This window comes from Rattus norvegicus, chromosome 2 (genome assembly GCF_036323735.1).
Source record: "Rattus norvegicus strain BN/NHsdMcwi chromosome 2, GRCr8, whole genome shotgun sequence".
In the NCBI taxonomy this organism is placed as follows: Eukaryota; Metazoa; Chordata; class Mammalia; order Rodentia; family Muridae; genus Rattus; species Rattus norvegicus.
This window is the reverse complement of record NC_086020.1, coordinates 40,751,006-40,895,184: the sequence shown is the minus strand read 5'-3', so window position 1 is coordinate 40,895,184 and position 144,179 is coordinate 40,751,006. Positions and strand designations below refer to the sequence as shown.

General features: G+C 44.2%; 1 protein-coding gene and 4 long non-coding RNA genes across 12 annotated transcripts in view; 2 read left to right on the top strand and 3 right to left on the bottom strand.

Annotated features, from left to right (window-relative positions):
- Positions 1-20,105, top strand: part of LOC103691449 (uncharacterized) — a 48,026-nt gene extending 27,921 nt beyond the window's left edge. For 3 of the 7 annotated variants that reach the window (XR_010063739.1, XR_005500614.2, XR_005500609.2), the window contains 5 exons: positions 945-1,075; positions 4,970-5,064; positions 10,981-11,058; positions 11,752-11,917; positions 14,035-14,128. This is a non-coding gene — a long non-coding RNA (uncharacterized LOC103691449). Of the gene's footprint in view, positions 1-944; positions 1,076-4,969; positions 5,065-10,980; positions 11,059-11,751; positions 11,918-14,034; positions 15,790-16,044 lie in introns of those variants that run through there. The other 4 variants (XR_005500611.2, XR_005500610.2, XR_010063738.1 and 1 more) reach the window with 4 other exon arrangements.
- Positions 20,106-21,168, top strand: LOC134485595 (uncharacterized). Its single transcript, XR_010063743.1, has 2 exons — positions 20,106-20,558; positions 21,062-21,168. It is a non-coding gene; the product is annotated as an uncharacterized LOC134485595 (long non-coding RNA).
- Positions 21,169-26,051: 4,883 nt separating this feature from the next.
- LOC134485831 (uncharacterized) lies at positions 26,052-30,915 on the bottom strand. The gene is made up of 2 exons (XR_010064068.1): positions 30,745-30,915; positions 26,052-30,252 (listed from the first exon to the last, which is right to left on the bottom strand). It is a non-coding gene; the product is annotated as an uncharacterized LOC134485831 (long non-coding RNA).
- Positions 30,916-72,845: 41,930 nt separating this feature from the next.
- LOC134485594 (large ribosomal subunit protein eL21-like) lies at positions 72,846-78,929 on the bottom strand. Of its 2 annotated transcripts, XM_063282690.1 has the most exons (3): positions 78,847-78,929; positions 77,074-77,287; positions 72,846-74,018 (listed from the first exon to the last, which is right to left on the bottom strand). In XM_063282690.1, the coding sequence occupies exon 3, from the start codon at positions 73,896-73,898 to the stop codon at positions 73,455-73,457; it is 444 nt and encodes a 147-aa protein (XP_063138760.1). In that variant the 5' UTR covers positions 73,899-74,018; positions 77,074-77,287; positions 78,847-78,929; the 3' UTR covers positions 72,846-73,454. The 2 variants fall into 2 exon arrangements, with proteins under 2 accessions (XP_063138760.1, XP_063138759.1); XM_063282689.1 differs by lacking the exon at positions 78,847-78,929 and having other exon boundaries at positions 77,074-77,820.
- A 640-nt stretch (positions 78,930-79,569) lies between these two features.
- On the bottom strand, positions 79,570-125,419 carry LOC108349942 (uncharacterized). Its single transcript, XR_001836573.3, has 4 exons — positions 124,628-125,419; positions 122,406-122,518; positions 118,042-118,177; positions 79,570-91,932 (listed from the first exon to the last, which is right to left on the bottom strand). It is a non-coding gene; the product is annotated as an uncharacterized LOC108349942 (long non-coding RNA).
- Between the last annotated feature and the right edge of the window lie 18,760 nt (positions 125,420-144,179).

The window sequence follows — 144,179 nt, the reverse complement described above, 5'->3', positions numbered from 1 at the left end:
AAAATAATATAGGGGGACTTGCTTAATAAAAATAAAATAAAATAGGGGGACTTGTCAGAGCCTCCTGGGTCCCCTGCAGTGTTTCACCCCCCTTGTCAGAGCTTCTGGATCCCTTGCAGGGTTTGACCCCTGCTGAGCCCTGCTGATGCATGTGGAAGCCTTTCGTTCCTAACGGAGGAGCAGTCTGGCCTGGTATGACACACCTGGGCGAAGGTCAATTCATTCCTGCCTTTTGTCTTCCCGGTCTTTTGTTTTTGAGATTTAGGTTGGTCTTCCTGGATTTCTCCCCAGTAAATTTAATAAATTCAGGGCATGTATTCAGTCTTTTGTTACCGAAGTCTTGAGGGTTTCCCACTGTGCTTCCCAGACTTTTCCACCTGGTCTACTTGGGGTATATATTCCGTGAATAAAGCTACAGGAACCCCTTCCTTTTTCTTGCTTAACATGAATAACGTGTGTGTGTGTGTGTGTGTGTGTGTGTGTGTGTGTGTGTGTGTGTGTGTATGTTCTTTAGTCCCGCAGGCTTTTGCCCGATTCTCGGTGCCATGTTGGTGCGGGCATTGACATCTCTCAAATCACGTCTGTGCTTGTGGCCTCAGGGAGCTGCCGTGAAAAGGAAGCGGAAATGATTATATCTTGTAGCAGAAAAACCTGACTTCAGGATTAGCTTGATCCAAGATTCAAATGACGCCCTTTATTCCCTGCCCATGAGGCCCACTCTTGGCACCATTTCCCCTGACTCTTCTAACTGTTCCCCAGATTGTCAGCTGCAGGGTAACAGTCACACCTGCTGTTCATGGGGAAGCGAGAAGTTACTGCCCAATAACTGGTGGTCTTAGGGCACCCAGTGTCCGTATTTGGACCTGGTGATATCCTTGAAGCAATACTAGGGCCCAGCAGATTGTCTGGAGGAATGTTTATGCCAAGTCCTCTGTTCTGAACAGGGAAAGCCCCAGGCTGATGTTGTCAAGAAATGGAGAAATGCCCAGAAGAAGCCAGTGAGGGCTGCCTGCAGACGACACTCCCTACCCCCATTTTCTACTGGGAGTCTGGCACCTTCAGCTTTCTCTTCCAGGTGAGGCGTCTGAGGCTTGGATGGTCATTTGTCCAGGTTGCTTAGTTGGAAAGGGACAAAGTGACCTGGGTACTCCAGCTTTACCTTGCTCCACTGCTCTCTCTGCTGCGTTCATTGACTGAGGGACATTTCTAGTTATCATCCCTTGCCCTTGATTGGGGATCAAACCTTGGTTCTCAGATGCAGATCTGGCTAGTTCTGGGTCCCATGTCCTCTGGGCCAGACCATTCCAAGAGTGGCTTTTCTCCCACTTCTGCCTTTAGCATCTCTTAAGGGTAAATGTTGTTTCCTACATTCCTTCATGCTCTTTCTCACATACCTCTGCCTGTCTAACTCGATAGCGATCTTTTACCGTAAACCTGCCTTTACCAAACATCTTTAAAGCAATCAACCTAACTTTCATAGAGATGAAAAACTTGCCTTTTGTGTTTAACCAGTTACAAGATAGTTAATTAAATGATTTGGTTCCCACGCTGTGCACAGCTGGTGTCGGGAGGTTCTGGAGCCTGGGTAGCCGACTCTTGGTCCCCACCTGCTTCAGGATGCCTGTGTTTGCCTCCCGGTAACAAGTGTTCAGCTGGCAGAAGGCAGAGTGGGCATCCTAGAGGGGCCATCTGCCAGCCCTGAGGGTCAGCTTGCTGTGGACAGCAGATGGAGGGTTTTGAGAGGAAGGGAATATTGCTGGCCGGGCTAGTGGCTAAGGGGAAGTGGCCTGAGAGTGCCACTGTTTTCCCCTGAGTGCCAATGAGCAAGGTATTCCTGAGAGCATGGCTAGCAGTTGGCACACAAATTAGCTGTGAACCATTCCTTCTGTACCACATCCCTGCATGGTGACCTGAAGCTGCAAAGGGAACAACAAGAACCTTCCTGATTGTTCTTAGGGCCTTGTCTTTAGTCTACAGAGGCACCACATGAGCCAAGAATTAAGGATACCAACCTTTCTCCCTCCTTCCTGAAGATCCCCAAACTCCCGGGATCTTGTGACTTTTCTAAGGGCTCTTGGAATAGGTACACATTTGATGATGCTCTGTTTGGACTGGTGGGCACAGGAACAATTATTTAAAACCACCACTGCCTGTGCATGCTTTAGTGATGTGAGGGAGAAAGGGTATTGCTCATGGGCACTGAGGCTAGAGCAAGCCTTTTTTTTCCCCAACAGCGAGCACTGGGGTGAGTTGCTTAATTTCTCAAAAAATTGTTTTGTCCTCTGTGACAGTGGAGATGCCTGAGTGCTTACCTTGACTGATAATTGAGAGGGAGACCAGGCCAGCATGTTCAGAACAGTACTTAGAACAATGCACAGCATATGGTTAAGAGGACTGTTAAAACCTGTGACTCCATGGTTAGCACACAGCGAGCAGCTGCTGTCTGGGTGGGGTCTGTGTCCGATGCTCCCACAGGAAGACCAAGGAGTGACAGTTTGGGGCTGCAGGGATCTTACCGTCTAGTGGCAACACAGGGTTGGTGATGATTCATTATCAACTTGCCACAACATGACACTACTTAGGAGGCAAACATCCAGGGATGTCGATGAGAAAGTTTCTAGATTCGTTTAACTGAGGTAGGAAAATGCACCCTGAAAGTGGTTAAGATGTCCAATGGACTGAGGTTTGAGTTTTAGTGACTGTGCTTCCTGTTTGTAGATGGAGTGTGGCCAGCTGTGTCATGCCAGCATGCCTCCACTACGATGGTCATCTTTTATTATGTGTCACAAAAAACCCTTCCCTCCCTTCCTCTTTCCTTCCCTTCCTCCCTCCCTCCTTCCCTCCTCTCCCCTACCTTCCTTTCCTCCCTCTCTTTCCCTCCTTCCTTCCTTCCTTCCTTCCTTCCTTCCTCCCTTCCTTCCTTCCTTCTTTCCTTTTGTTGCTTCTGTTAGGTGTTTTGCTACAGCAAGAGAAAGAATCCATTTAGGGAGCTGTAAGGGTTGCCTCATGGTGGGACAGGTCAGAACTGACAGCAGAGAGGTGCTGAGAGGCACCTGAGAGATGGGTGGGAAGAAAGGGTTAGGACAGGGCTGAGCAGAGCAATGCCTGGAGGCTGTAGTAAGTGGGCAGGTTGGGGGCTTTAGAGGATGCAAGGTATAGCTGGAGAGGCTGGAGGCTGTTCAGTGCTGAGGACTTGGGATGGAGGGACAAGAAGAAACTAAGCCACCAGCCCCACCTAAGTACGTGTTTCTGTGCTTGGTGAAGTTCTGTCTGCATCCTGAGCCTCTCATATGTTGGGTTGTGACTAGCAATATCATTAATAACAAGTAACTGGCTGACTAAAGAAAACTTAAGCAAGAAGTTGAGAGAGGAGGTGAGAGCTTATAATCACCTTGAGGGAAGGAAGGATGTCACTCGGCCTTCCCTCAGGCTCATCTGGTAAAGTGGCTTATGGGTGGGTAGATGGAGGTTCAAATTCCATTTGAGCATCTAGGAGCCGAGACACCCTCTGTGGAGCTCCCATCTGCTTTAGAGCTGTAATTATTCAACCCAGACAACTCATCTTTCTCATGAGAATACAAGACTTGAAGACCAAGAGAGGTTCACTCAAGTCTTCCTTATGAGGAGCAAGTGAGAATGTATTTGTGAAATGAATGCTCTGTTATCATAGAGGAAAAGACAGATAGGCAAATGGTTCAAGCATTTATTAACTAGAATAATCAATCCTGCTGGGATTGATTCTGTTTCTTCTCATTGTCATATCCCTGGACTTAATAACAATGCTTCTGGGTACAGTCTCATTGAGGAGAGGCAGCGTGGCCTGAAAGAAAGGGGAGTGGTGTCAAGCCAGAGAAACTGGTGTCTCTTTATTGGTGAGAAATAGAGATACCCTGGGGACCAGGCATAAGTGTCAATATTCAGCATGTCCACTAGCTCAGCCATGAAGCCATTCCGCAAAGGTGCCATTTGCTATGGGTGGGCACAGTCTTGAGGACAAAAGATTTGCAAGTGGAATTGAGCTCCCCATATACCTTTAGCTAAATACTTTTATGAAGGGTACAGTTGCGCATTGTGGCCTTGGTCGAATGCCTGGCACATAGTAGGCATTCGATGGAAGAAACAATTAGAGTTGTGGTTATTATTAACATATCATTATTAGTATGCACAGTGCCCACCTGGCACTACACGCAGACAGATCTTTTGATTAATATTCCTCTGCAGTTGAAAAATTTCTGTTTTAAAGATTCAAGTCATAGACACACAATAGCAAGTCTGTCTTGCAGAAGAAAAATGAAAGGCTACAGAGAACAGCGCTCCGAGAATTGACTCTCCTCATTACAGTGGTAATGCGACCCTGCTTTGGCTCCAAACTCCCAATGCAGCTGAACTGTAAAAGACGGGACCTAGACTAGGGCCCTGGAGCCACCAGAACGATTGCAGGAAGCCACATAAATGGATTTGATCTCTTGTTAGTGGTCCTTATTGTCTTGGTGGGGCTCAAGAAACCAACTTATTATCAATAAAAAAGAATGAACACTTTATAGGAAGCCATTTTCTCTGTCACCAAACATTTTATATACTTGTCAATAATTGTAACTGTTAAATATGATATATTGATAGAAACGGTGGGACAAAAAGGATTTTTTTCTCCTGATTAGGGTGAATGGATTTTATAGTTTGTATTTTATGGATAGAGGTAATCTCACTCACAAACTTCAGCTATCTATAATCCTCTGTGGGAAAGCAAGAAAAGAAGGGAATCCTAAAAGGAGCTCTTTTGGCCAGGATCCCAGAGCTGGAGACCCTGCCCTTACGCTAGCCTCAGAAAGGTGCTGAATGTTGTTTAGCACCAGAGCAGCAAGGTCCTCGTAGAATTGGTTGGGCTGGGGAACCCTGTTGTTGGAGAGAAGGCACTCCTTTCCAAGGATGTCTCTCCTGGATGTGAACTTTGCTCTCCAAATGTCAACAGATGAAGGAAAAAAGCAAGACTCTCCTGAATTCGATTCCTTGAGGAGCAGAGGGAAACACATCTGGAGATGACTTCATGCAAACATCTGTTTAGAGGTAGCAGCTTTTCCCTGACCCTTCTGTTTCTCTGCCTTCTCCTTGCACTGTGAGGTTGTGCCTGTGTTCCTCTGTGGGTGCCTGAATCTCTAGCTGTCTCATCGGTGTGGTCATATTTAGTGTCTCCTGGTTCCTGGACAAGAGATGAACTCTTCTCCCTATGGCTTTGGTTGCTCACATCCCAGATACCTCTTTCCCCATGCCTTTCTGGAGAAATACTAGAGGATTCTTGAAGCAGAAGGAGCTGGTATCTTACTGGCTATCCTTGATCGCTGTGCTGGATACACTGGACGAAGAACAGTTTGGTCTTGAATGTGGTAGTGGTTGATTTTATGGTCAGTTTAGCCATAGTACTCAGATACATGACTGAAGTCTATTCAAGGGGGGGCCTAGGGTAGTTTCATAATATAAGACTGACATTTGAGTCTGTGGACTTTGAGTAGGTTACCCTCATTGATGTGGATGTCCTCATCCAATAAGTTGAAAACTGGAAGAAAGGACTGACTTGCCCTCCCAGAAGGGTCCTCTGCCATCTGAGGGTCCCAGATGACAACAACAGCATCTCTAGCCTGGGACACCTAACTTCAGAACCTCTAACCTACAGAAGCACACAAGTCAATTCCTTAAAATTAATAAATAAATAGATGACATTCAGACCAGACTGACTTTCTTCCATGGAGAAGTTTAGCAATACAGGTAGAAGACCACAATCTTAGTTTGTAGGTAGAGAAAATAACAGATCATTTGTGTTTTGGGGACAAAACTCTTACTTTAAGAAATGTACCAAGTGCTTCCTCAAATGAGATAGGAGATACCCTTAAGATGTCTTGTCTTTGCATTCAAGAAAAATGAAATAAAAAGGAAATCAGGCTGGGCGTGGTGGCATACACCTTTAATCCCAGCACTCAGGAGGGAGAGGCAGGTGGATCTCTGAGTTCAAGGAGGCCTGGTCTACAGAACAAGTTCCAGGACATCCAGGACTACACAGAGAAACCCTTCTAGAAAACTCCTGATCCAAGTTTATACGACCACCACCCCCACCACCCCCTAAAAAATCAGTCTTGGTTTTTTGTTGTTGTTGTTGTTTTTGGTTTTAGAGTGTGTGTGTGTGTGTGTGTGTGTGTGTGTGTGTGTGTACACTTACTATAGAGCCAATAACTTATATATTGAATGGATACATTACCTATCAATTAAAAAAGTCTATGGCAGCAGCCTTATTTATAATAGCCAGAAGCTGGAAAGAACCCAGATGCCCTTCAACAGAGGAATGGATACAGAAAATGTGGTACATCTACACAATGGAATATTACTCAGCTATCAAAAACAATGACTTTATGAAATTCATAGGCAAATGGATGGAATTGGAAAATATAATCCTGAGTGAGGTAACCCAATCACAGAAAAACACACATGGCATGCACTCATTGATAAGTGGCTATTAGCTCAAAGACTTGAATTGCCCTAGATGCACAGAACACATGAAACTCAAGAGGGATGACCAAAATGCAAATGCTTCACTCCTTTAAAATGGGAACAAGAATACCCTTGGCAGGGAATAGGGAGGCAAAGTTTAAAACAGAGGCAGAAGAAACACCCATTCAGAGCCTGCCCCACTTGTGGCCCATACATATACAGCCATCCAATTAGACAAGATGGATGAAGCAAAGAAGTGCAGGCCGATAGGAACCGAATGTAGATCCCTCCTGAGAGACACAGCCAGAATACAGCAAATACATAGGCAAATGCCAGCAGCAAACCACTGAACTGAGAACTGGACCCCTGTTGAAGGAATCAGAGAAAGAACTGGAAGAGCTTGAAGGGGCTCGAGACCCCATATGAACAACAATGCCAGCCAACCAGAGCTTCCAGGGACTAAGCCACTACCCAAAGACTATACATGGACTGACCCTGGGCTCCAACCTCATAGGTAGCAATGAATAGCCTAGTAAGAGCACCAGTGGAAGGGGAAGCCCTTGGTCCTGCCAAGACTGAACCCCCAGCGAACGTGATTTTGGGGGGAGGGCGGCAATGGGGGGAGGATGGGGAGGGGAACACCCATAGAGAAGGGGAGGGGGAAGGGTTAGGGGGATATTTGCCCAGAAACCGGGAAAGGGAATAACAATTGAAATGTAAATAAGAAATACTCAAGTTACCCCCAGTGAACTAGATTGTTGGGGGGAGGGCGACAAGGGGGAGGATGGGGAGGGGAACACCCATAAAGAAGGGGAGGGGGGAGGGGGATGTTTGCCCGGAAACCGGAAAAGGGAATAACACTAGAAATGTATATAAGAAATACTCAAGTTAATAAAAGAAAAAAGAAAAAAAAAAGAAATACTCAAGTTAATAAATATTTTAAAAAAAAAGTCTATGGCCTATGGCTTAGGCAGAAAATAGAAACGGGGACATCTGGGAGGTAAAAAGTATTCTGGGATTGAGCCAGGTGTGGGAGCTCCTTCTGGGAAGATGTGAGGAGACAGACACATGGTGCCTGGTCACAGGTGACAGCCACATGGCAGGATGTAGGTTAAAGTAAATAGGATGTTTTAAGTTAGACCTAGTCAGAGAAGAGCCTAGCTATATGGCTGAAGTGTTGATAAATATATTTTGAGTTTGAGTCTTTATTTCTGGGACCGTGAGGCTGAGAGGAAACACCGGACCAATACTTCTATGCTTACATATGTGTGCATATGCATGTGGAGGTCAGAATCGGATGTTCAGTGTTTTCCTCTGTTGTTCTCCTCTCTGTTGTTCTGACACAGTTCATCTCCTGAACCTGGAACTCACCTGTTTGACAAGACTAACTAGCCATCTACCAAATTCCAGACATCTCTTGTCTTTGGTTCCCCTATGCTGAGAGAATGTGTCTCCATGTCTGCATCTGGTGTTTATTTGTTTGACTGTTTTTATGCTGGGGATATGGAACTGAGGCAAAAATGTGTGCCAAACATTTCATGACTAAGCCGTCTTTGACTAGACCCTCATCGACCATTAGTTTAACAATGAATTTGCTGAGCCACTGATGCACTGGACACTATTCTAAATATTTTTTGATGTATTCTCTCAGCCCCTCCAGTGCAATTCCTAAGAAACTGCCTCTTGAGTGCTGGGATTAAAGGTGTATGCCACCATGCCTAGCCTTATAGGCACCCTGTTTTTTTGTTTGTTTTTTTTTTGTTTTGTTTTTGTTTTTTTTTTCTTTTCTTTTCTTTTTTTCGGAGCTGGGGACTGAACCCAGGGCCTTGCGCTTGCTAGGCAAATGCTCTACCACTGAGCTAACTCCCCAACCCCGAGGTACCCTGTTTTTATTGAAGGGGAAACTGAGAGATCAACAACCCTTGCCCCGAGGTGATCCACCACCAAGAGGCAGATCTGGGATTTGAAACCAGTTCCTCTGGCCCTCAAATCTAGGCTTGCCTTGAAGTTTGATAACTTTAAACTTGGGTAGGAGAATTGTGGCTGAGAGCAGGGATGAAAGGAAGGGACAAAGAACAAGCTGTGAGGAGGAGTGTTAGCATTTCTTCTAGGCTTTGCCTAACAGTTAGTTAGCAACAACCAGGTATATGAGCCTGGCTTGCTATAAAAGGACAAAGGCTCTCTTCTTCTTCTTCTTCTTCTTCTTCTTCTTCTTCTTCTTCTTCTTCTTCTTCTTCTTCTTCTTCTTCTTCTTCTTCTTCTTCTTCTTCTCCTCCTCCTCCTCCTCCTCCTCCTCCTCCTCCTCCTCCTCCTCCTCTCCCTTCTCCTCCTCCTTTTCCTCCTCCTCCTTCCCCTCTCTCTCTCCCCTCCCCATCCTTTCCCCCCTTTCTCTCTTTCTCCATGTGTTCTCTGCCAGTCTCTTCCCTTCTTTTTCTCTCCTTTCTCTTTCTCTCTCTGTTCCCTTTCTTTCCCACACCCCATATCCAATGCCCCAGATAAACTTCATTTTATAATAGACATATGACTGGTACCTGATGGGGGATGGAGGGATGCCAGTCTGGGCCCACTGAGGCACCCCCTCCCTCTGTATCATATGCCACTGCACTGCAAAACATATCAATGAGGAAATCAAAAGCATGGCTTCTTAACCATATGGATAAAGGTTGAGTGTTTCCTGCTTTAGAAAGGACCACTAATAGTCACTGATATCTATTTAATGTCCAAATGCTATGATGAGTAATTTATGAATATTATGGGCAGCTTATTACCAAAAGATACCTGAGAGGTGGGTACTGGTGGAGCCCCCTAAGAGGGAAAGTGAGGGAGCAGGTCAGCAAGTTTTTAAGGGCACTAGCTGGGAGGCTGGACAGCAAGACTGGGACTCAGGCTTGAGTCAGCCTCTCCAGAGAGTGTGAGAGGCCCGAGGCTTACTTAGTGTTGTTAGGAAGCTAGCCACTTTGCGCCATCTTTCCAGCCCAGTGCTGTCTTTGGCAGGGGTGGACCTGATCTAGACTCTTAGGTACAACCAGGATCCTCTAGGGAAACCTGGTCAGGAACAGGTCCTTTGAGGATGTGCCCTGGCACTCATCCATCTCCCTCCCTCCCTCCCTCCCTCCCTGCTTCCTTCCTCCTTCCTTCTTCTTTCCATCCTTCCTTTCCTCCCTGCCTGCCTCCCTCCTTTGCTTCCTTCATTCCTCCTCCCTCTTCTCTTCCATCCCTCTCTCCCATTCTTCCCCCTTTTCCTCTTCATCTCTCTCTCCTTTCTTCCCCATCTCTATCCCACCCTCCTTTCCTCCTTCCTTCCCTTCCGCTCTCCAAACCTTGAACAAGGGCCGTATCCTCAAAACCCTCAGCTATAATATTTTCAAAGAGGAACAAACATCAGCCCAGTGACCCTTACTGAGCATACTTGATCAGATTAGAAAATCAATCCAAGTGCCTGAGAGGAAGGGGCCATGACTGACTTATTTGAATGATGTGAGAAGACCTGCAAAATTCTGTCAAGAGTCTGCCTGAAAGGACTAGAGTCTCTCTTTCTTGTGCCTCCCATGCAAGGTGTCATTTCCACAAGGGAAACCAAACACAATCAGTCATGACAAGATCAGGCCCTGAACAACAATATGACCACATCACCCAGGGTTTGTAATCTTCAGTGACCTTTCCCTGGCTCTGCCCTGGGACCCCTGCATAAACACGAGGGCCTCATTCTTGCTTGTCTGACCCCTGCTAAGGAGGGATGCTCATGTCTCTGGCACTGTATCCACACTGCTTGCAGCTCCCCACCTCACAATGGTGTGTAGAAGTCTTCTTTCCTCAGAACAGTGCTCTAGGAAGCTCATGGGCCAGCACCTCTCATGCCCAGTGATGTTCAGTTGACTCATGTCTTCAGTGGGCTTGCCAGGTTCATTCACTGTGAAGTGCTTGCTCGACATCATTAAATAATTTTCAGTGAGAGAGCAGAGTTCAATCTAAAGCACATTTATAAGCAAATAACAAACCCCGTCGCTGTTAAGAAACTACTGTCAAAAAGAAACTAAGAGGAAGAAAAGCTAGTCTTTTTCAGATTAGAACAAAAAGTCCCTTCTGGAGAAGTGAAAAACCCTTTTCCCTTTTTACGGTTTGGAGGGAGGGATGCAGAGAGGGCCTTAAGAAAGTACAGGTGGCAACGTGAAGACTGCCTTTGGATGCCCCTGACCTGTGGGGTTCAGCTGCAGGAGCTCTGAGCGGAGGCTGCCACTGGCTACGTGTTTATGCTTGGTGGGAAGGATGCAGCAGCTGCTTCGAGCCAGGTCATTTCAATAACAACAGGGGACCGAGGTTCCAGATGAATGGCATCTCTCCGGCTGAAGGGCTTCTGCAGACTCTCTCCACTTTCATACTGATTAGGAGTGCTTGAGACACATCATAACAGTGTCAGGGTGCTGTTTATAGGGGGGGAATTGTCACTGTCTCCTGCCTGCGAAGGTGACATAATGGGATTCCTTCCTTTTGTCCCGGTGACAGGGTGATGAGCACTGTCTAGGCTCTAGCGCTGTGTTCTCTGACAGTCACGAATCCCTGACAAGCTGAGGATGGATTAAGGTGTGTCCTTTCGTTGGGGTGTGGGTTTCTGGTGCTCCTTGGGGGAACAAGTGGGCTGGGGCCAAAGCTTCTGCAAGAAAGAGCACTTAGAAATAACATAACCAGAGAGGGAAAGAATGGGGGGTGGGTGTAGCGAGGGCCACAGGCTGCTTCCTGAGAGATTTCTGGATGGGAGTGGTACCCAAGGTGTCTTCATCAGGGTGGATGTCGAGACACGGACTTAGACCATTTTTACCTCGTCTGTGCTCTGCTCCCCAATCTCATATGGCTGACATAATTATCTGTGTGTAATAATAGCATGTTGTATGTGGAACATCTTGGTGTCCTATGCTAGGGGAATTAGAGTGGATTTCATACTTAAGTAAAACAGCCCCCCACTGGAATTTAGGTGGAGAGAAGTGGGGGAGGGTCACTTAAGCTAAGCTTTGACCCTGGAGATCAGGCAGCGCAGAGAAACAGAGAAATGAGTCCTTGCAGGCATGTAGGTCTTAGTTACAGGCATTTCTAAGGGTGGCTTGGGATTTGCCATCCCGTCTTCCTCATTCTGATCACTGTAGAGGTTACCCTTCCAACCTGCCTTCAACTTGCTGCCAGCGGGAGACATTCAGCACACAGACATGACCAGATGGCTACCCAAATGAACACACAAGACATCCCAACACTTGTATGTTAAGGCTAAACTTTGTTTGGAAGGTGACGGTGATGGAAAAGATGATGACGGTGACGAAGAAGAAGGTGAAGATGATGACCATGATGATGACTGTGCCAGTGATGGCAGCATTGTAACACGGTCACACTTATCCAATACTACTGTCATGTAGTAAGTGCTCCATGGCAGGCGCCGTTAGGTGCGTGACAGGTAATTAATTTCTAATAGCAACTCTATGCTGTTACTGTTAGGCATTCCCGTTTAACAGAGACAGAGGCTCAAGGAAAGGAAGTGACTTGGCCCAGGTCGCCCAGCTAGTTTGTTGCTCAGTTATCCTAGAGTACTGTCATTCAGAGCCTACACTGTTCTCAGCTGACTGACTTGGAGTATGTGCTTGCCCTGCGCGCAGACATACTGATCATAGTGAGTACTGGGCGTACTCTCCGTGTATATTTTCTGTTGCTTCATACAAGTAAACCTTACAGCAGCTTTGCGTATTAGACAAATGCTGTTGTTATTATCCATCCATTCTATAAGCAGGGAAAATGAACCACACCGGCCCACAGCTGGTGAGAGATTAGACTTCAAACCTGAGTCCCTGGATTTTCAAATGCCCGTGTTGTCACTGCCTACCATCCCATCCCTAGTACCTGCTACACAAACACACACACACACACACACACACACACACACAATACCATACACACCACACATACCACACATTTATACACTTTACATACGTACACCACATACACACCCCTCACACACACTCCACACATATATACCACATAAACACACACCGCATACATATACATCACATACACACACCACACATATCACACATATACCACACACATACACACATACCACACACATATACCACATTCACACACACTACACACTACACACATCACACACACACACACACCACTGATAAACCACACATCACACACACACACACACACACACACCACATTCACATACACACACACCACATTCACATACACCACACATCACACATATACACATCACTTATATACCACACACATCACACATCTCACACACACACACACACACACACACACAATACCATACACACCACACATACCACACATTTATACACTTTACATACGTACACCACATACACACCCCTCACACACACTCCACACATATATACCACATAAACACACACCGCATACATATACATCACATACACACACCACACATATCACACATATACCACACACATACACACATACCACACACATATACCACATTCACACACACTACACACTACACACATCACACACACACACACACCACTGATAAACCACACATCACACACACACACACACACACACCACATTCACATACACACACACCACATTCACATACACCACACATCACACATATACACATCACTTATATACCACACACATCACACATCTCACACACACACACACACACACACACACACACACACACACACACACACAGCAAGGGACAGCATATTAACAAAACTAAAGTGATTTTGAAAATCTCCAAAATGACACAGCCTCAGTCCCCACATCTGAGCATTCTAGAAAATGAAAACAGGCTCCATGGGTGTTAAGTTTCCCCTGGGAGTGGGGATTCAGCACCTCTTTTGGTCGCCTACCCCAGTGTTTTATCACCTCAGGATGCCAATGGCCAGCCCCCTTTAAGGTCTCTCAGCTGGAAAAATGACTATGAATAAAACAAATGAAGCTCTCAGGGATGGGAACTCCTGATGGTGCCTGCAGTGGGGTATTTCCCAGCATCTGTCTCCTGCCACTTTGAGCTCTTCCGTTATCGCCTAAGATTCCCGTCTTGTTTTGTCACTGGCCAGTAACGGGCAGCTCAGGTACTGGGCGTCCAAGATTGCCTCATTATTTAAGGCAGTCAGGGTTACACCCCTGACTGCAATCCATTATCATTCAAATGAGCCAGCCACAATTGGAGGAAAAATATGCAAGCTGATTTCTCTCCAACAAGCCCTTCTCAGTACTCCCTAATTACAGTCGGCAGTTGATTGGGACAGTTGCTCTTGGAGGGCTGACATGGGACAGCCACAGCACTCTCATTGCTCTCATGGAAGCAGAACGCAAACAATATATAGATTTTGCTAACCTGGGCTAGGCAAGCAGGGTTTTATTCACAGCGCGTGGTATTCAGTGCTCTGAATTTGCCAGTCAGTAGGGTAGAGCATGTCCTGGTTTCCTGGGTTTGCTCCGCTCCCTTCTTTAAAATGTAATTCATTCCTGATTTGACTTCTCCTTACCCCTGGTTTTCTTTTCCTTCTCTTTCAGATGCATTCACGGTGACACTTTCCAGCCAACGGTCAGCATTTGTTCCAGTGATGAATGAGCTTAGTCAGCCAACAGATATTTACTGAATACCTACTAAGCTCCGTGATTGTCTGTGTCGGGCATACAAAAACCAGCATTAGCTTTCCATTTCGTATAGCATTTCTGGCCAGAGTTAGATATTTAACCAACGGACCGCAAACTGTGGTAACCACACTTTAAATGGAGAAAGGATACTCATGCATGCATGGCATGTTAGTATGTGTTAGAGGGACCCCCAACTTTCAACACAAATTCTTCTCCAGATGACATTTGTTCTAAGAGAGCCCTCTTTTAAGATTTCCTTTATTTTTAAGTACATGTGAATGGGCACGCACACGTATGAGTCCAGGTGCCCACAGAGTTCAGAAGACAGTGTCGGATTGTCGGGAGCTGGAGTTATAGGTGATGTGAGCTGTCCAATGTGGAGGCAGGAAACTGAACTTCTGTTGTTCTAACCACTGAACCGTCTCACTGGGACATATTTCTTATTTCTTGGGGGGTGCATTTTTTTAAACAGCTGGGTTTTTCTTAGGAAGGGTTTAGGTATTAGTGGAATTTGTTGTGTGACCAGCTTGTTCATGTCCTCTTATACGTGCTCCAAGTTACTGCTGGATGACCGTGTTCTGTGTCTCCAGATCTGGCTAGAATTTGATATGATTGAGTGTATGGCAGGGGGAAGCAAGCCTCCTTAGGGTCATTTGGAACCTTTCATTTCATTTGTCCCTCCTTCTAGACATTCTAAGCACCTGCCAGACAGTTTACTTACTGCTTAGCGAATGAGCGTAGAGAGTAAGTATATTAGCCAGCTTTCTATCACAAAATACTGGAGATAATTCAGCTCAAAGAGAGGAAGGGTTTGATCTGGCGTACAATGTCATAGGTTTTTGTTTGTTTGTTTGGTTTGGTTTGGTTTGATCTGGCGTACAATGTCATAGGTTTTTGTTTGTTTGGTTTGGTTTGGTTTGTCCAAAGTCAGTTGGCACAATGTTTTGGAGCCTGTCACAAGGTGTCATGGTGAGGGTACATAGCGGGGGAAGTTGTTGACTTCATGGTACTTGGGAAGAGACCAGAGTCACATTATCTTTTTTCTATAGCATGAGCCCAATGGCCCAGCTTCCTTCTCCTGCACCCCACCTCCTAAAGGTTCTATTATCTGCCTTCACTAAGATACAAGTCTTTCAACATATGGGGTTCAGAGAGACTTTTTAGGTTCAAATTGTAATAGCTTTTTGCAGACATTGTAGTGAATACTAGTATTTATTCACTGGACAGTATGTATTCAGCATCGGTCCCATAGTAGTGCTGGGCCCTGGAGATCAGGGGTCAAGAGATAACCCTTGACTACAGTGTGTCAAGGAGTCTGGGGCTGGGGTGGAGCTCAGTATAACCCCTTGCAGAGGATGTTCAAGGTCTTAGGTCCCATCCCTAGCACAGCAACACAAGACAGACAGACAGACAGACACAAAGCCAAAGGAGCGAACCCTACTGAGATACAGAGGCAAGAACTTGATAGCCCTGTGCTCAAGGAAAAGTTGTAGCAGAAGTGACAGTAAAGGAAGAGTGGGGTGAGAGTAGGGGTGCCAGTACCAGGACAAAACTGGAGATAATAAAAGGACCGTAGTGCCTTTAAGACCCCAGGGAAATGAACTCATGTAAATGCTCTCTTCATCGTCAACCTGACAAGATTTTGGAATCCCGATGAAAACACACACATAGGTATGTCTGTGAAGATGGTTCCAGAAAGGTCTACTTGAGGAGGGAAGAACCACTCAGATGTTAGTGACCACATCCCTCACACTGGGATTCCAGATGGAATTAAAAGGAGGAAGGAACCTAACATCGGCATTCGTTTCTCTGCTTCAAACACTTCAAACTGCCACAACCAGGCTGCCCCTCCCACTCACTATAGGTCCTGCCCCTTTGAACTGTGAGCCAGGATGAACCTTCCTCTGATAAGTTGCTTTTTATCAGGCGCCAGATCTCAACAACGAGGAGAGGAGCTAATTGCAAATGTGTACCGGGAATGCAATTAATAAAACTGTCACAGAAGATTTTAAAAAGAGAGTAGAAAATGTCCTGGTCGCAGCATGGAAGGCAATTGGAGAAGTTAAGTGGCGGGTGCTGCGTTGGTTTCCTGGGCCCTTCTGAGCATTAGCGGGGGAGCAGACATCTTGGGATGGAGTTAGTAATGGAAGAGAAAGAAGAGATCAGATATGCACATGAGGTCTGGCTTGCAGGACAGGCTGGAGGTGGGGATAGCTTTGGGAAGCTGCAGCAGAGGTCCACAGGATGGTGTAGTGCTATCGAAGGATATCAATTTAGAGATGCTTGAGAGGAGGCTCAGTCAGGCTGAAAGCCTTCTCTTGGATGAAGGGTAGAGGATGTAGAAAGAGGCCCAAGGAAGCAGGAAGGGGTGGAGGTAGGATTCTGACCCATGCTTGCTTTTCTCACTTCCTGTCCCAGCACACAGAGCCCGAATTTTCACAGGAAAATAATCATGCACATAACCAACACAGACAGTATCTCCTTGAGGTCTATCAGGCTGTGGAATGGACACCTCACAGCAGTGGGACGGCTGGCTGCAGGAGTTAAGAGGCTCACAAAATGTAAGTCAGTGAGAAGCAGAGCTCATATTCCAGCTCCATTAAAGGACCAAGTCTACAGCCTTCGTCCTTCATCCATCATCCTTCATCGTTCATCCTTCATCCTTTATCTTTCAGCCTTTCTGCCAGTGTAGGTCTTTCTAGAGTAGCAGTTCTCAACCTATGGGTGGAGACCCCTTTGCAGGGGTCAAATGACCCTTTCCCAGGGGTTGCCTAAGACCATCAGAAAACACAGATACTTACATTATGATTCATAACAGTTGCAAAGTTACAGTTATGAATCACGGTTGGGAGGGGCACCACAGCATGAGGAATTGTATTAAAAGGTCATGACATTAAGAAGGTTGAGAACCATTGCTCTAGGAGGACTGGCTGACTGCAACACTGAAGCTCCTGTAGAGCTCCCTCAACTAGAGTCCCCAGCCCCTCAGCCTCAGTCTCTGGGGACTGGCTTGGTAACCTGGCACTGCAGCGACCAGCTCATCCTGGCTCCATGTTCTTGAAAGAGCAGTCACTCCTCCAGGTTTGCATTTTCGGGCTCCAACACATTCCACAGACAGTGCTGCCCCTTTGTGGTGCCCCTCTTGGCAATGAGGGAGGAAAGGGGACAGCAGTGAAGGATGACTACCTTGAAGGAATTTCTTGTCCCCCCCACTTCCATAGGATCCTTTGCTACCATTCTGGATGACAGACATTCCACTGCCCAAAATCACCCTATCCCCTGTGTCAGGACATAGGTGTATGGTTGCATGATGGATTGACAGGCTTCTTTGTGCTACGTTCCCATATCATAAGGTCTGTTTGTTCATACCCGAGTCAGTTCTCATCTGTAATTAATAGCAGACCTACTGTGGCCATGTGAAGCCCCCATCAAGAATTCTTTCTCTTTCTCCTTCCTTCTGGTCCTCTGTTCCTCCTTCCCTTCTCCTTCTCTTCCCTGTTCTCTTCTTTTGACTCTTTTTTTTTTTTTTTGGTTCTTTTTTTCGGAGCTGGGGACCGAACCCAGGGCCTTGCGCTTCCTAGGTAAGCGCTCTATCACTGAGCTAAATCCCCAGCCCCTTCTTTTGACTCTTTTGAGACAGGGCCTTGTGCTGCATCCCAGGCTGGTCCAAACTTACCTTGCCCATGTCTGCATCTATCAGCTGACCTGGGATGTGGCCCGTGAGCATGTGTATAGGGTATTTTCTTGATTACTGAGGAAGGAGTGTCCAGTCCAATATGGACAGTACCATTCCTGGGCAGGTGACCCATCAGTGAATATGAAAGCAGACTCGGCAAGTCATGGAGAGCAAACCAGTAAGCAGAGCTTCTCCATGGTCTCTGCATCAGCTCCTGCCTTGAGTTCCTTTTCTGACTTCCTTAGTGGTAGACCATGATGTGGAAGTGGAAGCCAAATAAGCCCTTCCTTTCCATTAAGTGGGTTTTGGTCATGGTGTTTATCACAGCAACAGAGAACTGTAACTAGGACAACGATGTCCTACTTCTGATGTTCAGGCTGCTTCTAAGAGACTCTGATGGAAATGTGTGGTGATGCTCATGGCAAAATTCACCACCAGTGAGTCTAGCCTGTGGCCTGCTGGTAAGCACTATGTTATGCTTGGCTCGTGTCCTCTCGATGGGGATGAGGTTGTTACAGCTTTCAGGTGTCTTCCAGACTAGCATGGATGCAATCCAGAATCTCTGGAATCCAGAAAACAGAACGGAGTTGACTCTGGATGACTCCTGGAGCCTATACCTAATTAGAGGAGGTGTGACTGCCAAGACAAAGATGCCCCTTGGTTTGGTCTATGCCCACACTACCTGAGGACAGGGCTCACCTACAGCCTTGACTCTATATCCACAGGCAAATGCCCTTCCTCCTTTTGAAGTCAGGACACCTCATAACTTCTATCAGTTCCTGTTGGCCAGAATCATCCTGCAGAAACATTTTAGCTCGTGACTTATGATTGTAAGAGTCAGGTGAGAAGGGAGCTGAATTCCCAAGAGGCTGCTGTGAAGCAGCACTGCTCATTGCTGAGTGCTAGCCTCCTGTTCTCAGCGTTCCTGTCTTGATCTTGTGATCCGGCCAAGGAAAGAAACTGCAGTGGCCATGAGGGAGAGGACCTGAACGCCAGCCCTGCCTCAGTGGTCAGTGATGAGCACAAATGCCCTTTCTTACTTGTTTGTACTCCCACTTATCCAAGAGTTGTCTTTGTTGAGCTGTCCCACTTGTATCTTGTGTAATTGTGGATGGTAAGGAATTCAATTGTGATGTTCTTTGCACCGCCCACTTCGCTGAGAGATATAGAGCCACAGAGAGTATAAGGACCTAGAAGACCTCTAACTGAGAGTCAGAAAGCCTGCTGGCCTCTGCTAGAATCCTGCTCAACTGGACCTGTCTACCACCCTGGGTGTGACAAGTAGGGATATGCTTGTGAATGTGCCTTTCTACTATTTTAGAATGTTTTCCTAGGGCACCAGTGCCCCAGAACCCCAGCTGTTCAGGGGGTATAGCATTCTGAGATGGGCTCCATAGAATACCCTTCTGCTATTGGAGTCTCTCCTCCTGACAGCTGTGAGGTTCAGCTGATGAGGCTAAGAGAGGGTCCCAGAGGGAATGGGAAGTGTCCAACTGGCCTGGACATTTGTGTCCTCTGAAGCCCTTGAATGAATTCTTTTAACGGACTGGATGGCTCTGCATCTTCTAACTCCCTGACATTTGCAGTTGGGAGCTCTACACCTGTAGACTCAGCTGGCTGCAGGCTGTTGGGGGAAGCTCCAGGGCTTACATGGGTGAGTTGAACATAGCCCTCAGTAGATAACCATTGAGTTTGTCTATCGGTCCACTCTGGCTTTAATTTTCCAGTTCCCTTTGGCTTGTGTCCTATCAACTAAGGAACTCTATGCTGCAATTAACAGAAAACCTGACAGAGACGGATGGAAATAAAGGGCACATCACTATCTCATATAATTGGAAGATTATATGTGCTAGTTGGAGAGATGCCAAGCTTGGGTATTTCTTAGATTAATGACATCACCAGGGACCTGTATTCTTTGTGCTTCTCCCTCTGTCCTCTTTGATATTCATTTCATCATTGCAGCTGTTTCAGGTGTCATGTACTAATGTGATGACATCAAAAGAAAGAGGGACATCTCTGTCTGTGCCTTGCCCTTAATAGGGAGACGTTTCCTTCCATGTCTCACTGGGATTACTGGATTTGTCTAGATTAATCTTCTATGGTGGAATGGGTTTGGAGGAGTCAACCAGAGCCAAACACGGTTTCTAATGATAACTCTTTCTGTGTTTGACAGGTTGAGCTTCCTGAGTTCTTACTTGACCACCCACCTTTCTTTAGCATTTTACCATGGTCTTTCCTTTCTCCTTCCAGGTCCATTGCAAACCCCACCAAATTTATCATAGCTAGGTAGCTCACATCTAGATCCAACTGAAGCCAGGCAAGAGCGACAGGAACCATCTGCTGTTCGGCATTTCCCTTGGCCTGATTCTCCTGTTTTCTGGTCTTAGTTCTCTCGCTTCACTGAGGCGAGCTTTCACTGACCCAATACTGCTGAGTGGTCGCATGTCATAGGAGCAGGCAAGGACCAGGCTGGAGCTTAGGAAGTAGGCAGTGTCACAGGCAGCTTTCACTAAGTTCCAGTGGAAGTTGTTCCCACTGAGTCTACACCCTGGGAGTGAACAGCTGTAGGGATTAGGAAGGGAAGCTGTAGACTTCCCACCAGTGAAGCTTTGCTCTATTTCACCAGGACCTGCAGTGCTGGGGAACACAGCAGGTTGTCTCTTTAATCTATGAAAGAATCCAACAGTTGGAAAGCCAAGGTTTCATCTCATGTGGGGGAGCCACTACTCTTCAACGTTATTGTCCAAGTCAAAGAGTGCCTGAAGTGAGTCCTATTACCTTTCTCACAGCTAGCTATTCTACCCTCCCTCCGTCTCCCTCCTCCTCTTTCCCTCAGTCCTTCCCTCCCTCCTTCCCTTAGTGAGTCCCTCCCAGCCTCTCTCCTTTCCACCCCTTTCTGGGTGGTGGAGGTGCACTGTAGAGGCAGACTCATGAATCTGACCCTCTACAATATAGGTTATGTTTTCCAAACACTAAGGACAGGGCATTCTCCATAAGCAACAGGGAAGGACAATAGAGTAGTCGGGCAGAGTGCTGTTCATTCCTGTAGCAGGCCAATACATAGTGAAGTGTGGTCTCTGTAAGTCATATTTTAGTTTTCAAGAACACACAGATAAGAATTCATTTGCTTCACAGACACCTGCTGAGGGATAGACCAGGACCGTGTTATCTTCCCTGTTTAACAATTGTGAAAACTAAGATTCAGAAAAACTGAGCCATAAACTATGCAGGAAGGTAATCATAGATTCTCTCCCTGCTTTCTACCAGGTCAAGCTGGTCACTGATGATGGATTTGAACTCATGCATGCCCAGCAGTTTCCTGTTGCTTGTGCTGTATAGTTCTGAGGAGGTGTCCCAATAGACTATGACCGAAATGGCACCTGTCTTCTTTGTAAACTAAAATCTATTGACCCAAGGGCCAATAGCCCTGGTCTGGTTTTTCTATGCCTAATTTGTAAATAACAATTAATAGAGATCCTCAACATGTGACCTTGGCGTTTGTCAGCAAATAATCCTGTGGTTAAAGGAAGTTGCCTGTCTGCCTGCCTGTCTGTCTCTCAGAGCACAGGTCTGTATGTGTGTATGAAAGTGTGAGCATGGGCATGTTTTTGTGCATATGTGCATATGGGCTGGGCTATGCACCCAGCTGGACCTATGTGTACACACACAGCCTCTCTGTGCATGTCATGCCTGGCTCTCTTGGTTTCCCAAATTCCCAGGCAACACTCACTGTGTTCTAAAGAGGTTTGGGGCCAGTTTCCATTGCCTTCCAGATGCTTCTTTCGCTGCCCCCCTCCCCCAAGGCCCCCTTCCACTTGACAGAACTGCCTGTGTTTCCCATTCAGGGCCCGTAAAAAGCAGGGTATCATTTCATACGCCCTTGTTGAGCTTTTCCAAATCTAAAGCCAAAGCTGGCACAGCCACTGAGTAGCAGAAATCAAAAGCAGAGGCTGGGCTTTTTGATGGGAAAACTGCTACATTAGAGATCGTTGGTTGTTTTGCAATTGCAGGGTAAGGTTTATAATATGAATGGCCCCCGCTGAATGGCCATTAGATTGCAAATTACTGGTCACTTTGCCCAACAGCTCAGTGATCTGTAATCACGGTCATAATATCTCCTATAGTGGTCAAGCCCAGGCACCTACCAGGAGTTTATTACTGAGGTGCCAAATGGCTAGGCTGTATACAGTAATGGTTATCACAGCAGGAAGGACGGAAAGCCCCCTCAAAATCCTGGGTGTGTGGTACTCTGTCCTCATTGTCCACTGAGAAGTACAAGCCATGTCCAGAATGACTTCAGTGCTCTCGTCTGTCTGTCTATCTATCTGTCTGTCTCTGTCTCTCTGTCTGTCTGTCTGTCTTTCTTTCTCCCTCCCCACCTCTTGTGCTCTACCCACCATGACTTAACCTTTGTGAGGGTGTCAGCCTCCGTGCCTTTCCTGGGAGAAGGTCTTTTGGATCAGCTGGTATGTGAACCCTTATGAGCAAAGAGGGCAGGTCATCATTTTCCTTGAGGTTTCTGCTCTGGTGAATTATATATGGATGTGCAACAATGGGGGTTGGGGAGGTTGTCTCTACAGATGGGAAGCAGGCTGTGAAGCCTGGGAACATTGCAGAGGCATGCACGCATTTCTGTGAAGACTGGAGGGGCAGCTTCATAGAATATATAGTATGTAACACTACGTGTAGGCTTCCGTGGCTCACAAAATGAAACCAGGAAAAGATGAGATAAAACAAATGGAGTAATAAGCCCTTAGCCAACCTTTGGCCTCTCTCAAGAAGCAGGTGGCATGGTTTGCTCCAGGAGGTTGGTGAGGTGACTCAGAAGCTGCTGATAGAGGCATTCACAAAGTTAAGGGGAAATCATAGGGCCAGCGGCAAGCAAAGGCCCACCCACTCTGGGCCCCAAGGGATTAGGAACAAGGCAGCAGGAGGAAAGGCTTACTAAGCTCCACTTTTTTTCTTCCTTCCTTCCTTCCTTCCTTCCTTCCTTCCTTCCTTCATTCATTTCTTTCTTCCTTCCTTCCTTCCTTTCTTCCTTTCTTTCTTCCTTCCTTCCTTTCTTTCTTCCTTCCTTCCTTTCTTCCTTCCTTCCTTTCTTCCTTCCTTCCTTCCTTCCTTCCTTTCTTCCTTTCTTTCTTCCTTCCTTCCTTCCTTTCTTCCTTCCTTCCTTCCTTTCTTTCTTTTCTTTTTTTTCTTTTCTTTTTTTTTTTTTTTTGCCTTTTAGGAAAGGGACCCAGCATAATGTAGTATGACAGTTACCAGGGAGATATATACCCGGACATGTCACTATCCTGTGACCTTTTTTTCATTCTCCTGTTCCTGCCTCCCATGAGCCTAAACCAGTGAGAAACCAGAGGGCAAAGGAACCTGTGGGTCTGCTCTACAAAGGGTGGAGTCCGATGGGAGGTGAAGAAGTTGTAAGGAAGGAAAGGGATGCAGCTAGGGACTGCCCCGTAGGAATTTGCCAACGGGATACTGGACTCCCTTTATAACCAGTGAATAGGACTCTTAGATCTACCTCATTAGCACTCTACAGCCACGGTCGCTCTCTCACCTCACTGCCTGTTAGGGAGTGAACACACCTGCTGGATTTAGATGCTCCCTGTCCTCTGCGGTTGTTTCTCTAGTCCACAGAATAATGAGTCCTCACCTTCTACTTGGATTCAGTTGCTACTCAGTACTTCAGTGGCCATCACTGGGGCTTCTGGATGACAAGAAATCACCCCTAGATGACTCAGTGGCAGTGGAAACATTGGGCACAGACCTGGGACTTGGGGGGTGGGGCAGGGAGAGGTGGTTTAAGTATTTCATGGAAAATGAGGTATGTGGCGAGACGCTGTAGACAGCTCCTGGTCTGGACAGAAGCCTGGCCATGGCTCACACAGAGCCTCTCCATCATACCACTCTTCAGTTAGGGAGAAATGGTGTTCTGTTCAATTCTGCAAGGAGTGCTAGACCCCCACCCCCAACTCTGCCTTAGGAGAGCTTAGAAGAATGCTAGCTGAGAAGGAAAGGGTAGGTTATTTCAATTGCTCCAGAAAAGCAGCACCTTCTCAATGTGAGAGAACCTGTTTGCCAAGTTCCTTTCATCAGGACCAAATGGGTAACAGGAAAAGACTCTTGGAATGACCTTCTGTGAAGGTAAAAAAGAAGAATGCCCCGGTGGTGTTCTTACTTTGGACCTTGTGAGCTCTAAATGCCCATCCCTGCCATGGGTATTTGACCCTATGGCAACTCTCTGAAATGGGAACCAAAGCTATGCCCATTTCTCAGGTGGAGAAACAGAGGCACAGAGATGAAAGTACTTGCTCAGTGTCACACAGGAAGTGAGTAGTGGAGCTGGAATTCAAGCCTGCACAGGATGGCTCCAGATTTGGACTCTGTTATCTCTTCTTTCCTTTAACTTCTCCTTCATAGGTGGCAAGAGGCAGGGAGTTCTTAATGGCACAGAGGTGCAGAGCTCGAAAGGGGGCTGAGCTGAACTCAGCCACCATCTTCTTTCAGAGGAGCAACTAAAGACTCAGCAGCCAGGTCTCTGAAAACCTGGCGGTTTTCCTAGCTTTGTTTACTATGTAAATTTCTTTGAAGTAAAGTTCCTTTTATCCAAGAAGCAATGTGACCTCCAATCTTGTTTTTATAAAACATCTCTGACGTTAGCCGCAGGAGGCAAAACCCTGAAGGTGTTTCTGAGGCCTCTATGCCCTGAATTGGATGTGGTCTTTGTTTCTACTGTGAATAACAGTCAAGCCGGGGGTCATTTGGTGGCCCCGAGGCCAGGTAAGATATGAACGCTGGAAACACAGATGATAGCTAATATTTCATCAGTTTCTCCTGAGCCAGGGCACCTGAAGGACCTTTGTTGCCCACCTGGCCAAGCGCCTGTCACAAAGAACAGAGTGTCTTGGGTCATGTGACCATAGAGGAGCTGCCCGGGCCTCTGAGGGAGCTGCCAGCTCTGAGCAGTTGATTCCCAGATGCTGGGCTCTGGAGCTGCAGAGAAAGAGCAGCATTCTTCATTCAGAGGTTCAGGCCAGGAGGCCTCCTGGCTGTCTTTTTTCTGGGAGCAGTAATAGCTACTGTGGGGAGGGACAATCGAGGCTGTTGTCCTGACCCAGACCAGAGGCCCTGCTGCCAGATGCAGGGCCAGTTGTCTGAGCCCATCCCTGCTGCACCTGCCTTCCTACTTCCTTTGTTCTGAATCCTAGGCCTGGGTCCATAGGTCTTGCCTCGTGTAATCCAGACAACCCAGGAGCTGAGAGAGTGAGCCTCTGCTCTTTCATATGCTAGACTTTTCTACCTTTCTTCCTGAGTTTGTCCGCATGAATATGAAGGCACTTTATGCCTACAAATAATTTTAGTGCTAACTTGGAAAACAGATTCCCCTTGTTTTTCAGGTGGTACACTTCCCAGGGATAGATGCCCTTTGTCTTTGTGGTTCAGGTGATAAAGGGGACCCAGTTTGGTCTCCTAGGCTCTCTCTTCTCTGTGGCTCTTCTGTAAACCATGACCACGACTCTTCTTGAGGAGGGTAGACGAGGCTGGCCAACCATCTTCTCTCTTGGTTTGGGAACATGTGCTCTCTGTTGCTGTAAGGAGCCCGTGTGGGAGACCACAGCATAGGTTTAGTTCCTGAGAGAAGTTCAGAGAAAAGTCCTGGGTCAGGGCGTGTCATCGTGCTTAGTGTTTGGTCAAGGGCCTGAGAATTCCTAAATCCTCTCAGACTTTCCTTGCCTCTACAGGCTTTCTCACACCCCCCATTTCACACTTAGGAAGGAAATAAATGGCAACACTGAAGAGAAATTCGAGGAGGTTTTACAAAGGGATGAAATACAAACGTGTGGACAGAGTGTGATATGGTGATACAAGCCTGTCATCACGGCACTCAAGAGACAGGCGTAGGTGTTGGGGTTGAAATCTCGGCTTGCGTCCGGACAAAGTACACCAAGCCAACATGGTTCCACGTGGAAAGGTTTAATGAGAGAAGAAGAGTAAAACGAGGGAAAAGTAAAGGAGGGCGGTCGTGGGCATGTGAGGATAAGGGGAGGGGAGTGTATGGGGAGAGAAGGGACAGAGGGGAAGAGGGCAAGAGAAGAGCAAAGAGAAAGAGTAAGAGGGAGAGGAGGGGGCAAGCAGCCCCCTTTATAGTCAGGCACAGCTGGCTGTTGCCAAGCAATTGTGGGGCAGAGCATACCTGGCTATTGCCAGGTAGCTGTGGGGGTGGAGCTTAGAATACCAACAGTAGGAGAAACACAAATTCAAAACCAGCCTGAGTTTTATTGCAAGAGATCCTGTCTTAAAAAAATCAAGTGCCAGGAGTATACCTCAGTGGTAGAGCACCTGCCTAGCCAGCATAGGTTCTAGGATTGATACCAAGCATTGCAAAACGCCAACACCAGCAACATCCCAGAACGACGACAACGACAAACCAGAAATTAACAAAGAGAAAAAGAGGAAGGGAAGGGAATGTGAATAAAACGGAGATATGGGCGAGGGACAGTACAGTATCCTAGAACAAGTAGGTCTGAAGGGTCAAGGACATGAAGCAGATGTTCATGTTGGAGAGACAGCCTAGTAGTGCACCCCATAGCAACAGTCTGTGGAGGAGAGAAGCAATCAGCTGACTCATCACGATATGGCCAAGGGGCAAGGGAGAGCAGAGTATTCAGCTTGGCTCTGCTCCTATATCCCAGTGTCCAATTCTGCCCATTAGAGGGGTGTGGAGTGTGTGTGTGTGTGTGTGTGTGTGTGTGTGTGGTCACACACATGCTGATCCCACATGAGGATTCAGATGTGGAGACAGAGCAGGAAGAGTAGATTTGGACAGATAAGTAGGGAAAAGGAAAGTACTTGACAGGGCATCTTAATGTCATTACAACCTGACCAGCTCTAAGAGTCACAGTGCCTTGTGTTTTGTGACACCTCGTTTTCCCCCACAGGTTCACTGTTGTTTCTTGTTGGTTTGTTTTTGAGACAGGGTCTCATTATATAGCTCTGACTATCCTGGAACTCAATATGTAGGTTGGACTGGCCTTGGATTCAGAGGTCTGCCTGTCTGTACCGCCTGAAGGAAAGTGTTGGGATTAAAGGCATGTCTTTTGACTGCTCATCCTCATTTTATTTGTCTAGCAATTATTTTTAAAGTACTATTGATGTCGTATAGCCGTGCAGTGGTACACTCCTTTAATCCCAATACTCAGAAGGCAGAGGCAGGCAGATTTCTGTGTTTGAGGTCATCTTGGACTACAGAACAAGTTCCAGGACAGCCAGGACGACACATAAAAACGCTGTCTCAAAATTCATTGCCCCACATATATTATTCATATATTACTAGTTTTTCAAAACACAGGAAAGAGTTATCATATCTCTCGTAAGTTTCAGATTTTTGTCTTAAATTAAATACTTATTAGCTGGGAATGATTTTTGTCCCTTCCCTGGGAGAACATCCAGCCGTGATGTCGTTGGTTGGTCACTAGTCTGGAAGGCTTGGTTTGACAGAGGCCAGGCCAACACACTACTAATTTCCTACAGTGCTCAGCTTAGTCTCTGTCTCCAAGAATCATCTGGTATAAAGAGTCAAGAAGTAGAGAAGAAAACTGCTGTAAGAGGAGAAAAGGTCTTGGCTTAGTTAATGGCAATTTTGGGAGAGGAGGGAGAGGCGTTCTGTTGCTTTGTTTTGTTTGCTTTGTGGAAATCAGTCACAGAAATGGCTCCTTCTCTGGGCATTCCCGGTATCATCAAGACTGGAGGATTCTGGACTCTTTGGGCCACTCTCTGGGCATCTGAGCACAGTAGGATTGCAGGACTAGCTCTTGGGACATCTCAGAGAATGAAGGGAAGGCACTGTCTGCTGGACGGGTCCCAGCAGACTACAGAACTGTTCTCCATGGTTCAGCCAGGCTCAAAGGGTCTGGTGAGCTTAGGACTTTCCCAGTCTTTGGAGTTCTCTGCTTTTGACCTCAGAGCTCCGAGAATATTAATACGCAGACACCTAACAAGTCTTGAAGTGGTCCTCAGACACAAAGGAAGTGCCCCAACTCAGAAAGTAAATGAGTGTAGTCAGGTGTCCTTTGTTACAAAGATGTCGATTAACCCAGTCTTTGTAGCTTTTTCCTGTTCCCTCTCTATGGCTTTTCTGAGTCATTTCCCTGACTGTTGGTGCCCCATCCCCCGACCCCGGTCAGAGTGGACGGCAGGCTTCCTTTGGGAAGCGTTTAACAGTCCTGATGAAGGTGAAGCAAGGGCCACACGCAGCTATTCAAAAGGATAGCAGCAGCTACCACAATACCTCTCATCAGCACCAAGTCTTCATCTGGCTGCGGAGGAGGAGACAGCTGCCATATTTATGATTCCACCTCATTACTTTTTTAAAACCAGCAATTTATATTGTTTAAAAACAAAACGAGACTGGCTTTTTGTAAAAGGGGAATTCTCCATCCACAACCATCCCCTTCAGAAAGGTAGTACCAACACAGAGATGGTCCCATAAACATAGACATTGAACCCATGTGTATATACACACACACATGCATATACATATATGTGTGTTTAAATATAATAAAGTAAATACAGATATAAAATTAAGTACAAATATAAGATATAATGAAGTGTAGAAAAAAATCCACATTATATAATGTGCATGTATACACTGCATATACATACATATACTTACTAATGTATATTGGAAATCCTTCTACATCAGTACTACATTTCTTTTTTTGATAAATGGGTTTATCATAGGATATAGCCTAAACTTTAATCTTATGAGCCGAAAGCGACCTGTTTTTAAAAAGACTTTATCAAACCAGAAAGAATGCTCAACCAAGACAACAAAAGCCTTAACAAAGCGTTGCTGCAAAGTTCTGCTTTGAGGCCACTTGCTTTTATTACTTGTAAATCCTCCATTTTCTCATCTTAACGACACTTCCATGTCCCCCAACACCCACATCCAGCATGTGCCCCTTACAAGTATCTCCACAGAACCATCGACTAAGTAGCTAAAGACTCTGGCACCGCCTGTGACTCAAGCCCTGTCAGCTTTCGTAAATTCCTGATTGCTTGCTATCCTTTCCTACAGAAAGCCCTCATAAACACAGCCGAGAGATTTTGACAGCGAAAAAGCCTGCCTGGGTTTGGGATGGCAATGTTTTCGTTTAGAATGGTCTGGATAGACAGCAAGCACCGAGCATTGTGCAAAGCAGGACCAGTTCAGATTCTAGAAACGCGCGCCTCCCTGTCTTAGCCGCATTTCTATGGTGCAGCCAGGATCAGTGTAAAAGGAAGAACCCATTCTAAGTAAAGAAAGAGCTTGCCGCATTTGGAAGGCAAAGAGGGGGCAGGCAGAAGAACCGTCGGGGTGTACAGCGTGCTGGAGCCCCGGGGCTTTGAAATCCTTTTCTGTGTTGTCACTTGAATGTCGAACACGTTATTCTCGGTGGACACTAAAAAGAAGTACAGGTACCGCGTGCTCCAGGGGGATTCATTATTCAAGGCACAAAATTTTCTACTCTGGCCTGCAACACATTATAATTCAAATGAGCCGAGCACAATAGAGGGAAAAATATGCAAGCAGATTTCTCTGTGTCGTGTTTTTTCCCTCCTCTCTGAAGCCCTGTAATTACAGCAGGCAGGTGGAGCATGTGGGGTGTGGGGGAGTCAGTCCACTGTATTTTTACCTTCACAGGAACGCGACTTGCCTCCCTGCATCAATATATTTTATTTTTAATTAAGTGCTTATTGCAAAATCGGAGTCCCTGCACGGAAGTCTGATTTACGGACCTCCCTTCTCCTCCCCTCCCCTGCCTCGCTCGCTGCTATTACTATTTCAGTTTTCTTTCTAATATCTTTCATCTTTTCGTGAATGGGTTCTAGCCTTCCGTGGGCTCGGCAGCTGCAACGGTTTGATCGCGGGACGGTCACCTCGGTTCCCCGAGTAAGGAGTCAGTTTCCTCGGCTCCTTTCGTTGCGCATCTTCTCAATGGCGGCGGGGCCCCTGCCTCCTCCCCATCCAGTGCCAGGCGGGCCTGCGGTGTGCCGGGACACTGAGATCACTGAACCTTATGCTCGCGGCGTGGGCAGTGGAAACTCCGGGCACAGTCTCAGGCCCCGCCCTGCCCGACCGGGTCCCCCAAACGCCAAGGCTTAGCGGGCTCCTGCTCAGGACCCCACAGAGCAGCCCTTCAAAGAGATGGAGGATCCGAGGTCCGAGATCCTAGGCTGGCCAAGAGGAGATGCAGGGCTGCAGAGAGAAGGTCCCCGAGTGACGGAGGAGACTGCCCAGGGGCCCCAGTGTCAAGACCTCAGGCGGGGCGGGGCGGGGACTTCCTTTCCGAGGATTCTCGGTCTAGATGAGACCCCGCACCCTGGGTGGACGTAGAGGTTGGGGGCAGGTCTGTGCTGAGATCGCGCGGCCCGGGTACGATGCACAGCCCGATTTCTGGGGGCCGTACCTCCTGCCCCTGTTAGAGAATACATGATTGTAAATGGTTTTAACAAAGATCTGTGGTACCCTGCCAGAGCCTGCCGATCTGTGTTGCCACCTCGCAGACACCTCCAATACCTGCTTCGATGGCTCCTAGGGGTTGGCCCAGAATCAGGGGTGTGTGTGTGTGTGTGTGTGTGTGTGTGTGTGTGTGTGTGTGTGTGTGTGTGTGTAGGGGGTGGTGGTGGGGGTGTCCAGGGACAGCAGCAGATGTGGATCGGTCAACGTTTGCAGAGAAAGGAGACCATCATGAATTACTATTGAAGCTCATCCGGGACAGGAGATTTCGGGGGCGGGGGGGGGTGTTTAAAAGCAGATTAAAAGGAGAGAGAACCCAACTTTGGAATATAGATCCTACCATAGAGACCCAGAATAGATAGAAGCTTTTTCTGCTCCTGGGGGCTTCCTCAGCCCAGGCTGTCTTTATTTTTGCCTCTGATTTCCTGGCTATCCTTTACAGGGCACATACCTGTCTGGATTCCTGATACGGAGCAGAGACCCAGGTCCTTGTAAGTAGAATGAGGACAGAGAAGAGTTAAGGCTGGATTGACTGCCGGGATTGGTGAATCTTCCTGGGGCCCGTGGATGCTCACCACACGAGTAGTATCCCTTGGAAGCTTCTGGGAGGTACTTCTTCTGAGGTGCTAGTCAAGAAGAAGACTAGTCAATCCCTCACCCTCCTATTCTAGGTCACTCCTCAGAAGTAGGCCTGGGGTTCCAGGACGTTGATGGCTAAAATTCCATTTTGTTTCTTATTACCAAAACAGTACATCTTTATCATAGAAGTAATGAAAGGACGCGAACATAGAAAAGAAAGTAAACATACTTTTTACCTAGAGACAAGTCCTCCGGTGTGTTGTGGTACAAACACGGCTATTTTGTAGAATAACGGGTTTCTCTTCTAAACAATGTGCTGTGGATATCTTTCTCCTCACGCACCCCTTTAATGATTACCTTCAATGGCTGTCCGGCCTCCCTAATGATTAGGCAGCACTTCTTCTGCCAGGGTGTGGTGTGATATTTTTAGCCATCCCTTTACTGGGTTTTTAGGACGGTGACACTTTTTTAATTTCTAAAACCTCCGTCCACAACATTTCAGGGTCATCCCCCTGCTGGGTCACCATGCAGGTCCTTAATTATTTCCTTAAGATGTATTCCTCAAAACGGCTGGGTCAACCATTCTGCATTTTAAAAAAGAGTTTTGCTACATTTTATCAAATCAACCTTTCCAGAGGTTATGTCAACTTACACTCCCACCTGCTGAGAATGCAAAAGTCTGTTGCTGGAGTGCTGTCCTCATCAAATACAAATATATATATATATATATATATATATATATATATATATATATATATATATATATTGCCAACTTTATTTTTAATTGGAGTATTCATCTTTTTTCTTACTGATTTTAAAGAACATTTTATATCTTCAATCTATTTTTTCCCATACTCTGCAGTTTCCTGCAACTTGCCAATTTACCATGAACCCCATACCAGGGACTGAACCCCAGGACCTGGCTCATGCTAGGCAACTGCTCTACCACGTGCTATATCTCAGTCTGCTGATTACTTTCATGTTTAAACTGACACCGCCAAGACTCTTTTTTGAATTTATTTATTTATTTATTCTTTAATCTTTTTTTTATAGTCCAGCCGTTATCCCCCTTCTGCTCCATCCCCGGACTGTTCCACAGCCCCCCAGCCCCCCAGCCCCCACCTGTCTCCAAGAGGATGCCCACCCATCACCAGACCTCCCTACTCCCTAGGGCCCCAGGTCTCTCAAGTGTTAGATTTACCTTCTCTGACTGAGTCCAAACCAGACAGTCGTCTGCTGTGTATGTGTCGGGGGCCTCACATCAGCTGGCGTGTGCTGCCTGGCTGGTGGCTCCGTGTCTGGGAGAACCTGGGAATCCAGGTTAGCTGACACTGCAGGTCTTCCTGTAGGGTTGCCCTCCTTCTCAGTTTCTTCCAGCTTTTCCCGGACCCCAGGGGTCACCAGCTTCTGTCCATTGGTTGGGAGTAAGTATCCGCGTCTGACTCTTTCAGCTGCTTTGGGGGCCTTTTGAAGGGCAGCCATGCTAGGCCCCTGTTTGTAAGCACACCATAGCATCAGTAATGGTGTCAGGCCTTGGGGCCTCCCCTTCAACTGGATCCCATTTTGGGCCTGTCACTGGACCTCCTTTCCCTCAGGCTCTTCTCCATATTTGTCCCCGAAGTTCTTTCAGACAGGATCAGTTCTACAGCCAAGATTCTTAATACTTTAGTTTATGGTTTCTGCTTTTGATGTTATTTTATAAAGGCCTCTTCTACTTTGGAATTTCCCAACTATCCACCTGTATTTTCTCCTAGTGCTTCTATTTTATTTAAAAATAGTTTATATTAAATTTGGGGTTATTTTGAAAATGAATCTAACTTTATTTTCCAACCTTTGTTATTGGTTCTGAATAATTTTGATCGTGTCGTATACTATAACTGGTTCCCAAACAAATATGAGCGGGAGGGAAGACTCTGTCTCCAAGAAACACTTGAGACTAGAGATGAGGGCTTGGCCCCATGATTGGAGGTACACACGACAGCATCTAGCTTCCACCACTCTCCATATTATTTAAACCCTGGTTCTGCATCTGTGCAATGAGCGTCATATAAGGAACCATCTCCCCAAACAGTGGTGCAGATCAAATGGTAATGCTTGTGCTTGGTGCAATGGGACAAACCCAGAAAGAGGCCGGGAAGAATGACTGCAGCAATGTGTGACACGGTCATGTGAAAAAAGAAATACAGACATCGTCACCAGCTATAGACAGAAATATACTTACGAAGTGAGGGCATTGTTGTATAGTTCCGGAGAGCTAATCTGAGTCATTCAGAGGGTTCCCTGAAAAGTGAGTTATACCCCCAAAGCCTGACCCTGCTGGAGCCTGGACTGTTCTGAGCACCCCTATTGCAGAGGGCCTTGGTGTTAGTTCTATTCACAGACTGACTTACAAGGCTTCCTGCTTGACCTGCCCGTGTCGAAGGGACTCAGAAGATCAAGCTGATACTTGGAGAGCTCACAGGACACAGAGCACTCGGAGCTTGCACTCCAAGTGAGCAGCCCTCTCTCTCCCTTCCTGGCTCAACTCCAGCTGAGGAGAAACAGTCACTGGACATGAGCCAGGGACACCAGTCAGCTTAACCAAAGGAATCAATGGACACTGTGTTTTCCCTCTGCAAATAAGGAAAGTGACACGGTAGGGAGGCATACGCCTTGTCCAGAATCACAAATAAGGGGAGGGGGTGGCAAAAGCAAAAAGAGAAGCTGCCTCCCAAAGGGGCCATTTCCCATGTCAGGCAGGCCCCTGTTCACAAAGGGACGGAGCGCTGCTCTGGTGCTCTGGGCAGTGGAGGCCCAGCATATTTTTGTGAGGCATGGACAATGAGTAGCCATTCAAAAGGCTGATGCTGCCTCTGCTTAGAAAAGGGCAAACATTTAAGGAATCCCTTGTTTCTAGGCAAATGCCTGATTGCTGTTTGGAGGGCTGGAACTCAGCTGCGTGCACATTACCTCAGGCCTTACCCTTCGATTCCGACTTTTGCCTCAGCCGAAGAGTGGCTCTCCATTCTGGCTGCACACTGGAACAGGCTGTGAGGCTCTCAAACGGAAAGATGCCAGACCCCACTTCCAGAAGGGGCAGTTGCATCGGGACATATATGCCATCGCTAAGATGTTTCATCCTAGCCAAACATTTCTCAACTTTTAAAGAATTATCTGAAATTTTTATTAAAATGTTTCAGATTCTGTGCTTGGGATTTGACACTCTAGTCAAGCTCCTATGTACCTGTGGTCTAAGGAATGTGAGAGCTCAAGGACCACAGTGTTTAGTTTGTTTGTTTGTTTGTTTGTTTGTTTCTGCATAGACTAGAGCAATATTTAACTAAACCATTGTTCTAGAGTTGAAATTAAGCCGAGAGCAAACCTGTGATGCTTGTTCTCAGCCTGAAGGTCCAGCACACTGATGACAGTCTAGAAGGGAGATGTTAGATTGGGTTAATTGAGGTAGGAAGCCATACCATAAGTGTGTGGCAATGTTCACTGGGATGGGGTCCATTACTGGACAGAAGAAAGCTGAGCGTCCGCCTTCTCCCCTCTCCACTTTGTGACTGGAGACACGACTTGAGCAGCTGTTTTAAGTTCCTGCCCCTTCACTTTGTAGCCATGAAGGAAGGGTGTGTACCCAGAAGCTGTGAGTGGAAATAAATCAGTCCTTTCTTAAGTTGCTTCTTGCCAGATATTTTGTCACAGCGAGGGAAAGTGTAGCCAATACAGGTGTCAACATAGAAGTTTCCAGAATATCAATGTGCCTCTTTGTTTCTTTGTTTTTGTTTTGTTTTGGTTTTGACTATTGTTTTTGGGTTTTTTGAGACAAGAGTTTCTCTATGTGACAGCCTGGCTGTTCTGGAATTGGCTTTGTAGACCAGGTTGGCCTTGATCCACTTACTTCTGCCTCCTGAGTGCTGGAATTAGAGACATATGCCACCATGACCTGTCTCTTAAAAGTCTCAGTAAATGGACTGAGATTACTGTGAGATCACCCTGCTGGCTAGTGTTGCTTCAACTTGACAGGGCCTAGAGTCATTTGGGCAGGAGGAGACTCACTTAAGAAACCACCGCTACCAGATTGTGCCGTAGGCAAGCCTGTGGGGGCAGTCTCTTGGTTAGTCATTGATACGAGAGGGACCTGCTTATTGGGGGCGGTGTGAAACCTAAGTAGTAGGTTTTGGAGAGTATAGGAAATCAGGATAAGCAAGCCATGAGCAGCATCCCTCTGCATCAGCTCCTGCCTCAAGTTCCTGTCTTGACTTCCTTCAATAATGGACCAAGGTGGAGAACTTGAAGCTGAAATGAATCCTTTTCTCCCCATGTTGCTTTTAACCCTGGTATTTTATCACAGCAATAGAAACCCAACTAAACTTCACCTAAAGGCCCGATTTAGGATGTGCGAATGTGTAAGGTTAAGGAGAGACTGACCTATTATTGATTACTGTGAGGCCCACCATTCCTTAGGTTCTATTGTGTTGAGGTTTGGTCTGTCGCTATGTATTATAATGTTAAATTCTGTACCAGAAGGTCTAGGCCTACACATGAATTCTCACGGTCATAAGCTTTTGTTGTACAAACCTTATTCTTTAATTTAAAACTATTCGTTAAATAAATATGGCTACAGACAATTACTGGAGGGATTAGAGGTAGGCAGGTTTTGAGTTACCTGGTGGTTAATGGTGGTGGTGGGGGGGGGGGAGAGAGAGAGAGAGAGAGAGAGAGAGAGAGAGAGAGAGAGAGATAGATGTGAGGAGCTAGATCATGAGCATATGGCCAGGAAAGTATTTGGGGAATACCACTGGGCAGGTAGCCATGTGTCTTAGGGTTTCCATTGCTATGAAGAGACACTATGAACAAGGAATCTTTTATAAAGGACAACATTTAGTTGGAACTGGCTTACAGTTTCATATCATTATCATCATTGCAGGTAGAAAGGTATCATCCAGGCAGACATGGTGCTGGAGAAGGAGCTGCGAGTTCTGCATTTTGAGCGGGAAAAGACTGCCACAGGCAGCTAGGAAGGTCTCTTCTGCACTGGGCGGAGCCTGGGCATAGGACCTCAAAGCCCATCCACACAGTGACGCACTTCCTCCAACAAGGCCATACCTCCTAACAGTGCCATTGCTCATGGGCCAAGCTTATTCAAACCGTCACACCAGGCCAGCAGTTAGAAAAGTAGATTAGGGGTTACCCTCCCCCCAGGAATTGGCAAAACCAAATAAAATAACCACAGTCAGAATCTCACTTATTTGTAAGCTAGTCAGGAATGAGTTTTAATTGGTTGTACTACACTAGTCCACTTATGAAAGATTCTGGCCCATTGTTTTTTCTCCTGGATCTTCGTCCTGTTTCTCCTTATTTTGGTTATTTCTCGGCTTTCTAGAAGCTTCACCAAGGAAGGCAGTTTAGAGATGAAACTTGCATGAGGCAGTGTGACATCTGCAAGTGGGTCTGATCACAAGCTTAATGAGAGGAGAGTGGCCTTCACAACCATTACGGGCTTCATGGGATCTGCTTCAGTGTGTGCTGGTACAGGACACCTCCCCCACAATTCAACAGCTGCTGGTAGCGCGTGGGTAGAAAAAACGTAGAACTTGAAGCATGTCTTTTCGCTTGCACACACTATTCCTTTATACATTTTCTTATTCTCACTAGCAAAAATGTCATGAGATGAGGACTATCAATCGATCATAACACATGGTAAGGCAATGTGACTTTCATGCTTAAGAAAGGTGCTTTGTCTGTTTCTCTAGCCCAGCTTCTATATATTATATAACAAAACATACCTCCGGTTCCCATTGCTTGATGTAATAAATATCTTGGTGAAATTTTGTACAGAGTTTGATTACTCAGTCAAGATCTAAGTATCCTGCTGGGAGCAGAGCAATCATTCCAGTGATATGCCTTGGTTGAATTGAATAGTTGCTAATCCAGCCAGAGAAGAAAGCCACAGGTAATAGGAACTGATCGAGCACACCGAGCCTCACAAGAAAGACTAATGAGAAGTCTAACATTTCCCATCAAACATCCATCCATCTCTATTTTCTCCTTTCCTTCGAATAGCCCTCGTGGCTGTAGGAAGCGACTCTAGGGACCCGGTCTACACTAGGGGAAAATGTCATTCCTTGTACAAGTATTCCAAAAATGAGTTTAAACAGACACAATCTGCCAGTGGTCAGTGTGAGGTTAATAACTCCCGTAGCCAATTTGAATTTTCTTTAGAGAAAATGTAGCGCCTCCAACCTATCACCCTACCTTTCTGTATGATATCATCGGGATATTTTATTTCTGGATCGTCTGAGAGTAGAGCATAGGGAGGCTGAATAAATTAGGGGCAGCAGTGTTGCCACTCCTAGGGCTACAGCTTGAGAGCACAACAGCTGAGAGGAACATTGTTGCTGTTACTGGAGTGCTGAATCAAGCCGACTGACGGTACCACCAGTGTATGGTGGTTGGGATCCCATGAGGGCTTCACCATTTGTACTCTTGGCAGCATTTCTGGGCATAGAACAGTGCAAGACCCTGTGTTGGCATAGGTCTGGGTTTAAACAAAATGGTTGTGCTAATGTATGAGTATGTACATGTGCATTTATGTCTGTCTGTCTGTCTCTCTGTGTACGAGTGTGTGTGTGTGTGTGTGTGTGTGTGTGTGTGTATCCTGTGTGCATGTTCCTGTGCATGTATGCATGGCACTGTCTATGCATTCATATGAGCATCCGTGTGGAAGTTAGATGTCAAGGTCAAGTACCTCCATTCCCTACTTTGTGCTGCCGTTCTTCAACCTTCTCCTCCTCCTCCTCCTCCCCCCTCCTCCTCATCCTCATCCTCCTCATCCTCCTCCTTTTTAGGCAAGGTCTTCATCACTGACCTTAGAACTCATTCATTCAGCTATTCTGGCTGGTTAATAAACTCCAAGGACCTGCCAATCAACGCTTCCCAGCCCCGGGACAACCAACCAACATGGGCTTCCATGCCTGTTTTTTAACACAGGTGCTGTAAACTCAGGTTCTCCTGCCAGCATGGTAAGTCTTCTACCCACTGAGCCATCTCTCCAGCTGTCAAATGATTGCTTTTTAATTTTTACAAAAAAACCCTTTATTTTTTATTTTATATGCATTGGTGTTTTGCATATATGTCTCATCATACAGCATGTATGTCTGTGTGATGCTGTCAGATATGTCCTGTGACATACAGACATTGTGAGCTGCCACGTGGGCACTGGGAATTGAACCCGAGTCATTAAGAGCCGTCAGTGCTCTTAACTGCTGGGACATCTCTCCAGACCCCCTCAAATGATTTTAAACTTATGATTTTTTAATTCACAAACTTGAAGTTTGAAGGGACCTTTGAAGAACCAGAAGTCTCTCTATGTTTCCTATCCAGCAGCAGACTGCTGAGGACTGAAGTTCCTATTTAACAGAAGTTGTGACAGTTTTGCTCAAGCGACAACGGAACTTGGCAATAGAGGAGACACCTTTTGCTCTTGGGTCGTTTTTATTGTATGCCACCTCTCTCACAATTTAATGAATGATAAATTAAAAGTGTTTTTAAAAGTGATCTCTGATCTCACTGTCCTTGTATTTAACAACGTTTCCTTGCTTCTGAGAAGCCTGGAATTCAAATCTGGACTTTCTTTGGACATGCTAAATCAAACTGGCTCCCTTCTCAAAGGGAATGCTTCTAGACTTTAAAGAATGGAAAAGACCTTCTCCTGATTGCCAGAAAACAGTGCCGCGGAGACTTGATATGGGTCAAGCCTTGCTATCTGCAAGCTAAGGGAGACCACAGGGCATTGTGCAGAGCGTACGCCAAGCCTGTGGTTAGAAAACCTGATGTGATCCACAGGAAAAGATAGGCTGTGGGGAGAAGAGGGGAAGTGGTTTATCCTTCCTGATCTCGGGCGCACTTCTCACACCAGACCATCCCGGTCTGCAATGCTTGTTTGTTCCCATTGCTTCCTTCAACCATCCTATGCTGTGGGACCAAGGCAGCCTGCACCTCCACCCAAAGCATCTCTCACCATCCTGGAACATTCTAGTCACTCTCAGAATTCATCTCCCTCCACCAGATGGACTTCTTATTCATTGAACATGCTATGTTAGTGGGAAGAAAGACCTGGCATTTAAGGGTCTCTCCACTCTAATGCTCCAGGGTCAAGCTAGACAGTGTGGCAGCCCCTCCTGGCTTTACCACCTTGACCCTAAGTTTCACTGGGCAACTTAAATTCAACACAGAATGTCGTTGGGGCAGGTGAGAATAGCGCGCTGGATGTGATTCCTGTTACCGATACAACACATTCGATAGCTTAAAATAACGCAGGTTTATTATCGGAAGTTCTGGAAGTCACGTGTCCACACTGGGCAAGAGTACCAGGTATCTTCTGGAGGCCCCGCAGGAGAATTTGCTTCCTGCCCTTGTGATCCTGTGTCTCTTCAGTATCTGTTCTCATTGCCATGCCACTGCCGTTCTGATTCTGACTTCCTTCATTGATTTCCTAAGAATCCCTGTGTTTCTATTGGGACCACCACACTACGGTCACTGCTCTATTTCCGCATCTTGAATTCCCCCTGAGAAGCCCCGTTTGTCATTTGAGACCAAGCACTGAGATCTTCGGAACAGGAGAAGCATCTTTGTGTCGACTGTGACTCCTTGCATCTGTTTACACAGCTGTGAAAAAAAAATGCCCGTCTTCCCTGAGGGACTACGGAAGGATCTAATGTGGTAATTTATACATATAACTTCCCTATTCTGTGCCTGGCACAGTGGAGGTATTTTACTCTGACTAGTAGCTTGTAAGCTAGAAACCAAGAACTGTGGCTTCTCTTTTCTGACCCTTGAGCTTCTTCTAGCTATTGCTGAGTCCCAAGTAGGAAATCAATGGATGTAATAAATAATTATCTTGATCAATGACAATGGCTAGCGTACCATAATTGCTCTAAAGTGATTTGTGGGTTATTTATTATTTTGGCAGTAATGAGTGAGGTGTGGGACATCTGATTAAATGCTATTATTTATTAGATCATTTGGATTATATTTTTTAACCCAATTGCCCTAAATACTAGCTAGAGAAGAATTCGTTCATAACACAAATTACAGAAAACGAATTGTATGGCCCCAACTTTTTTCCTTGGTCCAGAAACTTCTTGGTTGCCTAGGGTGCAGCAGACTGTTCTCTACTGGAAAATCTCTCTGAAGGCCCCTGTCCATTAGGTCACACAAAGGCAGGCTTATTATTTAGAGAGCACACAATACCCCCTCACATGGGGCACAGAGAGGAAAGAAATTTTTTTTAAAGCCAATTTCAGTCCCCTGGAGCTGCAAACTGCCCTCAGGGCAAAGAAGCCTGCAGAATAATTGGGAGGAGCCTGGCAGGAGGGGGCTGTGATAGCAAAAGATTCGTTTCTTTCTATATGCACCAGTGCCACACCACTTTATAAGTGTTTGCCTTTGGTCCAAGCCAAAGAGTGTCAAGATAAACAATTAAATAGTAAGCAAGGGTCCAATCAGGAAAACCATGGCTTCGGCCCTTAGAAAATAACACTGAGAATCACCAGTTTGCCTGTCCCTGTTGAGAGCGTGGTTCCCATGATTAGGCAAGGGCACTGGGTCAGGGACGAGGCACTGTCTTCTTGGAAGGGGTTTCTGGATCCCTGGATTTGGCAGGTTTATGCTTTTTCAGGGTAACAAAGGTAGATAACAATCCTACTTCATTCTTCCCTTAAGCCACGGTGCAGGAGCCAATGAATTGGAGCTAAAAGGGTCCTGGATGATGTGTCCAGAGAATGGGATGAGGGGGGCTGCACAGTTCAGACCCCAGAACTACGAGAGGGAGGTTATGGCAGAAGGATCGTACCCTAGAGTGGCATACTTCTCATGTTAGAGAGACACAGTGTAGAGGAGTCTGAAGCCCGCATCTCTACAATGCCTTCCTGGGCTTCCACACTGGCATGTCCAGACTGGCCAAGGTCCAGAGGAGGCCACATAAACTTAGGACACTTACGCAGTTGTGAACTACTAGCACATAGAGGTTGAACTTGACTAAGGAACTTTTAGGAGGAAGAAAGGGAAACATTCATACACAGTGTGACCGTAATATACAATGCGTGATCCCAGGAGTTATATGAATGCATAGATACTGAATAGTCTTGCTGTTTCATTGTTCTCAGAGCAGAGTGGCTGCCAGGAGCTGGGAGCCAGGCTGCCTGGGATGATGGCACGTTTCAGAGTCCAGAGCTAATCCCAGTAGTAAGACCCAGTAAGACAGCCAACTGGTGCCCAGGGTAGGCAGCATGGATCTAGGTCAGGTTACCCCAGCTGTATAAGGAAAGAGAAGAAAGGTTAACAGGCCAACCTTTCAAGGTATACTCTTTGAGACGACCCTTGTATATTAAGCTCAGTGTTTAGGCTAGCCTCGCTGTATAGACAGCTTTTAAAAGCACACGGAAATTTCTCTATTCGGTTTTGTCTTTCAACGTTTTAATCATTTGTGGTCAAGAGATGTGAAATGGAAATTCCTAAAAATAAACAATTCACAAGCTTTAAATGGCACACCATTCTGAGCAGCACAAGGAAATCTTGGGCCATCTTGCCAGGGGCCCACCTGGGACATGAGTTGCTATTTCTTTGCGCATCTGTGCTGTCTATAGTCTGCCTATTGGTCACTTAGTGGTCTGCTCGATATCAAATTGTCACAGTATAGTGGCGCTTGCTTTGAGAAATTCTTATTTAATGACAGCCCCTGAGCACCAGAGTAGTGATGCTGGCAGTTAGAGCACCCCAAAGAGAGGCTCTAAAGTGCTCCCCAGAAGTGAATGTACTATAATATGTTGACAGAAAGAGATCACATTCAGTAATGTTTTGTTACAGGACATTATGATTGTTCTATTTTATTATTAGTTATTGTTTGCCATTAACTGTGCCTGATTTATAGAGTAAAGCTTATTACAATATGTACGTATAGGGAAAAGGTATTGTACACATAGGGTTTGGAATGACCCACAGTTTCAGATGTCCCCTAGAAGATATCCCCTTATGGTTGAGTAGGGACCCACCCTGTCTTCATTTATATCCCTCCCAGGTAGAGTAAAAGCACAGACAACTGGCCTTGAGGTCTCCATCTGGCACCACCCATGTCCCTACCACTAATGGCAGCTTTTAGGGTGTCTCATGTTCAACATGAGGCTGGAAAGATGGCTCGGTGGTTAAGAGCACTGGCCTCGGGCTGGAGAGATGGCTCAGTGGTTAAGAGCACCCGATTACTCTTCCAGAGGTCCTGAGTTCAATTCCCAGCAACCACATGGTGGCTTACAACCATCTGTAAAGAGATCCGATGCCCTCTTCTGGTGTATCTGAAGGAAGCTACAGTGTACTTATATATAATAAATAAATAAATCTTTAAAAAAAAAAAAAAAAAAAGAGCACTGGCCTCTCATCCAGAAGTCCTGAGTTCAATTCCCAGCAACCACATGGTGGCTCATAACCATCTATAATGAGATCTGGTGCCCTCTTCTGGCCTGCAGGCATGCATGCAGGCAGAAAGCTGTTTACATTTACGAAAAGAAAAGAAGGAAAAAGGATTCCTGATAAAGAGCCTCAAGTGAATAAGAACCATGAAGACATGGATGGCACTTAGGCTTGCTACCTTTACAAGGCCATGAGAAAAATGCCTGGCAAAGCCAACTTAGCAGGGAAATGCTGTATTTCAGCTCACAGACTTGGGGTTTTCAGTTCAGGGTCACTTTGCTCTGTATTTCTGAGCTGTGGCAAGCAGAGCTGCTCATCTCAAGAAAGAACCAAAGAGAAAGAGGCTCTTTGTCGGGAATCCTTTTTCCTTTTTTTCTTTTAGTAAATGTAAACAGCATTCCGCCTGCATGAATGCCTGCAGGCCAGAAGAGGACACCAGATCTCATTACAGATGGTTGTGAGCCACCATGTGGTTGCTGGGAATTGAATTCAGGACTTCTGGATGAGAAGCCAGTGCTCTTAACCACTGAGCCATCTTTCCAGCCTCATGTTGAACACAAGACACCCTAAAAGCTGCCATTAATGGTAGGGACAGGGGTGGTGCCAGTAAGGTATACCCTTCTGTAGATAATGGTGGCATATCCCTTTAATCCTAGAACTCAGGAGTAAGAGACAGATCTCTGTGAGTTCGAGACCAATTTGGTGCACATAGTGCATTCTAGGTCAAGGATACAGTGAGATCCTGTCTCAAAAAGTATATAAAAATAAATATAAGGTATATATGGATATATTCATGCACACATATATGATGCATACACACACATATATGTGTGTGTCATATATATATATATATATATATATATATATATACATATATGACTTGTCCCCCGACTCTCTTCCTTCTGCTAAGCCCATCTCTGTAGAACCCATCTATGATGTTAGTGTCCTCAGGATCCAAGCATACATATGTCAACAGCCACGCAAGCCTCCAACACATGAGTATTCAGTGGAGGGAACACTTCATATTCAAACCACAACACTACTCAAACAGTTTCAGAGTAGAGTCGCCAAATTTTGCAAATAAAATCCCAAAACATTTTGTTAAATTTGAATCTCGGGAAAAATATGGATAAAATTCCGTATGCGTATGTTTCAATACTACATGGAATGTACTTACGTTGTTCTTTGTTTTATGAAATTTAAATGTACCAGGACATCCTGTAATTTGCATGGCTACTCGATCTCATAGCCCATATAGAACTGGCAGCTAGGCAGGACCCAGAGTTCCAGCACAGAACAAATCAAGCAGGTGTCTCCCTGCTACTCAACCTCAGCTGAGGGTCTAATTTAAAAGCCAGATCTCAAGCCATCAGGACATGTGCCATCAGACCTTCATTGAATTGTAGTTCATCTTTAAAGTGCCTTAAATAAGTTGATATCTATGCCCAGCTACAGCTGCTGTGGAGAAATCTGGAGCTTGAGCCAGACGTGAAGGACAGAATCGTGTCGTCTGCCCATGACTTTCAAACAGCTTACAGATATTTCTTCTACTCTGAGCTCTGTACTGAGAAAGAGACCCATGCACCAAGGGAGAAAGTAATAACTTTGCTCTCGCTGGGCCAGAAATTCTATGGCTAGAATGACCCAGAGGTAGCAGGCAGATTTGACAATCTGTCAGTTTCTGGGTAGAGTTACTCGTCAATCACTCCTTCCTGCAAAATTGTAGAAACTCCTTTTCTTTAAATTGAGCTATTTGCTCATGGTGCGGTTTAAGCCCTAGTGGCTGGCATTAGTACAGGGAAATGGCTTCACGTTGTCCGCCTGTCCTTCAATCGGGGTGGGTGTGTGCCCCTCAGGCTGGCTGACTTCCTTCCTTCCTTCCTTTCTTTCTTCCTTCCTTCCTTTCTTTTTTTCTTTCTTTCTTTCTTTCTTTCTTTCTTTCTTTCTTTCTTTCTTTCTTTCTTTCCTTCCTTCCTTCCTTCCTTCCTTTTTATCTCTTCTTCTCATCTGAGATCTTACTGCTGGGATTGTTTTACATGAAAAGATAAGAAGACAACTGAAACTTGGTCTTACTCTGTGGAGATAAGAACATGGTAGTATTTTATTCAAGAAGAATGTAATAACAGTAATCTGAAAATAATGATATCTACAAGGTCCTTGGCAAAGCCACCCAAGAAAAGAAACACAATAGATGTGAAAGGTTCAGTGAATCATAACAGCACCTTTCAGCGCCCAGAGACTCTGGAATCAGATTTAGATAAACGGGTCTCACCAGCTCTAGACTCAGCTGGACACGTCCCTCTTTATTCCCTGTGCCAGTTGCACATTTCATAATGACAAGGCTCTGGCTCCCCTTCAAGACTCTCAACCATGTGGGAGAGGGATGAAAAGGATTTCTTGTGAGCTCTTGGATGTCTAAACTTAAAAATGGCTCTCCCTCCGTCTGCCCAGGAGTGTTCCCTTCCCCTTTGGACATCAGAGAACTGTTGGCTGGATCGATGGTCAGTACATCTCAACCCGTGTGAGCATTATGTAGATGCTTATCCAAGATGCAGATTCTGAGATTAATGAGAGTCCCAGTTATTCTGGTCTGCTGGATGGAATGCAGGATCTGTATCTTTACTGACTCCATAGAGCAAGCATTCTTAAGTACACTAGGGTTCTAAGAACCACTGCACTTGCCTAGATGCCTGACTCTTACCTTATCCTGTTGCCCATATTGTCATTTGACTTTCAGTGTGTGATTGTCTCTTCTTCTAAGTGCAGTTCCAAGAAGACTAGAGGATGTGTGCATGATGAGCTAGCTCTAAAACTCCGCTTGGCTAATTATCCTTTCTTCTGTGCCGTGGTATACAGAGAGAGAGCCATTTGTTTTCAAATCAAGAACACAGCTCAGTTTATCCTTGTCTGATGATAAAGAGTAGGGTCTGTGGCCATGCGTGCTTTGCAGAAGTTGAGCCGGGAAGGCAGGCAGGAAGAATTGATAGGATGGCAGGGCTTCAATGTTTCCCTGAGAGAGCAGTGTGTGGAAAGGGCCTATAGCAAATATCTCCTCTTGCCTTGCTCATTGTTGGTCCTGAGACAAACATTATGAGTCCATGGGCTGGGACCTGGACTGTGAAGTCTGAATGATGGAAATGAGAGAAAGAGGATGGAGGTTAACAGTGAAGCTTCAGTTTCTGGAGTTGGTAGATAACTCTGCCAGTTTCTAACCTGGGCAAATAGTCATGCCAATCACTGTCATAGATGTCAAAAAATTGAGAACATTCTTTTTGGAAGGAAATGCTATAAAGAAGCAAACAGTCAAATTGGAGAAAATGTTGATTGGGAGAGAAGAGAGTCTTGAACTTCAGGAAACACTAACATTTCTGAGAGATGCACATGGAGGGGCTGAGGTAGAGAAGCAGGTCAGAGAGTCAGGAAGATACACAGGCTGTGTACCACCATGAAAAGCAAAAGGAAAAGGTAGGTACTTCAAAAGCTGACCTGTTGAAAGTTCTAGCAAGACATCAAAGAGTTAGATGGCTTCAGTAACAGCTGAGTGATGGTGGAGTGGGTGTGGGGACTTCAGTGCTGCATTGTTTGGAGCATAAGCAAGATAAGAGATATAGGAAGAAAGAGAGAGAGAGAGAGAGAGAGAGAGAGAGAGAGAGGGAAAGTGAGGGAGAGACAAAAAGAGAGATGCAGATAGATGATAGATGGATAGATGATAGGTAGGTAGGTAGATAGATAGATAGATAGATAGATAGATAGATAGATAGGTAGATAGATAGAGCATTCTATTTTAAAGGAAGTTTAGTTGTAAAGGAGAAGAGAGTCCCACAGCATGAGTGAAAGATACTTGGACAATGGTTAGGGAGTGATATTGAGAGACACTGAGAAGCATGTGATCTTGATCTTACAATGAATGGAAGGAGTGATCCTTGCAGTAGAGAGCTATCTAAATAGATAGTCCTGCCATGGTCACCAGAAGGACTGAGCAGTAAGGATGTAAGGATATGATAGTGGGTGACAGTCTCTACGGTGAGAAGTAAACAATGTGAACTGATGACATGGCAAGACAAGTTTGATTAAAAAGAGGGAGGGGCCTAAATGACTAGGATGAGGAACCAGGGAGCACTGGGAGGGGCAGAATGAGTTTCCTGGAATTTGTACAAGACATTGACTTTTGGTGACTTTCATGTTTTTAACTAGTCTGCTGTTTCTTCCAGTCTTGCCACACCTCATGTTGTCTGTGCCTCTCTGTTCCAAGTCTTTTAGCTGTTCTAGACTATGACCTCTATAATGTGACATTACATCGCACATAGAAGAGAATAACAGTTTTTTCAGAATAAGTGAGTCTAGTTGATCTTGTATGAGCAGAAGGATCCTGACCTTGTGAAATATCTAAAGTTTTGTTTGTTTGTTTGCTAGCTAGCTTGCTTGCTTGTTTTATAAGGCAGGGATATACTCAGGGTACTTAGAGGGCAAAGTATATTTCTGTTCAGTAGCTAGAAATACAGATCTTGGAGCTACTAGAATATATAAACGGCCAAATCCAAAGAAATTTGACCCTGTTGCCTATTCATGTATGGGATAGCTATTTATTCAACTGCTCTAAAGTCTCCCATGACCAGCTATCCTAGGGTTCCTAGAGCAAAAGTCCTGACCCATCAAACCCAACACTCACTCCCATTAAAAAAGACTCTGTAACGCCCATTGCTTGTTGTAAAGTTCATTAATAGAATACCCATCGTTACATACAATCTGAAACACTTGTGTAGTATCTTAACTGTACTAAAGAGGAGACATAAAAATAATTTAGAGTAAGAGACTGATTCTTTCACCCCTCAGATCTATAGCATAGTAGGGGAGACCCCGAATATCTCTGCCCGTCTGCATTTCCTGGAGAGCATATGCATCACAGAATCAGCTTTGTGGATCTGGGCAGAGCTCATGAGCATTCCTTCTAATAAGCTTTCCAATGCTGACACAGAGGCTTTGGTCTGTGGATCACGCCTGAGAAGCAAGAAACCAGGGAGATGAGGAAGCACTTGATGCTTTCCTAATATAATAGATACATTTAGAATTCAGAGCAGTAAAATGCCTGCAACTGAATATTGATGTCACTTTCTTTAGAACTGGCATTTTGAAGACCCATATATAATATGTATATACGCATAATATATATGCATGTATATACATAAAATCATGGGGAATGTGACAGTTTTGAAGACAAATTTATACATGACTAGACTATTAGTGTGTCCAATATATCAAGCATGACTTTTGTTGATGATGACAAACCCCCGAGAAAAGTTTGAAAGGATCAAGTCCTATCTTCATCAGCTCCCATTGTAATTTCGTTATTGGATAGGTTCCTGAATGCTGACACTGACTAAAAATATTGCGCCTTATAGAAAGCATGGTTAGTCTCTGGGCTAAGAAAATGGTGAATATATTTTAAACCTACATGCACATCTGGTGGAACTTTAAAGGGATGTGGCACACTGGAGACTTCTCTGTTGTGGCCACTTGTGTATGTATGCACTGTAGAATAACTACAGCTCTACCCAATAAGATCAATGGTGGCCAGGAAGTGGTGGCACGTGCTTTTACTCTTAGCACTTTGGAAGCAGAGGTAGGTGGATCTCTGACATCAAGGGCAGCCTGGTGCGTTTCAGGACAGCCAGGGCTACACAGAGAAAGTCTGTCTTGGAAAACAAAACAAAACAAGCAAAGTCAATGGTGTTTCCCAGCCTTGGAACAATAAAAACATCTTCTCAAGTTTCTCACTAGACACTTACCTGTTTACCTGACGACCACTAACTTATAAGAACCAAGAAGGATGAACAAATGCAAGCAGAAGCTTCAAGAATCACAATGTCCCAGAACCCATTTCCCTGGGAAGGAGTTAGGCTGGGCTGTGTCCTCCAAGTTGAATTCGCAAGTTTTTGAAAAGGCAAGAATGGTTTGAATTACCCAGATGTTCTGATCACAAAGAAGATAGAAGCTAATTAGAGGTCAAGATGTGGCTTGAGATAGAAGTGCACAGTTTCCCAGGTACACACCAGTGATGCTTTTGTTATGACTATCAACCGAGGATAAGGCAACAACCTTGCTATTCATTCGCACTGTGGAGAAGTCGAGGAGTCGATGAACTACAGCCAGGTCCTGATACTACCTCCTCCTCCAGCTTCATCATACCCGGCTCCTGTGCATGCTCTTCTTATATTTTATTTTGGCTTTTGTGGATTTTAGCATCCTTCAGGTCTTGGGGTTTATTATACCGACTGCTCTCTGTGTCTAGGATGGTTTATGCTCTTATCTGGATGGATCTAGGTGTTCTTTTTAAAAAGCTATGATTGGATGACTCTCACTCAAAAGTCTTCCTGGATTCCCAAGAGTGAGGCATGGTGCTGTTACACCTCCCTGTGTAACACCAACCACAGTGTTCTCAGTCAACTCTGCTTTTGCTCCTGCATGATAACTCCCAGTGGGTAGACAATGTCCATCTGGTTGCCTAGCACAAAGGCTTAAATCACTGAATAAATACTCAGTGGTTATGCATCATATAATGTATTCACCAGTGCATTTGAGACAAGGACCAGCAGCATACAGTCAGATTAAACACAACTGAGAAATATAGTATGCAAACAAGTTCCTCCATAAGAAGGAATTTGGAATATGGAGAAGTTGGCTGGACACCAGCTGTCTGACTTCCAGCAATTCGTTCAGGTCCAGTTAGGTACATCACGTTGGTAGTTGTAATGTTAGCTATTATTATATATAGGGGAAAGTCAGAGATGGGCAGAGAAAGGTGATTCCAGAGGGCAGGGCCAGGGTTCTAGTGGGTGTGGGTCAGCAATAACTGGGGAGATGGAAAAACATTTTGACTTGTGTTTTTCTGGGAAGTAAATTCACATTTTATTTTATTTTACCATGCCTTGACAATCCTGGAACTCACAGTAGACCAGGCTGACCTCAAACTCATAAAGATCTGGGATGCTACTACATATACTTCTGAATTCATAGTAAAGCAGGGCTCTGGCTTATTTTCAGCATCTTCGGTTTCTGGCCTTTGGAAAGATTTTTTAATTCCATCCACTGCCCATCTGTTCATGAGAACATTAACTACGTCAAAGACCAACTAGCAGGAGAATTGAAACCTGAGGTCAAGTATACACCTGTACAATGCAAAGACCTACAGAAGATATCCTCAGTTACATGTATGGTCGTGTCTTATTTTCAATCCCAAGCTAATATACCATGAAATACTGGAGACAGCTAACATAGGATGCCTTTGTTTAGCAGCCACACCTTACAGAACTCAACAAACATTTAACTTCCCAGTGTGGAGAGGGGCTCTCCTGGGCCCCTAGAGGAAAGGTCCACAGAGCCATGCAGGTTGTGGTCAATGCTACGAAACAGACTATAATGGGCAAGGGATTTAAGAAGAGGATTTCTGGATTGTACCATGTTCCTTGAGATGGTCAGTAAGGTTAAATACTTGAGTGGATAGTGATCTGAACAGTAAGCTAAATGATCCATGGGTGGGGGGATTTATTGGAATGTGTATGATGCTGTTTAATTTGATCTTTTCAATAGTCTTGAAAGGCAGATGACTTTACAGAAGAAAGAAGAAGAAGAAGAAGAAGAAGAAGAAGAAGAAGAAGAAGAAGAAGAAGAAGAAGAAGAAGAAGAGGAAGAAGAGGAGGAGGAGGAAGAGGAGGAGGAGGAGGAGCAGCACCAGCAGCACCAGCAGCAGCAGCAGCAGCAGCATGGAAATAAAGCACTGTGTAATACAGTGTGACAGAGGAACACAGACATGTCCAGGATCCTTCTGAGCTACTGCACGTCCTGCCCTCAGCTGTTTCCTCTCCCCATGGGTTCATCCACCTTATTTTCTGCATCTTCTTTTCCCACCAGCAACTGGATTCTTCCCTGAACTTTCTCTTAAAACATGGACAAAGAGCAGAGTACTTACGCTGACAGTTTTCACAAGGATGTCCCTTCTAAACTCTAAAAGCTAGCTCACGGGCACCCATTTTTCTGATCTCTGCACCCACCTTCCAGCTACAGGTATCCTAACATCACGCTTCTAGCTGGTCTTTATGCTTCCAACTTGTTCTCTTTGCAGCAGTTGGGCTGATATTTTACAAATGCAAATTGGATCACATCACTCTCCAGTGGCTTCTCACTGACACTCTGAATAAAATTTAACTTCTCATCCTGACCTCCAGCCCAGCATGATGCAGGCCCTTCCCGTCTTTCCAGCTTCATTTTGTCCCACCTCTTCCCCTGTGTTTCTTGTCTTCGTCACTCAGGTCTTTTTTCAGCCCCTTCAATAGGTATACTTTTTGCCTACTTTGTAACTAGCCAAACTTTGTTTATTATGGTCCTCAAATTTAATGATACTTGCTTCCTCTAGTCATCCTGCCTGAGCTAGAATTCCCCAAATACTTTCTTTTAGGCCCCAGAGTCATCAGTAAATGAGGGAGCTTGAGGCCTGAGTCTGGCTGTGGTAGGAGGTTTCATTGTGGAACTGGGGAGCCATGGAGACATGGGGAACACGCCCGGAGCAATAGTGAGGTCAAGGGGTGTCCAAACCCCAGAAATCTCATCCTGAGATCAGGAGGAGTAGGATTACTACCCCCTATACCCTGGGCCTGTGTGTTTTGCCTACTGGAGGAGGTTGTGTAGCCTGGTAGCTAGGTTAAACTGCCTTTTGCCTTATAAGGTCATGTCCAACAGCACCTGGGACTCCTATTTATGCTAACGAGGCACCCTCAGCATCCTGGCTCCAGGCCAATGATGTACGCTCATCCCAAAGGCCCCTACCCACACCCACAAAAGTTTAAATAGCCTCCGTTCCCCTCATTAAGCAAACTGTCTCATTGAAGCTGCCTCCTGAGAGTCTATTTCTGCCACACTCACCTCCACGTGGGGTCTCCTTTCTCTAGCCCTCCTGCCTTGCTTTCCTTACCAGGATCTTCTGGTTGTGATCATGAGCTGATCACTTCACAGGGAAGTGGAGCCTGAACAGCACTTTATGATAGACTGGAAGATTCCGTGTGTGTGTGTGTGTGTGTGTGTGTGTGTGTGTGTGTGTGTGTGTGTGTGTGTTGCCCTCTCTTCAGTGTCATCCAAATCAATGAATTTGCTTTGAATCAATGGAGTGGTAAAGGTGATGGGATACTACCTCTGTACAATACTTTCCAAAGAGTGTGACCTTTTTTGTTGCCAGCAGGCAACCTATAGCCTTATTGCCTTGCCTACTTTGATGAAACTTCTTTCCATCATGAAGAAAGCCATGTGGCAAGAGACTAAGAGTGGCCTCTGGCTACCATCCACTGAGGAATTCAGGTCCTCAACACAACCGCCCACAAGAACTAAAGTGGAAGCAGAGAATTTAGGAAGGATCATAGACCCTGTGCTGACTCCCCTACGTAGCCATGTGAAGACTGAGGCAGAAGACCAAGAACATGAGTCTGACACAGAAGCTGTGAGACAATAAATAAGTGTGGTTGTAGGGAACTCAGTGGGAAATTGGTTACAGAACAGTGGATGTCTTAGGGTTTTATTGCTGTGAAAGAGACACTTTGACCTTGACAATTCTTGTAAAGGACAGCATTTAAGTGGGGGCTGGCTTACAGTTCAGAGGTTTAGTCAATGACGATGGTGGGAAGCATGGTTTTAGTCAGGCAGACATGATGCTGGAGAAGGAGCTGAGTTCTACAGGCAGCAGAAAGAGGCTGTGACACTGGGCATGACTTGAGCTTCTGACCTTAAAGCTCAGTCCCAATGACACACTTCCTCCAACAAATGTACACCTATTCTAAGAAGGCCATACTTACTAATAGAATTCCTTATAGGGCAAGCATTCAAACACATGAATCTATGGGGGCCATTGCCATTCACACCACAAGAGTAGATAACGAGCAGTCTGAGCAGTCGTTTGTAAGCACTGTATGAATGGATGAATGGTTAAATGTTTTCATGTCCTCAATCTCCAACATAGGGATGGGGAAGAAAGTGCCTCAAATACCATGACCAAAAACCCATTTCCATGTAGCTGTCAGTTTTCAAAGCCTACATAGCAAACCCTTGTTAGAATGTCTTTTGGCCCTCTAAAAAGCTAGTTTTAAGCACGTGCACCTACCTTTGACCTTGCTTTTCTGAGACCAGCCTTTCCTCCCTCTGGGATTCAGTGACATCCTAATAAGACCAATGATATCCTAATACAATGGATTTAATAGGCCAACACGCATCTTTTTCTGATGATATCTGAGTTCCTCAATGGTACACACAACCCTTCCTGCTTTCTTGGTTATCATCAATGCCGCCGTCATATGCTAAGACCCCAAAATGAATAATTCATGGTTTATGAGTATACTTCATGAATATACAGGATGCCATATAAAATAACATAAATGTTTCCTAATAGAATTAATACACTTTCCAAGCAGTTCAGCTTGAGGCAATTATTGCACTTCCTGGGAGATACAAATTACTTTGCCCTCAGCCTCGTGCCAAATAACCCCCCTAAGACACACACTAATTACCCAGAAATACACTGCCTGCCATAGCTCATTGACTAATTGACAATCAGTTTAAAACTTCAGCAAACTATCTTAAAATTTAGGCTCCAGATTTAGCGGGGAAACAAATTTTGTTTATCTCCTCGTTTTGGTCTGCCTCATTGGCAAAGTTGTAGTATGGCTTGTAAGTAATGACCAAGCAGGCTTATTAAAATGATCGGTGGGGGGAAGGAACAGCATTCCATCATACTGTATAACATTTCCATCTCTCATTTCTGTGATTCTATTAAGAACAATTACCAATAATATATCCGTTAATGTGATACAAAAATAGAACGCAACCGTGTATGTAATAGTTATTGCTAATGTGGTCTGTCAAGCCCTTGCACAGCCTTTAGATGCTTAGATATGGCCTTTGGGTACTCTGTGCCCTTTGTTATGATCCAAGCACACACACTCACACAACACATGCTATATCTACACATTCCTCCTGCTTCAAAAGTGATTTGTGGGTGAACGCGAGCACCGCACCCCAACAGTTCTTTACTATACATCATTTATTGACAAGTAACTACTGGAGACAACTTCTATAGGAGGCTACGTGAGCGTAAATCTACCTAAATCTTATTTCTAATCCCCTAAAATACTTTACAAGAGCAAACTTTTGCTCCCGATTTTCTGAAATAGTCCAATGTTATAGAGAAATGCGCTTCAAACGTCAAAGAACTGAGATTTGACCTATTCATTTGTCAGTTCTAGGTGCTTCAGAACAGGTACAAGGTGGCATGGAGGGTTGTGAGAAGGCATTCTGGAGGACTGGCATGTCTCTTAAAATTGCATCTGGCTGAGGTCAAGCCAGAGGAGTGGCTTGAACAGAGAACGATTGTCCACTGGAAGCAAGACTTCCAAAGGTGGGAAGAGAGGGGGGCTTGGTCAGTGAATCTGACGACCCTAACACCCAGCTCCTTTCCCTTTGCCATGTGTCTTCCATCCTCTGCATGCTGACTGGGTACCTCCTGCTCTTGAAATGACTGCAGGGTACCTGCCAGCAGACCTGGTGTGGCTCTGTCGCATCTGACAGGCCCATCAGGGGAGAACAGCTTTGATACAGGCCCTTGGTCAGTCAGCTTGGCTTAGGATTCAACAGCCAAAACAATCACTGTCGCTACAGCTGCCTACCAGTGAGGCCTCTAAAGAGGACCCAGTGTAGCCAAGTAAGAAACGTTTTGTTAGAAAGGGCCATCAGGTTCTAGAGTGGGAGATGCGATAGGTAGGGAGCTCTTATAGAAGAGGAGCTGTCTAACCTGGAATTTGAGTGGTTATGATTTAGTCAGGCAATAGGAGGAGAAGAGGGTCCCTGAGTGGAATTACTGTGGGAGTCACCTTGGGAGAGAAATCAAGAGTAGGACCCTAGGAGGACGTAAAAACACTACTCTAGGAGAAGTTTGCTCTGAGAGGAGGAGGGACATCTCCAGGAAGTATGTCTCACAGTCCTCCTCACGCTCAAGTTCAGTCATTTCATTCAGACTTCAAAGTGTTTCCCAATCTGAGGATGACCTTGAGCCTCAGATCCTCCTGCACTTCTGGAGTTCTGGGTAACAGGTGTGTGCCGCCACATCCGTTTGTGTGGTGCTGGGATCAAAGCCAAGGCTTGGTGCATGCCTGGGAGGCACAATACCCACTATCCTGCACACCCCATTGCAAAGGCGACAAGTTCCTAAAGGAGTTCTCGTCCCGCTTTTCAAGTGTTTGCTAATGAGGGATGGTGAATATTGCCAAACATTGGAATAACGAAAGAGAAGTTGAAACACGCTGAAGTCACACTCTCGATCAACACAACTGGATTCTGGTAGAAGTAACTGGATTTCTGGAGAAGGAAAAGTGCCCCTGTGTATATGTACACAATTTACTAATAGAATGTGTGAGTAGCATCCTACTCACACACTTGACAAGACACAGGGTAACGGGGTAATGTTCTGCCACCAAAGGGTCTCAGCTAGATAACTCCCAGCTAATGTTCTCCTTAGGTTCTGCAGGACCTTTGAGTCTGCAGTTAACCCAGAGCCTATAGCTCAGTCATATTCTGACAAGATCCATCTACAGATAAATGCTTGGCTGCTTTCCAAGTACCATTCCCATCTACAAGAATAGTCCTAACGTGGCTGTTGGTTAGTATCTTTCTTTCATCAGCACCAACAAATACATCAAAGAAGCAATGAAGCTGGATCTCCACTGACTTTTTAGAGATGGACAGCCTTCTTTGCCAACTGGGTAGTAGGAAAGTTGTTGACAACAGAAGAGCCTTCCCCCAATTGTGTGTGATATTCACAATGTAACCATCACAAGCATGACCCATTTTAATTTGTGCTACTAGCATTTTTGTAAGTCTAGACCAGAGGCTGACAAAGTCAATAAAGCGCTATATTATACATTTTTATGTATCTTTATGTTTTGTGGTTGACAGATGTCTCAATTTCTACCCTGGCTGTCTCTCTTCTCTTCCCTCCCCTCCTCTTCTCTGCCTCCTCTTCTCTTCTCTTGCCTCCCCTCCTCTGCCCTCCCCTCCTCTCCTTTCCTTTGCCCTCCCCTCACCTCCTCTCCCCTCCTCTCCTTTCCCTTCCTCTCCCTTCTCTTCCCCTCACTCCCCTCCCTTCCCTTTCTTCCCCTCTCCTGCCTTTCTTTCCCTTTTCATCTACTTCCCTCTCTCGTCTTTCTTTTCTCCTTTCTTCTTTTTCCTTTTCTCCTCCCTTCTCTCCCTTCATCTCTTTAACAAAGCCGATGTCTGCCTAGACTTGGTGCATGTGCTATGGTTTGCTGACCTCTGATGTGGACATTCAACACACACTAAATCAAGCCCTGTGCTGGCTAATTTGTGTGGTCTACATGTTTATAAACCCTCACTCTAGTGATGCTGTACACTGAGTCAGAAAGAACAGCACATTATAACATAGTGTCCCCATAGTTTCAGGTGGCCAACTGCCTCAAAAGCACAAGATCCATTCAATTAGTATGAGGATGTGTTTTTAAATGTTTGTTTACTCTATTTTTAACAAGCATCTTAATTTTAGCATATACAATCCATATAAATAATGGCTGTGTTTAACCACCAACTCTGAATGGTTTTGAAAATATAGCCACCATCTTTTGTGATCTAAGAACAGATTCTAGTGTGTCACTGGGTGGGACCCTGTATCTTAATTTTTTCCCCCAAGCTTCCTAGGGGATTTCTATGTACAATCTCAGTTATCAGTGCATTTGGGTCCTGTGCATTTGGCCCTGGGTTTCAAAACCTTTGGGTTTCATTATCAGAAGTCTCTGGTGAAGCCAAGAAAGTTCCTCTCTGATTATTCTAGTCATCAGTTCCTGACCTTGTGTTGCCTGAGTTATCACTGCCCTGCAAGCCTGGCAATGCATCCTCCGTTGTCCTCTGTTCTAATCTTGCTGCTCTTATGCCTGAACGATTTGCCAGCTTTAATCTGATATTATTTGTAACTCCTAGGTAGCATTTCTGGGAGCTGGTGCCTAGCGTATAGCTGGTACCCTTAAGATTAGAGGAGTCTGAACCTTCCAGAACTAAGCAGATTCCAGGGGTCAGAGGTCCTTGGGAAGGGATAGTCAGGTCATGGAGGCTTTGTGGGATCATGCTCTGGTTCAGGCTCTGGTCAATCTCCCACCTTCTCACTGCCCCAACTTCTGAAAAGTGTGGTCATGAGGGATTGCAGATCAACCACCAGACAGTCTTTCTGCTTTGGATAACATCTCTTGCAGGGGTCAGGTGGTCTTCTTGAGGCTGTCCTGGAAGACCTGACTTCTGGGCACCAGTGACCTCACCTCTCCCCTTTGTCCCTGCAATTGGCTTCCTGCTGGTGCTAATCTCTGGATTGCCTTACCCTCCCCTTTGCCCTTTCACCTCCTCTGTAGCAACTCCCCTGCATTAAGTTCCCTCTCTCTGGCTCTTTTGTTAGTGGGTTCCTGTCAGATGAAACCTGACTTGCTGTAGTAAGAGGCCTGGCTTCATGTTCTTTGTGGGATATTCCACTAAAAGGGCCATGGGAGAAGCATGACATGATCAAATGGGACTTGGCTAGATGGCTCCTAGAAGATTCACTGAGCAGAGATATTCTGAGGTATTCTGAGGCACACTAGGGGATTTGGAGAGAGCCTTGAGGAATCTGAGAACTTCCTGTTACTTCATGTATGTGTGTCACAGGTTTTGTTCTGGAATGAGAGTCCATGGCTTTCATCGGATTCTCCAAGGGCATTCACAATATGTTAAAAACAACGGACTAGTTGTAGGAAGCCCAGTTAAGAGTCCCGTGAGCCTAGGTTCAAGTACGTCCTGACAGGAAATGGAACTCACTTAAGATGATGAACTTTGAATGAGATTTTAAAGAAGGCACCACCTCCAGAAGTCTGGGCAGAGTGATGCAAACTCACAGAAGATGGCAGACTCTCCCGGTGAGCAGCTATTCGAAGCTATGAGAGCCTATGATTGTAGGGTCACAGGAGGACACTGGGTGACTGGGACTTGGGAAGGCTACGATCACTCAGTATAGGCAGAGTTCTGGGAGGATTCAACCACCCCATAGATGGGGACTCAAGAGAGGAACAAAGGAGGAGGGCCTGGTTGACCACATCTGCTGTGCCCTGGCAACCAGTAACCCAGAGAGTCTGAGTGATGTGGTGGGCGGGGCAGAGAGTGGCAGAGAATGTGGGTGAACCGATGAGCAGGGTCAGAGCAGTATTGATGGAAATTGAACAATACACGAAGAACTCACTGCTGAAACTGCCCAAGGGGCAATTGGCGTCAGGTCTGGTGGCTCCAGGCACCATTACTCATCATCTGAGCTGGATTCTCCTTTTGATCAAACCTTTCCCCGTGAACTTGGCTCTGCCAACTAAAGCCGGACCAAGAGGAACGAAACCGAGTTCTCTGCTGTTGGGTTCACTTTCCCACTGTGACTTACAGGCTCTCTGGCCACGGAAGTCACAAAATGTGCCTGGGCCTCATCCATAAAGTGCAGGGGTTGTTCCCTGTGGTACCGCCTGGCTCACACAGTTTATGACGCTTGAAGAAGGTCTTCGGCTCTTTCCCTATTAAAGGCATGCAGTGTTCTGACGCCTTCTAAGGAGGTGAGCACCTTGGCCCTTCTACCTCGTCACTGCCGTGGTGGCAGTGGCATAGAGACTTCAGGAGAGCGAGGGCTACTATGCCCCAGTCCCTGCAAGGAGCAGCCTTGCGTTATTAGCATTTTATCGACTTCGGCTATGCTGCTGATTGTAGAGATTTGTACAGAAATGCTTCAATACGCGCCACTGTCTCTTTAAGTGCTACCCGGGCTACGGAGGGGTTATGTCTGCATCCTAGAGAAACATCACATGAAGAAACAGGCCTGGCCAACTCTGTTTACGCGGCTGGTGGAAGAGATTAAGGATTGTTGCAGAAGGGAGCTGGCTTTCGTGTGCACTTTTTTTTTTTTTTGAGCTTTAATTTTATTAGCCAATGCAAATGATCTGTTCCACAAATGTAAAACAAAAGGACAAGAAAATGATCCCCCGTGTCAACATCAGGATGTCTGACTTAAAGTCCCATTCAAACAGCTCTCCCCTCCCCAAAATGATCAGACACTGAATACATTATTTTTCTGACTTTGACAAAACCACTGTGCACAAAGAAGCAGCCCCATGAGGTTACAGATAAACCAACCACGTTAAAACTTAGCGTTTCCCTGTCAGTCACAGATTTTCTTAAGGGCCAAGTTACTGTTTAATGTGTTTGGAGAGGAGAAAGAAAAAGATCCACACTGTGTTATTAGGCAGAATCCCTTTTACATACAGGGTCTGGATAAGTTTGGCCCCGATTGTGTCTCTTGCTTTATTGTCCTACTTCAAACACAGGGCCGTGGGCATCATCTCAAGGAAGGGCTGATTGAACTGTCGCCCTGACACTTGTCAGCTGTGGATAATACGGGTTTCAGTCTGTCATGCTTTCACATAAATGAACCATGACAGAGATAGACTGTTGAATAGAAAAAGCAGTTTTACGGAGGAAAACCTTTCTTGAATAAATGCAACAAATAATAAAGCGTGAAGGGGAAGGGGTGGGGGACGTACCTTAGAAGAACGGGGAAATTCAGAACCAAATGGTTATTATCCTTTTGGGCCATCAAAATTGCTCATTTATCAAAAAAAAAATGTGTTACTGAGAGGAAACGTGGAAGTGCTGTGATTATCATAAAAATGACGGCAAGCAAGTCTGTGTGGTGTTCAGTATAATATCATATAACAAAACCAGATACAGCTAGCCAGCGCTGAAAACAGAGGCATTGAGTGAACGCGAATGCAATCCACAATTGTTCTTTGAAAATGGTGGCACATGTCTTAATTAACAGAGCAAAAGGAGAATCTGAAACTCTTTTGCCCCCCCCTTTTTTTATTTTTTTTTCTGAAAAAGAAAGAAAGGACTTCCAACAGAAACTGTGGAAAGTCCACATTTCAATCAGGACAGTCAAAAGAATGATTTGAATTTACAGGCCTGTAATTGGAACAAATTGGAAACAAAAGAAGAGCTCGTTCAAGCCACGTGATGTGGCCACAGGGCTTCTGTGTACAGTATGTTATGAAAAAAAATCATGTTTCTTGAGCAGAGAACTCCACTGCAAGGCTCCAAGCAATTTGCATAAATGTCTCTACCATGATTTTTTTTTATTTATGGGACCTAAGTTTCTAATTAAATACTAATTAATACTATCACCAGAATTGTCTCTCTTCCCCAGCTCTTCATAGCTTTGTCACTTTGATTAATGCACAGCCATTTATTAACTTATTTAACAAGCTGGGGTGCCTCATGACAAACTAGATTAAATTATCCTCATAACAGTCTCATTACTGAAAAAAAAAGAGAGAGTTTTAAACTTAATAAAAATTATCCTCAATAATGTTAAAGCCTTTTCACCGTACCCTTAAAAGATAGAAATAGGTTCCTTGTTTGATTTATAATATATGGAGTTGTATAAAGCACCCATTAATAAAATTTATAAGTTCATTTAAGCTTGCATATTACGGCTCTGCTGTAGCCGTGGGTGCTTATTATTTAACTTTCGCTGTAGTTATGGAGATAATTAATGTCCTGACCAGATAGGGACTAAAATACCCACTAGAATGAAATAATTAGAGACATAAATAATGTTTAGATTCTTGTGGGCTGCTTTCTAAATTAATTGTTTTGTTTTCTATCCAAACTTGATAAAGAAAAGAAGGAAGAGTTTACCAAGAGACTGGGCAATGAAGGTTGGAGGTTTGTCTCTGGACTGGCAAACTCTCTGAGGCTGGGCTGTGTCTGGGCTGGAGTGGGGAGAAGTCTGAGGCAGCTGGTCACCCTGGCTCAGTGTTCAGCCCTCATCACTCCCTGGCTCCCTCAAGTGGCCAGGTTCTGGTGCCAAGTCTACCTTGGCAAGGCCTGTTTGGTAGTGGAGCGGTTTGGGCAGTTGGATAAGGTTGCTCAGAAATGAGAAGTGAAGAAACAAACATCTTCTCTGAGTGCTGAGGTAAAATCCGAGTCTTAGAGTCATAGGAGAAAGAGCTCCAATGCCTGGGCTGACAAACCACAACTCAGGGAGGAGGTTGTAGCTTACGGGTCCTGCTGCAAAGTGCATGTGTATAAATACTGGATCACTGAGGGATACGGGTGCCGACGCTGGTCTGGCTATTGTTTAAAGCTCCTGTATACTCTGTTCAAGGGCACATTCTGTCCTTGGCTTTGATTTCCTGCTAACATAGCACTTTTCAAGCTCTCGACCTTATCTTTAAGCTGTGGGATAAGGTCTCATTCTTACTCTCCTCCTCCCTTGTTCTTCCTTGATGGGAATGAAATCATGACTACGTTCTCTTTAAGGTTGTGGTGTTCTGAGTCTTTGGGTAGGGCTGTTGGATAGAAGCATTTACTCTTTGGTCACAACAGGAAGGGGTGAAGCCTTGTCATTCTCAAAACCCTTTGACATACACAGTGCTGTCTCTGGTCCTCTAGACGCCTGAGAAATCCATGACCTGGAATGGTTAGCACGGCTGCTGAGAAATCACGCGGTGATTCTAGTTCACGAGCAGGGGATGGGAACCTGGCACTTCTCCTTTCTGCATCTGTGGTCCTCTCTGCTGCTGTACCCTTCTCCATCTTCCCCTATCCCTTCTTTATTGCACTCTTCTTTTTCTTCCTACCTCTTTTTCCTTGATTCGGAGCAGAGAGATGGGGTGAAAACCCTACTTTATTCTGATACTACCTCACTGGTCAAAGTGGCAAAGGCTATTTCAGCAAAATTCTGTGCATGGAAGAATGGTTTGACGTGAGGTTAACATGTTTTAGATGATACCTCCTCCAATTCACATCCCACCGCTAAGCAGGCAGCAGATGGAAAAATGTCCATACTACTAATTTCTCTTGTTTAGCCTTAAGACCTCCATTTTTTTCAAGTCTTTTTCTGGAGATCTATTAGTAAGCGGTGGCTTTGGCAAAAGACAGATCAATTGTAGACAAAGTGTTGGCTGCATGTTTGTTTCTCCAGGTTTCTTGCAGGCAACTTTATTTGAATTCTGTGTATTATATTCCTAGATTTGCCCAATATTCCTTATGAGTATGAAGACCAAATTTCTTTAAGCAAGGCATCTCTAGGAGGACGAAGTGAGATTTCACAGACTGAAGTAAGGTACTGTGAGAGAGAAGCTCTTGGCCAGCTGAGGCAAGTGAGATCTTTGATGCTTCTATTCCTGTCTAGATTCTTCTTGTGAACACCTATTGGCTTTATAACGCTGGAGGGTGGAACGAATGTGGCCGCATGGATTGGATGGAATCATGTTAAGAATGCGAAATTGGAAGAAGAGACAGGATTCTACTTTTAGTGGTTCTCAAACTGTAATGGCAAAGCCAAGTCCCAATGCAGATTCTCTGCTTCCAGTTTCACAGTTACTGCTTCAGCCTCTCGGGGATGAGACTCAAGAGTGTGCATTTATGACAGACTTCCAGGCACACAGATGCAAAGGAACAGTCCATGGACCAACTGTTACATAGTGGTGGGGACAGAAGAGGAGAAAGAGAATACGGAAGGACTGATAGAAAGTGAGGGAGTTTTGTTGGAATCATCTTTACCCCGAAGACAATACTGTGGCAGTCCTGAGGTCTTCTGTAGATTATTCTTACCTAGGGCTGTATCATCAGGTGTGTGTGTGTGAGTGTGAGTGTGTGTGTGTGTGTGTGTGTGTGTACACAAAAGGTATCCCCTAGAGCCATTGAGAGAAGTTTGGCCACACTGCACATCTCCTAGGCTTTCAACAACACTTCTCCTAATCACTTTCTTTGGAGGATGGACTTAAATTCTGGCCTACACTTTGTCTACCCGAGGCTGTGACATTACAATTTGCTTCTTTGTGCTCATCTCTTGATTCTGATAGAAAAATCCTTCTCTGATGCTGAGTCTAGAGGAGATCGAGGTGGAGGCATGTTGTGAAGCCAGGTATGCTCTAAGCATTTGAGTGAAAAGAGTATCTAGAGGGGTTCTATTTCCCGCCTTTAAAGCAACTTTGTAGAACAATCAAGGTGTGAAACTGGTCTTAAATAAAGGCCAGAGGCATCCCTGGCCGAGTTTGAGTTGGAGTTCACCATGATGCACCTGCCCCTGCCCTGACAGTCAGGTTTAGTGAAGTTTTACATTTGAGTGACATGGGAAGGCAGAGGAGACCTCTCCAGCACCCAGTGAGGACTTCCTGGCTTATTAGACTCTCTTGTGGTCTTGCAAGCCCTGGGACAGAGTCACACCAAGTGAAAACAATTTAATGCAATGGTCATTTCATGCTCACAGGCAAAGTCAGGCACAGTGGCGGGTGTTGGAGGAAGGTAGAGATCGAAGAAGCTTTTTGTACTTTGGTTTGATTGTGGCTCTTTGAGGGCTAACAGTTCCTTTTACCTGGGCTAAAAGAGTTAAGTTGTGAGGTCAGTCTGAGACAGTGTTGGATATCTTGTAGCCACTTGGCAGAGTATAGAATTCTTGTGTCCAGATGGTTCCATGAATGTAGCTGTGGTCACAGGCAGAAAGGAGTGATGGCCTGGAGTCTATGCCTATATCATGTGGGTTTTGTAAAATTATCCAAGGAGAATGTCAGAGAACACAGAGAAACTTGATTTTGTCTTTTAAAGTCTTATGTTTTCTACATCTCCATTTTGGTAGATGTTGAGGTTTTGTCTTTTACTGTTTATTGTAATGCTAAGTGTGGGCCCCCAGGCCCTGTGACCCTGCCCTGAAGTTATTGCTGATTGGTAAATAAAGACACCAACAGTGAATAGCTGGGCAGAAGAGACTTAGTCAGGGTTTAGGGTTCCTGGGCTTGGGCTCAGAGAAGCACAGAGGAAGAGGAAGAGGAGGAGGAGGAAGAGAAGGGGAGGAGCAGAAGAAGGAGTGGAAAGAAGAGGAGGAGGAGGAGTGCAGGAAAAAGAGGAAAAGATAGAAGTTGCATTGGTTAGGTAAGCCATAAGAACATGATCCTGAGGCCTGGCCGATTGGAATTAAGAGAGCCCAGGTTAAACATAGTAAATAGTAAATAAAAACTCGGGGTTATCATAGGGAAGTAGATTTGAACAGCATGGAGGCAGGCAGCTGCCCAGTTATTATGTGGCTTAAGACTTATTGCAAATATAAAAGCTTCCAGTGGTGTGGGTTTTTTGTTTGTTTGTTTGTTTGTTTTTTTATCAAGGAACTTAAATGGTTTAAATCAGAATAAAAGCCCTGTGCTGGGACTTAAATATTTACTACAACAGGTAGAATACTTGAAATGAACAAAATGCCAGTTGTATTGGAAAATAACTAAAGCATTAGAAATGTGAGCTCAGTTACTTCCTTGCTTCTCTGTTGCATGTACATTATAAAACAGTCACAGACTGCTGACTTAGAATGCCATGATAAGCATGTTTGAAGTGGTGAATAGTTGAGCCTAGGTAGACAGAGGAAGGAAGCAAACCCCAAGGGAGTTGAGAAAATGGGGAAAATGAAAGTATAAAAAACTGGGGAGGAGAGAGCCTCGAGGACACTGAAAATAGGTTTGGTGGAATTGGTGAAATTCACAGGAAAGATGGCTGTGATTAGAGAGTGTGGTGGTTTGAATACACTTGGCCTAGGAAGTAGCAATATTAGAAGGTGTGGCCTTGTTGGAGGAAGTGTGTCACTGTGGGGGTGGGCTTGGAGACCCTTCTCCTATCCATGCGGAAGCTACTCTTCTCTTGTTTGCCTGCGGAACAAGATGTAGAACCCTCAGTTCCTCCTGCGTCATGCCTGCATAGAAGCTGCCATGTTTCCTGCCTTGATGATAATGGACTGAACCTCTGAAACTGTAAGCCAGCCCCAATGAAATGTTTTCCTCCATAAGAATTGCCTTGGTCGTGGTGTCTCCTCACATCCATGGAAACCCTAAACTAAGACAGAGAGCAAAGGAGGCAAAGAACGAAACAAAACAGAGATGGTCTCAGGTGGGGGGGATTCCAGGTGATTTCCAAGGCTGGCATAGAGTCAGGAGACCAGGAATTAGAGAAGAGGAGTCAAAGGTGTTGAGCGTGCTGTCCATATTGGATACTGAAGTCTCTGATGTCATGGCAAGATCTGAGATACAGAAGAGATTCATCCACTCACACATGGGCAGAGACGTAGAGTGCTGACAGGCGAGACGATGATGCAAGAGAGACAAGTAGAAGAGAAATGGTCTCTTGGAGGATAAGGAGGATATAGATCATATCTCTAGAGGTCATGGGAGGGTGAGGTACACTCTTGGTGGGGAACAGGGATGGGACAGGTTGTATCCTGGTTAGAACAATGCCCCTGTGGAAGCAGGAATAGAAGGCCACGTACTGTCCCACCAAGATACAGGGAGTTGCTTGCATAGAGTGAGTTTGGTGAAGGAGTTGGGAAAGTCCTTGGAGTATGGGCTCCATGGAACAGGCATTAGAGAAGAGGAAGGCAGACTTGGCTACGGAAGGAGAGGGAACAGCCAAGGATGTTTATCCCTGAGCCATCTTTTACCATTGTGGGTGTTCTATTGTCAAATGCTCTACTTAGGAGGCCTTTATGAATAAGGCAACTTCATAAAAATGAGTATGCGAAAAGGGTGCCATTCAAAAATACCAGATCAGCCGTCTTTTGACATGGATAATGGCAACCATAAATGGTCATAGACTATCCATTGGAAGACACACAGCCTTTTCTTTAGTTTCTTTTCCCAAGAGATTTCTTTGCTTTTTTCTTTCTTTCTGTTAACTGTTCAGGGATAAAAGCAAGGTGCTATTTTGGGAAATAGAACATGCCCCCTCCCATGCCACCTCCACTTACCCCACCCATGCCAAGTTCCTTCTTCTCCTTTAGAACTGCATAACAACCTGTGTTCTGGGTATCACAGCAGTGGTAGCAGCTGTTGCAGTGGGAAGACAGATGCCCATGACCCGTCCTACCTTAGTAGAACTCATGCCTTCCCCACCTGGCCACAAATGCATTACTTTATAAACATTGGCATGTACTCAACAGTCGGGTGTCCTAACTCTCCTTGATGAAGCTACCACAGGCACATTGATGTGTTGCTAAATGATTAAGTGTTGTTGCAGCTAGTTGGCCTAAGTGAGTCCAAAACCGGAGAGCCCTGGCTAAGCCCAGCCACTTCCCAGGGAGATGCATTTTTGATAAGCAGCTGGGTCCACACTGGGTGCTACTCTTCCTTTTCTCAGCCTCACTTTGACCCCAGCCTCTTCCGGCATGTCTGTACCACCTGAGATTGTCACGGTTCCTCCGTTCCTCAGTTCACCACTGACAGCTCTTCGAGAATGTCTTTCAAGCTAAGACTCATTATGATTTTCTTTCAAGAATAGCATCGTCTCTGGTTATGAGGACATTTTGTCGTTGTTGGAAGAGGATGCTGAACAGCTTCAAAATTTAGGGTCAACCCTCTTCTCCAAACACCTGCAAAAAAAAAAAAGCATTTAAAAACGAGCCAGTTTCAGGGTATGGTTTTTCTTTGTTGGAGCAAACGCACTCAGAATGCACTCTGCAGGTGTTTTGATGAAAAAACGCAGAAACATCTCGAGACACCCTACTTTCTTTGAAATGTGAGACTTGATCACCATTGCTCTGCCAGGATTGGTCTCGTGTACAGGGCTGTCTATTGCTTTAATGTGCATCATTTCATTCACTTCTTAGAACTCGGTCAACTAGCAACAGCTTGGTTTTCAGATGAGCAGCAGTAAAACAAAGGAAACTCACGGAAATGTGCACATTTTGGGGTTTTTTTTTGTTTTTTGTTTTTGTTTTTGTTTTTGTTTTTAATACTACAGCCAGGACTAAAGCCAAGGGCCTGGCTCTATGTCCAGTTTCCTCTCCCAGATCATCCTGCCACTCAGGACTGAGGAGCAATTAGACAGTGAGATTGTTCTCGATTTGATATGTGATGAGTTAAAGCTGGGAAGAACCCAGTGCTGCATCTAATTGGAACCCCTCCTCCTTAGACACGGAGTAGAGGTATCCACTGGTAGATGTATCCAGAGGGCAGTGCAAAACACAGGCCTGAACACCTTGAGATATTATCCCTGCAGAGAAAAGCACCATTTGGTAAATGTGTAAAACCAGAAAAGGTTCGTGCGTCGTTGTCTTTGAATAGATACCATGCTCATCTCTGTATTGTTCTGTGTTTAATATACGTGCCGTTAAGCAAGCTCGGGAATAATCCATAATGAAGATGGAGTAATGGAAACTAAAGACCAGCACCTAGCAAAGGCCAGTGTTGTTTTGGGAAACTTTTTGGCAGTTACGTGTGCGCACACCCGTAGGGTCAAGGCATCAAATGTACTTTGCCATGTGAACTGTGCTTAGCGAGTGTTGGGAAGCCACTAGGGCAGTGGAGAAGACGCTGCCATTCCACTGAAAATTCTTAATTCCAGTCTCCGTGCTGAAAGGATAATCTGTGCGATCTTAGCCAAGGGCGTAACCCCTGCTCTCCGGCTTCCGTCTCCCTGACGTGGTGTTCTATTTCTCTATTTGTAAAATGAGTAGGCTAGACTAGATGATCTTTGAGAGTCCTTCCTCTAAGAATCTACCAGGACGGTGATCCTTTTATGGCACAATTAAACACTAAAGCCTTCCAAGTGGGAAGGGGTGGGGGCAGGCAGTGGAGCAGAAAGACAGGCCCTAACCAGGCGCAGTCACCTGACTTTCCCCGAAGCAGCTGCTGCCCCTTGTGCTCTTGCCTGCTGCTTGTTGTCATAATGGTGGCGCCCCAAGATGCTGCTGCCACAAGGGTGTGAGTGATGACATGCTCGAATCCAAGTTGGAGCCCGTGGGCGGCAGTAGAGGTGAGTTCTGCCAAGCACACGCACCTGGTACCATGCTTGGCATTGCGAGGTGCTCACAGGCAGATCTTAATGACAGACACAATATTTTGAAAAGGAAGGCAACTTCGACAGCATAAGTTCAACAACTTAGGAGCTGTGTGCTTTCTGCAGCCTAAGTGGCCCTGGAATAATGGAAACCTTTCTTGGGTGAAAAAAATGAAAACAAAACAAAAGAAAAAAAAAACACAAACAAACAAAGAAGGGAAGCCGTTTCAAAAAATAATGTGATGTGCAAGTCTTAGCTTATGCTTTTCTTTGGTGTGGGTCATTAGCTTTTAGCTTCTGCAAAGTGTGGGGACTTGTTATCATGTATCACTTGCTTGTTGGATAGGATGCAAAGTTAATATCATGGTGGAGAAAGACCTAGGAGGTTGCTTGTTTTCTGTTAATATAGAAGATGTCTTTGACATGAGTATATAGGAAATGTGTATATGTGTGTGTGCATGTGTGTGTATACATGTGTATGTTTGCATGTGTGTTAGTGTATGTGTGTGCATGTGTATGTATACATGTGTGTGTGCATGTGTGTATGTGTGTATGTGCATGTGTGTGTGCATGTGTATGAGTGCATATGTATGTGTGCATGTGTATGTATGTGTATTGTGCATATGTATGTGTGCATGTGTGTATGTGTATTGTGCATGTGTATACGTGTGCATGTGTGTACGCATGTATATGTGTGCATGTTTATGTGTGCATTTGTGTGTATGTGCATGTGTGTGTGCATGTGTATGTGTGCATGTGTGTATGTGTGTGTGGGCATGTGCATGTGTGTGTGCATGTGCATGTGTGCATGTGTGTATGTGTGTATGTGTGTATGTGTGTATGTATATGTGTGCATGTGTGTGTATGTGTGTATGTGTATGTGTGCATGTGCATGTGTGTGTGCATGTGTATGTGTGCATGTGTGTGTATGTGTGTATGTGCATGTGTGTGTATGTGTGTATGTGCATGTGTGTGTGCATGTGTATGTGTGCATGTGTGTATGTGTGTATGTGCATGTGTGTGTGCATGTGTATGTGTGCATGCGTGTGTGCATGTGTATGTGTGCATGTGTATGTGTGCATGTGTGTGTGTGTCTGTGTCTGTGTCTGTGTGTGCAGTGTGAATCACAAGACTGAACCCCTTTATTCAAGCAGGTGTTATTGTGAAACAGGAAAGCTGATAAATGCATTAAGCACATAAATTATTTATTGATTCCGGGACAGCATACAGCATGACAAGAAATGAATATACTTGTGCAGTGTGCTTACACATAGAGAAGTTGAGGGAGTGTTTTTTTAATTTTTTTATTTTCCTAGGTGGAAGCATAAAGCCAGAAAGTGGTCTGTCTTTGAAGAATAGAAGTACAAAGATGATGCCGACAATTGAAGGTTATAGTTTTGCAAAATTGTTTATTATTCATCGCATTTGGAAACAGGGCATCAAGAAGATAATCATCTTCTTCAGCCTCTATCTCTTTAGCATGCTTCAATTTAACTTCACCCGCTAGGTAAGACTTAATAAGATGTGTCTGTTGGCCTGCAGAAAAACCAGCTTGATAAGAGCCTTGCATGTCATAAAGCAGATCAGAAGGGGACTTGGTTGTTGAGCACTACAGTTTTTTTTTTAAATAAATGAATAATCAGAGTCTCCCTCTAGTACTTGCAGAGGGCATTAACAGCTCGAGAAGCACAAAACATGTCTGAGGTCCAGTGCATTATGGGTATTGCCATGGAAAGATCCCCATTAAGCCTCCAGCCTGTCTTTAGGTGGGTGGAGGATGAGACTCTCTGGGGATTGGGTCTCACCACAACCTTGGCCAGGCAGGAAGCAATGCTGGACAGAGTTGTCAAGCTCTCTTTTTGTGGATGAGTGGTCAATTTTAAGTGGTGAATACCTTTCCAGTCATGGCCCACAGTGACTGGGCTAAACCAGTGTACCTAATATGGGAAGCTGAAGTAGCAAATTCTTGTTACCTCATCCACTTTTCAAAAACAAAACAAAATTCAACACAAAAATATAGAAGAAACTTCCATCGAAGTCTCAACAACAGGAAAAACAAAACTCCCAACCCCATACTAACCTAGTGGTTGCTATTTTTGGCTGTGGGCAGAGTTGGCCAGAGGTTCTCGGGCCATTGGTCACCGTGCATAGCAGTCTGACTGGAATTTTTTGTGAGTCGGGAAAGGGTTGGTTATATTTGGCTTCTGGAAGGGAAGTTGGCGAGATAGACAGGGCAAGCTCTGGGTCACAGCATCTGAGCCAATAGGAGGGGAAGCAGTCACCCCATTTCCAGTTGAGGAAGTGGGTGGAACAATATAGTTAAAACCTTTGGCAGGGATCAGGTGAACATACTACACTGAGAGAGGAGATTTTCCAGTCATCGGCTGCCTTTGGCTGACCTAGCCTGGGACCAGGGCCATGGCCCACTGAGCATGACCTATGGGGTAGAAGCCACACCTCTGTTCTTCATTTAGCCCATGGTGTTTGATCAAGTCTTCTCCTGGCCTTGCAGTCATGGGAGTTCCCACAACACTGTTTACCATTGAGTTTTCTCATAGCCTACGCTGGCTACTAGAAAATGGTTGTTACATTGACTTTCCTACATGCTCCCCTCCCCTAGCTTCCGTACCCCAAGGCCATTGTAAATATCATATATGGGTTAGGTTGCCTGCCTGCTTAAAGCAGCTTATGGAGATGTATAAAAGTTATAAAAATTTCAGTTGTGTTATAAAAAGAATGGCCTTCAAGTCATGGTAGAAAAACAAGATTCTTGTTTATGAACTTACCACTAAAGATATGTATTTCGCAAGGCTCATTGACTTATTTACTGCTGGAGAAGCCACATAGACATACAAAATGGTTCATTAGGTATTCATTATAACTCCTTAGCCACTTTTTATTATTAGAATTGCCCAGGGTGCCAATGACAAGGTTGGGATTTTCAGGGACAGAATCAATGCTCCAAACTCATCAACTTCTGAGAGGCAGTTTTGGTATATTGATGATTTTTATAGAAGGGTTTTACCCCATTAAAAACCCATAACTTAAACTGTGGTACAGGCCGGGCATACATTCAATGAAAAACAGTTTCGTGTAAGAGATTTCAAATTTGTCAAATCTGCATTAAAGAACTGTATTTTGAAATTGGTTCAAAGGTTGGGTAAATTCTCCAGGTGGAAATGACATTTTTTTAAAAATGGTTTCCTCTGAAACAGTTTCCCCAGAGTTTTCATTAGAATGCATTGCACTCGAGAACAGCATTCCAGGATCAACTGGCATGGTGGAGACACCTAGGTTACTTTCCTGTTTTCTCTTTTCTGGAAAAGGGTTAACTTCCTTACCTCTTATGGAGTAAGAGAAGATAGCCTGGAGCCTGAGCCATTTAGAATCATTCAGTGTCTACCACTTACTTATTGAGCAGTCAAGGACAGGCCATGGTGTGAAAGCCCAATCCTTGTTTTCTTGCAGATGACATCCTACGAGGATAAGGACAGTAAATGACAGTTTACTTTCATGAACGAGAAGACAATGAAGCCAGTCAAGGAGAATGTGGAGGTGGTGTCTGGTGTGGTCAGTAGGGGTGGCGACTTTGCCTAAGAGAGTGTCATTGATGCTGAAGAGAAGCCAAGCAAGAGTACCTTCTAGGAAGAAGGCCAGCCTAGGTAGGGGGCAATGTGCCTCCCCAATCCTTGATAACTTTCTGAACTACTTTCTTGATCAGAAACTGTTGATGGGTCTAGGAAGGGAAGGGAAGGCATATTTTCACAGTGATGGGGTCAGATAGTGAGTACAGAAGAAACACCTGGGAAGGACTTAACTCCACCCCCCAGAAGGAGTTAGTTGCAAGAACTATCACTTTGGATTGAAACCAAGTCATCACGTTCTTGGTTTAGAGTCTGAGGAGAAGCCGGGTTCAGTGCTTGAGACTCCTAACACTGATTGCCTGGCATTTGAATCTTTGTCCACCTGGCTTTAGTTCCTGTTCTACCCAGCCTGCTTCTTTTGTTTCTTGCCATCCAGTCTAGCCAGACCAGTCTTCTGAAGACATCTCGTTGGGCAGGGAATGGACACCATCCTGTGTGTGTTCACCATTATTCCTAAGTAATGCCTGGTCCATCCAAATCTTAGGTTCCTTGTTATCTTTATGGAACACTCCCTGCCCTCTCCACCCTTAGTCCTGGAAGGGTCACGCACCTCAGTACTTTTTTTTAATTCCATTTTTATTAAATTGGGTATTTCTTATTTACATTTCAAATGTTATTCCCTTTCCCAGTTTCCAGCCAATCAGCCCCCTAATCCCTCCCCCTCCCCTTCTATATGGGTGTTCCCCTCCCGATCCACCCTCCCATTACTGACCCCCAACAATCCCATACACTGGGGCACTTTAGTACTCTTATGCCCTGACTGCCTTCATGGACTAGTTCAGAGCCGTGCAGTCAAGGAGAGATGGTGTTTCTCCCACTTAGTGGATACACGTAGGTGCATTCCTGCTCCGAATGCTTAAGAGTCATCTCAGGAAGATCCAATAGCTTTCTGGGTAACTTGTAACAATCATAAAGGTATACATTTGGTAATGATATTTATTTTCAAGTACTAAAAGTCTTGCCTAAACTATATTTATCTGACCTAAGCTGAAGCTCACAACTGTGTAGTTTCAGGCAGAGACTGATCTGCAGTTTGGTTCTCTACCTCATCTCACTGGCTGTTCTAAGGTCCTGGGGGTGTTTAGTAAAATTGGAGGAAGAGGAGTAAAAAATGTCTTACACCAAGATTTCCATACAGCTGTGGCTCATATGCCCTTCATTCTAGTGGATGGCCATTGGGTTTTCATGAAGTGTTGCATACTTTTTAAAACATTAACTAAAAAATAGATTTTTTTAAAAAAAAGTTTTACATCTGCACAATGGAGTATTATTCAGATGTTTTAAAAAAATGAAATCATGAAACTTGCAGGTAAATGGAGAACTAGAAAAAAGAAGTCACCCCAGAAAGACAAACATAGTATGCACTCCACACATATGAGTGGACATTAGTTGTTAAATAAAAGATAATCATGTCACAGACCACAGACACAGAGAGGCTAAATAACAAGGAAAGTTTGGATGGGTGTGGGGGTGGGGGATGCAGGGATCTCCCTGGGAAAAGGAAATAGGATAGATTTTGCCTGTGGACTAGGGGCAAGTGAGCATGGGAGTGGGAGGGACCAGGTGGGTTGGGGAGTGATGGAGGGAGAAATTATGGGGGAAAGCACTGGAATTGGAGGGCATTTGGGGAGTGCTGTGGAAACCCAGTGCAGTGGAAACTCTCTGGAATCTATGAGGGTGAGCCTAAGTAATGGAAGATATGGAGCCTGAACCAACAATCTATTACAAACAGGCCAGGTTTCCAATGGTGGAACTGGGTCACTAGCCCAGCTACAAACTCTTCAACCTACCATCTGTCCTCCCAGCAAGATGTGCTACGGCAATGGTGATGCTTATGGGCGTGGCCAATCAATAACTGGTGCAATTTAGCCCCACACCATGACACTGCTTGGATGACCAGGAACTGGAAGCTGCAGAGACCTAAGGCAGAACCAAACTCGACTGGCCCAAGAAATAAATAAATAATCAGTAAAATGATTACTACTATAATGTTCTACTATACTTACAGATCAATGCCTAGTCCCGTCTTCCTCAGAGAGGCTTCCTAATGCAGCGGATGGGAATGGATACAGAGACTCATAGTTAAATGTTATGTTGAGAGAGATACCAACTTGGAGGTCTCCATTGAATCCCTCACTTGGAGCTTGGGGAATCCCATAGAAGTGGGGGGAAAGAACTGTAAGAGGAGCCAGAGGAGTTGAGGACTTTGGGAGAACTCAGCTTGTGGAATCAACTAAGCAGGGCTCGTAGGGGCTCAGGGAAACTGAAGTTGCAATCATGGATCCTACGTAGGTCTGTGCTTCATCCTCTGTGTGTATGTTATGGCTGTTAGCTTGGTGGTTTTGTGGGACTCCTAAGAGTGGGACTCTTTTGCCTGCTCTTGGGTGCCCTTTCCTCCTACTGGGTTGCCTTGTCCAGCCTTGATGTGAAGGTTTGGGCCTGGTCTTAGTGTATCTTGTGCCTGTGTTGGCCTGGTGTCCTTCTCTTTTCTTGGGGGAGATAAGGGGGGGGTGTGCTTTTTTTGTTTGTTTGTTTTGTTTTTTGACTTTGCAGTCCAGATCCTTCCTTTCCTTTGTGTACATTAGGCCATGAATCCGTATGGACTGGGCTCCAGCAGCTCAGGCTCCTTTCCGTTAGTCCTCACAAAGTGGGCTTCTCTGGGTGACGCAGGCTGGCGCTTCAGCGGAACCCAGGTGCCCTTCTCTTTGGCTTCCTTTTCCTTCTGATCGTTCTCCTTCACCCGCTTCAGGAAGCTGTCTCTGCTCTTTGAGTGCTTGATGTGCTCAATCCGCACATTGATCCTCTTGGCCAGAATCTTGCCTTTAACTTGCTTGTTTACAATGATGCCCTCGGCATGCTGGGTGACATTGTAGACTCTTCCGGTTTTGCCGTGGTAACACTTATGGGGCATTCCTTTTTGAACAGTGCCCATTCCCTTGATGTCTACAATATCACCCTTCTTGTAGATTCGCATGTTTGTGGCCAAAGGAACGACTCCATGTTTCCTAAAAGGTCTAGAGAACATATACCGAGTACCTCTCCTCTTTCCTTTAGTGTTCGTCGTTTTGGCGAGTTACTGGAAGATGGCTGCCCCGGCGGAAAGAACGGGGGTGGTGCATTTTAGTGAGAGGGGAGGTGGGAAAACCTTGGAGGAGTGGAGGAGAGGAAGCTGCAGTCAGGATAGATTTTATGAGTTTTTTTTTTTTTAAAGAAAGGAAACCTCATTTCAACCTCATACCCCTTTGCTCCCATTGGCCTTCTTTCCATTTTCAAGGCTGTTGTGTTTCTTCCTGCCTCAGAGCCTTGACATCTTCATCCCCTCTGTCTGGAACCCTCTCCCCTCATCTCTCTCTAGTAGTATTTTAAACATGGGCTCAAGCATCAGTTCTTTGGAGAATCCTAACCCAAACTCTCAGCCTAGGGCAGGTCCTAATCACGCATTCTCTCAGTCTCTGTAATGAGGACATTAATTGTGTAAATAGTTATTTAACATCTGGTTCCTCACTTGTATGTGAGTTCCAAGAGGGCTTGATAAATAGATATTTGTAAAAAGGCAGAACAAACAGAATTTCCCAATGAGCCCATGAACACTTGCATATACCAAGCGGATAGTAGATCTTCAACATTCATTCATAGTGCCGAGCTGAGATGGAAGGCAGAGACCTTGTTTAATAATGTGAGTTAGTACTCAGTGGGAGCATGTCATACAAGCATACCTGTTTCCTAAATGCTTTGAACAGCCTCACCAGGGTTAACTCCCAAATGGGGAAGCAGCTGGATTGTGCTTCTCACTAGTGTCTATGAATGTTCTTCAATGTTAGCAGTAGAGTTACTTCTATCTTTGTAGTAGCTCGTGTCAGTCAAGGCGGGGTACTTGCCTATAATTAGCTGACCGGATACTCCGTAGTCTGGGAGGAACATGAATGGAGGAAGGGGAGGTACAGATTGATACTGCCATACATCTGAAGAACAGTGACAATTTCTAATAATCTGCCCTCCAGTTGCCCTTTCCACACTCGTTCTTCTATTATTTCAACCAATCCAAGTCTTGGATTTTCAAATGGGGGTCACCATATGTGCCTCCAACCTGACTTGTATGGAGCCTTCCTTTGTTAGTCACAATTAGTTGCAGGTGCAAAGACTGAGGGCACAACTAACTGTGTCTGGAATCACCTCCTCACATAGGCAATTAAACACTTGCACACTCAGAATTAGGTTCAAGTGGCTAATTGCACCCGGAAGTAGGTAATTGCAGGTGCAATTAGCTGCAAGTGCAATTTTTCACCCGAGACTAATTGCTCCCAAAGTAAGGAGATGGGGATTAGAAATTCAGCACCAAATGTATACGTGGTTATTGCAACCACCTGTGATTTTAATAGTCTTTCCATCCTCCCGACTTGAAGTGCAATGGCCTCCCTTTGGTCTTTATGAACAGTTAGATTGCATACTCATTCTGTGTGTTGCTCTATAGCAATCCCTTATCTGATTGGGTCTTGTTTTCCTTGAGCAGACCTCTTCCTTTAGAACTCACTCTCTCCTTATCCTTTCTTCTGGAAACCCTAGCCATTTAGGGGCCATGTGCTCTTGAATTATTCAACTGTGCCTAATGAAAATATTTTAGAGTTAACTGAGAAATGGCAATGAGTTGAGCAGTTTAGTGGGTGGTAAGTTCCAGTTAGGTCTTGACCACAGCTTCTTGAGAAGTGTCATTTCAGCATGATAGATGAAAAGCTCTCCTGCTCACCTAAAGCTAGGGGGAGGTGGCCCTCCATCAAAGCTTCCAGAGGCATGCCTTCATTAGCAAGTTCAACTTGACACCTTTTTCATGAGTGTTTCTCCTGTATCAGAAGGAGTCCAATGGATAAAACGCTATATAGACATATACATTTATATAATTATAACATACATCTATGCTATATAGATCCATATATTTTATGATTATAAAATTAAAGCATAAGCATGACTTTTATATCAATTGAAAGACAACCTAGACAACTAATGGGTGCTATAGAAAGTCACTTGTAAGCATTATTTAGAGAGGTGGTTGGTCGCAATTATTATTTTAAGAGAATTTGACAAAGGGCATTGATTTAACTTCTATTGTTAGGCAAAGGGTTAAATAAGCCTAGGGTATCTCCAACCAGTAGCATCAGGAAGCAGCTATCACCCTATGTGCAGATGAGGTGAAGTGAGGAGCTAGGGTGACAGGTGCTGGCTACTCAGAGGCTGGTCGTTCTATAGAATCAGGACATAGACATCTGGTGGCTGCACTACAGAATCTTGGGGGAACAGTCCTTCGGAGCTGGGACCTAGAACTTGGGAGAAGGGGTGCTGGTTGAGCCCAGAGAAGAGGACAGAACTGAGGCCAGCATTGAGTGGGCCAGCTGTCACAACACTGGGGATGACTGCTAAGCATGGTGGCAGCCCATCGTAAGGAAGAAGACATATCACAGATGACATGCCTTGTAGGGGCAGATGGACAGAGCTTGTTTTGATAGAATAAGGGGAAGTGGCAGCTGCAGGAAAGTAAAGGGACAGAATTAGTGAAGTGGAGCCTTGAGGGTGGTGCCCTGCAACATTTTCTTTTGTATGATTCCCTGCTTCACAAAGAATGTGTGTGTGTGTGTGTGTGTGTGTGTGTGTGTGTGTGTTAGAGGGGGAGAGAGAGTGGAGTGAGGAGAGAGGGAGAGGGATAGGGATAGGGAGAGGGAGAGGGAGAGGGAGAGGGAGAGGGAGAGGGAGAGGGAGAGGGAGAGGGAGAGGGAGAGGGAGAGGGAGACAGAGAGGGAGAGTGCAATCTGGAGAGGGCCCTGGCAGGTGTGCAGCTAGCTCTCTGGGTGGTTTTGTTGCACACTGCATTTCTTCTCAGCTCACCTGGCAGGCTCAATCCTCTCTACTCTCCTGCCGGGAGAGTTCAGGGCTGCCTGAAGCCCACCCCCTGGCTTCAGCAGCACTGCTGACATCCTGCTTCCCTGCTTAGTCATTCTGGAATGGAACCGGATCCCACTTGCTGAGTTGGTAGCAGCCTCTGCTGAATGCCAATCTGATGTCAGTCAACCCTTTTGAACTCCCTCTAGCTATTGAATCTGCCATTGTTTAGACTCTGCACTGTGCGCTGAGTGGTGGCAGGCAAGGAAGCAGAGTGGGGTGGGAGTGGGCGTGGGGTGGGGGTGGGAAGGCCTTTAACTTGGCCTGGGTACCTGATGACGCTTGATTGCCCCAGACTGTCTCTTCTGTTCCAGGCTCTGGCTGTGGGTTGTGAAGGTCACCCGTGTGCACTGCCCACAGGAAGGTGGTGTTTGCTGGAGGCAGGGCCAGGCTTCTTAATGGATTGTCTCCTCAAGCATTTCCAGTTGGCAAGGGGAACATTTGTTCCTTTGCCTTTACTGCTCTGCTCCAGTGCATCTGAGGTCTCTAGGGAGGACCCATAAATATTAGGGCAAGTTGGGTCACCTATCAGTGGTTTGGCCTAAGAAAAACATTACCTTTCTCCCTTTTCTCAGGAAAACAGAAACACATGATGAAAAGAGCTGGGACTAGGGAAAGAAGAAAACTTTTAAATGTCTAACAAACCTACCACAGTCACTAATAGCAGTTAATGGTGTTTCCCCATGCCCTCCTGCACCAATAGTTCACACACTCACTTATTTCTTTATTCTTCAAAAATTAGCTCAAGGCCCACTGTTGCAGAGACTGGAGATGGGACCCCTAAACGAAAGCAGTTCTAAGTCCCGAGCGCTCCCCTCCTGTCTCGTGCATACCCTTTGGTGTCTTGTTTCCACTTTCCTGTCTGTCTTGTGAGCTTGCCTCCTTCATGTTTCCACTCGGATGACTGCTCACCTCTCCAAGCAAAAGACTCGGAGTTCAACTAACCAGGCTACTTTGGACATAAACTCTGTTTCCCATTTTCACAGTTAGGGGAAAAAAGTTTCCTTTCTCTTTTTAGACAGGATCTTATAAAGCCCGGGCTAGCCTCGAACTTGCTGTGTAGCCTGGGAAGATGCTGAACTCCTAATCCCCTTGCCTCCATCTCCCAGGGGTTGAGATGACAAGCATGTGCTATCCCAACCCCTGCCCTGTTTTTGTGGTTTTAATTAATCCTGTGATAATGTGTTGGCATATTAAATTTTTTTCTGTGGATTTTGGGAAATTTATTTTCAGGCTGTATCTTTTCCAGCATCAGGCAAAGTTCCTGATTACAAATGAAAGACGCTAAGGAGGGCTGATTCAACCATAAGTGAGTGTGCTAGGGGTTATCTGTGTCTTGTAGAATTGGCAGAAAACTCCGGATTTAAGCTCAGGAAAGCAGCGGGAGTTAAAGAATGGCAATTCAAAGTCTAGCCTATGTCTGTCTCTAGTTTGTGAGGACCTGAGGGCATCCTCTCCTCACTGTCTGCAGACCTAGACTCTGCCAGTATCATGAGGGACTCCAGTCCTCCTTGAGCTGTATCTCACGCCCCTGAGATACAGCACACAGTATCTCAGCTGTGAGCTTCGGCTTGCCTGACCATGGGTCATCAGCCTGTTTCTGTGTCTGGGTGGGGTAGTGTTCTCAGCCTTTCTGGTGGGAGAAGACTTTCTGATTCTTGCCCCAGAGGGGACATTTGGATTCTTTGTAGGAGAGAGAAGCAACATCTATTACTCTCTCTCTCTGTCTGTCCCTGTCTCTGTCTCTCTCTGTCTCTTTCTGCCTCTCTGTCTCTCTGTCTTTGTCTGTCTGTCTGTCTGTCTGTCTGTCTCGCTCTGTCTGTGTGTCTTTCTCTTTCTCTCTCCTCTTTTTTTTTTTTTTGTTCCCTATATCAGGGACAGCTGAGATGGAGGAAAATGAAAGAAATGTTAATTTTGCCTACCAGGTTTGGGCATAAATACCATTAGCTGTGTCAGGATACAAAGAAACATGGCGTGCTCAGCCCCTCACCTCCCCGGTATACTAGACAACATGTTCCTATGCACCGTTTTGGTATGTGACTCACCCTGGGTCCCACCAGCAGCAAACATCAGCCAGCTGGGCCTGGGAGATCTGTCTGCTGAAGCATCCAAGTGACATCTCCACACTGAGCTGCTGTCTGGTAAAGAACCCAGAAGTCATTGTTTTCTGAGACAAAGGGCCATTTCACAAAGGGCCATTGTAACATTACTCCGGGTGCTGGGCTGTGCCTGGGAGTCACTGAGGACCTTAATCTTTTGGGAAGAGGCTCCTTGACAGTAATGCAGAGATCTGAATTTAGGGGCCATGCTCTACTCCTAGTATCCTATCCATGTGTTAGACTTTCTTAGTCTTGTATAAGGACAGGACAATTCCCCTGGCCCTGTAGGATGAGATATGGGATATTCTCCTAGATAGTGCCTCCTAAGAGGATTAGCATGCAGCCCACCTTGCCTTTTAACAGGGAGGTGCCCTCCTCTGGATTTCCATGAGGTCATGGAATTCACTGTTCAAATTGGCTTGTGGTTTTAGTGCCCCTGTGTGAATCTGCACCTTTATGTTAGAGGATCCTCATCAGCCAGAGAAGGGGCAACTTGGACTCTCCTCAGACCTAGAAAAGTAGCCTTTCTCAGATCTCTCTCTCTCTCTCTCTCTCTCTCTCTCTCTCTCTCTCTCTCTCTCTCTCTCTCTCTCTCCCTCCCTCCCTCTTTCCCTCCCTCCCTCCCTCCCTCCTCTTTGAAGCACACCAGACATGATTCTAGTCTCTGCTCTTAAAGAAGCATGGCTATCTCTCAGAGGCTGCACCCCACCTCACAGGATGCTGTACTTCTGCAAGAGGCTTTTCCTCCCGGCCTTGAGGATTTTGTGTGTGCCACTCACTGGCCCAGAAAAAGGATGTCAGGCATAGGCTGCAGAGCGGCGTTGGCAACGGTTGAGTTAACACGCGTGGAGGCCGATATTTGCGAGTGCGCTCCTGACAGGAAACGGCTTTCGTTGTACCGAAGCTCGCTTTTCCTTTCCATGGAGCCTATGAGTCACCTCAGTATGAAAACTTGACACCAGGCTTCAGAAGTTTGGGGCTCTCAGTTCCTCATCACCCAGTGGTCGAGGGGCTCAGTAGCTTTGTGTTTCAGTAGCGTTTCGAAATCTAGGGCAGTGCCACAGGCACGGGCTATGATGCCTAATGAATGTTAGGGGTGCTTGGTGACAATACCTGGTGTCTTAATCCCCCTCTTCTCTCAGGAAACCCTCTCTGTGGAGTCAAGCTGTTTCTGGAGCTGCCCTACATGTTCACCTAGGCCCTCTGACATCACGGACTGGGAAGCTGGAACTGTCCCTGCTGGCGCACACGGTGCAGGGCTGTGTCGTCTGTAGAGGATTTAAAACCAATAATAAAATTGACTGTAAGTCAGTCGGCTTTTATTATTCCCAGACCAGCAATTCTAAACAATGTCAGTGATAAAATCATCCTCACCCCAAATCTTTTGTTGGTCCATGTACTAAACAGTTGCTGGGGTGACTGTTGCATTTTAATTGTGTGTGTGTGTGTGTGTGTGTGTGTGTGTGTGTATGTATGCACACATATTCATGCATACATGTGTGGATGTTTCTACATATAATTAGCATATTTATTTTATTACTTATCATTTAATGAATACTTTATCTGTATGGAAGTTAATTAAGAGAAGTCCCATTAAGGTAAAGGAGCATGAGACGGGTTGGGCTGGCTTCAGGCTCAGGTTGTGTCACCAGTCACAGTGGTACCAGCTTTGTTTGTGTTTAGACAACTGATGGGGATGGTATCAAGATGGTAGAGAAAAACTCAGCAACTGGACTTAATCTTGTCATTCCGCATAACCCCTTGGAATTTTAGTTTGTGTTTAGGCTTAGTAATTCATACACAAAAGTGATCAAATCTGATTAATATTTTAAAATTGAAATTTAGTCTTTTAAAACTGATGAATGAATCATGAGAAGAATAATTACTGATAAGTTTGAGATTACCACTGAAAATGGTTTTGTCATGCAATGGAGAATATTTTAAAAATTTGGCCAGTTCTGGGTGTCCCTTATGGTAGGCCAGTCCTGTACCACTGAGGGGACAGAAATCATGGCAGCTACTTGAAACAGAAGGGGATGATGGATCAGGTGTGTTCTGGTCTATACACATCTGAGGAAGGCTGAACAATACAGGCAACTCTAGGTCCCAGAACGATGCTATCTCTGATGGGATTGAGACTACTGTGTCCCCAGCTGTACACTTCAAAGATGACCGTCTAGGCTGCCTTGGCTAGCAAAGGGAGACCTTGTGTCTTATCTCTTACCCCCATTACCTGTACCCCACAGGAAAGGTAAACCTTGTGTAAGTGCATCTGGCTCTGATGACTCTCTCTGCAAAGGAGGAAGTGAAGCTTTGGGTCTCATTTCCCAGGGTCTGCAGCAGAGATAGGGTGAACTCCTAAAGGCACCTAGAACGGAGGCTAAACAGTTTCCTCTGTCTCTTTAGGGGACCCTGATAGGAAGGACTTCTCTGCTTGACAGTCAGCAAGACTGGTTGCTGCTGGCTTTAGATAAGCTTCATGTTTCTAGAAGAGCTATTTTTGTGTTGTCCCTCAACTTCTTGCACCCTGGATGTCCCTGCCTAATATCTGTGGTAGCATCTTGATAGTTGTGGGACCACATACTAACGTACTTCAACTCTTGGGAGAGTGATGCCACTTAAGATGGAAATGGCTCTTTGATATGGTAGGTTTGGGAAAAGAGATGGCATAGAAAGCAGCAGTCATAAGAGTGTTTCCTTCTGGACTGCATCAGGAGAAAAGCTCTGAGATAAATCTAATGTGTCACTATGCCAGGCTAATCACTTCTGTCCCACTCAGACTTCTCTCATCACTAGGACATTCAGGAATGGGTCCAGAACCCTGAGCTTCAACATGGAGTGGAAGTAGGCTAGGCAGTAGCTTAGTGTTATCTCCATTGGTTTCTCTACCCACTTGCATGGGTTTCCATCATTTCTTTGAAGTCCTCATCCCTGGAGCTGCCTAGTGGCCTGGGTGTCACTTTTCCTCTGGAATGGAAACAATACATTTGACCCATATGGTCACATATACTAAATACAGGAACTCTCTTCTCCTTGCACCATAGAACCTTTTCCTGGAACCCACGTTCTTCTAAAGGCACAATTGCTTCATGTTTAGTTTCGTGTTTGCTTGTAACCTGCATACATGTGTATGTATATGTATTTATATACATACATATGATGATATGACAAACGAGCTTGTGTGTAAAGTATATATACGTGTATATGTCTCAAATGAATTTCTTATTAGGTTTTCATTCCATTCCACTCTTATTAGAATAACAAGGAATCTTGCAGTTGTCTCCGACCAACCAGGAAGTCTCTCCAAAAGGAAACATGGTCAAGATTGTCCTCTTCTCTAAAGATGCAGCTAATTCTGGCCAGCACATTAAGATTCTAAAGTTGCGCCCACCACGAGCAGTGAATCGATGTGACAGTGTCAAGCAAAATGACCTGTGGGCTTGGGAGGTTGGTGGTTCTAGGAAGAGGCCAAAGTGTGAATCTTAATCTAGATTCCCTCCAGGAACAATTCCCCCATTGTGTTCCAACTCTGATTATGTTCCCTCACAATCAAACCAGCTCTCCCGGGGCTGGACAGTTCCTTTTCCTTCTTTCTCTCTTTTTTATACATGAAAACTATTGTTTTGTTTATTAGTGTGTTCTGGTCAGCACCAAATATTTGGTTTTGAGCTATAAAAACGCTCACATGCACAAAATCTTGTCCAATTACAAAAAGGGTTGGATTTAAAGTCCTGTTTGGTATAAAAATGATTTAGTGCATGGGGGCCTGGGAAACAAAAGTTCAGCAATCAAGAGTCTGATCTGAAAACAGCTTGAGCAATCCATTAGGTAAGCACAGAATTCTGCATTTGTGCTTATGATGTCAGGATAGTCCAAAACCTTTAGCCTTAAGAAAATTCAGTGGAGATTTTTATTTAACACTAGGCTTATCTTTGGTTTGGTTCAAACTGTTAGTAGGGACTATGTAAACTGGTTAATAACAGGGTTTCTTCATTCCAATATATGATCTGTCTGCTTTATCTATTTTTCCCTTGCCCATAGATGATCTAGAAGCCTCTCTGCTGTATATTGTCACTGCCTTTTTTTTTTTGAGTTTTGAACCGCAGCATAATATTTAGAGTACATATCCATCTCCATATCTGGACTTCAGTCAGACACCCCCTAAGCCCTCTTTCAATTTCTTTGCTATGTACTCCAGTGAACTGCAAACAAACAGATCATTTTCCTGACTGCGATAAGGGCAGTAATAGACTTTACTTCATTGCCAAGTGCCCTTCAGATACGCTTCCTCCAAAACTCCTCAGCAGAACAAATATAGTTACTGAATTTGGTTACTGGTACACAATGAAATAATAGTGAAATAACCCAGTTACATGCTTCTAATATAGTTAACTCATGCAGCAAGTTGCGCACAATAGCAAATGCAGTTAGGCAGAGAGAGAATGAAATTAAGGGTTAGAGGTAAAAGAGAGGATATGTCTTTAGATGCGATCTGAAATGAAAAGCAGACACCCTCAGAAGGACACATAAAGATGTCACCAGATGATGCCTGAGGAAGAGTCTTCCTCTTGTCAACCACAGCAAAACTGAGCAGGGACAGAAGGAAGGTCATGTGCGTCAGCTATCTATCTCATGTGTCCTTTCTCTCCCTTTCTGCTGTGTCTGTCTTGATGTAGTCCTATCCTGCCCCCTCGCCTTTATAATTGCCATGTAGCTGGTCTTCCAGTTCTCTTTGGATTAACCTCATAAAACATCTCCTCCTCACCTGTCTTTTAACACTGCTCTAGTCCTACCATTTTCTAGTCTCCTATTACTTACTGAGGTGAGATAAGTGTTGCCCTTTTAGCCAGGCACTCAGGGTTTTGTTATAACCTTTGTTCAAGCCTGACTACTCAAAGTGAATCCCAACACATCCACACCATCTATAATGCAGAATCTTAGGCTCTACCTGGAATGTATTGAGTTAAAGTCTATATTTTAACAAGATCTCCAGATGAGTGGCGTGCATACAATGTTTGAAAAATGCTGTTCCAGCCAAACTGAAGTGCACACACTCTCCCCTCACTTTCCTTTTCATCCCTCCACATTCCCTCAGTACCTGTCCATCCATTCAGGCATTCCTCTTAGGATTACTTCAAATGTTACATCATCTTTGGAACTTTTCCAGGTATCCCATGGATCAGGGAATCCAACCTTCAGACTGGCCAGAAGTCTCTTGTAACAGAATTGCCCCTTCTAGATGACAATTGTATCTATTCCCTTTGATTTAGTCCTGTTGGCTCTAGAGGATTGGTCCACGGCTGAGAAAGCAACACCATAGTAGTTCATACAGTGGCTGGCTAACTAACTTGTCTCTCTTCATTTTTATCAAGCCAGAAAATGTGGTTACCAGTGATACTAAAACTGAAGACTAGGAGAGGTCATGTAAACCACGCTATTCAGAAACAGAAATCTTGAGTAATCCATGCCACTGAAGACGGAAAGACAGCCAATGTGCTGAAGGACCAGCAGAGATAGAGAGGCCCAGAGAATAATAGGATTCTACACCTACCCAGGTCTCTGGTGACTTTCCACTACTGGATTCTGGGTTCTATAATTGCCTTCTCTAAGGCTCATTACTCTTGAAAATTCAAGAAATCTCCATTCCCAGTAGCCAAACTAGCTTGGCTTAGAGCAGTCTAATAGAGCTTGTTCTATCCATGACTTTCTCTTTAGGAATGCCATCCTCACCCTTGTTGGCTGTTTCCCTGCCTTACCTGGTAACACTTGGGCTACTAAAATCTCAGTTATTAACCAATCATAAGATGTGAATGTCTACAATGTGTGCTTCAACGTCGTGGTGGGATTGACTATAATTGAATTCCAAGGAAGCAAAGTATTCCAGTGAGGAGATCATGAAAGAAGCCTTTATCATTATAAGGGTAACTGAGCTGTAGCATGTCCAGCATCTAATAGAAGTCTCCAGTGCATTGAACCAACAAGCCAGCATATAGTTTTTCATACAGCCACAGCAGCAAAATTAGTAATTCTTCTCTCTCAAAAACCTGATCAAGTCAGTTTTATCGGTAAAATGACTTCTTGTAGCAAGTTGATTGTAGCAGACTTGTTTTCAGATGTCAGCAGTCTTCCTACTTGATCTTCTCTAGGCTGCTTTTAAATATTAAAGGGCAAGTGATGTTCATAGAACGACGGATCTCTGCTGATTGAAGGAGGCTGCTGTTGGAAAGGCTGTCTCTCAACAAGGTCTGTGGAGGCCTATGTATGTGTGGACCTGAAGGTATCTGCAAGCGGGAAACATGCATATTGAGAAATGGGTCTGATCATGCATGCTTTTCTTTCAGTGTGGGTGTCATGCTGAATCTGATAATTCTCATTATTCTTGTTTGGAAGAAGGCAGACAGAGAGCCCTAATTTTATAGGTCTCTAGGGGATTTCTTTTCCTTCTCTTAACTGCCTCTTGGAAAACACCACCCTCCAGACCCAGAGGTTTCATCTGCTTTTAAGCTAGAAGCTTCTTCTTTAATGGGTTTGTGACTCACAGGGCCTGGGTGACGGTTGCTTTTTCTGTGTATAGAACTATAATCCTTCTCAATTATCAAAGACATAAATTACTATTATTTCCTTACCAGATCGAACATCTCGCTTAAATATGTGAAAGAAAAATTGTTGGTTGTCTGGTGAATTCTCCTCTTGGAAAAACTGCCTATTCTTAATCTACAAGTTCAATGAAAGTTCAAAAGTTTATCAGTGCAAACTCCATATTCTAATAATTCATCATCCGGCTTCTGTAGCCACATCAGGGGACTCTGGGTTGAGACATTTGTGTCTTCTCTTCCATGTAAAAGTAATCAAACAGCACATTTCCTGGGCATATCACAAATACCTATTGATCATAATCAGAGCCCAGATGGTATGAAAGAGCTCAGCTGACACACAGTCCCTAGTGTCAATCACATGAACAAATTGATTTTGACTGCTTGGCCACGTTTCTCCTACCCAAGCAGAATTCCATTTGCTGCCGCTGTTTGGAGAATTTTGAGCAGGCAGCATTTCTGAAGGAATGCTAGAGTCCAAAGTTATTGTGGAGGTAAGCTTGATTAACAAGAAAATGATGATTTTTTTTAACTTTATGCTTAACTTTACCATAAGAAAAGCAATATTTTTCTCTGGTGGTCACAGAGTTTGCATCAATTTGAAATTCACTTGACTTCGCGTGTACTAATTAGGAAAATTCTGACTTACATTTTTCTTCCCGTGACACATGAAGCAGTAATTAACAGTATCAATACCTTTCTCTGACCGGGATTTGTTTCCCTGACCATTTCTTGAATTAGTAATTTTCATTGGAAGTACGGAAGCCCTTATTCATCCGTCATCCGTCTTTCTTCTATGCCATGGTCATAGAGCTAGAAGCTGGAGGGTAGCATAGGAAGGGAGAGCCAGCCGCCCCCAACCATTACAAGCATTAAAAACCCTCTGCGAGAGCCAGATAAGAAAGGACCTTCTTTGATATTATCCATTACCGTGCATTACGTGACTGCTTCATACATCAAAGCTGCCATGACAGATTCAATGGGAAATGGGCCTGATGTTCTATCAGGGTAAGAAGGGATCTGGAATGTGAGTGAATGATGGCTTGGGAACCAAACTTCTCCTTATCTGAGTCTGCAGGGCCAGGCTGGCATGTTTCTCACCCTTCCTTCTTGTCACTCACCTGGTCTATGCTTCTTCTAGTCAAGGGGTTCCCACCTGTCTTCTCTTACTGATGGCAGCAGGAGTCAGGTGATGCTTCTAGGTTGCTTTTCTTTGAACATCTAAACCTGCTTCGCAGGCCTCAATGACTGTACTGCGAATGGACATTGGACTCCGAGGAAACCTGTTCAGAGATAAGCCTAATCCAGCTAGTTACCTCCTCTTCAGAACCCAGAACTCCAGCTTGCAATGGAAAATAGATCACTCACGTAGGAATCCGAGGCCACACTGGCCTGGAGCAGCCGTTTTTTCAGACATGCATATTTTAAGGACTCAGTGAAGAGAGTTCATCCATGCAAAAAGGTAAGAGATCAAAGACAGAAGGATGATGGAAAACCTCAGTCCCCTGTCAGGAACCAAGGGCAGCCCTGGCACTGGGTTTGGAGTGTTGGGCAAGTTAGACTTGCAGGCAGCCAGCCCCCTACTGCATAGGGAACTCTTTTGCCTGTTGTATTCTTTGTTTTTTAAGACAATGGCCTGAAGGAGCTTATGTCCTTCAAAAGCACATGCGCCTGGACAGCAGAGTGTCTTGTCAGGGAGCTTCTAATGGGAATGGCAGTGTCTCTCCTCTGCCTAGTCCAATGCTTGGGACTATGAAGATTATGATAAGCCAGAAGATGATGATACTTTCATTTTCATGACTAAAGACAGTCCTACAGCAGACAGTGCCTAGTGTAAAATCCCCATGTGTTCAGCCTTTCGGCCTTACCTTCAAAGCTCTGCTTCTTTTTATGATTGCCTACCTTTTCTGTCTAGCACTGACATCTCATTAAGCCATTCCACTTTATTCTTTCTTTCTTGTGGTAGATTACATTTGGCTGCAGGTGGATTTTGGCGTTGTTTTCATTCAGGGAATAAGTTTCACTCCCATTCCCTGGAACATGGACTGACTCTTGTGATCTGTTGGAGAGTTCGGATGCAATTAAAGTGACATTTGGCATTGCCCAGGTCATAGGAAGACTTGCAGGGTTTTTTTTTCCCTCCCTCTGGGAACACTGTCCTGGAAATCTAAGCTGCCTAGTTAAAAAAAATTGTATGATCCCAAGTTGTCATGCTATGAGGAGCCTGAGACATGATGGATCAGAGAGCAGGGAGGTGGAGACACTAGAAGAGAGATGGGAGAGGAGACAAGGAGAGAGGAGGGAGTGGGGAGAGATAAGAGTCCGAGAAGAGGGGAGAGAAGAAAGAGGAAGAAAGGGAAGAAAGAAAGGGAGAGGGGAGAGGGAGAGGGAGAGAGACAGGGAGAGGGAGAGGGAGAGGGAGAGGGAGAGACGGAGGGAGAGGGAGAGGGAGAGAGGGAGAGAGGGAGAGAGGGAGAGAGGGAGAGAGAGAGGGAGAGAGGGAGAGGGAGAGGGAGAGGGAGAGGGAGAGGGAGAAGAGAGGGCAACCACATATAGAAGACACCTCGGAAATGATCCCTTTAGCCCACATGGTAACTCTTAGATCCAAAATCAACTACCCAGGTAGCCAAAATATTCCAGTCATTTAGCTACCTGACCTTTCCTTACACCTTCCTGCCCAAAGATGCCCTTTTTCTTCTCCACCACCTCCAACTACTCTGACTATTCTTCTGTGACAAGTTTGGCCGAAGCTACCCTGAGGACCATTGTTATGCCATCTGTTTACTATCATTCCTCAAAGCTACAGGGCAGATCCTACTCCTTAGTGCCCTTTTCAGTCTCTGGGCATCTGGGTAGAGCGGATTCGGTGCAAGCTGATGCTCTTGTCTTGAGGCATTTTGATCTCATTCCTTTAAACCAAAAAACATATTGGCATTAGTAAAACCATTTGTCTTTAGTGGCACAGTTTTAATTTAGTGTTTCAGATGTCGAGAGCCTCATTTATAGACTGAGGAAAAGAACCTCGGTGAGCACGCAAAGAAATTTAACTTAGCTACCTGTGATGGTGCACACCTGTAATCATAGCACTGCCACACTGAGGCAGGAGGATCAAGAAGAGTTTAAACTATAGCAACACTAAGTATTACAACAACAACAACAACAACAACAGCAACAACAACAACAACCAACATCAACGAACCAACAAAAAAGTAATTCCATGTAGCATACATAGTGGATAGGATTGAGTGACATGTTTGCTTGTCAGTACATGCCCAAGTCATTGATGGGTGACCAGAAGCAGACACTAGATTTGTAGTTTAGTTCTAACTTGGATGAGCCAGTGTCTTTTAACCACATCTTTATACAACCCGTCTCAATTGGATTTCTCCCAGCCCACTAAAACGAACTTTCCCACGTTCTCAGAACAGTCTCTCCCCATCTTGCCTCTTGTTTTCCATTTCCATGTAGCCTTTGGCTCCCCTTTCATATTCAGCATTCTCCTTCCGAGTGCTCAGAAAACTCATTAGCGTCCAGCCTCCTCAATTAGGCAGAATAAACATGCATTACTCAGAATGCACCGCAACAGAAATCGCTGGGAGTTCAAGCCAAGTGTTGGCCCAGCACCCAGGGATTTGACAAGAAGTTTCTTTCCCTTCAATCAAATTCAGCTCACATCCTTCTGTATCTTTCTGTATAAGTAATTAAAGTCTTATCTTCTGCTTTCAAAGGATCACCGCTTTCTCTTTTGTATGTATCCATTTCCTCCATAACCATGGCTACACTTATCTATTGCTGTGTGTGTGCCATTCATTTGTGGGATCATCTGCTGTTAGTTTTTCCCACTTAGCCTCACAATCACAAAATCAGCAACATGAATAACAGGGGAGCTAAACCGAGATGCAGAGGTCTTTTGCAATGGCACCAAATAGGATATATTTTAAATGTTCAGATTGTCATACAATTCTTTTTTTTTTTAAATCTTGAAGTTAACCCCCTTCTCTCTAATAATTGTCACAGTATAAATTCTAACTATTCCCCACTCTCAGGCACATGGGACAGGGACACGGGGACATTCACCACTTTCGTCTATTCATGCTCAGAGGTCGTGACTAAGATAAATAGATTTTAGAGAAGCCTTGGTGTGGGCGTGCTCCAGGTGGGAGGAATTTCATGTCCCAGTCTTGTCTGCTGAACACCTAGCGTATTAGAGACTTTGCAAAGTTTGTACTTGACTCTTTAAAGGGAGGAAGTCACTAAGGTCAGAGTGTGATACATCTCTGGTAAATCTCTGACAGGACAGTGTGAAGGCGCACGCACACTGAAGTGAAAAGTTCAGATACAGGCGTGGCACGTGGGCGAGGAAGCAGCAGTCGAAGGCTTCTCCAGAGCAGCTTCTTTGGACCCGGTGACCGATGATTTGCACTTCAGACAGAAACTATAGTATACATGTGTGCACATGCACACAGAAGAACACACTCATGCATTCTCCCCATTCAATCTGTTGATGAAGATTTCCTCTTCTTCATTAGGGGGAGGGGGATGAGTGGTGACACTGTCTTCAGTTCCTTAGCAACAAGCTGTCACATCACCCTCCTGACATCCTAGTCAGCTGCAAGGGGAGGGAGTGTGGAGTTGCGATAGGGAAAATCCTTATTCTGTAACAAACTTGTGTGCAAGAAGCAGAAGGGCTTGCATGAAAAGGCCGGTGGAGGAAGCTGCATTTGAACAAGTGGTTTTTTTTTTTTTTTTTTTTTTTTACTAAGGTTTAGGTGGGCACCGGGGTCTCCCTTTAGGTTCCTTTTTTATTGAATAGTTTCCTTTTGATCCTTGAGTATCTAAATGAAAAGCCAGCACTTGGCATTAACCAGGGTCCTGGAGCCCTGTGGTAGGATTCCTTTGCGTGACTGTCATGGCAGCAGCATTGCCCGAGAAGAGCCTTGCCGCTGCAATGGAGGATGTTCAACTTCCGTTCCCAGTTGGGCTTCTCCACCCGTCTTCTGGATGGGATGAGGAAAGACAACTGAAGCCATCATCCCACATATAACATGAAGTTTTTTTCTCTCCTGTGATTGACTTCAGAGATGATGGTCAGCAGATACTAGGGGCACATGAGGGGTTGGTTACCTCAAGAGTCATAATCCAAGTCAAGGACCGAGGTAACCAGACGCTCGGGATCCTGACAGTTAGACTCTTTCCTTTCCTTCTTCCGTGTGTTAGGAATGAGGTAGAAATTATTTCTTTATATTTGGCTTTGCGGACCACACCAAATCATGGAACTAGGAGTGGCATTCACAGGTAAGGCACTGTGCCCTGCATACCTAAGACCCCAGATTCAGTCTAAGGGACTAAAGCCCAAACCCAAGTCACTGAAATGAAAAGAGTGTGTGTGTGTGTGTGTGTGTGTGTGTGTGTGTGTGTGTGTGTGTTGGGGGGAGGAGGCGGTGAAGAATTCTTTTTGAAAGAGAGGAAAAACAAGAGGGGGGGAGAAGGGGAGGTGTTCTGAGAAAGCAAAGTTTAAACAGCCCTGAGCTTTCAAACGATTGAACCAACGTAATTCGCCGAATTCCCAGCTTCCGTATTTAAATGTCTGATCGCTCATTCAGTTCCAGCAGAGACGTGGTGTTTGAAGGCCACTTTGTAATGATTTTACCCTGGTTCGGATTATTTGCGATCCAGGGGGAGAGTGCGCGTTCTGTGTGAAAGCGAACAGAAAACACATCGGAGCACAAATCAGAAGAATGATTACCACGCTCACGCTCTGTACCCAACACGGGGTCCCCAAGGCTCTCGTTCTGTTTGTCTTGGCACTTTTTCTTTAGCCGGGCCTTGGTTGGACTGAAGAGGAGAAACAACAGCAGCCCGCAAAACCCTCAGCAGAGAACAGAGGGCGGCAGAAATGGATGGACTGCAAGGGTCCACATCTTTCAAAGGCTTGGCGCTGCCAGCTTCGTTGTGGGAAACCTGCTGGCGGAGGTCTCCCTAGGCTCTCACGGAGATCTTTGCAGTGTGTTTGTCAGGACATGCCTGGCCATCTGTAGGAGGGGCATCTCTACTCTCATCTCAATTTTCAGCAGGCTTGCCTTCAGCGGATAATGAAAAATGGCGTTTCCACAAAGTGGAGAGGGAGAGAGAGAAAAAAAAACTGCGTTGTTTTTCTAGCACATTGCTCAGGAGACAACAGTTCATAGCCCGCAAAAAGAATTATCTGTATAGCTTACCGTGCACGGCAGAGAGGTTGCAATGTGTCTTTAAAAGAGCTGTCTCCACATGGTTAAAACCCCCGTCTCTCCTGCTCCCACCGACAGAATAGCTGCTGTTGATAAGCAAATCCACTCAAGACCTTAATGATGACCCAGAATAAACATCTGACATTTACCAGCTTTCAAGCTCTTCCGTGTTTAGGCATGGATTGTTCACTTCCAGGCCTTTTGTATCTGGCCTGAAGGGAGGACAAATGAAACAAGGGATAATTTACATTATCAATGGAGGCAGAGGTTGTGGCCTTACCACTAGTGAGATAGCCAGCCTGCTACACAATGACCATTCACTGTGGGCATCCACCCTCTCCATTTCCATAGTGATTTTAATTTTAAAATACATTTAAAAAGCAGATCCTATGTAGTAACACAGGCTTCTTTGGTTCAGGTGTGAGGGAGAGAGATGACATGCTCTAATTTAATGTTAAGCTCCGCCTCTCTGTGTGTCTCCACGGAGTCTACAGAAAGTCATCTGCCACTGGGGCTGTCCCCTGACTCACACCCGGATGGGTACTGCACTTCTTGAGGAGGGAAGGATGCTCAGCCCAAGCTGACGAATTCTTCGAAAAGTGCCTGAAACTTGGATCAAATCGACCAAACGTGAGGAAATGTATGCATGGGCTTAGAGACTAGGAGAGCTTGCTTTTCTCTCTATGAGAAACTAGTCTTGGTCCAGCAAGGAGGAGAGGCATGAAGGAAAGCTTATGCAGTCCTTTGTCGGCCTTTCAGGCAACATGTTTCACATTTGCACATGGTGCTATAAGACTAAATTCAACGAGTTTTCTCCTCTGAACAAAAGAACCTATTCTCATGTGGCAGGATTCAGCTAGTCTCTGAAAAAAAAGAAAAGAAAAGAAAAGAAAAGAGAAAAGAAGAGAAACAATGCCAGTCTTAAGTCTGCAGTAGCTGGGAATTTCCCCACTTCGGGATATGAAGGTCTTCAAGGTTGTCTCAATCACCTTTGTAGATGGTTCCTATGGCACTTACAGAGTAGTAGGGGTTGGAGAAGATGGAATGGCCACCCCCAGTACCACATTCCAAGTCCTCCTTCGAACTGGCTTAAAAACAAGGGAGGAGGTTGGACTTTCACATGGAAAAGACATATTGGTCGTTGTTGGTCTGATTGATTCCAGCAACAAAAGCTGGAGGTAAAAAACACACAAGAGCTTCAAAGATGAGAACAGGTAAATTGAGGAAAGAGGCTAGAATTTGGAGTATGGCTAAACTGGTGATGAATTTGCCTTTATTTATTTACTTTGTTGTTTTGTTTTTGTTTCCTAATTCTTCTGTTCTGAACTCAGTGCAGGGCGAAAACAAGAAATGGACACTAGGGAGCAGGGAGATAGGGGACAACTGCTACAGGGAGCAGAGAAGGAGATGACGAAGAAAACATAAAAATCTACCACTTCTCTTTCATCTTCAATGTTCCCTCATGCCACTACTCTTAATCCAAACATTTTTTTTAAAAAGGCAATGAGGACAAAGAAAGAATAAAGAATAGAAACAAAGAACAGAAAAGTAATAGAAAACAAAAGTTGACTCTTCATGAAAATTACTAAAATTGGTAGGCTTCTAGTGAGATGGAGGGAAGGAGGAAGCAAGAGGAAGAGAGGGCAGGAATGGATAGGAAAAAGGCCAGTTAAATTGATCTATAGATATGCTATAATTACAATCAAAGTCCCAGCAATAATTCTCATAGGTGTATTCAAGGAGATTCTAAAATTTCTAAGGAGATTACTCTTTCATCTACTGTGGATTCCTGGCAGCTTTGCTAAAGATTGGTTATGATCTCTTCCAGAGCTGATATGTCTTACTGGTCTACCTGTGGGTTTTTACACTATTGCCATAATGCTTTAAGTTCTGTACTTTTGCTATACCTTTTAAAAATTGGTACACAACAATTTCTCCCACAACATTGATTTGAATGTTTATGATATTCTGTAGTTCCCTATGAATTGCAGATTATTTTTACTAGTTTTATAAAAATGGCATTAGGATTAAGACTTTGGCTAGAATTATATGCATAGATAGCTTTTTTGTCTTCTTCTTCCTCTCCTCCTCCTCCTCCTCCTCCTCCTCCTCCTCCTCCTCCTCCTCTTCTTCCTCCTCTTCTTCCTCCTCTTCCTCTTCTTCCTCTTCCTCCCCTTTTTTTTTGGCAAGCTCTTAAGTTACAGCCCAGGCTAGTTGAAACTCATTTTGTAGCCAAGATTGGCCTGAAATTTGTAGTGTTCCTCCCCTATCAGCCTGCTGAGTACAGGATTATAGGAAAGGGTCACGGTGTCTATTTTCCAGACTGCTTTATATGGCATGGAAACTTTAAGAGTAGACTTCAAACTTATGAGTGGGAAGTGCTCTACCTTTTATTTGTGTGTTCTTTGCTTTCTGCCGTTAGTGTTTTGTGGATTCCAATGTACAAGTGTTCTATGTCTTTGGTTACATTTATTTCTAAGCACTTTATTCTTTTTGGTGCTATTGTAACGGGATGGCTTATTGTGTTTCTTTCTAGATACTGAGTGTACAGAAATGGAACTGAATTGTATATGTTGCTTTTATATCCTGTAGTGCTGCTGAAATTAACTATTTGTTATTTTCCTAGCATCTTTAAAGGATTTTACACATAAGATCCTATCATCTGGAGAAGTAATTTTATTTTTTCCATGATTCTATTGATGTTCTTTTTTTCTTTCTTTTGACCAGCTCTTTGTAGGGCCTTCCAGTTTTAGGCAGAATAAAAGTAGTAAAGAGAATGGGCAGTTTGCTTAGGCCTTCATCATAGAAGCAAGGCTCTGGTTTGTCACCCATGACCATGATGTTTGTTGTGAGATTTCCACATACACAGCCTTTGTTGTGTAGAGGTAAATTTCTTTTATATCTACCATGTTGTTATTTTTAGCTACAAAATGGTGTTGGATGTTGTCAATTGCCTTTTGAACATTTACTGAGATGATAGTGTATGTGGTTCTTGTCATTGGCTCTTCTGGCACATATCTCCTGTTAATTTTTTTAGAGCTGTCCAACCATCCTTGTATCCAAAAGGTAAATCCTACTTGGTTATGCTGTATGATACTGGCTTTCTATATGCAAAACGAGGGCTATTATAATATACACAAAAATGATGCACACTGGATTAAAGACTTAAATACAAGGCCTGAAAATGTAAAATGTATGAGAGAGAGAGAGAGAGAGAGAGAGAGAGAGAGAGAGAGAGAGAACAGTCATGTTAGTTTTGGCAATGGCATAAGCAACAAGAACAGAGATACATGACTATATCACATTAAAAACATTCTGTATAATAAAGAGAGGGAAGGGGCAATCTACGGAGTGGGAGAAGATATTTCCTAACTGCCTCTCTGATAAGGGACTTTTACGAACTAGTGGCTAAACAAACATAAACAAAAAATCAAATAGTTTATTTTAAAACGGGCAATGGACTTGAGTAGACATTCGAAATGATAACTATGAAGAAAGTGGAATTCAAAATTGCAATGAAACCAATAGACACAAAGAAGAAAATAGACTTAGTGGTTTGTGTTTATATATTTGTGTACACACACACACACACACACACACACACACACACACACACACACACAGAGAGAGAGAGAGAGAGAGGGAGAGAGAGAGAGAGAGAGACAATAAAGCAAAAGAGGCTATCAACTTGAGAAGTGCTGAAGGAAGAAGAGGGAGAGGATAAGGTGATATAATTTTACTTTAATTAAAATATATTTTAAAAAGGATAAAGATATGAAATTGCATGTTGACTATTTATTTAAAATATTGATGTATATAATAAAAGTAAAAGATTGAAATATGAAGACATGCATTAAAGCCCACATCTACTCACATGTATTGAAATAGTGGTTATCAGATAGGTGATAACTCATGTTGGGGAGAATATGGAGAGACTAGAACACACTAGCACACCGGTGGTTGGCAGAGCTGTTAAATAGGGCATCTCCTATGAAAAATAACATAGAGGTTTTCAAAAATACAGCTAGACTATGATCCAGCAATCGCATGTCTGGATATTCAAAAGTATCGAAATCAGAATCTTAAAGATACATCTATATTCCTGTTCTCACTGCAGTTTATTCCCAGTTTCCAAGGGATAGAAACAGCCTGAATGTCCTTTAGATAGCTAAATGTGATTGTTACTGTGTGTGTGTGTGTGTGTGTGTGTGTGTGTGTGTGTGTGTGTGTCCCAGCAGAGTTTGTTGGGACATTTGGATTATTCTATATATACATATACATATGCCATCACTATAGATTACTTACAACTGAAAAAGAAGAAAATCCTGCTGTATGGATAATGTAGCTGAACCTGCACTGACACAAACCAATCACAGAGCGGCCAATCCTGTGTGACTTCACATACATTACTTTTTTAAATTAAATTATTAAAATCACAGTTGGTTGTACACTTTTTCAAAAACTTGGCTTAAACAGAAGGAAAATGTCAACAAAACTAAGTGCTGGCAAAAACATAGAACAAAGGGAGCTGCCACCCATTGCAGGTGGGGAGGCGACCCAGAACAGGCACTCTAGAGAAGTCCAGCAGTCACTTATGCAGTGAAACATTTCTGAGCACACTATTCTGTGATGCCAGATACTAGTTTATATTCCAGAGAAATAAAAACTTAGGCTCAAACAAAAGGCTGCACATAAATGTTTTCGGTGGCTCACTTCATAATTGCCCAGACCTGGACATAATCCAAGCGTCCTTCAAAGGCTGAATGGGTTAACAAACTATGGTGCATTCATAAACTGGAATATTTATTTAGTGATTAAAAGCAACCATTTGGATGAATCTCAGAGGCATTAGAAAGGCGTTCCTAGTGAAGGAATACATCCTGTCTCAGAAGATTATGTGACTGTGTGGTTCTGTTTATGTGGATGTCTCATGAAGACAAAGTGGTGGGAACTGGGAGACTACAGGGATGTCATATGAAAGGTTTAGCCAATGGAGCCCACCTGCATTCCGATTAATGTGTGCATGTATATGAGCTCTGGAACCCAGAGTCTGTACTTGTGGATGAATGATGATTAACAGGTAAGGCTGGTGACATGGCTTAGTAACTAAGGGCCATTTACTGTGCTTCCAGAAGACCTGAGTTTGGATCCTATAGTACTAGCTTCCAACTCTCTGTAATTCTAGGGGCTCCAACATCCTCTTGTGGCCTCCCAGGCACCTGCATCTATGTACACACACAGGCACGCACACACACACAGACACTCTCTCTCTCTCTCTCTCTCTCTCTCTCTCTCTCTCTCTCTCTCATAGATACACAGAGAGACATATAAGTAAGTCAAAATAAATCTTAAAAAAGAAGTCATCTAAAAGGCAGGTATAATGGTACACACTTTTAATCCCAGCACTTAGGAGGCAGAGACAGGTGGATATTTGTCTGATCTACACAGTGAGTTCCAGGACAGCTACAGTTATGCAGTAAGACCCTGTCTTCAAACAGACAGACAGACAAATAAGTTTTAAAAAGAAGCAATCTAAGAAGAATGATTGTTATGTCATTGTTCTCCGGGGAGGGGGATGACTCCCTTTCTTTCTTATGTGCCCAGGGCTGCATATATACCTATACCTGAGGCCCATCCCTCAGTGCTGGCTCAGCTAGGACACCACTTCTTCATCAAGACAGCTGCTTATATACCCCCAATTTTCAACCCCCCCAAATGAACTAGCAAAAGACATAGATGCAGGAAGATCTTTGATCCCTCTCTCTTGTTTCTCTCCCTCCCATGCACAAATTATCACTGAGCGTTGGCCAGTTTCTCATCCAGTATATGTTCTGAGTTAATACAAGCCAGGGCACCGTCGTCTTTGGGTTCAGCCGCCGCAGTGGCAGTGACTTCCGACTGCCCCACTCACTGCCCTCGCTCTCTATCACTGTCTCTTACCCACACAGCAATTGCAGTAAATTCTAAGTAAACAAATGTCATGTGACTTGTCCACACGCAACCCTTCCAAAGCTATCTGGTATGTTTAGAAGAAAATCCAAGATGCTTTGTTGAATTAAATAATTAATAAATAAGTCCTGGCTGCGGGTTCGTTACTTGCCTCAATGTTCTACGTTCCTGAAAGAAACACACACACACACACACACACACACACACACACACACACACACGGCCTTTGTATTTTTATATGCCTTAAGTAGCTCAATAGCTGGGCCACACAGTTAATCCCAAATTTTTACTCAGTAAATTTTGTGTTCTAGCTTGACTGCTCTGGGCCCAGAGCACTCTTGGGCCGCACTCCCTGGCTCCTTCACATGGCTGCCATGCCTCTCTATTCTGCACTCTTTTCAGGCATGGTGTCTTTCCTCTTCTGCACACTCTTCTGGCCTCATGGACCTCTTCTTCCTCTTTCCTCCCCTGGTCCCCACTTGGGAATCCTAAAGTCCCGTTTCTGTCTGTCCTACCCAACCATTGGCTGCCGGCATTTTTATTTACCAATCTGAATCAACTGTGGGTAGGTTCCCAGAAGCTATGTCCAGATGTTTGTGTAAATGGTTTTGGGGACCTAAATTAACATCCGAATGCAAGCAGCATTAGGCCAAACCTCCAGCCGCCTCTAGTTTGGCCCCTTCCACTTCCAGTTGCCCATTTGTTCCCCTACCCATTCCTTACTCCTTCTTGAACAATGTTCCAGTCTCTCTGAAGTATGTCATGCTTAGTCCCTCTCCAGTATTATTTTCTGTGTCAGGAGACATCCTCTCCCATGGATCTGTCCTGTTTCTACTTCCAATCATTTAAGACCTCACTAAAATCACTCCTTATAAAGAGTGCTCTGAATAACACACTGCCCGCCGCCCCGCCCCGCCCCGCCCCACCCCGCCCCGCCCCGCCCCGCCCCGGGAGCTTTCACTGTGGCCTCTCCTCTCTCAGTCTTTATCTTTGACTATCATAACTCTCCACTCTCAAGAGGCAAGCTCCCCTGATGGCCCAACCCCTGATGACTCCCCTACAGTTATTCTGCCTTGTGTTGGGGAACATGCCAAGCATGTTTCCACCCTGGAGACTTTGCACTTGCCATACTTGCTCCCGGAAGCCATTCTTCCATATAGCTTCCTGCTGTGCGTTCTGCTCAAATGTCACTTATTTCGACACCTTCCTGTCTATAAAATACCAGGTTCTTTCTCACCGCTCATCCCCCTTCATTGTCTGCAGCATTTGTAATAATCTGACTTGGCGTGTATATGTTTATTCGTTTCCTGTCACCTATCTCTCCTTCCCAGGCTGGCAGCCACAAAAACGAGGACTTTGTTTTGCCCATCACTGTCTCCTTTTGCGCTCCTCAACTTCCCTCCAACTGATGTCAGCTCGACAGGGTTGGGCGCAGGGAGACACTGTGGATATCTGGAGTTCTGCAGGCTACCTGCAGCCTGTCTGTTGTTCCTCCTCTGTCTTTATCACCTGGGCACAAGCTTCCTCTGGGCAATGACCAAGAGGAAGCCCCAGAATTTAGTGGGTTACCAGGAATGGTTTAAGATGAGCAGATAACACAAACAAAACAATAGAGGCCTTGGGATAGTTAGAGAGGCTTTTCCAGTCTTTAGGATGCACTTTCCGGGTTTCACAGCCCAAATGTAGATTAGTGGCATTCACTGTGTGCAGGGGGGGCTTCCCATTGGAAGCTATTTCTGACATTCAAAATTCCTGCTTAGTTAAAAACACAATACTTGGTAGCTCTAAGGGAAGGGCCATAATGTATTTTCACAAGGCCTCTTCTGTTTCCCCTGCCCATTCTTCTTGCTCTCGATCCCAGCTCTCAGTTCTTCCTTCAGTTCCTCCTGCACATTTTTTCCCTGTCTGCCCATAGCATCTCCTCTAAGAGCTTTGTCCATTTGGATGACGCTTCTGGTCTAACCTCTGTGTTGTTGATGCTCCCTTGCCTTTCCCATCTCACCTTAAGCCTTGCTTCCTGAAAGAAGCCTCTGTGACAGAGAAGTCTAAGTCTTATCTAAGACTTTTAAGTCGCTCAATGCCTCCACCGAGTACCTTGAGTCACAGTCGTGACTTGGCATGTGTGCTGGATAACTACGACCCCAACTTGATTGGTTTGAGAGGTTCCTTGAAGAACAGCAGAGCACATTTCTAGGTGCATCTACAAGGCCATTTCCAGAGACTGATAAGAGGGACAGGACAGCAACGGAGGGGGAAGGACCCATGCTGAATCTGAGTGGCACCATCCAGAAGGCTGTGTCTGCATGGACTAATAATGGAAAGAGACAGAGCCAAGGACTGTGTGCAAACTCCACTCTTCTCAAGCGAATCCATCAATTACAGCAGTTATCACCCGTGGATAGCCAGTCCTCACCCCTTCTACCTTTCAGCACAGACTCACACGGACAGCTCTCTGGGAAGTTCCAGACCTCCAGGCCTTCAGGTCTTACACTGAGATAGCATCAGTGGTCCCCATGTTCTGAGGCGTCCAGACTCTTGGATTGAAGAGCTTCTGAGTTCTCTCTGATTCTCTAGCTCGCAGACAGCATGTTGGATGATCCAGTCTTCAGGATTCGGTAACCCTAATAAGTTTCCCCTTTACAATTACACACACACACACACACACACACACACACACACACACACACACACACACACACCTCTTTGACTAATAAATCATGTGTTTCATTTACTATCTCCTGAATGCTCTCATGAGAAAAGAACTGTGGTCCCCTTTGCCTACCACAAGACCTCTGGAACCTGTCATGATGTGGCATAGAATGGTTTTTCAATAAATATTTATCAATAGGAATATTTGTTCATGGTACAAGAGCTCATGTTTCTGTATGGTTCCAGATAAAACTTTCAGGATAAAGCTGAGAGTGCTTAAACCAGTGGTTTTCAACCTGTAGTTCGCAACCCCATTGGGAGGGTCACAGATCAGATCTCCTGCATATCATATATTTACATTATGATTCATAACAGTAGCAGAGTTACAGTTCCGGAGAAGCAACAAAATAATTCTGTGGTTGGGGGATTACCACAACATAAGGAGCTGTATTAAAGGGTCTTGGCATTAGGAAGGTTGAGAAGCACTGTCTTAAACAAACTCCACAGTAACATATTAAGCCCTAGCCCCTTGGCAGAGAGTAGAAAGCTGTTATGGTCTAGAGAGTGAAGATTAGAGCAGGTGAGTTTCTAGAGGCAGAGGAGAGGAATCCTGAACTAAGAGCCCCATCTTCAGACTTGGGGGATGCTTACTGTTGGTTGGGTGGTGTTACAGGATTAATCCTACTGCCCAATAACAGAGCTGCTGCTCAAAAGTTTTTTTTTTTTTTAACATTATGTGAAATTCTCTTTCCGCCATTTCACTAAACACCGCGGAGGAGAGTTAGCACAGGTCAGTGAAATCAGCTCGCAGTAAGGTAACCTCCAAGCTGCTGACTGCTGACTGTGCCCTGCTGCGAACCGCTTGACTAAGCAGTACGTGCACAGGGCAGAGTTTCCAAGATTCTGGCAGTGCTTCCTGTTGGTGAGGGTGTGGGGTGCATCTCCCTGCAAAGGGAGACATACCTGTCAGATGGCCTTTCACACGCTAGCTTCCTACCTGCAATGTCCAGGGCTGTGCCCGCTCTGTTTGTCCAATCTTTAGCCTCAGTTCCTTGACTGAGCTTTTCTGGAGTGACTGATTCAGTGTCTGTCAGCCTCACTGCTCACTGGAATCATGTGGGGGAGATTTTAAAGCACAGATGTCTCAGTCCTCCCTGACACCAGTTCCATTTGACTCTCTGGGGTGACTCTCTGGGGTGACTCTCTGGGGTGACTCTCTGGGGTGACTCTCTGCAGCCTGAGTTGACAACACCATGAGACACATTAGTGCCAGGGATGAACTTCATTTCTCTCTCCAGTTCACAGGTAGACTCAAGGATGGTGTGTGTATTGGGCAGACTTTTATGATCCTGACTCTGACAGTCTTTATGTAAACTGTGCCCCTTTAGTATTGGTTAGACTCATCTCAACTTAGTCATCTAGAAGAAAATGGCCAGTAGGCAAGGAAGAACAGTGAGACAGAAAGTCCTGCATAATCCGAAAGCTTGTGTGATCAACTCATAGTTAGCCCCTGTCTGTGCCATCGTAATCTCCGGCTCTTTGTTCTCCCTGACTCTAACTCCAACCCAGAAGGGAAGATGTAGGGGTCGCTGACCCACAGCACTGCACACATCCCTAACAGAACCTTCTCTCAAAGCATCTAGTTCTACCTATGCCTTCTTTTTCTCTGTCTGCTAATGAGGGTGGCCTTGTCTGAACTGGGAGCTGGCATCACAGCCTTTCACTCTCTCAGCTGAGAAAATCTTCCATTCACAGTGGAGTTACAACAGCACCCTTGACAGTGTGGCCATGGAAGCTGCTTACCTGGGTTGATTATGACATCCATTAGGACATTGCAGGCTCAAGTACCAGGGGCCAAGGTTGTGCTGGATGCCCTCCCTGGCTCTGGCAGATTAAAACAAGCCTTCCAGACCACCAGGGCTTCTGGCATTTCTTTAGTGGAGTCTGAATTTCTAGACCAAGCAGTCCTTGCTCCCTTCAATTTTTCCCTGGCATTAGAAGAGCTGCCAGGATTCTGTTCCATGCCCCTGGCTCCCCTGCCCCCAGAGGGCCAGTCACTCTTTTGTTGGTTTGGCTCTCTACTTAGATCATTGAAGAGACTTCAGATCCAACTGGGCACTGCTCTGCATTTCATTTGTGCCTTGGCAAGGTTACCATATTATTACTTAACTCCGCTGCTGCTACTCAATAAGTGGGAGCTGATTGAAATAACCACAGGAGTTACTGGAGTCCCCTAATTTTAGCACAGAGTTAAAGCTCACTCCCACAGTTGGAAGTTAAAATAGGCTGCCAGCCCACAGAAATGCCCACCCACCACACCTAATTGTCACCCCACTGATGCCTGTCATGGAAGGAAATGGCGAAACTGAAGGGAATGTTCTTAGAGGCAAGGTTCTTCTCCTTTTAGGACACCTGAGGTCTTTTTTGGCCAGGCCCAGTGACTTTGAAATCTGTGAATGGTTGAAATTTGCTCGACTACTTCAGTTGCTCTTGCTGGATTCCCAATTTGTTTAACAGGCAGTTTAACAGGGAGCTACTGCTGAGAACAGAAACTTCTGTTTGGGGGTGTCTCTCAGATGAGTCATTCCTCAAGTTCAGATGTGGAAAGGGCAATGACCCTGAACAATCTAGGTACTTTGGAGAGAAGAAAAATGATACTTAATCTGAACCAACTTTCTTTCTTTCTTTCTGTCTTTCTTTCTGTCTTTCTTTCTTTCTTTCTTTCTTTCTTTCTTTCTTTCTTTCTTTCTTTCTTTCTTTCTGTCTTTCTTTCTGTCTTTCTTTCTTCCTTCCTTCCTTCCTTCCCTACCTCCCCCCACTCTCTCTTCCTTTCCTGTGGGAGGAGGGTGTCATGGCAATCAACTGAAGTCCAAATGTCACAAGTGGAAGAAAAAAAATAGACCCTGTACTTTCTTGTCCAAGGCTCCCTTCGAATCTCAGAGCACTCTTTGTTCTTTCTTCCTCTTGAAGAAGACCATGCATCACTAGAGATGCTTTGGCCCCAGTCTGAGAGGTTATTTCTCAAGCAGTGGTTACTGTTTAATATTGTTTATCATGAATTTTGACCCACTTTAAGTCTTGGGATACGCACGGCACCCCAGTGAAGCACATATTATCCGGCTGTCCAGGGCAGTGGGAAGAGGAAGCCTACCAAGCATTCCTAAAAGGTTTCTAAGAAGTCACTAGAGTTTAATCAAGTACGCTTGGCGGTGGTCATCCATATCTCCCCTCTCACTATCACTGCCACCACCGTCTCTAAGACCTCATGGCCTCACAGCAGGACTAGAAAAAGCTTCCTCTTGCCCATGTGGGTCACTGATGACACATAAATCATCTTCAAGGACATTACACACCATGCCACTTTCCTGTCCCCAAACACTCAGTGATTTTCTGGAGTCTACAGGGTACAGCCTCAATCCTGATGCTTTTCTTCACTCTTTAACGTGCCCCCAGTATGTGTCATTGCTCTTCCGTGACAGTTTCTTTGCTGTCAGAATCTGTCACCTTTGTATACCTGTTCAAACTTATTACCTCACCTCTGTCAAGTTGTATTTTACAAATGCTATGCCTTCCATCCTCCTGTGGAGCTCCCTCCAACCTCCTACCTCAGCTCACATCTCCACTGCTATATGAATCTTTGCCAGTCTTCCTCAATATATTGTGATTCCCCTAATTACAAGTATTTACAAGTAGCTTTGCACAATTCTGTTGGTACCCATTTTTTTCAACTGGATCCCTTGGGGATCCTTTGGTGGTGGTGGGGGAGACTTTGTTAGTTGATGCCATTTTTTTTGGAGCTGACATTTGAAACACCTAGGATGTGTAGACAAACATGACTCCAAGAAAGGACAAGAAAGTCCAATAGAAGCATTGATATCTGTGCCTGAAGAATTATGTTAACAGACTGTTCTCAGAAATCTACCAGTCCTCCTGTTTTGAGAATTGCTGTGCGTGACGAAGGCCCATGCTATGTGCTGAGACCACGGCTCATGAACTTGTGTTCCTATGAACCCATCTCAGTAACAACGGGAGTGAAGCTGATTCACCTGCCCCCTCCCGCCGCCCCCGGAGCTGGAAGCAAAGCCAGAGTTATTCACACATTTACTGAAATAGGCCAAGTTCAGAACTAAATGAAGAAAATGAAAATTAATCAGTGACTCCCAAGGGGCTCACGTATGGTGGGTTTGAATTTGTTTTTTTTTCTTCCGTACCATAATTGTTTTTCCTATTCATTTTCTTTGGTTGAATACACAACTGAATAAAAAAAGCATGAAGTAGTGATAGAGATAGAGATAGAAATGAGCCCATGGAAACAGCGAAACATCTACAGAGATAAAATTTGGAAGGAAGGAAGGAAAGAAGGAAGGAAGGAAACAGAAGCAATTTCAGTCTCTCTCTCAAGTCCCTCACCTGTTTCCTGGCTTGTCCTGCTAGGTAGCAAGTGTGTCAGTTGCTTTGTGCAGATAACAGACCCCTGTGCTGGGAGGGCCAGCTACATCTGGCACAGAGACATCGTGTATGCCCTGCTCCCCCATTCTGTCTTCACAGAAGAGATAAAAATTAGCCGAGGCTCTGCGCATCTTCTTAATTCATGGGGATTTAAAGTAAATCCCATCTTGACATTTTAAAGTAGGGTTATGTCCCCTTTATTGAATTTTTTGTGTGGAACAACAGAGAGCAATCCACCTGATAGAATATCATACCCTGGAACCATTTTCCCATGTAGAACACAACCACTTTGCACACGGGAGCCTCCTCTTTTCACACTAGTTAACAGATAGCATTAAGGCACGATTCAAGTCGGAGTTGGAAATCACGTCTGGTGTCTCTCATTAAGAATTGAAAACACTCTAAGACTCTCTTGCTCCAGGAAGCTCTTCTGACATGTTAATAGTATTGCCTTAGCAGTAGCAGAGAAAAATCCATGAACTCAGACACATAGCAGGCGAATCAAGAATTCATCCAAAATGGAGTGCCTCCTGGGTGATGGTGTAGTTTTCATTTGGGATGTCAATGTGGCTTCTGCACTTGACATGAAAGTTCCCATTAAAAAAAAAACTAAACTCCTGCTCATTTTTTTTAATCAAGCAGAGTTATCAAAGTGCTTTTAATGGAGATTATGGGGGAAAGGAACAGAAAGGAGTCGTTCTGACTACTCAGTTCTAGGAGCTGGGGTAACCATCAGCAGTGGGAGACTTTTCAAGGGGCTTAAATTCCCTGAGTATTGGCCATTGTTTTTCAGAAGGGATGGAGAGAATTAATATACAGCTGGTATTCACTCTGATCCAGGGTAGTTGCCTTTCTAACACACAATTCTTTGCTCTTCTAAAGAGAAATACATATATAAAAATCTCAAAGTAAGACTCCAAGTCTGCTTGGTGATGGTGGTGCACACCTTTAATCCCAGTACTTGGGAGGGAGAGGCAGGCATATTACTGTGAGTTCAAGGCCAGCCTGGTCTACACAGCAAGTTCTAGGGCAGCTAAGTCTACACAGAGAAACCCTTCCTTGAAGAAAAAAAGGAAAACTTGTCCTCACGTTGGACAAGTTGCTAGCATAGTGTGACTAAAGGCAGAGGCACCATTCTTTGCTCCAAGGGTTTTAGTGGAAGATTCAGACCAATTTCTAGCATCCCTCGAAAGTTTATACAGGACTCACATTGAGGCGTCAGAGGGAGATAGAAGTGACCATTTCTTGAGTGAGGGTCGACTCTGCTGCTGATGCATATATAGAACCTCATCCTGAGTTTATCATATCAAAGTATTATACATTGTCTAAAGATGTTAAATGAAGAGGTGTTTAGAACACGGAGAACTTGGAACGTCTGCAAATGTCCCTTAACTAGAATGGTAGTACAGGCCCTGCTAGAGTACTATCAAGTCATTGAGAATTTTGATTTAGAGCTATTAGAGACCAGTTCATCGATTTGGAAATATATTTATTGGTGAAGGAAATTATTCTTAATGTAGTTAAGGCTACAAACAGTACGAGAGGCTGGGGCTGGAGAGACGGCTCATCTGTTAAGAGTGCTTATTGAAGAATGTGAAGATGCCACCTAGCATCTATGTGAGAGCTAGGTGTGCTCCTAAGCTTGTCTGTTACCGCAGCATTGGTGAGGGGGACACTGAAAGACTACTTTCTGGCTGGCAGCCTAGCCAAAAAAGTGAGGCTCAGTAAAAAAAGATTTGTCTCAAAGAAACAAGTTAGAAAGTGATGAAGGAAAACTCCCAATAAACCTCATCTCCATGTATGCACAGGCATGCACATGTGAATACATGTGTGTTCATCCTCCCCTCCACCCACCTCCATCCACTTTCCAAGAAACAAGAGATGTGATGTGACCCCTTCCTAAGTTAATATCACATTGTCTTGATCACTACTGATTCCAATGTCAGGAAACGCTGATACAATATCACTCAGCGTTTCTACCAGATTACTTTTGTAACCATAATTAGTGGGGGGAAAATGCAGGGTTGCCCATGGGCCTTGTGGGTAAAGGGATTTCCCCAGGCACATAGACATCTCAGCCAAAGCTCTGGCAGGGATCTGAATCGTCCAGATGGCAGAAATGAAAAGTGCGAATGGAGACACAGCTTAGATCCTCTCTCCGAGGCATTGGACTGTAATGTCAGCTATTCAGGAAGCTGAAGCAGGACTATTACAAGTTCAAATTCTGCTACAAGGATGAGTTCAAGGCCAGCCTGAGTAATGCAGTGAGAGCTGGTAAATGGTTGCTCACTACACAAGGCTCTGAGTTCACTCATGAGCACAGCAAAAAGCAGTGGTCCCAGTGCTGTGAAAAGAGCTAAAGAGCTAAACACAGAGGATAAGGCATCTGGGCACTGGGGATATTCCCGGGACTAAAGGAACAAAAGTAAAACACAGTTCTAGCATTTGAGGGTGACTGGCATTGTGTTGAGCACCCCAGCTGCGAGCCTCAGTAGCAAAGGGTCATAGTTACAATCTAGGAGAGCAGGAAGAAATACCCTGATCTTTCTTCTTTGTCTTCTCATTTCCTGCTGATGCTTCTCAGTGACCTAGCTCATTTGGAAGCCGGTTGGCAAAGCACTATGGGTAAACAGTCAAAGTCAGGGACAGAGAATGATAGGAAATGGCCTTGATAAAGGGTTGAGTGGCAAACATGGGGGTCAGTCCCCAAGAGAGTAAGGGGGTGTCTGTCAAACAGGAAATTGAAACAAAAAGGAACCACCTGATAGAAAAACATGAGCCATGTTTGATGAGATTTCCTGCCACTCTCAGAGTTCTGAAGCCTGAGGGTCACAGCTCTTCTGGTCTGAGCTGAGCACAGAATGCCTTTGTGGAATTTTATAGGAAGCAACATTGTGCCCCTTTGGGCAGTAATAATATCATCCCAGGTGCTCGTGAGGAAGAGGGAAGAGACAGCAGAGTCAACGTCACCTCCTTTGCCCTTTCTTGCTGTTCCTTTCTATGGCACATTCATTCTCTTCCCTTTCAGGGTCTCCATTACAGCAATAGTACTGGCTCACACTCTGAATGTTCTGGTGGTAGCATTGCCCGCTTTAAGCACTAGCCCAGCTGCCTACTGTGAATCAGAGGGGAGGATGGAGCAGGCTCCCTTCTTACATGGGAGGCGTCAAGCACATCGTGATTACTAACTAATCCTCCAGCCTAGGTAGGATCAGAAGCAGTCATCTGGGAAGGGCGGGAGAGAAGCTATCAGGCCACATAGACCCAAGCGAGGGAGCACAGACTTGACGTCGAGACTTCCTTACAGCTTGAGTTGTATTGTAATCCCTTGTGTTCTTTATTTCATTCCTCGGAAACTAACTTACCTGCACCTCTTTCTTGGCTTCCTCTTAGCCAGAGGCATTATAACTAGATTTTTTTTTTTTTGGTCAGTAGTGTCTTTCATTTGAGAGTGAAATATGATCAGTTATCGCAAACAGCAGAACATGTTGAGCAATATGTCACCAGTGAGTCAAAGACCCCAGAGTAATGTCCACAAGCTTGTTGAAAACACAACAATCAAATGCCCATTCAACGAATCCCTTTTTATTTGATTTCTTTTCACTCTCCCTTTGTCTCTGACCCAATATTCAATACACATTGAAGCCATAAGAATCAACCACCTTCTCTAATTGTGCAGGTGCCTAGTAACCATTCAAAGGAGGTTGCCCGGTGTTTGTATGAGATCCCTGCATAATGCGTAGAACAAAGTGTGTGTTTTCAATGCACACAGTTTTGGTCGGTCCTTCATTTTTTCCCCCACTTTTCTCATCTCCTAAGCTGCTTTTAGTAAAGGGCCATTTAGGACCCAGCCTCTTACCCTATGAGCAATGGAAAATTTGGCAAGACTCAAAGTTTTCAGAATGTGCAATGACAAAAAATTAACAAATGCCCTATGAACCTACATTGATCGCATCATGTGTCTTCGCTGCGGCCTTAATCCTGCACATGCAACACATGCATTTTGTACTGTACACGCTATCACATGATGCTATGGGAACCAATGCTTTCTGAGATGCCCTGGCTCAAATTAAAGATGAATTGTGGGGTTCTTTTTGTTTGTTTGTTTGTTTTGTGTTCCTATAAAGGCATGATTGTTAATTATAAAAAGTAAATACTTTTAATATGTTTCTATTCTCATTCCTTATGTAAAGATACAATTAGTATATCTTTAGAATATATTGGGTTAAAAATCTTTGATTTTAAGAGTAGCTGTTTGAGTGGCTGACCAGAGTTTCACAGAAAGGTGTTAAATGAAGTTTCACTTGGAATTGGCAAAGAATTTCCAAAAACTTCTGAAAAGGTTTAATTCTGCCATTTGTACCTAAGATATTGATGTAAAGTGCTGTTCTCAGTGTTGATGATTATAAAGTCAAAAGGTTGGCCAACTTTTAAGTCATAGAAGATAATCTATGTCCTGCAATTTTAAATATTCAGCCAAGATTTAATTATTTTCTAGAAAATAAATAAGCAAATTCATCTCATTGATATGCAGATTTGCTTGTGTTCTAACAGTAAATTTATATGCACAGCAATGAACTGTAATAAGATTTCATTAGGCTTTTATCAGTAATGTTTGATTTGTGTACCTGTCTTATGTATCTGTGTACTTGGAGTCTTACAAAAGTTTTTCAGAGAAAAAGGAGTTTTTGAGTAGAAAATGTTTTAAAAAATCCTAACTTAGACAATAACAGCAGTCTAGAGACCCTGCCAAATGTATGTGGCTAGAGTCTGGAGGCTACCTTCATGACAGTGAGAAGAAAGTTGAAAATGGTTCTAGACTCAGTTTCCCTATCTGTCAAATGGGAGGGTTTTTCTTGTTATAGATAATTTCCAAAGTTTGTCTCAACTTAAAAGTGTACAGTTTTCTTACCAATAGTGGCTCAAAGACTGAACTATATATCGAGCTGTGCTCTGAGTATTATTAAGAAAATCTTTTACCCAAATGTGGAAACATCGAGAGCTGAGTATGAAAGGTATGTGTGGATGGATGCTGAATCTTTTATAAGGAAATTTTCTAGAGAAGAAAACAAAAGTGCCTTTCTTGACTGGAAACCTCTTTTGGGTATAATGAACTGATGGTCTCTTTTTCAAATCAGAGCGGTCACCCGTTCCTGTGAAGAGATGCAGCTTATGCCAGGACACTCTGCTTGGCGAAGGAAGCTCTCACTATTGTGGAGGATACTATGTGCACAACCCACTCCAAGGCCAAGTGATGGACGTCACAGCCATAACGGTAATCTTTCCAAAGCTTACCCAGTATCTACTCAGAAACCCAGCTCCTGTATGTCAGGGACAGTGTGAGCAAAGATTGCTTACTACAACACATGGACTTCTCTATTCACAGAAAACAAACAAACCATTTTAATAGGTGTAGGTGGAATACTGTCTTAGCCACAATTTGCTCAGAAGATAAAACCTCAGAAAGGAATGTGAATACAGGGTTTATTTTAGAAAATACAAGCACCTAGGTTAGGAAATTGAGAGACAGTAAAGGAGAAAATGTTAACCCAACGTAGTTTGTTGACCTACTCCATACTGAATGTAAACAGAACTTCACATTGCTTGGCTCTCTGAAGAGCCTTAAGGACTATTTCAGGATTGCCTACCCTGGTGAGAAAGAGAAATATGTCCTGTCATCTGGATCCCAACCCTTGGCACCAATTGTCCTCAAGCATCCTGTGCAAATATGTCAGAATGGTTATGTTGCTAGCGCTGCAAGAGGCACTGAGGCAAGAAAGAAAGGCAAACCCATCCCCAAATGAGTGTCAGTAAGGAAGTCACATATCCTCATAAACAGAGGGCATTCAAGGTAAAAAGCTTACCAGCTGGTTGGCCTTTTTAAGAGCTGTATGTTCCACAGAGACTCAATGTTAGTCTCTGTTGTGAAATCAGACATTTGGCACAACAGTTGCTAGGCTGGGCTTGGTGAGACAGCATTGATACTGTTAGTGTCCTGCCCATGTCTTTAGCCCCGCCTCATTTCCTAGCTGTACTGTGTATCCTAAAGCATCTGGGGAGATAGACCAGCTAGTAGGACAGAAGTGGAAACTTCTGGTTTCTTTGGAAAGCTAGTGAGGTCAAATGATGCTTCGCTGGGGCACACAAGTGAAAGGGTGCTTCCTGTGCTTTCCTGAAGTAGACACAGGTTAAAAGGATGATTTGACATAGCAAACACATGAGAAGACTCATGATGATGGAGGGTAAGTATGACCCCACAGACAGTTGGAAACAAGCACGGAGCATTGGCTGGTTTGCTTTGCCTCACTATTCTTCACTGACCACATGCATGTATTGGTTCGCCTTACATAGCACTGTTGAGCTCAACTTGTGGTAATGCTACCATTGAGAGAAGCCTGCCCAAGAACTGCTCCTGAGGTTCCTGGGGCAGCCTGCCACTTCTGTGACCTTGCCTCAGGCCAGTTGGTGAGCCTTGCAGTTTCTTCAGGATTGAACCACAGCTGCTGGGTCATGCCTGGTGGTTGTCTGTCTAGAGGACTGGTCTGCAGCTGCTGAGACAAATTTGGTGTGTGCTACAGGATTGAATTGCTGAGAAAGAAGATGGAGCTCACCCCCAAAGAATGATTGCTAAACAGGTTCACTTCTCTCATATCCTAATAACATTTCTCTTCCATATATATATACCTCTTCCATATAACATACCTCTGCTGAGTGGTGGGCTAGAGGAGAGGTTGAACCCTTATTAAAAGAAGGTTGCAAAAAGAAATGTACCTACATAGACCATTCTGTCATCTGGTTGTTCAGTGCTGCACTAGCATCAGAGGGTCTTGAAGTGAACCAGAAAGTCACTCTGTGAAATGTGTCCTGTGACACAGGCCCATCTACCTCAACATGACTAAGATTTTACACTCTCAGTTTGTTTCTTTGAACTGCTCACCCATACAGCAAGCCATTTGCCACCACTAATGGTCCTAAGTATACTTTGGTCAGGTAAATTCTCCCCATTACAAACAGTGTGAGCAAATAAGTTGTTAGAGACATCTCTTAGTGGTCGGTAGCCTGGTGGTAGCCCATTTTCCCATTACTCATCTATTTACGTCTTGACAAAGAAACCCATTTATGAGATACAGTCAGGTAACTTCCTCCTTGGTTAGTTACAAGTCCTTGGGTGTGAACTTAGCTAGGAAATGCAGGAATCTGAGGAAGAACAAACTTAGTTATGCCCATTTGATCTCTCTAGACATTTCCACAGTTGATTGGGTTATTGTGGTTCCTGCCCAACATTGTGGCCATCATTGTGGATCTTATAGTATCTGGCTATAATGGGTAGTCAGTGGCCCATGATAAGAAACCCCATCTTTGTTAGGACTGAGGAAGGAGCTAAGTCAGGCAAAACTCCAGAACCATAGGATCTAGTGGTGACCTTTCCTTATATAGGGTGCTACAGTGATTCCATGCACAGATCATCTTCATTGGCAACGGATGGCACTGCTTAATCTACTAATCACATAGACGGGTGACAGTCCCTTTGTGCCATAGTCCAGCTTTGCTGCAGATCTCAGAAATGCAAAGCTAGCAGACTTCACAGTCATCCAATCACTGGATCAACCAACACAATCTTCCCAAGAGGAACACATACTATTTTGAATTTTTGAAGATTCTTTTTTGTGGTTTTAAAACAGCCTCCAAAAATTTTGACATTCTTTCATTAGGAGGATGCCTCATCTCCTAGAATCTAATTGTGCCTTTTATTACATTTTCTGGCGACCTCACAAGTCATCTCAAATGGTGTTGAGTCACTCTTGGCCATTTGAGGTTTACAACCTCAGGCTCTAGTAAGGTTTTCTCGAAGGAAGATCTTCATCTGAGCCACAGAAGACAGAAAATGGTCCAAATGACTATTTTCTCAGTCCTTCCGATCTCTTACACTAGTAATACCATTTTAGATGCCCAGAAGAGAAACACATTCATTCTACTAGAAGAGCCTATGGCATTAGGGCTAAGTTCTCTCATAGACACCCAGTCTAGGAAAACTGAATGTAATTAGAGTAGAGATTTTATGCTCTATTCAAACATCCTTTATTGGTCCTTCAGTATAGTAACATGGTAGGATTTTGTCATCACCGCATTTTAGGTAGGATTTCAATAGAAAACTGGAATAAGACACAAGATCCAACATCTTTGCCTCAAAGATGTGGTACAAGCATGCCCAAGGTCATGGGATTCCTTAAAGGGTCACTATAGGGGTGAATTGGGAATATTTATGTGGCTTTATTCTCACTTCCTGACAATAAAAATGTCACTTCTGTTTACTGTATTAAATTTGATAATAATGATGTCCCCACCAATTTCATTGCTTCTGGAACAGTAAGACAATTAAGATTTCTGCAGACTCTTTTGTGACATTGCACAAAAGGCTTCACATAGCCCTTGGCAAGACTATCCGCACGAGCTGACATCCTTACCACTAAAAGGAGACCTGCTTTTGATCCTGTTTATTGATGAGGGTTGAAAAGAACATATTCATCAGATCAATAGCAACATACTGAGTGCCAGAGGCTGTGTTGGTCTGCTTTAGTAAAGATATCACATCTAGCTTAGCAGCTGAGATTGGGACTATCACTTAGTTAAGTTTGTAACCCACTGTCATCCATCATGATCTGTCAGTTTATTCTTTGAAAGGGCTAGATGTGAATTATATGGGGCTATGCTGGGGTGCACCATTCCCATATACTTCAAGTCTGATATTGACAGCAATTCTCTTTCAGAACATGAGGCTGTCTCAGCTACATTCTTGTGGCTGATGGGGTCATGGCTAGATAGTTTCAGAGGTTCCTACTTGGCCCATCTACCCTAGAGACTCTTACTCAATAGACCAGGGAAACAACAGGAAGCTTATGCCAGCCACTGTGTCCAAATCACATACTTGTGGAATGGGGAAATAATCACATAGTGAGTCTGTGGACTGTTGAATTATTTTAAAGGTGTATTTGCATCACTACTCTCTCTCTCTCTCTCTCTCTCTCTCTCTCTCTCTCTCTCTCTCTCTCCCTCCCTCCTCTTGATAAAACCTTTTGACAGGGTTTATCTATGGCTGTTACAGAACTTGCTTTGTAGACAAGGCTCTTCTCTAATTCAGAGATCTACCTGCCTCTGCCTCTCAAGTGTTTGGTTTAAAGGTGTACATCACCATTGTCTGGCTAGCTCTCATTTTTTTTCAATTCTACAAATAAAAATTAAAATGCTTTTTGGCTGTCTCATTGTTGGGAGTCCCTAATCCTCATGGCAAATGCCTAAGCACCAAGAAACCACCCAACTTGTTTTGTTTGTTATAATAATCACATACTCTTCGCTCTAGTTACCTAAGAATTGTGCCTTGCCTCTTATCATTCTTATTGATGCAAAGGCTCCTCTAGGGCAGCATATCATATAATCAACCCTGATTTACAGGGGATAGTCAGCATTTGAATTCCAACAGCAAAAAAGTCTGTGTCCTCCTTCCAGTTTATTTCTTGCTGCTTCATTCAAAATACTACCCTCAGAAACTTCCTGGGGAGCACTAACAGATGGAGAGCTGTTTGATCTCACAGTATAATAAATAATAAATCCCATTTTGACATTTCTTTTCCCTTTAACCTTTCCTTGATATGTTACCAAGGTCATGTTAGCAGCACAACCTTACTTGGCATAGTCCATCATTGTGTCCAGCCTCCCACGAGCCATTTAGTAATGTGCTAGGACGATATCCATATGTCTGCACCAAAATATTCAGTCAGGAGTCAGAGAAGAAGGCTGCATGTCAGTTAATTCCCTATCCATGTTTACATTCCCTCCTTCTGTACATGTCATCAGGAGGGAAAACACATGTGTGTTTTCGATTTCTGAATTATTTGACAGGACACGTAAGCCTTTGTATAGTGAAGGAGTAGGCACTGTCTTTTCCCGGATCCCTCTGTACTGAGGTCTGACTGTCGTAATTAGAAAAGAAAAGAGAGAAAAGTCATGTCTCATATAGTACAAGTGCTCTCATTTAAAGCATTTGCCTCAGGTGAGATTGCATAGCACTACCGTGCACGAAGTTTATTTTCCTTTAGAATGGGGGGCGTATTTTTCTGCTTGACTTTACAGGGCTCCAAGTTCATGACGATTCATCATTTTCCGTTATGTTTACCAACATGGCCTCCTTACTGGCTCTCAGGGTTCTAGCCTTCCCAATCAAGAGTTTCAATCTTGGCAAAGATTTGTTGAGGTGGTTTTGCTGTCCTTCCACCCTTAAAATTAAGTTGTCCCGTGGCTGTGGAAGTGTGGGTTGCCCTTATAACACTGCACGCAGATTTGATAAACTGCTGTTTGGTTGACATGAGCCTGCCTGACAAATGGTGCTGTGAGACAAGCGGGAGGAAGGTGATGAACCACAGGCCGGGAAGCAATGGAAACCTCAGGAAGGAGAAGCCAGGAGGAGGTGGAGCAAATGACAAGGTCACAAATCAGTCCTCTAGGCAGGCTGAGCATGACATGTATTGTAATTTGAGTAATTTCATAGTAATCTCCATTAACTGAAGTATTCTTGCATACCAAAAGAAACCCCTCATCTCATTTGAATATTTTCAATTTTTTCTTAAGATATTACTGGAAGAATTTACTTTAAGCACTATGTTCCAAAGCTTATTTGAAGGAGGGTACTTTCTTCTGGGCTAACAGTGTTGCATCAGTCACTTAAAATCCCATCAGTGCCTTCTCCATGGTGGGGTCTGACTGTGGGTTTGTCCTTTCTTGCTCTAATTGTCTGTTCTGTGATCTGATTAGATGCATTTGTAGCCCACCTTTTTATTTGGTGTTTTTCCTGTGCTGAAGATTAAAAGAAGATTTGAAAACCATCCACTTTGGTCAAGAACAGTGCTTACAGATTGGGTCTTAGCTAAAATGGTTCCCACAGGGCAGGAACATGAATACTCCCTGAGACTTGTTGTGTAGCATCTCTCTGTAGCAGCCTTGAATGTCAACCATTTAAGGAATCTGCTCCCTAAATCTTGATTATTTGATTCTATTATGGTTCTGCATAGTAACAAGTTTAATGGGACAAAAAAGGAGAGAAGGAATAAGGAGAAGTTGTCTAAGGGTCATACACTGCCACAAAGCAAAACCAGGAATGGAGCAAAGGCCAGTATCATCTGTTGTATTTCTTTTGACTAACAACAGAAAATTTTTTGAAACTATAATATAATTGCAATATTTTTCTCTTTCCTTTCTCCCTCTAAGTCCTCAATGTATCCTTCCCCATTCTTCTTCAAGTCCCTGGCCTCTTTCAAAGTGTATTTCTTATAGGCAACATATAGTTGGGTTTAGTTATATTTGATCTGTCAACTTCTGCCTATTAATTTTGCTGTTCAGCTCTCTCAGTTACCAGTATGGTTAAATGTAAGCTTACCACCTTGCTGGTTGTATATCATCTTTTCTCTCTCTCTTTTTTGTCTTCCAGTTTATGCTTCTTTTCTTTTTTCTTAACCAAAACCCTTTGTTTTACTGTTCTTCACATGCAGTATAAGAGAGTTAAAATAGTTTATATACTAGATTATAAAATATAATAGATTCTGTTCATTTCACTTGAGAATTGTACTACTTTGGTAATTCACTAGAAAAATAGTACAATTTTGGAGAGAAGTGAGCAAAAATATATAAAATATATGTAAATATATTTGGGAAAAATGAGTGTTATATGTGTGTATAATTATATTGTAGTTTCAGAAATAAAATTATATATATAATATATATACATATATATTATTTTGAAATATCTTTCACATTTGTTTTTCACAGTTGACCACAAGAGATACTGACAGTAATTGTTGAAGTATCCTTGTGTGTTAATTCTAATATCGATGTGAATCCTGCGTTAGTTTTGCCTGAATAGTATTTCTGCTCATTATTGATTCTAGTTTTGGCCTCTGCGTATCTGGTCATTTCTTACAGTATCTAATACTTTCCTTTGTTGAATACTGGCTATTTTTTTATGTTCCTATAAATATTATTGAGTTTTTGTTCTGAGGTGTAGTTAAGTTGTTTATGGATAGTTTGCTTTTTCTGGGTCTTGTTTTTAAGATTTATTTCGTGGAACTTGGAGTATGTTTAGTCTAGGGTGGATAATTTTTCATTACTGATAATAGAACATACCGAAACCTCTGCCCACTGACCTAAACATTATGAGATTTTTCAGTTTGGTGGAAGGGGGCTCTATTTGTAGTATTGTTTTCCTCTCAGATTTAGAGGTGTGCTGGTTTCCACACTGGGCAGTTCTCTAACAAACATCCATTGTCTGGAACCATGTCACCTCTTCGGAGTTTCAATGAGGGGTCTACAGTTCTGCATTCTTTTGAGGGGGACAGTTACCCTCTTTCTGTCTTTACTCAGTCTTGTAAAGTCTGTTTGGGTCTCCAGAAACCTTTCTGTATTTCCTCATGTAGTGCACAGGACTCCCCACCTTGAGATTCTCTCTCTGAGTGGGACCTATAATGCCTTTTCAGGCGGTGAGGTGTCCTAGGGTCTCTGCTTTAGAGGACACTGTTTCCTGACTCAAGAATCACTCTAGATTTTGTTGTTTTTTAATCTGATATCCTCTGCCTTGAACCTCTTCCTTGAAAAACCATTGCTTTATATTTTGCTCATTACTTTGGTAGCTCCAGGACAGGAAGGTTAATTCTGGACTCTGTTGTTTAAAAAAAAAATCTAGTACTATGTTTGACCTTTCACCTATATAACTTTTCTTCTGTATACAGCTCTGCAATGGTCTCGAGTGAAGGAGCCACAGGTGACTTACTATACCAAGCGCTTGGTGAATGGCAGGTAACTTGAATTGCAGTAGGTCCAGTGGGTGAAATTTTCACAAAGGGGTATTTCCTTTGCCTTACACAGGAAATAAACATCTGAGAGTCAGGAAAGGAATGTTGAAAAATGGGATGTGTCTGAGCTGAGGGAGAATGCTCCTTGTTGGGGGGAATCGGAAAAAGCCTCAGTTAGGGACCCGTTTTCGTTTAACACCCCTTAATATTACTTCTTGCCAAGTGTGAGATACTATAAAAAATAATTACTAAGGACTTGAGATTATTAATTATGAATGATTCTGTCTCTAAGTTAATTACAAAAAGGATATTCATTTGAAATATTTTCTACAGCTATATTCCTTATCATCCACTAAATACTGGGCAGCAAAAAGCCTGGATACTCTTATCCCTTGCTGGCTGATTGACACCCAGACATACCTGGGTTAGGAGACTTACTTTGAATGTCCCGTGACTTCGGACCCAATGCCCAAGCACAGTCCCTCAGTTCAGAATAGCGTCCTTTCCACTGGCTCTAATGCCTTGCGCTACCTTAGGTTCCAAAAGTCCGATTGATTCTTTTTTCATGTGGGTTCTGGGAAGAAAGAAGGGAAGAAGACAGTCATAGAACTCAGCTTACCTGGCCTCTGCTTGCATAGAAGAACAGCAACTCAGTCTGTCTGCAAGACAGGTCTGGCAATAAGAAAACTGTCAGGATCCTCAGGCCAGTCAGCAGTTCTCAACCTTCCTAATACCTTGACCCGTTAATACAGTTCCTCACATTTTGGTGACCCCCCAACCATAAAATTATCTTCATTGCTACCTTAACTGTAATGTTGCTAGTTATGAACTGTAAAGTAATTATCCGTGTTTTCTGATGATCACAGGTGACCCTGTGACCAGGATTGTTTGACCCCGAAAGAGATTATGACCCACAGGTTGAGAATTGCTGTTTCCAGGCCTTGATGATCAAAACAGTCTAGGTAAGCCTTGAATTAAGACAGAGAAGCAGAAATTCAACTGGGTAACATAGATTTCAAAGTAACACGTGCTGTGTCAGCCACATACCTTGAGTTTAGAGGGCTGTGTGTGTGTGTGTGTGTGTGTGTGTGTGTGTGTGTGTGTCTGGATAAGGGAATTACAGATATTTGAGGCTTTCTAGCATAAACAAGCACAGGGTCACTGGGAGTGGTAGAAGCTGATGAAGAGTTTTAAGAACAAGGAAGTGTAGTATCTGAATTCACACTATATGGCTTTGGATGAAACTCAGCCAGGTAAGAGTGTAATCACGTAGAAAATGTTGGATGATTAAATAAGCTGCCTACCTGGCATCATCAAATGACAAAATATGAGGTTAGAGTGCAGCTTCCCTTTTGCTATGGGGACAAAAAGAAGGAGGGCTGGGGAAGAGCATGGCTGAGAGATTCGTTACGTTTATAGGAATTTCCCATTAGATTCACAAAGAACAACGGACCTTAGAAGGGAAGTGCACTGTAGACCCAGCTTTGATTGTTGAGCGTGAATACACAGTGATTGTGAAGAGCCTCCAGCCAGGGCTGCCTTTTCCTTTCCCTTGCCTGCTATGGTTTGGACATGTATTGTTTTTTTCAAAGGCTTCTATGTTAAAGGCAGGCCACTGTCTTGAGGTACTACTGGGACATGAGCAAACCTTGAAGAGGAAGGTCCTTGAACACCTGCATCAGAAGGGGATATTGGGGCTCTAGTTCCTTCTCTGTGTCATTGTTGCCAACAGCTGAGAAATTTTGCTCCATCACACATTCCCTACCCCGATGTTCTGCGTTCACTCAGTCCAAAAGCAGTGGGGCCAACTGACCATAGAGGTGAAATCCTGAAGCCCTGAGTCCAAAGACATCTTTCCTCCTAAATTATTCAGGTTGAGGTATTTCGTTATGGGGACACAAAGCTGATTACTGTATTAACACCACTCTTGTTTTCTATTCTCAAGACACCCCTGCCTCCCAAGCTGAGAAATCCAGAACTTGAGACCCAATGGAGTAAAGGGAAGGCTCCGGTGGCTTGGCAGGAAAAGAGATGAAAGGGTCAAAGACAGATCAAGAAGGAGACAGTAAGATCACCTTGGACAAACCAGAAAGGGGAGAGCTGAAGACAGGCTAAGCATCTGTTTCTGATATCTTTTTATGACCTCTGCAATGTGGTGTTTCTCCCATGAGCTAAAGACGGTGGAAACATAAAATATTTTTTATAAGAAAAGCATTATACTTTTATGGCCTTTCCATATTCTAAATAAATCCAGAGAGAGGCTCACTTGTGCTTATTTTCCTTTACTGCCTTTCAGACATTCCCTATTTTCTATGCTCTTTCCTTAACAAAGAGTAAACAGGTCTCAGTTTAAGAGTTCTGGTAGCCTCTTGTGGTTAACTAGAATTTTTCCTCTCCTCCCTTCCTCTCCTCCCTCCTTCCCCTTCTCCTTTTCCCTCCCTTTCTCTCTCCCTTCTCTCCCTTCCTCTCTTTCCTTCAAGTTTCCTCTTCTTTCCTCTCTTCTTGCTCCCTTTCTCCCTTCCTCTGTCTTTGTGTGTGTACTGGTACACGCACACATGTGTGTGCCAGAGGTTGATACTGTCATGGATCTTAATCACTTCTTTGCTTTATTTTTTTTTAATTAAAAAACCTTACACCTTGGGCTGAAATGATGGCTCAGCAGATAAGAGTACTTGTTCTTGCAGAAGACCAAGGATCAATTTCTAGTGCAAACATTGTGGCTTATAACCATTTACAACTCTAGTTCCAGGGTTTCTGACACCCTTTTATGGTCATTGGAGGTCCTGAGCATACATATGATACATAGACATGCAGGCAGACAAAAAACTAATATACTTCAAGTGAAATAAATATAATTTTAAAAAAATACATCTTGGGGATAAAGAGATGGCTCAGTGGTTAAGAGCACTAACTGCTCTTCCAGAGGTCCTGAGTTCAATTCCCAGCAACCACATAGTGGCTCGCAACCATCTGTAGTGAGTTCCAATGTGCTCTTCTGGTGTTTCAGATGATGGTTACAATGTACACATATACATAAAATAAGTACATAAATCTTAAAAATTACATCTTATTTATCATGTGTGCATGTGTGCACATACATGTGTGTATATATTCACCTGTCATAAGCTGCATGTTGGGGATCAGTGAACAATCTGTGGGAATCAGTTCTCTCTGTCATCCCAGGAAATCAAACTTGGGTCTTCATCCTTAATTGCACGAGTCTTTGACAACCATCTTACCAGGGATGTAAATGGACATGAAGCTCACCAATATGATTAGGATAGATGACTAGCCAATAAGCCCATGGATCCTCCAGTCTCTCCTACTCCAGTCGTGGAACTGAAGGCACTTACTGCCATGCCCAGGGTTTTAGTAGGTGCTGGGGATCTGAATTTAGGGTTTCGTGCTTTTAATGCACTTTATCCACTAAGCTATCTCTTCAAATCCTTTGGTATTAATTTGTACTGTTAGGAGTTGGTCTTGTTCACTGTATATTCAGATGCTGATTTCTGTGTCTGGAGATCTGGTTCCGGTAGATGCCAGCATTGTCATGGTTACTCCTGAATGAATATTATGTAAAGAATGCTCCTCAGTTATCTCCCAATGGCTAATAAAGAGTTGACCAAACTATAGGTGGGCAGAGGAGATAAGATTAAACTTCTGGTCCCAGCCAGAGGTCCCATGGAGAGAGAGAAGAGGTACATGAGGAAAGAAGATAAAGAGACCACTTGGAAAGACCAAGAGGTGGCCATGAGCCAGAGGGTCCGGGAGCTGTGATGAGTGGGTCACCAAGAGACGCATCATGAGTGCAGACATGGAGAAGAGCAAACCAGGGCAAGACTCATGACAGAGAGATCGAAAGCTTAAAAGATTAGAATAGAGGAATATCTGGTCAGCATAGGTCTCTGTATCAATTAATTGGGAGACGGAGCAGGACTAGATAAGATCTTCTGGCATAAATTACAGTTTATACTGTACTGACAAAAAGTGGTCTTTTACAAAATGATTTAAATCTACAGCAGCTATGGGGTTCTTTAAAAGAGAACTTGAAAACAGAATGGATTGTATTGAAAAGCAAGCTGATTTGAGATAACTTCAGTCAAAGTTTCACAATGACCTAAATGTTAAGGAAATGACAGGATGCTGTGGTACAAATAACCCTATGTCTGGGAATCAGGAACTTGTGGAATTTGTGTGGGGGTTAGTGTCATGATGCCTTTGTTTTCAATTTTATCCATTAAAGTTACATGGGTGTCCGCCCAAAGTCTACATGAAATGCTAAGTTTTCATCTCTTAAGATTTGGAAAGTTAAAGAAGTATGATTTTATTTTATTTTTACTTTATTTTTTTAAAGTCTTAGCCAACTTAACACACATAGGCACTCAGAAATGTTGAGGGGCTCTGTGAAGGCCCCCATCATTAAAGGGTCTCTTGGATGTTAGCCATTGACTAGACTATGTTCTCAAGGAACCTCATAGTTTAAAAACCCTCTGCCAAACATTCAGGCTGTGAAGAAAAGCAATGAACTGACAGAAATTAGCAACCATAGACCATGTCATTAAAATCTCATTTTCTTTATCTTTACCTTGCCTACTAAATAGGTAGCCTTGGATGAATCAACTTGAAATGGAGGTCAGGCACCAAACATAACCATTTTCCATGTGACCTAAGTTCCCACCTCCTGAGAAAGATTTCCTCATCAAAAGTTTTAGCTTACTCTTTGCCTTTGAAGGTCAAGGAAATTGAGGCTTTAAATCAGATGAGGTGAGAGAGAACACACTGATTGGCTTACGTGGGCCTACCTGTGGCCTTGAGGAAAGGCACTTCATCTCCAACCTGCAAAGCTTTTCCCAGTTGTCTTGCTCAGAGTTGCCTCTCTGTCGAATCCCCCAGAGCACACTATTTCTCTGCGTTCCTGAGAAAACAGCAGAGGTTAGGGCCTGAGCTTGAGAGCCTGACAACCTAGGTTCAAATTGGAACTCCCTCGGGGATCGTTTATGCTTTATTTAAATCTCACATTTATCCAGCACAATTACTCAGTGAGGCGAGTTCAATATCAGGCAGCTGTTGTTAAACTCAACCCTTTGGGGTAACTAGAAAAGCATATGCTTCCTTTACCAAACCAATGACATCATGTATGCTCTGAACCCGTGAATCATAAACGCACACCACCCCCAGAGCCCGAGCAGTGGCCTCACCTTGGGGCAAGGCTAGCAGGGGAAGACATTTAAACACTAAGTTGGGGAGATAGTTACTACAGGGATAGCTGTACAACCGCTTGCACTGAGCTACGCACCACACACACACACACACACACACACACACACACACGCTCACGCATACACATACACACACATACACTCACACATACACACACACACTCACACACATACACACACACACACACACACACACACACACACACACACACACACACACCTCAAGCAAAAGTCACTCTGCCCTAATAACTCCCAGGTATATCCCAGTAACTCAGTTTTGTGACCAAACCTATCCTGGAACTGAAAGCCATGCTCCAATCTAGCCTGGATTGTTTCTGAGTACTTGTATAATGAGGCAAGCAATCTTATGAATGAAATTTTAGGGGAAAAAAAGCCGTAATTACTGCCTTATGCTTATTCATGATTGGGCATGCATGTGATTAAAATCAGAAGTATCATAAGCAGATATGCTTAGCTAATCAATACTTACCTCAAACCTATCAATCAAAAAGGAAAGAATCCAAACTCCCCCTAGTGACTAACTCCTCTTCTTCCTGGACCAGCAAAGGGAGGCCCAGAAGTAAGTGGATGCACTTGGACAAGTCTTACTCAGGGCCCGTGACTTCCTTGCTGTGTGACTACTTTCCTTTTCAATAACATCCCTCACTACTGTGCTGCTTCTGAGTGCTTCCTGAGATGGCAAGAACCTGACAACACTAGTCTGTGTAAAGACCGTCAGTACCGATCTGTCCCTGTGTTTGGGCACTTTTGTGAAGGGCTCACACTGCCACCTCAGATTATGATCCTGAGAGAGTCACCACTATCTCACAGCCAGGGCAGATTCAGCGTTTTGCACTTTGAGAATATTGCACTGTCTGTCTGGTAGAAAAGGATTAGAAGATGTTGGGGCTGGATGCAGAGTTATTAGAAGTCCAGAGTAGGAATGCTGGGTATTCGGTACACACGGTAGCAATGTGGTTGGAGAGGATTGGCAGACTCCGAGGATGTTAAGGAATAGAGTTGACAGGTCTGGCAAACTCTGTGAAGACTCATGAGGTATCATTTCTGTGTGGCTTCTCTGAAATAAGGGAGAGCATAGGAACGCACAGTAGGTCTTTCTAGGACACTAGCATAAATGCCACAGAGCAGCCAGTGTTTTAATCGCCTCTGTTAAGGGCCTACTTGGTATGCATGGACAGTGACAGATGAGTTTGTAGTAGGACAGCATGAAGACAGTACTTTCCTTGCTCACTAAACCCGCCTTTGACTTCTAAAGTCTGCATTACTCTACCACTCAGGTGGTCTACGTAGGGAGGTCTTTGTATCCTTGTTTTGACAGCTACCCCAAATAGCCATAGTTAAAAAGGCACTGATTTCAAATAGGTCTTTCAAATCTGGCAACTCGATATGAAAGCATAGTTTCTGTTCTTGACAGCATGGTCTTCCTTGGCTAAGCCCCAGGTTTCCTATCTTAAGAAGGAGATTTGAAATCCCACCTCTTTGAGGTTCTATGAGGGTTATATTCCATGTTACCTCTGGTTCATCTCTGCTAATACCTTGCTTAGTGTGGTAGACGACCCCTAACATGGCCTCAGTAAATGTGACTGCCATAACTCAGGGATCAGGAAGTATAGGAACCTGACTGGGTCACAGGCCTGGCCAGCCCTGAGGTCTCTACAAATGTCACTTGGTTCACCACATTATTCTCCTTCCTCTCCACATAGTGAAATCCAGGTCCAAGGAAGAAACCATTTACCCAAAGGCAGGGCAGAAGCAGGGAACTGCTCAGTGTTTTTTCTACATACCCTATCAGCTTCAGGCCATGGATAATTCTAGAGAAAGACTTGTTTCCAAGTTGATGGCACCAGAGGAGATATCCCTTGTCTATTCTGCTTCAAACTTTGGGACTGAGCTAGCTGTACAGTGGAGAGAAGAGGACAGTTAGCAGCCAGCCAGGGTAGATATCCAACAGGAGCTCAGTGGTACTGGTGGACAAGGACAGGGGCTTGTGGAGAGGAGGCAGCTCAGAAGCCAGGAGCAAAAGGGAAAGGGTGAGAGGGTTGATGATGTCATGGGGTGAATATAGAACTAAACATTTGGGATATGGCTAGGGCCTGAACAAACTGACATATATCAACGTACAGGAAGCTGGCAGACAGCAAGGCTTGAGTAAAACATTATGCTAAATGTAGCCTACATTTCTCCTCATTTAGAGATGGCTCCTACTCCTTAGGAGAGGATGGGAGGCCAACTTCTTCTGAAGTGTCTCTGTGTTGACCCATCCCCCCTTTCTGTGATCCTCCATCCATGCACTTATGGAGTTATCTGTGTTCATACAATGTCTCCTCAGGTCTTCGGAACACAGAAGGGCAAGCTATCAGAGAAAACTAGTCCCTCTGGCCTGGAAGATTCTGATTTTTTCTGCCTTTTTATGTGTATTTTCTTTTATCAAAGTAAGTGATTTGCTACTGACCAGCTACCACTGCATTTGGACACTGTGTTGGGGCCCAAGGATGTCCCAAACCACTGCTGGAAATGGAAATTTTTTTTATAAAAAAATCAGAAATTAGCTCTAGCTGCTTCCCTGATAACTGAAAAAAGATTACATAATTTCTTCTGCACTGCTGCATGAAGCAGCGGTTTTCTCCCTGCCACCCCCCCTCCAACCAGTGTACAGTAAATCCCAAGTGGTTTATGTCATGGCATCTCTCCTTGAACACAATATAAAATTGCTACCAAATTTAAATAAAAAATAAATGATGTGTTGTGCTAGGAGATTCTCCTGCCAACAGCTCTCACACAATTAACACGCTAGCAGAATGTGGTGCTAATTCCATGCCACTGGTGTGTTTTTTGCTTCAGAATATAGAAACAAAATCGGGTCAGAGATCCAATAATAACAAGAGTTTGTTAAAATATACAGCTCTGCGTTGTAGATATATTGTAGGCATGGGTGGGAAGTAGAAAGACCCACAGTGATGCATTAAATAGCTCATTCCTCCAAATAGAACTGGAAGAATTTGTCTTCAAGCTTTGGCAGAGAGACGGGGAGGAGCAGGGAGAGAGAGGGAGAGGGAGAGGGAGAGGGAGAGGGAGAGGGAGAGGGAGAGGAGAGGAGGAGGGGAGAGGGGAGGGGAGGGGAGGGGAGGGGAGAGGAGAGGAGGGAAGGGAAGGGGAGGGGAGGGGAGGGGAGGGGAGAGGAGGGAAGGGAAGGGAAGGGAAGGGAAGGGAAGGGAAGGGAAGGGAAGGGAAGGGAAGGGAAGGGAAGGGAAGGGAAGGGAAGGGGAGGGAAGGGAAGAGAAAAAGAGTTCAACCTAAGTCCAGGGTTCCATATTGTAAGAAAGGGCTTCATTATCAAGATCTGGTCACATACTATAAGGGAGGCAGACCCTAGGCAAGCAAACTAGGAAAACACAAACTCAACAAATCACACAGAATTCTGATTCTGCAGATTTCTCCAAGACGGTTTCTCTCTCCTCTCTTAGCCTCCTTACATAGGTTCTATTTTTTTCCCCACAACAAAAACAATGATAATGAAAATATTTTGGCAATGTTCAGGGCCTCTCACACCCATGACCCTCACCTCCAAATCAATTTTCTTTATTCTTAACCTGACCTTGGCTTCCATTCTCCTGGGCGTTCAATATTAGTTACAAAATCTTGAACTCTTTGAGACCTTCTCCCTTCCCCCAATAACCCTGGCAGACCACACTCGTGAAGCCCCAGAGAGGAAAGAGAAAGGCAGCTTGACAAAGAGAAATAATAAGGAGATAAACAAGCCCAGTGTGTTCTCTAGGAGACTCATTTGCACCAAATGCCATTAGCACCATTATTTCTGCAGAGGATGGTGGAGGCTGCCTTGGCTCCCTGCTTGTGTCAGGCGCTTTGGATAACACCATACATCACCAGGCGGCCCAAGCGCTTCACTTAAATAGCGATATGTAAGGGAGAGCGTGTTACATTTCATCCATCACCCATGGGCTGGCTGAGTGCGGCGGCTGGAAAAATCGCACACATTTCTCCATCGCTGCTTGAATTAATACTCGAAAGAGAGAAAGCTGAAAAAGGAAAGTGCCAATTTCGGCACACATGTTAAAAAGAGAGGCAAAGAATAGGAGCAAAAAGAAACCATCTTCCAAACAAGGTGCCAAGGGGGCTGGGGGAGGCTTTTAACAGAGAAGACGGCTTTTTCAAGACTGAAGCATTGACGGGGAGAATAAGGACTCGCTGAGACAAGAGTTCCAGGGTCAGCAGCCTACGTTTCAGAGAAGTTAGCTGGCAGGGGCTATTTTTCTGCAAATTAGGTTTCCATCAAGAGTAACCGTGGAGGAGGAGCAGAGGGAAATGAATTGGAGTCTCTTGAATAATCAGGTATTGTTGGACTGTTGCAATGGCTTCTGTGCCGATGTGCGGGGAGACTGTTCCCATCCCTCCTTTCACAGAATGGGAAGCCTCCCACAACTATTGACAAAGTGTCTTAATAGGACAGGTTTGGGGATGACAGTGTGGGGCCCCATGAAACAATGGTCCATAGAGTGATGGCTCCACTCGGCCAGCAAGGCGTGGTCTGTTGGCTCTTCCTGACCACCGCAGGCAGGATGGGGCTGTGGGAGGCAGCGGGAGAGGCAGAATCCAAACTCTAGGAAGGTTGTGGAGAATTATGGCAAGAAGTGAGATAGCTAGCTTGCCTTGGAGGAGACACGGGCAGTACGTGAATAGACAGTTTATCAGCGCTTCAGTGTCATATGCAGTTAAAAGGAACATCTGTCTATGTCCAGGTCAGTTTCTGCTGAGAAGGCTCCCTTCATGCTCTTGCAGATCCAGTTGGGTCCTGACTTAGATATTTGCAAACACTGCATGATTGAGACCCATGCTTGTCCATGTAGTCCAGGTGCAGGAGAACTAACTCTCAGTCAAAGTTCAGGGCTCCAAGTTGAGGCCCACAGAGATATGTCACAAGAGAGACACTCACTCCTTATTATGCTTGTTTATCTTCTAAAAGATGTCCTCCACACTGATACAATTCTCTCCCTCTCTACTACTGCTTTGACAGAAGGACCCATTAAATATCACCTTTCAAAGACCGGGACAGAACTTCAGCATTCTGTATATCCACGTTTATGTTTAGAGAATTTCATCTCTCCTCAATCTCTGTGGGATGAGGTTAGATGGGGATAGAGTTATGATAGTCTCTTCATTACACAGTACCTCACCCCCTGAAAGGACAGAAAAGACCCAGGGGATTCCCCACCTAGTGTCCAGAGAACACTTGGCCTCGTTCTGGGAAGAAAATCTTAGAGCAGAAGAAGTAATAGAAAGTATCATGACAATTACTGCCAGCTACCTCATCAAGAATCCAACCAAATCAGATAATCACAAAGCAGACCACGTAATCTGGCTCCATGCGCTCTACTACCCTCTCCAGGAGTCAGTCTCTAGAGTGTAGCTTACACAGCACTTAGTACTAGGCCTGTGGTCTGAGTGAGTAGACTCATGTTTTTGTTGCTAATTATTAAAGTGGTCCAGGTTCTAGAGTCAAATCAACAGGCATAAGAAATGAAGTCATTTGCAAGACTGTGACACCAGATTTTAAACATGGAACAGAAACTGTTATGTTGTTTAACAGGGGATAAAGTTGGTGCTTCTTTCTTCTTTAGTTTTGAAATTAAAAGATGATCACACCATTCTCTTCTTTCGCTTTCTTCCCTCAACTCTTGTCTTTTGCTTTTTCTAATTCATGGCCTCTATTTCTTTGTGTGTGTGTGTGTGTGTGTGTGTGTGTGTGTGTGTGTTTGTGCTTGGGCATACATATGCACATGTGATCTCATACTATCAAAATAGATAATAGTTATATTTTTTGAATGCCTGTAACATTTTATTAGGAAAAAACACACTTGAAAAACAGGATATAACGTTAAACAAAGAATTCTCAGAAAAAGCAATACAAATGACTGAGATGCAGCTTTTTTTTTTAATTGGATATTTTCTTTACTTACATTTCAAATGTTATCCTCTTTCCCGATTTCCCCTCTGGGAAAATAGTGCCCCTATCCCTTCCCCCTCCCCTGCTTCACCAACTCTTTTCCCTCCCTGGCTTTCCTCTACACCAGAGCCTTCACAGGGCCAAGGGCCTCTCCTCTCATTGATGCCTAACAGGGCCCATCTTCTGTTACATAGGCAGCTGGAGTCATGGGTCCCTCCATGTGTACTCTTTGGTTGGTGGTTTAGCCCCTGGGAGCTTTGGGGGAGTCTGGCTGGTTGATATTGTTGTTCTTCTATGGGGTTGCAAATCCTTTCACTTCCTTCAGTCCTTTCTCTAGCTCCTCCATTGGAGACCCCATTCTCAGTCCCATGGTTGGCTGCAAGCACCTGCCTCTGTATTTGTCAGGCTATTTTTAATAGATTTTCTTTTTTGAGAGGAGTTTTACCGTACTATCCAGGCTGATCCTAAACTTCCAGGTTCAAGCAGTTCTGTCACACCTGGATATGTTTTAATTTTTTGCATACTACAGTGATCTTGAGTGGATTTAGCCTCCTAGAAGAATTCACAGTATTATTTACTCGACATGCCTCACCAAACTCGTTTTGTCACTTGTAAAAATCATATACAAGACATTTAAATACTTTTCAGTATAAACGGAGTATGTGACACTTGTGCTTACGGTTCCTTACTTGGAGTTTGGAAGCTTTGGAACCGTAACATCTCCATTCATATGTTCATCCAGAGACTAGATCAAGTCCTACTCCTGAGAAAATATTTGTATTTCCTGATGTTTTCTTCCTTTTTTCTTTTTCACAGCTCCCATCCTGTTTGCATTCCAGGGACTGGGAGAAATTAAGGTCTGGATAAGGGGCCAAATATATTAGGTTAATAGGTAGTGCTTTCAAGAAAAGCATAGACATGGTGACAAACATTCAGAGCAACCTTTGAGTCAGAAGTCAAGAACGTTTAACTCATGGACGTTAGCCTTGTGTTAAAACACATTCAGGTCCTGTGGTGCATGTGTGTAGCCCCAGCTACTCTAGAGACCAAGGCAAGAGGATTGCTTAACTCCATGAGTTCAAGGTCAGCCCTGACTCTCTGGTTCTCAGTCTATGGTCCTTGGACCAATGTTTGTTTGTTTGTTTTTTGTTTTTGTTTTTGTTTGTCTTAAGTTTGTTGGAAATGGAAATCCCTGGACACAGCCTATGAGCTCTGATCTACTGAACCAGAATCTCTAGGCCTAGGCTTCAAGAAATTGTGTGCTTTAAAAAATGATTTTTCTACACACATTAAAGTATGAAAACCACTGCCCTCATGTTAATCACTCTTTATCTGAGCAAAGCCTCCTTTTGCAAATCCTGATAGTACCTGCCAATTGAGTTCTACTACCTGCCTGGTGCTTAATCTCCAAAATCAATCTCTCTCTCTCTCTCTCTCTCTCTCTCTCTCTCTCTCTCTCTCTCTTCCCCCCCCTCTCTCACACACACACACACACACACACACACACACACACACACACACACACCCCTCAACCAAGAGATTTATGCAGATTCAACTCAGGGAGGAAAAAAGTGGCGAATTCACAGCGATAATCAAAAGGGAAAATATTTGGACAGGTAATTTGGGGAACTGGCTATGGATCACTATGTACAATAATGAAGTTGAGCAATTAGGTTTGGAAAGCCACAGCACAGAAAATAATTAACCCACAAAGTAATCATCTTGGAAGTCTCAAAGCTCATGATTAAAATAAACCTGAAACAAATGATTGTTTAACTTTTAAGCTGTGCTTGTTTTAGCCACCGTCAACTTCAGGTGTGAACTCCGGGGAGTTCTACCTGCCTGGTGCGACTAAATCTAGGATGAGAGTGCACACGTCCATTCTTCTGTGTTCCTTTCTCTGGGGATGATTGCTTAGACTATCGCAAAATACCACTCTGGTTTGGGTGGAGAGGTTGCCTGAGCTGCTCAGCTTTGCTCGTCACGGAGGTGCATCAAACCTTGGCAGTCCATTTGCAGCAGTGATGTGCTTCGGCCATATTGAATCCTACGTAACCTTGGAGGCTGAGATGCATGCTTCGTTTTTATGCAGCTAGCTTGCATTGCACTTTTGTTGGCTGTTTATTATTGCAGAGCATGGCACTCCCCTCCCCCACTCGCCTCTCCACCCAAAGAAGTGAATTAATAACTAGAAAACGAGACAGAAATGAGATCTAGAAGACTCTGGGCTTCTGAATGTCACTGTGAGCAAACGGCAGCGGAGAGAAAAGGCTCCTTTCCATCTTTATGTGCAGGGCTGCCTGTGCATTGACTTGCTTCCTGACACATGAGCCATGGCTTGAAAGGAATTCAGGCCCCAGCAAATTTTGCATTGCGCTTCAATGTGGCCTCTGGGATTGAATAAGGGCAAATCTATTATACCGTTGCCATGGAGACCCTGGCACAACTGCTGATAAAGAGTGTCTGATGTTTGGTAGGCCTCGTAGAATGGTACATACCATTTAAAGAACTCTGTGTGTGAGTGTGTGTGTGTGTGTGTGTGTGTGTGTGTGTGTGTGTGTCTGTGTGTGTGTGTGTTTTGCATGTGTGAATCTGCAAGAGAGCAAGTGTGCCCATGTGGGTAGTGGGGGTACAGGGAGAGAAGTGGGGAGCGGGGTGCAGTGAGAGAAGAAAGAAGTGAGACTAGCTTGGCAGATCGTGAAGGAATGCTCTCTGTGTTTTTATAACGAATTTGTACTTTCTTGCCTCTAAAAATGAATCCTGCCTTCTAAGAATCCACACACTAGACAGATGGGGGCAGCAGTAGATGTACAGCTCACCCCTTGGTCTAGCAAAATTAGTCTTTAATTCATCTGAAAGAGAATTAAGCTAATACAATAAAAGTGAAAATGTGCTCTTTGCGTCCTGTGATGAATGCCGCTTCCCCTCAGCTGTCTGCCTGAGGATCAATAGTGGGCCTGCAAGGATTGCCAGCCTTTGCCAGAATGGGCGAGCAAGATGATGTATTTTAATCATCACAATCATTTTATAACCATGAAACAAAGAAGGCTGATATACCTTCCCATGCACAATCTCAGTTTTGTTGCTTCTGCTTCGGCGGTCCTAAATTCACTTCTTGTCTAGAAGGGAAAGCTCACAGTCACTAGATTCTATTTCACACCCGTGCCTCTAAGTGGTCAGTATGGGCAGCTTGTGCTTGCTGACTGACGCCTGTCAGCCCCAGTCCTAGAGTGGGTTGGCCCTGGGAAGCTTGGAGCCAGCCAAGAGGCTGGAGTTGTTGGAGACAGGCAGTTCTGGTGAAATCACCTACAGTCAGCAAGCTTCAGCCGAGCAGCTCTAACAATGGGAGGCTGGGCGATCCGAGACAGCTGATAGGATTATTATTATTACCGGCCGCAAAAAGCTGCTGCCTTCTTCTGTGCTGCTTTGCAGACCTCATAAGGCCTCTCTGTGATTTCTGCATAGTTAATTTGTCAGTTTATAAATTACCACATTATGTTAACGCTGAATGCTTCAAAACACAAATATATGCACAGAGGGCTTGAATATTTGAAGTGTTTTAGTACTATGGGGAAATAATTTTGTTGTCAAGCTGTGGCAGATATAGAAGTGCTAGGGGATACATGGCCATTTCATCAGGACTGTGTCGATGATGGCCTGTGAACATCCAAGGGGGGAAAATCATCTTTTATCACTATTGTGTACCGTGCCGGTCCAGATGGGGGATAAAACATGCATGAGTTGCCCGCAGCTCTGAAAATAATTATACTCATTTGCCAGAAATGTAGAAAGTGCATCCAACCAAGTTACCACCCATCATAGTGACACTCCGTTTGCATACTGATGAAGTTTAAAGCCAGAGACAATGGTGTTGGTATCAATAGCAAAGAGGGGGCTGGGTACCATGAGTGCCGAAGGATTAATAGCGCCATCATTTTATATTATGCCGCATTTCACTTATGCTGCATATCAAAGACTCCTGCCTCTGAGGCTCACCTCACTGTTTATAAGATTACAGTTTGCTTTAAGACGCCAAACATTAGCACGGATTCTTTGCAGGTTCTACAGAAGAATGCAAAAATTTCCGTGTTGTGGAAAGTGTCTAGAATATAATTATGGGTAAATATGTTCGGATGCCACTGTAAGTGCTGTCTGTATATATGTGTGTGTTTGTGGATGTGGGCGGATGCCTATATACCCACATGCACATGGGTGGTAAATTTGGGAGACTGCAATGGGCTATGAGGAGATAATATGCGCATGCTAAATACTAGTGCAACTACAGAGTCATTGATGAATGATTTTTTTTCCTAATGTGGAAGAAAAAGAGTGAATATAAGCAGGACCCAAGAGAATAATTCTTTATATTGCAATCAGCTCAGCCTATATGTATTTGCTTTTATTATAGAAATAACCAACAAAACACATAGATGTGGGTATTTCATCCTTATTGGATAAAAGAGAACACAAAATACTATAAAATATTAAATGATTGTTGATATACTTCACATTTTTGACCACTGTACAAAATCATTGTCATTAGCCAGGAGATCGGTAGATTCCTTTAAAGTTTTGAAATCAGCAAGCTTACATGTGTGTTTTCTCTTGGAACCTTGAATTCTCATAGGTGTTCTCCACTTTTCAAAATAGCTCATTCACGATGTCACAATGTTTATTTTTAAGTAATGATTTTAATTACATCTTCAAAAGGAAACCATTCTACACTCGGCCTGCATGGTCTGCAGTCTAATGATTAGTCCAACACAGCTTCCCATTTGACTATGCTGTCATGGAGGCAAGGGTAAGATTTTCCATCTCATTGCTCTACAAGATGCAGGCTTCACTCTCCACAAGTCTTTGTTGTAATCACAGGAAGGCTTGGATGCTGTGGAACTACAATAAAATAACCGAGAGAAAAAGAATTGTTTCGATAAAAGTGGTTCAATAATAGAATGCAGGGTACCACAGAGTATTTTTAGATGGCAACAGATGTAGATTCCCCAATAAACTCTTTACAGATCTTCCAGTTCTTCTCTTGAAATACAGACCTGACAAGGATTCCCCAGTGCTTAATAAGAACTGGTTGGGTATGGAGAGGCGAGTAGAGAGAGTTGAGCATGCTGAAGCAGGAGGATCCTCACAGGAGGGCAGCAGGATGTGCTCTGGGTGAATGGAATGTAGAACCCATGCCTCTGCCTTCCTTTGTTGGGGATAATGAGAAAACCATCAGGGTAGCACCAAGGACCTGAGAGAAGTCGAAACACTCAGTATATAAATCCTTTAGGGAAATTCAGTTCAACTGTTGAGTCAACGATTTTTGAAAACAGAAAAGTTGGTGAACTTATTTAAGGTTCAGTAATAAATTAGCTTCTCAGATCCATTGTTATTGAAGACGGATGATGTCAAAGTTTTGGCATGCTGTAAGTTCTCACATGTAGCCTCAGATTTCACAGGAAAAGAGCAAAAAGATAATCAGACACGTGAGTGGGACACAGAATCTCACACAGAGCTTTGCTAATATCTTAGGGTTTCTATTGCCGTGAAGAGACAGCATGACCATGGCGACTCTTTCGATGGGCAACATTTAATTGGAGCTGGCTTACAGTTTCAGAGGGTTAATCCACTACCATCATGGTGAAAAACACACTTGAAAAGGAGATGAGAGTTCTACATCTTGAGGCAGCAGAAGGACACACGTAGATCCGACTTGAGATTCTGAGACCTTCAAAGCCTACCTCCCACACTGACACACTCTCTCCAACAAGGCCACATCTCCCATAATGCTGCTCCCTATGGACCAAGTATTGAAGTCTATGGGGGCCATCCTATTCAAACCATCATAGCCAAGCAGGTAGCAATGGCAGAAAGGGACATTTAGAGAATGCTTTATTACATAATTAATATATATATTTACTGTTACATAATTGTAATGTATAACTCTTACAGTAATTTAAATATCACTACCCACTTTAAAGTTAAAGAAACTGAGGCATATTAAATGCATATTAACTTCCCCAAATTCACACAGCAAATAAATCAGAATGATTTAAAAGTGAGTCTGGTTCTAAGCTTACACTGGTCATGTAGTATACAAACTGAAGGGCTAGCCCTTCAAGAATATAAAAGATACATAAGGAAGTAATATCACAGATAGAGAAGGTAAAGCCCTTTGTACGGTGGAACTAAGGTGAAAAAGAAATAAAAGAACCAATAAATGATCTTGACAATAATGGTATTGAATATTTGATGGAAGAAACTGGATTTCTTTTTGGTGGCAATATACTTTGTTGATAAATATAGGTAAGCTTTTCTTTATAAATATAAATATAGATAAAGTTCTTTTTTGCATATTATAAGTAAAGAAATGAGTCATCGATGGGACGATGAAAGCAGTCCCTTATGTTCATCTAGTCCTGAATTCTTTAAGTAGTAAAGATTGGCATCTATTCCAAAAAGAGAGTAAGAATCATGGCAGGAAAGGCATGAGACTCCGGTAGACTGAAGCTTGTGTGGAGAGCTGCAAGGCCGCTTGACAGAATATGTCAGAGGCTAGACACGGTCACACATGTGCAAGTACAGGGAACTGGAGCTGTGTGGAGAGTTGGAGCCCAAATATGTTGAGGAAATTGTCAATGGAAAGTGTGGCATTGTGCATCAGAGTTTAAGCAGAAAAAAATTGGGCATCCATGGGTGAAGGTGATCCAGCCTGGGAAGTCAGAGCCCCTTAGGATTTAGAGGTGGCCAAGCTGAGATAATGTAGGTTGACGGGATCCACACAGGGAGTTGATGGTAGCAGAAATAAGAGTTTGGCTTGATGCATGAGAATTGATCAACTAAATAAACATATTAAAGATACTGAAAACCAGATTACTCATGGCTAGAGGGAGGATTTACAAAAATATGGCATATTAGAATAACCTTCCAACTCTTGGTTTGGAGTTCAAGATACCCACATGACTATGGTCTTCATGGCAAATAAATAGATGCAGAAACAAATACATATGGTGCCAGAGAGATAGCGCAGCGGTTAAGAGGCTTGCTGCTCTTCCAGAGGTCCTGAGTTTAATTCCTGCAACCACGTGGTGGCTCAGAACTATCAGTAGTGGGATCTGATGCCCTCTTCTGGCATACAGAGGTGTACATGCAGATAGAGCGCTCATATATATACATAAAATAAATAAGTAAATCTTAAAAAATAAAAGAAAAAAGAAACCAATTTGTGTGCAATGAACATTTCTACACTGCTGTTTTAAAGGCTTAGAAGCAGCAACAATGCAAATGGAATGGGTTACCCAGTACTTAATCTTGGCTGTTAACACCTTTCCCGCTAAACAGATCCAAGCATCTTTGGAGAAATGGCTGACTCCCAGTTTGGAGTGAAGAAAATGTAAGGCAAAGTGGAGAACTTCCTTTTGCAAACAGGATAACTGAGGCACAGAGAGTTTAAGTAACTTGCCTCAGTCACACATCAAATACGATGAATGACATAACCCCAGGGAAAGAAATTAAAAGCAGAGCAGTTCTGTATTTGTACTGCTTGACAAACCCTTATGATTATTGTGCCCTGTTGGTCATGAATGTGATTCATATGTATCATAGCTGGGCAGGACAACTGGTTGCTTCATTCCTTTAAAAGCTTGCAGGACACCTTCTGGTACCATGAGAGCTAGTCCTAAGGGAGGAGCCACTCAGGTCAGGGACTTCTGGACTCTGTGTTGGAAATGCCTGGTGTCTTAATCAATAGGAATTTATTTACCACCTCAAGAGGACAATCAAGGGCAAGAGCAATTGTCTGTAATGTTTGGGAGTCTGTTAGACAACCCTCACCAACAGCTCTAAAGAGGTCTCATACCTGCTATTGGGGTTTTTGTTAGATGATCCTTGGCTCTTGGAGGAAGCATTGTAAGCCTCTATGAAAGAATTTCATTGAAATCACTTGTGTATATCTATATACAGATGTATATGTATAGTTAATTTTTTAGGTAGATAGTTAATAGTATGATTCCTTATGACTTTTCCAGACATCTTTACTGTTATTTTAACCCTTCTTCTTTTCTTATATTTATCTCCTCTATCAGACTCTCCCCTCCTCATTTCTGTGATCAGATAAAATCTGTTTTAGGAAAGGTTGTATTAGATGCAGTAGACGTATTTATACTGTAGAAAAAAAAAGCAATGTCCACACCCACTAGACATGGCAAGAAGAAGAGAATGTACTGTCCAGCACTAGTTGCAATGGGAGGTACCCATCTGACAGATGATTTTCAGTAAGTAGAAAGAAAAATAAAAGAGATACAACATGGGCTGGAGAGATGGCTCAAAGTTTAGAGCACTGACTGCTCTTCCAGAGGTCCTGAGTTCAATTCCCAGGAACCACATGGTGGCTCACAACTATTTGTAATGGGATCCAATGCCCTCTTCTGGTGTGTCTAAGGACAGTGACAGTGTACTCACATACATATAATAAATAAGTAAAATCTTTGGGGAGAAAAAGAGAGATACAACAAGCCTTCCTCACCCTTGTTCATTAAAAGGCCCAAGACTGTGAGTACACACAGTGTCCAAATATTGCTGTAAATATAACTACTTTCTTCTAAAAGGACCCAAGAATGAAAAAAAAATAACAGAATATAAGGTATAAACTGGGAAAGCATGAGAAAAGCCTGAATTATCTCGAAGGCCAGAAACAAGGGAAATAAGTTAATCTAGTCTGAAGGGCATGGTACTGGAAATCTGTACTTTAACATATGATAGCTTACCAATAAAAGTCTAAAGAAGAGCATAAAGATGGGGTTGAAAGTCTGGTGAGGATCAGTGTGTGAACGTACTTCCAAAGTTCTTTCTCACAGGATGGGCAGAATGGGCCAGCAGGGAAGAAACCTGCTGCCAAGCCTGACAGCAGGATTCCAATATCCTGGAACTCATACCATGGAAGAAGAAAACTGACTCCTGAAAGTTGTCTTTTGACCAGCACGTGCCTGTTGTGTCATGCATCCTTGTTAGAGTGCCCACATCCATTAAAAACAGATACCAATTACCACTATTCATGAAGGGGAAATAGTGTCCGTATAGGAAATGTCTTTCCACGTTTAGTTTATTTAAATGATCTGAATGAGGAAGTGGGTATCATCTATAGTGAGACAAATAAAACCTACTTAGATGCTGATAAATCTACGGAAAGGAACACAGTTCAGTTATATGATACAGCTCAGCAAAAGAATGAAGGGTCACTGGACAAGCTAAGGAACATCATAACAAAATAGCTGATCCACTGTCATCAGAATTGTCAGCGTCGTGAAGAGAAGAAGATGAAGGTGACTTCTGGGTTGGAGAGAGCTGAAGAAGCATGGCCTGTAGTTGCTCTGGGTTAAAATGGGGTCCTCTTACTACAAAGAATAGTGCAAGGACTATTGTTAACGTTGGAGCATGGTCTGAGTGCTATACAACAGTAATAATCCAAGGTGTGGAAGGTCCTGGTTTGTAGGAAATACAGAGCCTAATCCCAGGATCCCATGTATGCATTACCCTCTGGTGGAGACGGTGGAGACAGGGTTAGTGTTTTCAGTCACAGGGATCCTTTCCAGTGACTCTGTGACACAGGGAAGCAGGAAGGGGTGTGGGGAGGGAAGGAGAGACAGAGGCAGACAGACACAGAGACAGAGCATCAGAGGAGGCCCAGTAAAGGAAATCAAGTTTGAAATGATGCAGTTACTGGAAAGAGACTTGAGCTGTGAGGTGCGAGTAGCCTCTGGGAGCTGCAAAAAAGCAGGGGTAATTTCTTCCCTGCAGGCCCTTGAAGGAGTGCAAGGCTGCTGACATCTTAACATAAGTTTGTAAGACCCATTTTTAACCTCCAGAACAGTACAATTTGTTTCAGGAGCACTAAGAAGCTAATTCAGCAGACGCAAAGGTTTAAAGCAATAACCTGGCTCACAGGGTCCACCAAGTTCCTTTGCGTTCCTGTTGTGATGTCGCTAGTCAGTCTTTTTGAAGCATCTGAATTCATTTTCTGGGAAAACTCTGCTTTTGTACTTAGGATGTGTGGATTACTGGAAACACCTGATGACACCAATATCCACAGGGCAGACGACACAGCATGCATATGAAAAAACACCAACGACCTCCATTCCAGCCTGCTCACGACATCCGCAGGCTGACTATACAAACTGTGTAATGCGCTCTCCTTGCACGTTGTTGGTTGTTGATCTGGTTTTGACATCTCTTCCTGCAGATGAAATTAAACTTTGGCCCTGCCCTGATGGGGGCGCCACAAGGGATATTGTGTCATGGATATTTACAGTGTGTCCTCTGTGGATATGTCACGCTGATGTTTGGCTATGGCTAGGTATCTGACTGGTGGTCATGTGTGTCTCTCACAGGAAACTTATTCAAACTGGCAGGTGCATTTATAGAGTTCTCGGTGAAGCTGTGGCCTGTTTATTCCTGCCAAGCAAGCTACTCCATATGGGAACACTCAGCAATAAGTTAGATTCATATATGTAAATCAGGTGAAGCACGAGAAAACATATCAAGTCACAGAACAAGCTTTACTGTCAGTCAGAGGGCCGAGAAGGGTAGAAAGCAGAAATGGGGGAAGGGAGGGGTGGAAGGAAGGTAACAGACACTGACTTGTAGGCTTAAGGACTTAGGATCTAGGACATTACCTGAGCAGGCTTCCTTTGGAAAACTCTACTTGGTAGGTTTACAGCAAGGCTGGCACCAGACCTGTGGAGTCCTACTGTGAGTGACAGGTGATTACTGTGGCGTACCACACAGGCCATGTGGATTGTGAGGGGTCAGTGAGGCAAGTCTTCAGATGTCCTGTAGGGAAGTGCCACCGGGAGACACCACATAAAGCAAATAATCTGGATCGGTCACAGGGAGCTACTGAGAGGAGGCGGGGGAAATGGAAACTGTGTCAAAGGTGACTCAGTGTTGCTTCTGGCCCTGCAAAGTTAAAGCCACATACAAAATAGATGTGGAGGAAGAATAGAACAAGAACTCAAGGCACACTCTGACTGCAGGTGTCTTCTGTAAAGGTGCTGGGAAGGAGATTGAAAGGAGAAGAAAGAGTGACTTTAGAACATTTGTTTCCCTTGACCCTTGTACCGATGGCCAGTCATTCAGGAAGGGCCATATGTCTATTCTGAAGGTCAAGTTTCTGCTGGGAACCCTCTTTGGGAATGCCTGTTTGTTTTAGTAACCTCTCTTCATTCTTAAGCCTTCAGACCTGGAGGTAGAAACGGTCCTTTGAGTCTACTAGCCCTTCCTGTTTCGTCATCCTTTGTAGACAATGTCATTGGGAAATCACTGAACTCATTGACTTCATTGTGTCTACTGTCCTGGGCGCCAAGATTGATACATGCCTGTACACTCCCACAGCCAGGAGGCCTTAGCAGCTACAAGTGGTTGGCGCAACTTAGGTATCAAGGAAGAATGGGACACTGGTGACCCTTATCAATATCCTCCAACTGAATACCACAGCATGCACACCTACAGTCACGCCAATTTGGTACATTACTTGTCTCAGCAGGGAAGTAGGGCTACCATGGAAACAATCTTGGCATCTTAGTGAAACAGGATTAGGAGAGACTGATGATAGGATCTGTGCTTGGGATCAGCAGACCCAGGAAAGGTTTTTTTGTATCAGGTCTTTGAGCTGCATAGTATGAGGAAGTAGAGGTGATTGTACATGCTTGAATATTAATAAATATCATCTATCAGAGGTCAGCTATACTAAGGGGTTGACTTGTGCTCAGTAAAATAGTTTTAATCTCTCCAATTTCCCAAGAAAGGATGATCATTGTGACAGACACCAGATTTTAGAGTGAAGTCATAGCCCTGTGTTTGTAAAACAGAGTCCTGGCAATTACCCTCAGCACAAGATCTGATGCACTAAGCACCACGGTTAAATTGTCAGTGCTTCAAGTTCTGGTCCTTAGTTGTTTTTGAGTCTTAATTCAGTAGGAGGCAGCCTTCAGAGTTGACAAGATTGTCTGAGTTTACACACTGTGCACTGGATTCAGAAAAACCACAACTAAGGAGGTCAACTTGTGAATGACAGAAGAGAATGCTCTGGTCATCTATTACCATAAATCAATAATAAGATACCAACAGGAAGGAGAGAGAGAGAGAGAGAGAGAGAGAGAGAGAGAGAGAGAGAGAGAGAGAGAGGAGAAATTGCTTCCATTCCAGACTCTGTGAGAACATTTGCAAGTGCAGAGCAAAGCTGTAGAGATAGAACCTTCCAGAGACACACGACAGAAATCTCATTCCACAAGACAAACCACAGATCAGAACTGGAAGGCTGTAATGGCTGGGTGTCTGGTGAAGTCACTGTGGCTGAAAACACAAGCATTGCCTTTTTCTCCTCAACAGGAAGCCATCAAGAAGGAATAAAAAGAAAGCAGAAGTGAAGAAGTTAATTTATTCTGAAACCACAATTAGGAAGATATTTGGTATTTTCAAATTTCAGGGAAATCATACCAAAAGAGACCCTAGCAATGAACTCGATGCTGAACCTGATTTTGAGGGATTGGTGAGATTCAGCTCCCATGACAGGAAGGAGACATTTAGGGAACGTTCACTGCCAAGTCTAGTTCAAGATATCTTTGTTGGTTGGGTCTTCCTATTGTTCCGTTATGGAAGCTTCGAGTCCACAGTACTCAAACAACCCCACCAAAGTTTTCCTAAACAGGAATTTCCTCACCAGTCCCTCTAGCCTGAACAATGCACTTTGCCTTCCAGTCCCTTTTCTCTACAACCTCCACAGGCAGAAAGTCTGTCTCTCTAGCTCATTACCATCATTCTGATGATAATGTTACGTCTCATCAATTACTTGAGAGCAAGGTCAAATTTAGCAGTCAAATCTCCCCGTTAGCAAGGCCATCAAGAGCCAATCTATCAGCACCCTTCCCAAGGCTGCTCCCCTGCAGAAGCCTCTGTGTGTATGCTTTCAGTCTCTCCCATCCCTTGGTCTTTCCCTTCCTCTCTCGATCTTTCTCCTCTCCACCCCTCAGCCTTATTTCAATGTTACCAGCCATAAAATCCTGCCTGGTTTTAAGCTGTCCGTTTACTGACTTCACTTTGATTTGTAAAGGACAAGGGGCAGAGCCCACATTTCTAAAGAGACCATTTAACTTGGTAAATAGATACTGACAACAGTAGTTGGGAGGTTCTCTTAGAATACTAATCCAAGGGAAGAGCTTTTTGATTGAGACTGTGCTTGTGTAAACCATGCCAGTGAGATTTATTTTCATTTAAAAAAAGAAAAAAAAAACCCAAAGAAACAAAAACTCCCAGCCAAGCAAAAGCAAAACAGAAACAAACAAAGAGACAGAACAACTCCCAGGAAAAGCATCGTCTTTATTTCCAGATCTTGGCTCTGTTGCAGGGCTACAAGCCAATCCAAATTTCTGAAGAACAATTTCCATTTAATAGAAAACCCACCTAGAATGTCCACCATGGTGTATGAGTGTTTGACAACAGGCTTGTGTTTCCTTACAAAAGTTCAGCTTAATTCTAGAAATCATTTACTGAATCCACTTCCTAGGATCAGTAAGCAAACCTTCAGCTTCATAAACACAGCTGCACTTGGCAAACAAGCTTAACACGATGAGAGAGAGAGAGAGAGAGAGAGAGAGAGAGAGAGAGAGAGAGAGAGAGAGAGAGAGATCTATTTATTCACTCTCCAGAATATATTTATAAATTAACCTTGCATTTGAATAACTAGAATTACATTGACCCAACCACCACTGTCTTAAATTTGGGCCCTTTTTTCCTGAGGTAGCAAACCTTGTAAAAAGACAAAAGCCCATAGGAGATAGAGTACTGAGGTGGGTTGCCCTGAATTCCATATAAATTGTAGTTTTATGATGATAACTGTATACGTATTTAAGGTCATACATCTGCCTAGTAAACATCTCCCTAAATTACCTTCTTCCTTTATTCTTAAAATTGCGAGTTTTCTTAAAAAGACCAATTTGTTTGATAAAAAATAATACAATAGCCTTTTCTTTTCAGGAAGAGATCGCCTGATACATTTTACTCGCCTTTTAACTCCGAGTCTTCTGTGTCTTCTGTGTTTTGTATACTTGTTTTTAATAGCTGGATTGTCCGAGCATCCCTGAATTTTGATTGTTAGGTTCAGCCCATTTATGTTTCTTGTAATTTCATACATTTGCCTTTATTTCTTTCATTTCGTTTTCCGGTTTTAATATTTTGTATTTCCTTTTTGGTTGTTTTCTAGCCCACACCATTGTTGAAGTGTTCATTTGAAGAAGTAAATATTTCATATGATATACGTATATGCATATCTACATATGATCTTCACTTTCTACCTGTCACGTTTCTTAAGTGCTTTCCCATTTTTTTTTAAATCTTAGTACCACTTACAATAACCCCACTTACAGAATTTGTCCCTGTTATGGCAACTTGAAAAGAAGTTTAATTAGCTGTTCTAACGCTCAGAGTGTGAGGATGCTTCTGGAGGCAGTAATAACCATCCCACTTTACTTTAAATTATGACTGCACCACATTTTACAGGACTACATCTCAAGAGGCTAGCATCCAGGAAAGAACATGTCTTGCTTACAGAGGAAGTTTACACCTCAGGAGAAGGTATAGCCGGTACTGGTGATGCTCCCCAGCGAAGAGAAAAAGTGTGTTTTACCCTCAAATGAACCACTGGCATGGGTCCTCAGACTCTGATGCCAATATTTGGTGGATAAGTACAGTCAGCACAGTCAGAGGAGGACAAAGTGATAGAGAGTCTACGTCCTCGAAGTTTTCCTCACCTAACCTATGAAGACCATAGTGATTAGGAAGCGATCGAGAAGGATAACAGGGTTGGGAAGTGGCGAACAATATCTGTGCCTGTAAAGCAACTTGCAACCCGAATGACTGCCAGTGTTCTCCAGTAAGTACACGTACCTAGGATGGCTAAGGGTTAAGAACAAGCATAACTCCAATGATGTTCTTTTTAGACAAATACAAAATACAATGTGCGAAAGTAAAGGCATCCGTGTACTTATTAAGGGGGCAGACTCTACTGGGCCCCGTTCTGTGCCCAGTCCCCACCTCTCATCTACTTGGATAAGAACAAAAGTTGCTTGTTTCCTTTCACACACTGGTTGCTGGCGGCTTGCTCTTAGATCTCTCTCAAAATTGTCTTTGGCCAAAGAGAGCCAACGTCTCCTCCAGATTTATGACTTCTTCCCAGGGCAGTTTGAACTAATGCCTAGCTGATATTAGGAAATACAGGCCTAGCTTAATTCTTCCAATTTGTGATAATGCTTAAGAGCCCTCTCCAGACGCCGAGGTCCCTGCAGGATTAGCTGAGGCCTCTGCTGCAGTTGCACTGTATCATTTCCTGA

What these genes read in the sequence shown, in the direction of transcription:
- LOC134485594 (XM_063282690.1), bottom strand. Translation starts at nt 73,898, where the DNA reads ATGTTCTCTAGACCTTTTAGGAAACATGGAGTCGTTCCTTTGGCCACA.